This window comes from Arvicanthis niloticus, chromosome 24 (assembly GCF_011762505.2).
Source record: "Arvicanthis niloticus isolate mArvNil1 chromosome 24, mArvNil1.pat.X, whole genome shotgun sequence".
Lineage (NCBI taxonomy): Eukaryota > Metazoa > Chordata > Mammalia > Rodentia > Muridae > Arvicanthis > Arvicanthis niloticus.
In genome coordinates, this window is record NC_133432.1 from 33,652,337 (window position 1) to 33,777,935 (window position 125,599).

A 125,599-nucleotide genomic window follows, 5' to 3' on the forward strand; every position below is an offset into this window, starting at 1 on the left:
TTTGTTTTGTTTTGTTTGGTTTTTGGTTTTTTCAAGACAGGGTTTCTCTGTGTAGCCCTGGCTGTCCTGGAACTCACTCTGTAGACCAGGCTGGCCTCGAACTCAGAAATCCGCCTGCCTCTGCCTCCCAAGTGCTGGGATTAAAGGCGTGCGCCACTACCACCCAGCTTGGGGAACATTCTTAAGGAGCACTCTGCCCATATATACTTTAGTACTAGTGGGAGTCCAGGGAGCACTCACCTCAGTCCCTGCCGGCTACTGGTGGTTTCTGGCATCAGAAGGAGCTGTTCCCCAGCCTCATTCTCCTGCCCCTGCTAGATCAGACCAGTGCATTACCCAAGCAGGAACATGTTCCCTCTTCTAAACTTGTGCACCCAAGACCACAGTGTCTGGTGTCTAACAGTTCCTACCCCATCTCAATCCTTCAGTCCTCCAAGTTTCATGTAATAGCATCACCACCCAGAGCCCCACCCCACACCCACTCACTTTGTCAATGGGGAGTCTACCTGTCTGTATCTGCAGCCCTGTCAACCTTTGGGAGAACAGCTTATCCCCCATTCTGTTGCCAGGGCAACCTGGTGACCCTCCTCTCCAACCTCCAGCCCAGGCCCCAGGTGTCTGCTCTTGGAACAACAGCCTTCTAGACACCTCTGTTCACACTGAATCTCCTCTGACCCCTCTTCACTCCCCCAAGGTGTGAGACTTCCAAGTGGCTTTTGAATGGAGCAGCAAGAGGCATGGGCAAAGCAAAAGCATCCCCTCGTCTGTCAAACTGCATGGCATGGGGCAGCAGAGATGGCTCGGTGGTTATGAACATTAACAGCTTTCCCAACTGAGCCAGATTAAATTTCCAGCTCATACGTGGGTCATTATAGTCTGTAACTTCAGTCCCAAGGAATCTGGCGCCCTCTTCTGGCCTCTGTGGGTAGTGCACACACATGGTGCACAGACATACATGTAGGTGAAACACCCATACATGTAAAATAAATAATTCTTAAGTCTCCCACAGAGCTAGGAAGATGGTTCCATGCTTAAAGCACCAAGCATGCAAACATAAGGACCAGAGGTCAGATCCCAAGAGCCCATGTCCATTCTGAGCAGGCAATCCCAGCGTCAGAAGGCAGGGGTCTCCAGAGCAGGCTGGCTATAGCCAAACCAGTGATACCGGCTTGACTGAGAGATGGTACCTCAGTGGACAAGGTGGAAGCGAGCTGGAGAATGACTGCCAACACCTCATGGCTTTTCCCGGGCATGTGTACCTTTACCACACACACACGCGCACACACACACACACACATACTTGCAAAGACACATCCACATGCACACCACACACATGCATATGAAAAATAGAAACAGAAAATTAAAAAAATAAACAACTCTGTTTCCCGAGTGCTGGGATTAAAGGGATACATCATCATCATGTCAAGCGAGATTTAATTATTTTTTATTTATTTTATTTATTATTTAATTTTTTATGCGTATGCCTGTATTGCCCACATGTATGTGTAGCGTGTGCATGTATGGTTGAGGTAGGCCAGAAAGGGGCGCTGGATCCCCCAATAAACTAGAGTTTTAGCTGATGGCGAGCCACTATGTGGGAACTGAACCACATCTTCCCTGAAGGAGGAGTCAGTGCCTTTAACTTATAAGCCATTTCTCCAGATCCCTTGTTTTTGTTTTTTGGGTGTGTGTGTGTGTGTGTGTGTGTGTGCATGTGTGTTCACATGAGTGTAGTTTTTCCATGGAGGCCAGAAGAGGGTGCTGGGTCTCTTGGAGCTGGGGTTACAGGTGGATGGGCAGGCACTTTACCAACTGAGCAGCATACCAAAACTTTGAGCTAGGCGCTTTCTGTATTTTGATAACAAATATATCCTGATGCGGGGGACAGAGGTTGATACAGAGATTCCAGCCAGCAAGCAGAACATCTCAGGAGCCAGGTGGGACCAGTGTCAGGGAGGGTCAAGCTGTATTCTGTATTTCAGGTTTTAATTATTATGTACGTGTGTGTGTGTGTGTGTGTAGGGGTATGTCTGTCTGTATGTGGGCACATGCCTGCCACAGAATTTGTGTGGAGAGCTGGGCAGTGGTGGCGCACGCCTTCAATCTCAGCACTGCAGAGGCAGAGGCAGATGGATCTCAGAGAGTTCAAGGCCAGCCTGGTCTACAGAGTGAGTCCTAGGACAGCCAGGGATACACAGAGAAACTCTGTCTCCAAAACAAAACAAAAAGAAGGTGTGTGTGGGCCGGACAAAGACAGAGTTCTCCTTCTTCCACTCTGTGGGTCCTGAGGATCAAACTCGGGATACCATGCTTGGCAGCATTAGCCTTCACCTGCTAAGCCATCTTACTAGCTCCCCCCCCCCCCCCGCCCGGCTGCATTTCATTCATTCCTTCATTCCTTCATTCATTCATCTGTTTATTTTTATGACAGGACTTCACTATTTAGCCTTGGCTGGCCCAGAACTCACTTTGTAGACCAGGTTGCCCTTGAACTCACAAGAGATCCACCTGCTTCTGCCTCTGGCATGCTGGGGTTAAAGGCCTGCACCATCCCACTGTATGCAAGCTCTGGACCTGCAGTGCCAGAGTGGAGTGGCCAGGAGAAAGGGTAGGGGTCGGAAGGAGCAGAGGGACACAGGGTGGGAGCCTTGAGCCTCACTTCTTGGATCTCTAGCTCCCAGCCTGGTAGAATGCCATCCAGATGTACCTGGCTGGCCAGGACCCAGCCTTCCCTGATAGGGAGAGGACCCTCCCCCTGAAATGGCAGAGCCTCTGAGTGTGTCACCACATGTACTGCCAGCTCGCTTGCTGCCACCAGAGCCTCGCTGGAAAGTCGCCTGCAAATTGAAAGAGATTTCTTTCCAGCAGACAGCACTCTGGCAGATTGAGGCTTTATCTTGCCCATGCAGAGGGAGCGAGCCCTGTTCATTTCGTTTTTCCTACAATTAAAAACACCCAACGCTCTAAATCACAAACTGGAGAACAGGTGGGGCCTTCGGGGTTTTCTCCGCAGCTTGATAAAGAGGTGCTGGTTGCCAGAGCAACAGAGCAAGGCGCATTCTGGGAAGAGGGGCCCTAGATTTCTTGTGTGTTCTGTCTGCTCTGGAGGAAAACAACTTCCCCGGGCCTTGTTCTATCCAGTGGTTGTTGCTCACTGTATTTGGGGTCCAAGAGAAGAGCTTAAGTATGGGAAGACAGTGAAGCCCCTCCTAGTCTTAAGAGTTTTCTCCGGGCTGGAGAGACGGCTCAGAGGCTAAGAGCACTGACTGCTCTTCCAGAGGTCCTGAGTTCAATTCCCAGCAACCACATGGTGGCTCACAACCATCTGTAATGGGATCCGATGCCCTCTTCTGGTGTGTCTGAAGACAGCCACAGTGTACTCATATACATAAAGTAAATAAGTTTTTTAAAAAAGAAAAACCTAAATAAACAAATAAATATTAAGAGGGAGGAAGAAGAAGAAGAAAGAAAGGAAAGGAAAAGGAAAGAAGAGAAGAAAAGAGAAAAGAAAAGAAAACTGTATCTGACACCCTTTAACATGGCTCCTGAATCTCCTTTCATGGCGAGCTGACCCCGGAAGGCCAGAGGCTCGGCTGTCTTCCCGTCATGAAGGCATGGAAGGGAAGGATGCTTGCCTTCATTGCCATTACTAATATTTCAGCAAGTTAAACATTTTTTTTTTGAAGTGTACCCCCAAAGCCACATGTGGCAAGTCCTCCAGCATCACATCCCCGAGTGTCTGGGTGGCCCAGTCCATCTTAGTGAAGTGCAAGGACACCTCTTCAGAAGACACTGACTCCTGAGGCCCAGCTGCGAAGCCGTCTCTACAATCAAATCGTGTGTTCCTGTTGTAGATGAAGGCAAAAATTTCAGAAATGAGGGCTCGTCAGAACAGGGCTAGCTGTTCACAAGTGGAGGGCGAGGACACCACACTGTGACCCCACCCACCACTCAAGTATTTACTGGATCTCTCTCTCTCTCTCTCTCTCTCTCTCTCTCTCTGTCTCTGAGATAGGGTCTCTCTACATAACCCTGGCTGTTCTGGCACTTACTTGCTCTGTAGATCAGGCTAGCCCCAATCTTAGAGATCCACTGGCTTGGCCTGTGCCATCATGTCCAGCCCCTTGCATTTGTTTTGAGGTAGACTCAGTTTCTCCTATCTCCTGCTCAGCATATATGAACCCCTTCATTCCCCTATCTCTGTGTCTCATCTTGGTGTAGGGGTGCTGAGATTATAGAAGCACACCCCCAAATCTAAGATTTTTCCCTGGAAGGAACGCAAGTCATTGGGCTTGCACCGGAAGCAGTTTTACCCACTGATCCAGCTCATCTCCCTGGCCTGTCTCAGCTTCTGGAGCTGGTATTATGGCTGTGCACCACTCTGGCTGGCTTCTTTATTATTTATGTATGACTTGAGTCTATCCGGGGGGGTCTGTTAGTCAGTCTGTTAACTACCATCGATTGCCTCAGGCAGCTGCAACAGAAAACACCTGGCTGTAAATAGTTTTGACAAATGGGTCTGGGGAGAAGTTTGTAACGCAGGGAGATCTTGAGTTTATTCAGAAAAAGGTGTCTTTCAGGGACTTAGCAAGCATGTCCTGTCGTGTCTGGTTTGGAGAATGAGGTATTAGAGGCCCTGAGCTGTCAATTCCTTCGAGAGCCAGGAATGTGGGCTTCATTGAGCTGGAGAGAAAGGGACAGAACAGGACGAAGGGAAAACGCCGTGAAGCTTACTGTGCTTGCCAAGATCTGGCTGCTCCCCAGCCCCCCTTAAATATTCAGTGTACGGCCAACCTCTGGACCAGTGCCAGGATTCTGTAAAAGTTGCTTTTAAGAAATCTTGGCAGTTTTTCTGTGACGTTTACAGAGGTGTGAATTTTTTCTAACTGATGGTTTTTATTTATTTTGCAAAGGTTGGACAGACAGGGTCTGATGTAGCCCAGGCTGACCTCAAATTGGAAATGTAGCTGAGGATGATCCTAAGTTTCTGATCCTCCTGGCCCCACCTTTTGAGTGATAGGATTACAGATAGGAAGCACCTAGTCTAGTTCTTTTTGTTGCTGTTTTGTTTTGTTTGTTTGTTTCTAGACTGGATTTCTATATGTAGCCCTGGCTATCCTGGAGCGATCTCTGTAGACCAGGCTGCTCTCTAATTCACAGCAGAGCCCTGGCTGTCCTGGTCTCGCTTTGAAGACCAGGCTGGCCTCGAACTCAGACAGATCCACCTGCTTCTGCCTCCTGAGTGCTGGGATTAAAGGCTTTTGACAGGACTTCACACTAAATCCTGAGATGGCCTTGAATTTATATCATGGCGAGTGTGTGGGGTTCCCTGGACAACTCTCTCTCCATGTGGGTCCCAGGGATTGAACTCAGGCCGGCAGCACTGGTGGCAAAGTGTCTTTACTCTGAGTCATCTCAACGGCCGGGGGAATAACTTTTAAGACTTACAGTTCTTCACTGAGCCCACACCAGCCCTGAAAGATTCTCCGTCTGCCATGTTCTTTCTTTGTATCCACTCTCTCCTCGGTCGTACTTGGTAGCTGAATGGACCTGTGATAATTTATTTAACTTATCCCCTGTGATTAGACATTTAGAATACTTTCAGACTTTGGCAATTACATGTAATGTTGGTAGTGAACATTATATATCTGTCACTTTGTGCCTGTGCACTGAGCTGTAAAATAATTCCCCAAGGTGGAACAGCTCAAACACACACGAGTTCACAGTCTCATCGGCTGCAGCCCCCGTGTCCTCCACACAACTTAGCAGAGCCAACTGACATTCCCACCCCAGGACACAGGAGCCCCTCCCCCTCATAGTCTTCCCAATAGAAGGCCTTCTCTTTTGTGTTTTGAGGAATGTGTGTGTGTGTTCGTATATGGGCATGTGAGTGAACATGTCTGTATGCATTAGAGGCCAGAAGTTGACATCTGGAATTTTTTGTTTTTGTTGTTTTTGGTTTTTTGCCTGCATGTATGTCTGGACCATATGCATGTCTGGGGCCCCTGAGGTCAGAAGAAGGTATCGGATACCCTGAGACTACTCACAGATGGTTATGAGCCACCTTGTAAGTGCTGGGAATCTAACCCGGGTCCTCTACAAGAGCAGCCAGTGCTCTTAACCACAGAACCACTGGGTCGTCGCACCAGCCCTATTTTTGGTGACAAAATGTCATGATATAGCCCTGGGTAGTCTGGGGCTTTCTGTGTTGATAAAATGGGCCTTAAACTCACAAAGATCCACCAATCTTGGCTTCCTGAGTGCTGGGATTTAAGGTATAGACTGCCCTGTTTAGTGTCCGATCTGTTCGGGGGTTTGTTTTTGTTGTTGTTTTGGTTTGGGTTTCTTACATGAGTACACTGTCTCTGTCTTCAGACACCAGAAGAGGGCATACGGAGCTGGCCAAATAAGGGAACAGACCTGGGTGCCTAGCTTTAAGAGTCTAATAGTTTAGCAAGGGTGAGACCAATGCTATGTTTGCTATGCTTGCTATGCTTGAACCTGTCCTTCACTCTGGCTGGGGTGGAGAGATGGCTCAGTGGTTAAGAACACATACAGCAAGCATATGGTTTCTTTTATAGTGCAGTTTTATAAAAATCTAAATTAATTTAGCAGATCTCTTATATTAAGTAGTATATCTTGATCTCTAACTTTTTGGTTCTTTATGTTTAGTTTGTATGAATATTAATTATTTGGGCTAATACATCTGGGCCCTGTTCAAGGTCACAGAAATGACAAATGTGTATGTAGCTGAGGCCAATGGAGCTGCTGAGGAGCAGGGACTGAGAAGTGTCTAAGCAGATACAAAATGGAGTCAGGACAAGATGGCATTACCTTAGTCATGTCAAGATAAACCACTGTTTGCATGTGAAGACCAGAGGACAATTTTCTTTCTGAGATCGAGTCTCTCTGTAGCCCTGGCTGTCCTAGAACTCCCTCTGTAGATCAGGCTGGCCTTAGAACTCAGAGCTTGGCCTGTCTCTGCCTCCAGAGTGCCGGGATTAAAGGTGTGTGCCACCACGCCTGGCACTTTTTTTTTTTTTTTTTTTTTTTTTTTTTTACCAATCTATTTTATGTGGACTGGTATTTTGCCTGTGTGTATGTCTATGTGAAGGTTCTGGATTCCCCCTTAGGCTGGAGTTACAGACAGTTGTGGGCGCTGGGTATTGAACCAGGATCCTCTGGAAGAGCACCCAATGCTCTTAACCACTGAACCAACTCTCCAGGCCAACCTTTTTCTTTCCTTTTTGGCAAAGGCTAGGTAGCCTCACCCTCTGAGCCAAGTCAAGGATAGATGGCCTCATGGCGTGCTGCAAACACAGTACTGCCTCCCAACCCACCAGGTCTTCTGCAATGAGACCCTAAGACCCCTGGATCCTAGGGTAGTCTGTATCTACCTCTGCTGGACATGGTGGACCTCTGTGACTGCCTACCAAGCAGGGAGGTGACAACAAATGTTGAATCCCAAAGCTGACCACACCTTGCTGGTTTTCTTAGAATGCTTGTGATTCAATTTGGTAGCCATGCGGTGGGTGAGGAAGGCCCCCCATCCCAGAAGGGTCCACCTGTGGGTGTCAACACAGGCTCTGCTGAGGTCAAGGGCCACAACCAGAGAGCAGGATTAGGAGTTCAAAGTCAGCCTTGTCTACATTATTAGATTTGAAACCAGCCCAAGCTACATGAGATTCTGTCTCAACAAAAGAAGGAGGGACCCTCCCCACTTGAGCCTATGAGGCTGGCCACGCATGGATGGTCAGGAGTCCCTGTTGGAAGGACCACACGGCTTCCTTTCTAAATCAAGTTCTGTTTATTAGAGATTTTGCACATGCCACAGATTTACATAGACACGCCCATTCAGAATGTAGTTTGTCAGCACCATGGTGACATCTGTCACTACCAGACACCAACCACAGGCAGTTCTCACAGCTGGACAGGAGTCAGGGCGGTCAGTCATCAACAGGGAGGGAATGGCCACTTAGCACCTGGTCTCAAGGCCTTTCTCCACGCCCCAAAACTAAACACTGAGCTCATACGGTTCCTGGGGAAGACACGTGCAGTAGGTCACAGTCAGAAGTAGCAAAGAGGCTTTGAGCTGAGCGCTGTCTGGACACGAGCTCTTGTGTGCGCACACAGACATGCCTGCTGATGCACGCCTACTCCTCCTGCTGGGAAATGCTTGCTCGTACACATTCCCTGCACAGCAGCCCGTGATCACAGAGGTCAGGGCTTAGCTAGTGCTCCCCCTGCTCCCTCCCAACTACCCCCACCCCCGTTTCCAAGTTCTGAAGCAGATCCTGGGCCAGCAGCAGCTTCAGGGACCCATCTCCCTGAGACAGGAGCCTGCCAGGTCTCGTGGGGGTGGGCGGCAGGTCCAGCCAAGCTCCTGATCTGCTGGTGGCCCTCCCAAGGACTGCAGCTGCTGCCATTAAGCAGCTACCATAGGAGCCATGCCTGGGCTAGAATCTCATGCAGTAATGACACCGGGCCTGATAACTTCGATCATACCCTGCAGCCCCAAATGCAGATAAGAATGTCACAAAAACCCTACAACAATGCAGAGGACGCTACTAATAACTGCAAGTACCAATGAATGGGTCACATCCACAGGAAGAGGTCACAGCCTAGGACCCACTGCCTGTAGTCACACTACATACCCATTCAAAATGTCTTCTCTCCAGTTTCTTCATACCTCATTCAAATGTTTCTCTCTCTGTCTACCCTCCCTCCCCCCCCCCCCCAGCCCCATCTCTATTGACATAGTGTCTCACAAAGCCCAGGCTGGCTTCAAATTCATTACATAGCTGAAGCTGGCTTTGAACTCATAACCCCTGCTTCTACCTCCTGCAGGCTGGAATGAGAGGCATACCCCATCACGCTTGGCTTCTCTTATTTTTCCCATTTTGAGTTTGAGTTCAGCAATTTCCAGGTCTTCAAAGAGGCTGGAGGGAGGGGTGACATGCTGGCCCCTCTTGGAGTGGGCATGAGGGTGGCGGTCCATCTGCTTGAGGCCTGGCCTTTGGCACCAACAACCCCACTGCTTAGGCCCGTCTTTCCCTCAGACCCCTATGGTCCTAGACTGGCCCAGCCCCTATTATCTTGCTAAGCACCTGACTTTTAACCATGGGTCTGATGCAGCAGATAGTCAGGGAATCTGCCTTGAATGCTCAATCATGAAGTAACCAGTGGATTCAAGTGTCTGGGCCCAGCCCTTGCTAGTTACAGCCCAGGTCTGGACCTCATGGCCTTATTACAGGGCCTCTAGGGGCCACTGGCAGGGCAGAGCCTGTCCCTGTCATATCAAAGCAAAGCCCTCTTCAATCTGGCCAGTAAGGTTCCTCCACATAAAACCCAGCAAAACTGAGAACCCAGCTCCATGGATAGAGTACTTATTTCTCGAGGATCTGAGCTCAAAGCCTCAGAACCCACACGAAGCCAGGCATGGGAGCTCTATCTGTCATCATGGAATGCCCATCGAGGGATGGATGGATGGTGGAGACAGAAGTTCATGGGCCAGCTAGCCTGGTGTATACAACAGCAAACAAAAGACTCTGTCTCAAACAAGGTGGAAGGTGAAAAGGGACACCCGAGATTGTCCTCTGCCCTCTACACACATGCCACGGCACACACAGACCTGCACAGACATGCACAGAATTTTAAGAAGAAAATAGGAAAGCCACTCAGTGAGCCTGGTTTGCTGGTTTATGCCAAGCAAGAGGGTTAGGAGATATGGCATCAAAGACAGCACATAAAACACATAAAACACATAAAACACAAAGTCTAGCCAGGCAGTGGTAACACACGCCTTTAATCCCAGCACTCAGAAGGCAGGGGCGGGTGGATCTCTGTGAGCTCAAGACCAGCCTGGTCTATAGAGTGCGTTCCAGGACAGCCAGGGCTATGAGGAAAAACCCTGTATCAAAAATACAATACAAAACAAACAACCAAAAAAACCCACAAGGTCTGGAGGAGGAGGCAAGAACAGCCAGGGGTGGGTAGGAATACAGGCAGCCATGAGAGAGCAGGGGATATCTGTTTACAAAGGATGAGTTCCCCCATAGCTCTCCTCAATGTAGAACACACACACACACCAAAAGATGCAGGCTCACATGCATGCACACAGGCATGCACACAGGCATACATATATACATGTACACACATGCAGGTACAAGTACACATGTATGCATGTGCGCGCGCGCACACACACACACACACACACACACACACACACACACACACACACACACCCTCAAGCAGGCACAAGTGCTCACCGTGCTCTGGGCAGGCAACATATGGTCTGACACTTAACAGCCCAGTCCTGCCAATCAGGGACCATTAGGGTGGGTTCTTTTCCCAGCGTCAAACGCTGCAGGCTATAAATTTCGATTAACACCAGTGCCAAAATAGCACTTAGTGGAAAATAAGCACGCTATTGACATCTGGTGGATCCTGTCCCCAGTGGAGAAGGAGAGAAAACTCTCACTTGAAGTCAAAGGAGACGCTGAGAATACAAGGCCTACTAGTTGGGGGTGCTTCCTCAGGCAGTCTGCACCCCCAACCTCCTGTGTCCAGGCCTCTCCCTGTCAGCCCAGTTTCTGGGCATAAAAGATGCCACAGGCTAGCACTGCTGGTTCCTAAGAACTGCCTATCTGCAGGATTAAAAGGATGGCTCTGGCTTTTTGAATAACATCCCAGGAGAAAGGTGATTTCCTGTCTGAATGGGGCTGCCATTTGGGTTTTTTGTTGTTGTTTTTTGAGATACAATCTCTATACAGCCCTGGCTGGACTAGAACTTACTATGCCAACCAGGCTGGCCTTGAACTCACAGAGATTCGCCTGCCTCTGGGACTAAAACCTTCACCACCACACCCAGCTGATCTGGCCTGCCTTTAAAGGAAGAAACCATATGGATTCTGGGACCCGATACCTCCAAGCAGCCTGCTTCTACCATAGGCTGGGACCAGCCACATTCTCATTTTAGGGACAAGTAGCAGTTGGTCCTGGAGAGCCTATGGGTGGCCTTTAGGTGCTAGCTTAGTGCTCTAAAGACATGCCCAGAAACCGGAAGAAGTGGGTTTTACCACTTGTCTACAACTGTGTGGGATTTCAGCCCACCCTCTGGAACCTTGGCAGCCAGTCCAACGGCCTGCGATGCCAGGAAGGGGCAGGACAGGCTTAGACCTGTCTCGGTTCTAAGCTCTGTGTGTTAGGTCAGGGAGAGTAAGGGCTCTGGGTGTGGGGTGGGTGTCCCTGGAATCAGTCTGCAACAGGCCAATCCTTCTGGCTAGGAGTTAAGATCACTCAGCAACAAGGACAGGGAGGAGCACTGTGGGCTCTGAAGAGAATCAAGGATTCCCTCAGGCAAGAGGCTGGCTGAGGAGGGCGGCCTTGGCACTGGAGACCCCACGTAAACACTGAAGCTGGAATGGCCAGGGGCCAGGCAGGGGTACAGTTCCTGGTGCCTGTTTCCCTAACACTGTTCCCAGAGCCCGGTCTCCCCAGGCACAGCCTAGCCCTGCTCCTCACCAGCAAGGGTGCTGCTGAGGAGACCACAGCTTAGGAAGACTTGTACCCGAGGAGACAAGATGAGGGCAGGCTGGGTCTGGGGAGGTCACCAGCAGTGAGTGAGGCCTGGTAGGCCGGCATGGACTGAGATGTCTAGCCTGGAAGCCACCTGGACCAATGTCCACCCATACTGGAACCCATCACAGGGGAGGACCAGGTAGGGCTCTAAGTCCCCTCCAGGAGCTACTGGCTCAGTCTGGCTATCGTGAGAGACAAATGAAGCCACAGACACTGGGGTCCTGCTTTAGCTTTGTCTGTCCTTTGTTTTTGGTTTGCTGAGATTAAGACAAGCTCTTATGTAGCCCAGGTTAGCCTCTGTATCAATTATGTAGCTGAGGGTGACCCACATTTGTACCTTGACCTCCTGTGTGCTGGGCTTACAAGAGTGAGCTGCCACACAGGTGTGCGCGGTGCTGGGGATGGAACCTCTCTTGGTGGATTTTATAAGGACTAAGCAGGTAGGTGTTCCCTGCTCCCGTCTCCTTCGCCCACTCTGGCTTTTACCATTCTCAGCTATCCGAACGGCACCAGAGGTTGTACAGGTCCTGGGAAGCATTCAGACCACACAGCACCTGCTGGCGCTTTAGAGCCGAAGCACACAGACTGTAAAGAGAAGTGACCACTTGTGAGACACAGGCTCAACTCCTCAGGCTCAGTTTGGGGATGAAGCTATCCCACAGTCTCCGCCTCAAGGGATCCTCTGGCACAAGCATCACTGAGCTGAAAGCATCCCAGAGACATCATTGGGTTAAAACATTTTTTTTCTTTGTGGTGGGGACGCCTCACACTCACGAGGCGAGTACTCTGCCACTGGACCACGCCCTAAATGTATCTCAATAGGAAAAGGAGCCACAGGCTCACACATGTCATTTGCGCATTTCACAGTGACAGCCTAGCCCACCCTGACTCCATGTGGGTACAGTCACCTTACTGAGCTCAACTGTAGATGACCACGGACAAAGGAGCCAGAGGACAGTCCCCAGGCTGAAGCAAATGGGTGGACCAGGGCCTGCAGCCCACAAAGCCCCCCGGAGCATGGACAGGCCCTGAAGGCCAGCCTGGCGCATCCACTGCCCATTCATCCATGGGCCACCAGATTACCTCTTGTTACTGAACCCAGTACTCCTAAGGAGAGTGAGAAACCCGGGGACTGGGGTGAGTGTCTCAGGAGAACTGGAAACTTTCTTCCTGTCACGAAACAAGGCCCCACTGTCTGTTGGCTCCTGGCGCCCTTGTGGAGACTCAGGCAGGAGTGGTGGGTGGGGCAGGCAGGGCCCTCTCACCACCACAGGTTGGGGGGTTCCTCAGCCACTCTGCTTTTGAATAAGGTGATCTCGTCCAGGTGCACCATGGGAACATCTCGGATAACATCTGTCAGGCCCTCGTGAAGCAGTGGGAAGATGACGACGTTCAACGCAGGCCTCTCAGCCTGGAAACTGAACCAGAGACCAGCCATTAACAGGGGGTGTGGGCTGATGACACAGCTGGGAAGACAGAGAGCACTCGTGAGCCGCGGGAGACCCCGACCCAGGGCTCAGTGTCCAGCAGGAACGCCCACTTCTCTAAGCCAGAAAGCACAACAGTGGAGGCAGGGGCTAAGGCTGGACCGCAGTGTTTCAGCAGGTAAGAGCACCTGGGTGCGGCTCCCAGAGCTGACACAGCAGCCACCCGCCCCATCTCAGCAGCTCCAACTCCCTCTTCTGTTTTTTGTTTGTTTGTTTGTTTTTTCGAGACAGGGTTTCTCTGTGTAGCCCTGGCTATCCTGGAACTCACTCTGTAGACCAGGCTGGCCTCAAACTCAGAAATCCGCCTGCTTCTGTCTCCCAAGTGCTGGGATTAAAGGCGTGCACCACCACTGCCCGGCCAACTCCCTCTTCTGAACCTCTGCCGGTACCAAGTACACATATGATGCACAGACATCCATGAAGGCAAAACACTCATGCACATAAAATAAACAAAGCTATAGAAAAAGAGAATACAGTTACTGGCAGGCCGGGCATGCTCAGTAGGCAGAATGATGGCCTAGCGTCCTCAAAGCCTCTGTTAACCAGGTGTGGTCCTGGGCACTCGGGAGATGCAGGCAGGGGGTCAGATGGTCAGCTCATCCTCAACTATATACTAGGTTTGACACAAAACCCTGTCTCAAAACAAAAAACAAGATGGCCTTGGTGGTGCATACATTTAATCTTAGCATTCAGAAGGAAGAGGCAGGAGGATGTCTGTGAGCTCGAGCCCAGATTGATGTTAAGTAGTGAGTTCCAGGACAGCCAGGACTACATAGGGAGACCCCGTCTCACACAAAACAAAACAAAACATAAACACAAGTGGAACTTACTTGAAGTGAGTTGAGGGGTGGGGAAGGCAGAACGCTCTGCCTGGCCTGATGTACAAAAGCCTTCACCTCTCTGCCCACAGAGCTCTTGCTAGCAGCCGTGGGAGCCCCAAAGTAGGAAAAACCTGCTCTTAAACTTTGTGTGTTCCCATAGGAGATATCAGAAAAGACAGGGTTCAGACCAAAGCTGAGGGAGGGGACAGGGTCAGCACTGGAGGGAGACACACCCCCATACTATTCTGCACTGGGTGGCTACAGTCTAAGAGCCCACACAACCTAACAGACTCAGGCAGCAATGTGACTCGACTGCACTCATCTAGAAAACTGGAGGCTCTGGGGAGTGGGGACTAAAATACAGCTCAGAGGTTAAGATGAGGACCTGAGTTGGTTCCCAGCACCCAGATGGTGGTACACAGCCATCTGTAACTCCAGTTCTGGGTGGATTCAGCATCCCCTACTGGCCTCTGCAGGTCCTGAACCCATATGCACATACACAGCCACAGAAGCACATTAAAAAAAAAAAAACAACTAGAGACTCTGTATTTTTTGTTTGGTTAAGGGGGTTGTTTTACTTTTCTCTTTTTTCTTTCTTTTTTAATAGCTTACTTTTTTATTTTTATTTATTTATTTATTTTTGGTTTTTCGAGACAGGGTTTCTCTGTGTAGCCCTGGCTGTCCTGGAACTCACTCTATAGACCAGGCTGGCCTTGAACTTAGAAATCCGCCTGCCTCTACCTCCCAAGTGCTGGGATTAAAGGCGTGCGCCACCACTGCCCAGCAGCTTACTTATTTTTATTTCATGTGCATGGGTGTTTTGTCTGCTATGTATATCTGTATGAGAAACCTAGATCCCTGGAACTGGAGTTACAGACAGTTGTGAGCTGCCATGTAGGTGCTGAAATTTGAACCGGAGTCCTCTGTAAGAACAGCCATTGCTCTTAACCACTGAGTCATCTCTCCAGCCCTTGTTTTTCAAGACAGGGTTTCTCTGTGTAGTTTTGGCTGTCCTGGAACTTGCTGTCCTGTAGACCGGCTGGCTTTGAACTCACTGAGATCCTCCTGCCTCCATCTCCCAAGTGCTAGGATTAAAGGAGTAGCGCCCCCCCCCCTCACTCACTCCCCCCACACACCTGGCTGATTAGAAGCTCTGGGATAAAGACAGAATTCCCAGGTCAGATCACCTTTAGCTCCACAGACAGACAGACAGACAGACAGACCTACCAAACGAAACACCAGACAGCATCTTCTTCCCTTCTGAAATGGCCTGTGGGACCTTCATGCTGCCAACGCTTTAGTGGGCCGGTGCACCTCGGCCATCTTACACAGGCCCCACATGGTTCACGGCTCCCGGCTTCTGCATGTGCTCAATGGAGCTGGGACTAAGCAGCTACCGAGGTCTGCATCCAGGTCCCAGCTCTCCCACGAGAGGCAGAGCCACGTGTGAACACCCCAACAGCCTGATCTAGAGCTACCACACACAAAGCAGCGCTGAGCTGGGCAGCTCCCAGACTCCAGCCGCCTCCTCCAGAAGCCGAGCCGTGGGCTGCATCACAAAGCCCATTCCTTTTACCCCTGTTACTTTTTAGCTTTCTTGAGACAGGCTTCACAAACACTTCAGCTTCCCAGGCTAAGGATGACCTTGAACTTTGGGTCCTCCTGCCCCCACCTCTCAAATGCTGGGATTATAAACGGGAACCAGTATGCCCAGTCTGTGCCGCTGGGGGATGGAGCTTACGGCTCTGCACACCAGGAGAGCCCTCTACCGCCCAAGCCTCATCCCAGCCGACTCCATTCTTTGAAACTGACGTCCAAGGCAGACTTCAGCAACCCCTGGTCCATCTGAGACCACTTCTCTGCACGTCTGCAGACCAGACACAGACTGATCCCTGTCCTCCTGGCACGGAGAATCACATGTGCTCACTCAGCCTTGAGCGCGGCCCGAGGCTGTCGTGGGCCTGAGCTTGCCAGAACGCAGCAGCAGAGAGAGAGCTGTTAACTACGGTTCTGGCAAGCTGGAAACTTAGGAAAAGAATGCCTCCCACCCCCATGTCTACATGGAACACCACAGGGGCTAGAGCAGCCAGTTGGCCTTCCAGACCATATGCCCCAACATACGGTGACAGGCCACAAACACACTTTAAGATCCCACATGGGAAGGCAGTGCCAACTGGGTCCCTCAAGAGAATGCTATGGCTACCACAGTGAAGAGTAGACCTCTGTCACAGTAGCCTGAGAGAGCTGGGGGACATCGCCTCACACTGCCCTCAGGTTTGGGGTTCCTGAGTCTTCAGGCCGGAGGCTGTGTGACACGTCACAGGTCTGTAACTGCTCCAGGCAAGCAGTGGCCCTCTCCTTCGCTTTACTACTGTCTGGGGCTGTGCCGGGCTATCACGCAGGCTTCTGGGCTCAGGCCCTGCTGCAGGGAAGAGACAGGACCTGGAAAAGTCCTACACGGGATTTAAGCTGTCATGCCCAGGCCATGTGGCAGCAGGCAGACATGAAGAGGAAAGCAGGAAGCCAATCTCAGCCCTCTAGGAAGATGGCACCAGGTGGGATGATTGGCAGTGGTCCCCATGTCACAGCTCACCCAGGGTGGGCAGGGAGCGGGGCTGTCATGGAAAGGTTCCAGTTTTGCCTGGAAGATGAGGCTGCTCCCCAGAGACAAAGTTGGGAAGAGACTCAGGGTCCAAGGCTGGTGAGACATGGTATAGGCTCGACCTCCACAGTGCCACAGTGACCAGCTTTCACTGGAAACCTTGAGACCAGGTGACACAGGGCCCTCCCCATTCCCAGGGCTTGCAAGAGCAGGCAAGGGACAGGCCCAAGTGGGAGAGCCCAAGGAAGCAGGGGCGTACGAGGGAGCCTTCCCTGCTGGGTCTGAAGTGGAGGTGAGAAAGACAAGTCCAGAGTGGGCTTCAGACAGCCACACGCAGGGGCCCAGACCCTGGTGCAACAGCACTAAGGGCAGACACCAGCAAGCAAGGCAACCATTCATGAGCTAGACCAGCCCAAGTTTCTAGGGAAGACAGGACACTACACAGGTGCTGAGATGTGTGAGCACGAGGTAAAGCAGAACTCTGAAAGTCTCTCCTCAGCATCCTGGGAGGCTACAAACCCCCAGAGTCCACCAGGAACCTCTGTCACTGAGTCTGGTCCCCAGACGTTGAATTCAGACCTCATATGAGGCCAAAGAGGCCCAAATAGGGGAGGGAATTGCAGAAGAACACAATCCCACACCCAGTGGGCTGCATGGTGCAAAAGGAGAGAAGGAGCTGGCGTGGTGACACATCCATGTCATCCTAGTGCTGGGGAGATCAAAATGTCAATGCCCAGAATGGCATCGAGAAGCAGAAAACTCCAAAGCTGAGACGTGGCTCAGCCAGCAGAGAGTTTGCCTGACAATTCCAGGCCCCAGTACAGTAGAAACTGAACATGGCAGCATATGTCGTAATGACAAAACCTGAGAAGTAGAGAGGGGATATCAAAAGGTTAAGGTTATCCCTCACTGTGTTAGTGGCTAGCCTGGGCTACTTGAGACCTTGTCTCAAAAAGAAGAAGAAGGAGAAGGAGAATGAGGAGGAGGAGGAGGAAGAGGAGGAGGAAGAAGAAGAGAAGAAGAAGAAGAAGAAGAAGAAGAAGAAGAAGAAGAAGAAGAAGAAGAAGAAGAAGAAGAAAAGAGACATGGGACACAAAACATGAAGAATAAATATAGTCCACTACCCTGTGCGTGGCATCAGACAATCAGACACAGGCAACCTAAATCCAGATACGTCCTGTGAGGTGGGAGAAGTCAGAGCCAAACCCCAAAACATGAAGTGTCTGAGCCAGACACAGGAGTGTGACAAAGAAGCAAATGCCCAAGGACCTGAGGCAGGAGTGCAGCCTGGCACGGGGACAGACATGAAGGGAAGCGTGATCCTGCCAGGAACCAGCAGTGCAGGGAGGGAGGGACCCCAGCCTTGCTGGCTGAGCCCTCCACACTGCAGGGTGAGGGGCCGGGTGAGGGGAGGGTGAGGGGTAGAGCTCTGTGCTTCCCTGAGCTCTCCAGGCAAGAAGAGAAGAGAATTGGGGCTGCTCCGTGTGGCTGAGGCAGGAGGAGTGCCACAAACTTAAGGCCAGCCTGGGCTTACCCCAACAGTGGTGGTATATGTTTATAATCCCAGCACTCAGGAGAGAAGAGGCAGGAGGACACGGGATTGAAGGTCATCGTCAGCATCACAGTGGGCTCACGGCCAGCCTGAGCTACAAAAACTCTGTCTAAAAAAAGTTCGTAAACTAAACAGACAAAAGAAGTTTCAGGCGAGAGGACAGTGCTGTTGCTCCTCAGACACCCTGGGCACTGGGCGGCTGGCTGCCAAGAGCGACACTGCCACCTGCTGGACGCCTGGGCTCAGCGCCCTGCACAACTGTGCTGACGGTAAGACCAGGAAAGGCTGCTGCCGCGGCGGGGGAGGGGTGTGCAGCAGAGCCACCACCCTGCAGATGGCAAGGCCGCCACAGAACAGCCTCTCTGCCAGTCTCTAGGGCTTTGCCCTGCCCTAAGGCTGCCAGCAAGAGCGGAGAGGAAGGCTTTGTGCTGGCCTGGACTCAGCACCTGGCCTGAAGGGCTTCCTCAGACCAGCCACTCTCTCTTGACTTAAGACAGAGGCTCATGTAGCCCAGGCTAGCCTGAAACTTACTATGTAGCAGAGGAGGACCTTGGATCCTGCCTCCATCACCAAGTGCTGGGATTCTAAGCACGTGCCAGCACATTTGTTTGTTTATGTAAGTGCATGTGTGTGTATGCGTGTGTACATGTGATGTGTGTCCACACAAGTTTATGTGCAATACATCTACACAGTTGCCCAAAGTGTCTAGGAGAGAGGCCATGAGATATCCTGGCTATCTTGGAACTTGATCTGTAGACCAGGCTGGCCTCTGCCTCTGGGGTGCTGGCATGTCCCAGCTGCAGTTACATGACTTCTGAGTCATCTCTCTAGCCCCATGCAGTAAGAACTGATCCCAAGACTTGGTGTCTGCTGGGCAAGTGCTCTACCAGCTGAGCTAAACTGCCAGTCCCTCACTTGCTTGTTGAGGTTGTCTTGCTGTACAGGTCAAGCTGGCCTTGAGTTCACCATGTAGCCCAAAGTCCCCATTCCGCCTCAGCCTCTGAGCTGCTGGGAGTCTAGCCTTTACAACGATGGCGTGACGGTCAGGAAGTCCTTCTGGGGCCCTCAGCAGATGAAGTGAACTAAAACTTTGGCTTCTAGACTCTGGGATAAACTCTGTAGCTGAGGCTAGCCCTAAACCTGGGCTCTTTCTGTCTCAGCCTTCCATGTGGCTAAGACCAGAGACTATCTATGGGAACGAGTCCCCTGCAGGAGGCCAGGTCCTCGGATCATGCTGTTAGATTTTGGTGCTCCATCACCCCAAAGTCAATAATGGGCTGAAGACACTGGGTCCTGGGGACAGTGGTACTGTCCGAGACCTCCCGGCCACATGCCAGGCTGTGCTACTCACCTCCGGAGGAGCGACTGCTGCAGGCTCTTGCAAGTGGTGAGGGATTCTCCGGTGAACATGTGACACATGACGACCTGCAGGCAACGGGCCATAAAGGCCAGCACAGCATCTGGCTGCAGGGTGCCACTGCGAGACACCAGGCACAGGCGTTGCAGAGACGAGCACTGGCCCAGCGCCTGGAAGAACTGAGCGTTGCCGTTGAAGTAGGGCTGCTCCAGCCTGCAGAGAGAAGGGTGTGAGCTGCAGGGACTCCAAGGATGAGGGAGGTTAGCCACAGTCCACAGACCTGCCAGCACGCACCAGCCCAAGGCAATCGCATTCTGTCTTTAGTTTGTCCCCTCTCATACCACCACACCTGCTGGCCTTAGGGGACCCCCTGGGGAGCCAGTCTGATGGCAGAGATACATCAGCCAATGAGGGCAGAAGTGGGGTCCAGAGGGTTGGAGTGGGTGAGAAGGGGAGGGGAGCCTGTCAGGGATGCTTTGAGGCCAGCATCAGCATCCTGCCATCAGCCCAGAGGACTAGCCTCGCCACACAGCCTTCACATAAGGGAGGCTATCATTCTTAGACAGGAGGAACGGGACTCTTGAGACCACAGAAGTGGCCGTGTGGCTTTTTTGCCCTTCACGAAGCACACCAGTCACCCACATCTGTAGAGCCCCAAGTGACACACATTCACACTGGAATTTTGAACTGATTTCCCCACCTGTTTTAAATTTTAAAAAGACTTAATTCATACTTTATACAAGTATGTGTGAATTCCTGCATGTATGTACCCAAGGAGAGCAGAAGAGGTGATCAGACCCCTAGAACTGGATTCCGGGGACCTCTGCAAGAGCAGAACGTGCTCTTAACCAATGAGCCCCTCTCCATGGCCCCAGACTCTCTGTGAGTATAATGAATGCCACAGACTGAACTCAGGGCCTCAAGCATGACAGCCAGGCACCACCACAGCTACACCCCAGCTCCTCATGGGGCTTTTAAGTGATTTTTTTTTCCTCCTCAAGACAGGGTCTCTATGTAGCCTTGACTGGCTTGGAACTCGATCTGGAGACCAGGCTGGCCTCATACTCAGAGATCTGCCTGCTCTGCCTCCTGAGTACTGAGATGAAAGGCGTGTGTCACCACCACCCAGATTTTTTTCAATGCTGGGAACTGAACTTAGGCCTCACAGATGCCAGGCAAGCATTCCACCACTGAACGTATGCCCAGTCCTTTAGTGTTTAAATCTTAGCCGGGGTCTCACTCTGGTTCCCTGGCCAGCCTTGAATTTAGTTTTCTTCTGCCTCAGCTTCCCAAGTGCTTCTTTACAGGATGAGAAAGTGGCAGGCAGGAGGGATGCAGGGTCAGCAGCAGGATGTGTGTGTGTGTGTGTGTGTGTGCCCGTTTGTCCTCACCATCCTCAATGTTCCCAACAGCAGGGGATGGAAGCCCAGTGCCAGGCAGCAGCTGCCACCTCCACCACTAGGTGGCAGTATGGACTTGCACTAAAGCCCAGGTATCCCCAGGCCTAGTTGCAAGTGTCCTGTACATCTTTCAAACCTTTTACTAAGTAGACAGCCACTTACAGAATCTTGCCCTGAAAGATGTCATCTGCCACAGAGGTCAACCTCTCACCTTCCAATTATGGGGCCAGTGAACCCTTACCCTCTCCCCCATGAACAAGTCTGGTTAGCATCCAGCATGGCTGGGAAACTGACCTAACGTGGGTGCCATCTGAGGCATCTGAGGGTAGGCAGAGAACATGGAAACGGGACCCACCCAGACTGAACCGCATTCCACCTCCACCACTTCCCGGCTGGCTCAAACCACCAGCCAGCAAGGATATGCTGCTCTGTGCGACCTCCTCTCCCCTCTATGCTGCACTCTGAGCCAGGCAGGATAAGAGAGAAGCACAGCTCAAAGGTACCCGAGACTGTGCCAGGCCTGGCTCAAGTGGCTCTTGCTTCCACCCAGGCAGCCTAGGGTGACTCAGGGAAATACTCCGCCTCCAGTCGTGGGAAATGTGGCACCCTTTTCTGCCTGACACGTGATCCTCTCGCTGTAGGGGTGCACTCCAAACCTACATCCAGAACAACCTGTCCATGTGGCACCTCCACCCCACAGCGAGCCAGGCTGGTACCAGCTCAGGTTCATGGGAGGCTGAGGTGGCGGTGGTAGCAGATGAGCCTGGGATTCCTAGGGCTGCCACCAGAACACCCCCCCCACTCCCACCCCCAAGGAAAATAAAGGGGCCCCTGCAGGCCCCATTACCCCAGGAACCAAGCCAGAGCAAACAACACCTCCTGGGCCTACAGCTAGCTCCTGCCACCTGCTGCAGCATCTCTGGGCTCCCCTGCCCCAGAAGGTAGCAATCCAGAGGGATGGGACCATTTGGCTGTGCTCTGGAAGCCTGAATGTGTTTAGAACAGGCAGTACCTTACACTGCAGACGGTTCTGCGGCTGCGGGCACAGGCTGCAGCCTGGGAAGAGACGTCACATGACCTACAAGATGAATTCATCTCCAGTCCTGCAGGACTTCCATCGTCCTGCCTCTGGAGAGGATGCTAGCTCTCAGGGACAAGCCAATATATAGCCCAGGCTGGCCTGGAACTCAACCTTCCTAGTTCAGCCTCCTGAGAGCTGGGATTTTAGGTATTTACCACCACACCTACGGCAAAAACACAAGGCTTGATAAACAGATAGAAAATAAACAAGGGGGCGGGGAGGGGGCAGGGCAGCAGCACAACAAGATCTAGAAAGATCTTGGCTCTGAAAGATTCAAAGGCTCCTCTGGGTTCCTTGAAGTTATAAAACCAAAGGAAGTAGTGGCCAGCAGAGAGGTCATCCACCAAATGTATTCTCTGATCCATCTTTTCTCTCTTCTCTTTTCAGACAAGACAGTCTCATATCATATAGCCCAGGCTGGCCCAAACTATGTAGCTAAGCACTAATTTCTGACCATCCCCACTCTGCCCATCCCCTAGTGCTGGTTTTGTTTTGTTTTGTTTTTTTGTGGCTTTTCGAGACAGGGTTTCTCTGTATAGCTTGGGCTGTCCTGGAACTCACTCTGTAGACCAGGCTGGCCTCGAACTCAGAAATCCACCTGCCTCTGCCTCCCAAGTGCTAGCATTAAAGGTGTGCGCCACCACCGCCTGGCCCCAGTGCTGGTTTTGCAGGTTTGTCAGCACACTCAGTCTAGATGGTACTGAGGATGGAAACCCTCTACTGACTGAGCTTTAGGCTCAGCCCAGATGTCTAACACTTGCCTTTCTGGCAAACAATGACCATGCTTCAGGAAAGGCCAGGGGTGTGACAAGCCAGGCACAGGAAGACAAAGGTGTGAGACACCACAAAGGAAGCAGAGGAAACGAAGGGAGGCCCGCTGGTGACTACAGGGAGAGACGGATGCAGCGAGGGAGGAAGGCATCCATCTGTGCGCCTGAGTAACGCAGAACGCAGATGTGAGAGGGAGGAGGGGCAGCTGCTGTAATTTACCGCTGCAGTTAGTTACAAAGTTTCACCAATGCAGAGGGAGCCCAAGGCTTACATCTGTCTCGTTTTTGTTGTTGCTAACACAGGGTCTGTCACAATGAAGCTAAGGATAACCCAGAACTGCCTCTACTACCCCCCTAACCCCCGCCCCCCAGTGCTGGGATGGCAGGCAGACATGGGGTCTCTATATCTGGTTGGGTTTTTGTCTGTTTGTTGGGGTGGGGGCTGTTGTTGCTTTTGAAGACAGGGTCTTACTCTAGCCCAGGCTGGCCTTGAACCCAAGCAAACCCCCACGGCCTTAGCCTCTTGAGGTGAGGACTACTCCCTGTAGTCACAACACTTCTGTTTCCTTCTGCTTCCTTTGTGGTGTCTGTCACACTTGGGAGCCACATTCAGTGCATGTGCCACCACAATCAACTGACTGGGACTCTAAACTGGGGGGGGGGGGGGGACGGGACAGGAAAGCCCACAGGCAGGTTCCAAAGGCAAGCATATCAGGAAGGCACACAGATACCCAGGCATGGATACAGCCCTGTCTACTGACACAGCCCTGGCTGTGGGTCTGCTCAGCTGAGCATCACGCTGGAGCAGCAGGGCAGGTGACCAGATGGGGCAGAACACAGAGGCTTTGGACCTGAACAACCTCAGCATGGCTGTGCTCTGAGGAGAAAGAACCCAGAGGCCAGGCTAGCCAGGTAGCTATGGAAGTGAGCAGCCCAGGACCAGCTGGTTTTCCTGTCATACTGAAGCCAAGAGGGGAGCACTGAGACATACAGGATCCGCCCTGCCCTCCCTCCACCCTCCCCTGTGGGTCCTGAAGCCAAAGGGAAGCTCTGGCTTGGACTGACAGGTGAGATCTTCCTGCTTCTGACTGGACATCAGCACCCACGATGTTGTGTGGAAAGGTCAGCTTCGTGCCAGCCCCTTTGCACAGCACGAGTTGACTAGTTTTATTTCAACTTGATACACGTTAGAGTCGTCTGAGGAGGGAACCTCAGGTGAGAAGATGCCTACATAAGATCCGGCTGTGAGCAGACAAACCTGTGGGTTTTTTGTTTGTTTTTTTTTTTTTTTTAAATTAGTGATTGGTGGTCCCATCCTTGGGCTGGTGGTGATCAAGGTGTTTCATCACAGTAATAGAAACCCTAAATAGGTCAGACACCAAAGAAGCAGTAACTGCACCAGAGAGAGTGACAGCCGCATACAAGACCCTTTAGGCTAAGGGATGACTCTGAGACCTCACCGAAGCCTCCACCCACCCACACCAATGAACTGGCAGAGTCCCTAAGTCCTACCGCCTCATGCCATGCCACACACACACACACACACACACACACACACACACACACACACGTGCTTCATAAACCCAGTATGGTGAAACTCGCTACATTCCCAGGATGGAGATGCAGATGCAAAATAATCAGAAGATCGTCATCCTCAGCTACACGGAAAGGTATGAGGACAGCTTAGGACACATGAGACGTCTCAGAAGAAAAAGGGAACAATCACAACTTCAGCCTGACGGAACACACCTGTGACCCCAGACGCTCAGGGGGTCGAGGTAGGAGGATCAGAGTTCAATGCCTTCCTGGATGACAATGAGTTCAAAATAAGGCCCAGCAACCTGCTTAAAACAAAGAGAGAGCTGGCGCCAGAGCCCAGTGGTGGAGCTCTGCTTCCCTAGACTATGCAAGGCCCTCACTGTGTGTGGGGGTGCAGGCCTGTAACTACAGACGAGGTAAGAAGACACCAGTTAGAGACTATCTTGGGCTACAGAGAACCTATCTCAAAAATCCAAGGACTAGGAAGTGTGGCTCAGTGGTTGAGCCCCTGTCTAGAATCCCTCAGTGAGAGGCTGGGGTGTGGCTCAGTGGTAGAGCCCCTGCCTAGAATCCCCCAGTGAGGGGCTGGGGGTGTGGCTCAGTGGTAGAGCCCCTGCCTAGAATCCCCCAGTGAGGGCCTGGGGACTTAGCTCAGTGGTAGAGCCCCTGCCTAGAATCCCCCAGTGAGGGGCTGGGGTGTGGCTCAGTGGTAGGGCCCCTGCCTAGAATCCCCCAGTGAGGGGCTGGGGTGTGGCTCAGTGGTACAGTACCCGCCCAGAATCTCCCAATATGAAGCTTGAGGTGTGTGGCTCAGTGGTAGAAGAACAAAACCTATGTTCCATCTGCAGAACCACCACAAAAGAGAAAAAAGCCCACCACCACCCACCTCTGTTTTTTACAAAGTTTTTTGATACAGGGTCTTATTATGTAGCACTGGTTGGCTTGGACTCTCTAAACCAGACTGGCCTCAAACTCGCTGAGTTCACCTGCCTCTGCCTCCCAAGTAGTCCTGAACTCTTCTCATTTAAATTCTGGGTGATGGTGATAATCCCTGTACTTTACCGTGTGTTCAGTGTGAATGCGGCCAAACTCGGCTCTGGAAACACCAGTAAGTTTTATCCTAGGAACTGAACCCAGAGTCTCCAGCACGTTAAGTACTCTGCCACCACATCCCCAACCTTTCTTAAAGATTTTATTTCAAGACAGGGTCTTACTAAGTTGCGCAGGCTGGGCTCAGACTCACTGCTCTAGGCAGGTCTTGAACCTGCGATGCTCAAGGACAGTGGCTGCAGCAGGGTCCTCCCAGGCCTGTGTGCTTCACTGCTTCCCACTGTCCAGGACGGTCCTACCACCTGCCTCAAGGCCACCACTCCTAGAGGTCTGAGTTCCCTTTTGAGATAATCTGTTTGCACAGCCTGCCTGCTCTTGTCTCCACAGGGCACTGGCAGCAGCTCTCAGCTGAAGCCCCCAGCCCTCCTCCACCTGCCCCTGCTGCTTCATCTCCCTCTCCCCCCTGCCTCCTGCAGTGCCCTGGTGGCGCTGAGCCCAGGAGGTTCGGGTCACTGTCATCTGCTCCATGCTTCTGGCTTTGTTGAGGAAGGGTCTTGCTAATACAATCCAAGCTGCTCTGGAGCTCAGGTCACATGCTATCAGACACCCAGTACACCTTAGTCCTGAAGCCCCCAGCCTACTGCTACACACCCTCCAAGTGTCACTGTGAGGGGCCGTGGAAGATGGCTCAGTGGGTAAGAGTGCTTTCTAGCAAATATTAAGTTCAAATCCCCAGCAACCATGTAAGACTGGCCACACATGTATCTAACCCCCAGGAAGTCACTGGCCAGCCACAATGACCAGCTTCCGGTTCAGTGAGATGTCCTGTCTGAGGAAGTGAGGTGTGGAAGAGCGAGGGGGCTCAGTTAGGTAAGAGCATGTGCTGGGGAAGTCAACGGGCTTCTGAGGTCAACGCTCAGAACCCACAGAAAGAAGGGAGGACAGAACCAACCCACACATCTGCCTTCTGCCCTCACATGTACTCTGTGGCACAGGCACCTAAGTCCCTCACCTCAGGTCCTCAGACCCTTGCCTTAGACCCTCAGCCCCTTACACCTCATCCCCTCACCTCAGGTCCTTCAGCCGCTTGCAGTGCTTCAGCATGTCAGCAAGAGCAGGCATGTACACCACCTTCCCCATCATGCCCAGGTTGGCCAGCGACAGAGACTGTAAGTGCTGGCATTGCAGGCCGATGCTCACAAGTCCAGAGCCTGTCAGCATGCCTGGCAATTGAGCTAGTGTCAGGTGCCGCAGGAAGGTCAGCTGGCCAATGGCAGCTACCTCTGAGTCCCCCACATTCTGTGCCCGACTGCAGGGTGGGAGGGAGTTGCGGATGGCAGGCTCATTGCGGGGCATGGCTGAGGAGAAATTGGACCCGATCAGTTCCAGGTGCTCCAGAAATGGGAGCTTCTTCAACAGAGACCAGAACACAGAGGCAGGCTGCGGGGCCGACTGGCCCACGAAGGGGTTGGGACAGGTCTGCACCCCAATGCGCACCTTCTTGCCAAATCCACGGGGTACTGCGTGCATGGCCGGCGGGGCGGGCGCACGGTCAGGCCTGGGTGCTGAGTCCGCCACGGAGCAGACAGGCAGGGACAGGGAACGGAGGTGGCAGAGCCGAGCCAGCAGCTGGCAGAGGTGGCGGCCCAGGCCGTCGGAGCTGTGGTGATGGGCAGCTGAGAGATTGAGGTGGTGCAGGTTGCGGCAGGACTCCACCAGAGTCTCCAGGATGCCACTGTCAATGTCGTCCTCGGCCTTGCGCAGCAGCGAGTCCGCAGACAGGCAGTGCACGCAGCCGCTGAGGTTGAGGCTGGCCAGACTGCGCAGGTCCTTCCCCCCATTGAGGAGCCGCTGGATCAGGTGACCACCTGACAGGGTGCAGCGGCTGAAGCTGAAGTAGAAGGGGTTGTTGAATTTCATGTGCTGCAGGAGGGTGGAGCCGTTCAGCCAGGACTTGGGCAGCTGCAGGGCGTCCAGGGCCACGTTGCGGGCCATGGAGTCCAGCAGGTTCTTGGTGGCCCCGCTCTCCGCAAAGCTGCCAGGGACGGAGATGAGGAAGGCATGCAGGTTCTCAGGCGTGCGGTCGCTGAGCACAGCGAGGTAGAGTCTCACCACCTCCTGGTTGATGTAGCCAGGGGCCAGGCGTGCATAGAAGACACGCAGGTTCTGGTAGTGGGGCACATTGCTCTGGCCCACCATGAGCTGGCCTGAGAGGACAGCACCCTCCCGGGTGCGGTCCAGGATCTCGAAGTAGAGCAGCAGCTTCTGCAGGCTGGCACAGCAGGGCACCACACCATAGGAAGGCGTGAAGAGCGTCTGCTTGAGCTCCTGCACTCGGCTCAGCGTGGCCCTGCACTCACTGCTCAGTTGGCTGGCGTCGAAGCCAGGGCTCACGTCAATGGCCAGTGAGCGCAGGCGCTGCAGGGCTGACAACACCCTGGACAGCCGCAGAGAGGTGAGGTGGCAACCTGACAGATTCACCTTCACCAGGCTGTGACAGCGGGCCACGTGCTCGATGGTGGAGCCAGACAACCAATAGCAGCCTGCCATGTTCAGCTGCTGGATCTCCCGGCCAATCTCCTTCACCAGCTGCTTCACCTTCTCCTCATTGGCCTGCAGAGTGGGGACAGGGCAGGAGAGACAGGTGTCCCTGGCTACTTCCCATTCCTGCTCAGAGGAGAATGGCCTGCCCTTCCCCTTCCTGTCGCTGCCAACAGTCAAGAGAGCCCCGCCTACCAGGAAGATGTTTGCTAGCCAGACCCTGGTGGCACATGCCAGTCATTTCAACACTTGGGAGGCTGAGACAGGAGCATCACAAGTTTAACATCCATATGGGCTAGAGTTCCAACACAGCCTGGAGTACTCAAGACTCTTGTTTCAAAAAGAAACCAAGTGCCGGGCGGTGGTGGCTCACGCCTTTAATCCCAGCACTTGGGAGGCAGAGGCAGGCGGATTTCTGAGTTCAAGGCCAGCCTGGTCTACAGAGTGAGTTCCAGGACAGCCAGGGCTATACAGAGAAACCCTAGAGAAACCCTGTCTCAAAAACAAACAAACAAAAAAAGGAGGGAGGAAAGAAGGGAAGGAGAGAGGGAAGGAGGGAGGGAGAGAGGGAGAGAGAAAGAGAGAAACAGTTGCTTGCTAACTCCAGCGCCAGGGGAATTTGATGCCTCTGGCCTCTGGGCACAAGAACTCACACAGGGGCACACACATCTAAAAATAACTAGTTTTTTTTTTTTTTTAAAGCTATAGGGTTTTTCTTCTCTGTTTGTTTTTTGTTTGTTTTTGAAACAAGAGTTTCTCTGTGTAGCCCTGGCTGTCCTGGAACTTGTTCTGTAGACTAAGCTGGCCTTGAACTCACAGAGATCTGCCTGCCTCTGCCTCCTGAGCGCTGGGACTAAAGGCATGTACTACCATCACACAGCATGCTATTGTATTTTTTTAAAGACAGGGTCTCACTGTGTAGCCTTGGCTGACCTGGAACTCTGTAGACCAGCCTGGCCTTGAATTTACAGGTCTCTCTGCCTCAGCTCCTGAGTGCTGGGACTCTAGGCATATGCCACCATCGGGCACACAGGCACACCTAACTGTTTGAGACTAACCTGGTCTGAGCCATGAGCATCTTGCCTCAGCCTCTGAGTGCTGGGACTACATGTGTGTCCTACCATGGCAGGCTAGTGTCTCAGTTGATCAGAGACGTCAGCCCTGAGCATGGCAGGCAGCCCTCTGCAGCAATGCCTACTGTGTCATCTGTCTGCTGTGCCACTCTACAGACCTTTGTAGCCTAGGCTGTCCTTGAACTCACTCTACAAAGACCTTCCACGGCCTGCCCTGTGGTGTAGCGACTCCACCCTGTGGAGCCTCCCACTAATCCCTGTATTTGAGGCCCAGGCTCTCTCCCTCCCAGAACATGCACTACCTCCTGCCACGGGGCGCCACCTACCCTTTTCTACCCTGGATCTGTCACTCAGTGTATCCTGAAGACCATTCCCAGCTGCACAGTCTTCTGTGCAAACATCAGTGCCTGCCACTGGCCCCCACAGGCTGGCGCTGGGTTCATCTTGCCCTCCAGCCCACCTTGCCTCACCTGGTAGTCCTTCTGCAGCAGCACAGTGTGCACCAGGCTCTTGTCCAGGCACAGGGCTGCAAGCTTCCTGCAGGTGCGCCGCACGTTGAGAACCAGGTCCGTGCTGGGGACATGGCTCAGGATATGTAGGAGGATCTCATCAGAGAAGCCAAGCAGGTGGGTGTCACCTGCTGCCTCTGCCTCATCATCATTGGACATGTCCTGGAAGTGAGGGACAACAGAGGGAGGGGTTGGAGCAGCCTTTAGATGCTACCTGGACAAGCAGAAAGACCTGAGTTTGGATCCCTAGCACCCACATAAAGAGCCGTGTAAGGCATCCTGTGTCTGGAACCCCAGCACTGGGGATGCAGGGACAGGAGAACCCCACCCCTCAGTAGAGGGGTTTTACCAGCTCTTTGTTGAGCCACAGAGAACACAAAGAGTTACCTAGAATCCCCTCTTGGAGCTGGAAATCAGAAGGCAAGGTGAGAAAGATCAACTGACGGCCGTTTTCAGCCAAGGCCTGAGGGTTCTGGCATTTCCTGGGTGTTAAGACAAAGCTTGCTTTGTAGCCTAGGCTGTCCTTGAACTCACTATGTAGCCCAGCCTGAGCTTGAGCATGGTTCTGGGGATATACACGTGTGTCACCATGCCTGCCTTTCCATAATCACTGTAGTCCCTTAGCCTCCTCCCTCCCTCCCTCCCTTTTTTTTTTTTTTGTTTGTTTGTTTGTTTGTTTGTTTGTTTGTTTTTCGAGACAGGGTTTCTCTGTGTAGCCCTGGCTGTCCTAGAACTCACTCTGTAGACCAGGCTGGCCTCGAACTCAGAAATCCGCCTGCCTCTGCCTCCCAAGTGCTGGGATTAAAGGCGTGCGCCACCTCGGCCCGGCTTCCTTCCTTCCTTTTTGACAGTGTTTCATGTTGCCAAAACTGGCCACAAACTAGCCAAGGATGACCCTGGACTCCTAATCCTCCTGTCTCCACCTCCCGAGAACTGGGATCACAGAACATTCCACCAGGCCCACCACACAAGTGAGCACAGCACACACAGCACACAGGCCCTGGAACCTCAGCCCACTCCTCTGCCACTCTGCTTCCCAGGCATTTACCCAGAGAGCAGCAAGAATTTACACAAGACACTGAGCAATTTCCACAGGTTCAGGCCATACTGAATTTTCTCTTTTATTTTTGTTTTCTTACATCTGTGTGTGCTTCTGAGGAGAGAGTTTGTGTGAGAGAGAGAGAGAGTGTGTGTGTATGGTGGTACATATGTGCCTGTGGAAGTCAGAGGACATCCTGTGAAGTTGTGGAAGTCAGTTTTCTAATCCACTGTGTAGGGCTTGGGATACAGCTAAGGCTCCCATGGCTCGGGAGATGGCTCAGAGGTTCCAAGTGCACACTGCTCTTGCAAAGAACCGGAGTTCAGTTCCCAGCACTTATGCTGGGTAGCTCCTGACTGCCTATAACTCCAGTTCTAGGGAATGATGGTCTCTTCTGGTTTCTGTAGGCAACTACATGCATATACCCCAAAACACACATACAGATACACACACACACACACACAAAAAAAAAAGTTGCTGGCTGGTAGAGGCACACACCCATTAAAGCAGCACACACACAGGAACTCAGAAGGCAAGCAGAGCTCTGTGAGTTTGAGGCCAGCTTGGTCTACAGAGTAAATTCTAACACAGCTAGAGCTACACAGTAAAATCCTGTCTTGAAAATAAATAAATAAACAAATAAATGTTTGAAAAATTTAAAATCTAAAAAAAAGTTTTTTTAAAGTTAGGTTTTTAGGCTTGGTGTCAAGACCCTTGCCCACTGTGGGTTTGTTGTTGTTTTGTTTTGTTTCTGATAGCCAGGATCACTGTAGCCACTGAGACACTCAGTGACAGATCCTCCTGCCTCCCTTCCCAAGGCTTGGCTGGTTGTTTTTGTATCTGCAGTACTGGGGCCTCCTGGATCTCAGGTGAGGGCTCTAACCTGGAGCTGCTCCCCAGCTCCTTACAAATCGAGATCTGAAGACCACTGCTCCACTCGGCACAGCACAGCCTCAGATCCCCCTCCTGCATGCTGCATCCCAATCGGAAAATACCAGCCTGGTCTACATGCTGAGTTCCAGGCTAGCCAAGGTTACCCAACAAGTCCTTGTTCAGAGAGTAGAAAGAAAAGCCGGCTAGGATCACAGGTGTGCAGTATTAGTCTATCTTATAGAAGGGGTTCCTTGTTTGCATTGTGTGTGTGTGTGTGTGTGTGTGTGTGTGTGTGTGTGTGTGTGTGTGATATAGATGTATGTGTTCACATGTATGTGAAGGTGTGTGTATGTGTGTAAGCCCAGGTGGACAAGAAGTGTCTTCCTAAGTCTGTCCTACTTTTCTGGGGCTCATCTAGACAGGCCAGCCAGCAGGACCCAGGACCCACCTGTCTCTGCCCCACCAGCACCTGGGACAGACACACAAACATGCACCATCCTGCCCAGCATGGGACAGACACACAGACACTCACCATCCTGCTTTGCTTTTTATATGGCTGCTGGAGGTGTAGAGCAAGCACTTTACTGACTAAGCCATCTCCCCAGATCAAGGATTTTTTTTTTTTCTTAACTGCCTGAGAAAGAAAGCACAGAACCAGGCTGACTTAAGTCCAATTCACAACCACTCTGTGCCCTCTCTCCTGCAGACAGCGGGCTCCTGTCAGGATTCACTTATGGCAGCTTAACTGGAATATAATTGGCTTAGAACTATGACCCTCCAAAGCAGGCTACAGAATTTGAAAAACTAAGCATAGCAATGCGTTCCTGTAATCCCACAGGCATATGCACACGCACGCAAACACAGTCACCAGGCTGATTCAGGCACTGCGTTTGGGACACACTCATTCTAGTCTTCCGTGTGGATCCTTCTCCACCTGAGCACAAACTCGGTTTTCACCCTCAAGCCCAGTCTTTCCCTTCTTCACTGGACCCTCTGTTGTCTCATTGAAAGCTACCCCTGTGAACCACACACCTGAGATCCTATGCCTAGGAGGATGAGGCACAATTACAAAGCCAAGGCCAACTTGGTCTACAGCCCTCCCAACAAAACTTGAAAGAGAAAAACTACCCTTATGGTTTCCACCAACCTCCTCCCTCCTGAGTCCTCCTTCCAAAACCAGTTCTCAGCCTGGGCTTTGGTGGCAGGTTTGTCAGCATGATTTTGAACTGGCAGCCTCTCTTGGTCTTGGGGAGATGCCTTACCAGTGCAGAGCTTGACATACAAGCACTAACACCTGAGTGTTACTCAGTGTACTTATGAGGCCGAGGCAGGAAGACAGCTTGAGCCTGTCAGCCTGACAGCAGCCTAGGCACCACAGCAAGATCCAATCTCAAAGGCTCAAACCTTACTGGCTGGCTATGTTGTCCCTTCAAGGAATGGAGGAGCTTTGGAGTCAGGACTCCGCAGGCGCACACGAGCAGCCATGGCTAATCCCTAGCACATTCAAGTCTCCAAGAGCTGCTGATACAGCAGTCCTATCCTGGAACTCCTCTTGCTGGAGACATGACCTTCTGGCACCTCACTCCTCTCTCATTAGTCGACCACACACTCTCCTTCCTGTCAGTCAAGGAGACACTTCTGAGCCCAGTTTTCTTCAAATGAAGAGAAGCTTCCAACAGACAGCCATGGTCCTCATACCCATGTCCCAGCTTCTTTGGAAAACACTTGTAAGTCTCACTGGATAAATGCAAGAAAACTCCTAAGTGTGCCCAGAGACCAGCAATAGGGCTAAGTGAGCAAGGGAGCTTGCCTAGCAAACCCAATGACCCAGGTTCAAACCCTGGGACCCACATAAAATGCTGGCTGCAGTGACCTACATCTGCCATCCCAACACTGCTATAGCAAAGTGAGAGGAGGAGATGGGGACACAGTCAAAAGCTCACACACCAGCTACTCTGGAGTATGCACCACCAAAAGAGCTCCAGCCCCAACCAGGGGAAAGGCAGACGCTGAAGCGATGATTTAGTATTACTCTTTCAGAGGACCCGAGTTCAGTTCCCAGCACTCACATCAGGGAGGCTGATAACCACCCGGAACTGCAACTCCAGGTCCATGTGATCGTCTGGTCTCCTCAGACACCTGCACTCATGTGCACATACCCACACCCAGGTATACATACATAAACATGATTAAAAATAATATAAACAAGCTGAAAGGCAAGAACCAACTCTGGAAAGTGGTCCTCTGACTTCCAATACGTACACCATGACATGCACATGCCGGTACTCACGAATACACACACACACCAATATGGTAAATAGATGTGCCCCAAGGTGCGAGTCCTAGGAAAGGACAAATATAACTCAGATAGGAAGAAAGGCAACAGGGAAGCAGCCAGATGCTCCCCCAACCCCCACCATGGCCCCAAACTGTTGTCTGCAGAGAAAATACTGCACACCCATAACAAGACGCAATGGGATTCTCCAGCTGACCTAGATCATAAAGCTGTGGGGTCAGTCCGACGCCCTATCACACTCCCACACACCACAAGCAAGCTCCAGAAAAAAAAAGTGGGCTGCACTTAAGCTGACAGGAAAAAAAAAAAAAGCGGGGGCCGGGAATGCGGATGAGTTGGTAGAGTACTTGCCTAGCAAGCACGAAGCCCTGGGTTCCACCCTTAGCTGCGCATAAAACCCCGCGTGATGGTGCACACCTGTAACCCCAGCATTACAAAAGCTACAACAGGGAGGTTGCTGTACGTTCAAAACCACCCTGAGCTGCACACTGAGCTCCAGGCCAGACTGGGCTACAGTGTAAAGCAAACAAGAAAACACGAGCAGAAGGGACAACGTCCCATAGCTGCAAGAGCAGAGCCACCACACAAGGAGATGGGGGAAAGGCCTGGAAACTCAGCAGGCCACGTGAAAGGGTCCATTCTGACCATCCATCGGGATTGTGAGCCTGGGAACAGATGGGGTCAGAAGAGGAGAGGGCCTGGGAGAAGGGTAGGTGAGGGCAGGGAATAAGGCCAGGGTCGGGAGGGAAGCACAGAGGGGACTCCAGCCGCCAGGGCGGGAGGTGCAGGTCGTACCTCTCCGGAGCTGGCCGCCGGAGCTGCAGTCTCGCAGTCCCCCAGCCTGCCAGCACAGGGATGCTCCAAGCCGGCGCGGCCACAACTCCACAGAGACCCCGGTAAGGGGCGTGGCTGCGGCGCACGCCTATACGTACTTCCGCTTGCGCCCGGATGGACCCGGTGCTGTCGCCATATTGGGTGTGGCATAAGGAACTATCAGGGTTCTGAGGCGCCCAGAAGGTCACAAATGACTAGTCTCTAAGCTACCTCCGCAGTTTCTTGCTGTCATTCCAACATGCGTCCTGCTCCAGGCCTTTGCATTTGCCCTTCGCGCTGCACACTACGCTCCAAGTCATCTGTCACAGCTCTCAGGTAGCCTATATAACCATAGCAACCTTCATGTGCACACGCTCCTGAATATGCCCCTCATCTTGCGTTATCACTCTGAATAGCTCTTTGCACCGTCTGACTTGGTATACCTTTTTTGTTTGTTTTGAGACATGGTCTCACTGTGTAGCCCTGGCTGTCCTGGAATTAGCTATAAAGACCAGGCTGGCCTTGAAGTCACAGAAATCCGCCTGCCTCTGCCTCTCATCTATGTCTAGGCCTCTGTATTTTTTTTTTAATACTACTGAGGATTGAACCTAAGACTTCATGCGTGCTAAGTAAGTGCCCAACTTGTACCCCCATAACTAAGCAGAGACTTGCCTGGTACTGTTCTTTGATTGTCATAACACTGAATAAATATTTGTTGAATAAATGAATGATAAAATTTTCCACAATGTTTCTAGCTAAAAATGGTTTACTAGAGCTGGTGAAATGACTCATCAGAGAAAGGAGCTTGACTCTGACTGACCACCTGAAGTGAGTGTCATCCCGAGGATGCACATGCCAGAAGGAGAAAACTGACTCCTGGCAACTGTCCTCCGATGTCTATGTCTGCCCCTGGCATGCACACATGCCCTTGCCCGAGTGCACACAGAGAAAGAGAAAGGAAGGAAAACTAGATTTTTTTAAAATTAAAAGAATAGTTTAAGTTCAGCTGAGTGCTTGTCTAACAGGTACATAACCCGGGGTTCCGTCCCCAGCACTATATAAACCAAACCAAATGGATGCAATCTCAGGACTTAAAAAGTGGAGGCAGGAGGACCTGGAGCACATCAAGGTTATCCTAGGTTCTACAGTGAGTCTAAAGCCAGCCTGGTCTACATAGTGTGTTTCAGGACAGCCAAGGCTACAGGGGAACTAATACACTCTTCTTCCCTCCTTGGGGCATATAATTAAAGTAATAATTATGAAAATTAATCAAATTATGAACACAGCGGGAAAACTGGGTTTGAAGCCCCTGCTTAAACCCTCCAGTTCAGCATTGTCATCTACTACAGAGAGGAAAAAGCTAAAGCGGTAGGAAGCCACAGAAGGTGGAGCCTGGAACAGGGGGTGGGTGGAGCCACTGAGAGAGCCTGATCGCTCGGCTGGCTGGTTCTGACTATGCTAGATAAAGACTGCCACAGTGTACTCCCGTCCCCATCTCCCTTCAGGACCATCACCACACAACAGTTTCTTCTTTTTTAATTTTTAATTACATTTCTTATTTTACCCTGTGTGTGTGTGTGTGTGTGTGTGTGAGAGAGAGAGAGAGAGAGAGAGAGAGAGAGAGAGAGAGAGAGAGAGGAGATAGGTGCATGTGGCAAGAAGCAGGTGCGAAAGTCAGAGGCCAGACCTGGGGAGTCCGTTCTCTCCGCCAAGAGGCTGTCGTCAAATCCTTAGGCTTGCACGGCAGATACTTTCTTTCCTCACTGAGCAATCTTGCAAGCCCTTTCCAGATTTTTTTGAGCTAGAGTATCAGAAATCTTAGAGTTGCCTGACACTCTCCTTAAAAAAAAAAAAAAAAAAAAAAAAAGATTTATTTATTCATTTTAATGTATATGAGCACACCATTGCTCTCTTCAGACACACCAGAAGAGGGCATCGGATCCCATTACAGATGCTTTTGAGCCACCATGTGGTTGCTGGGAATTGAACTCAGGAAGAGCAGTCGGAGCTCTTAACCACAGAGCCATCTCTCCAACCCACCTGACACTAGTTAAGGCTGGCCTCCAACGGCTCCTCCCGCCTCTGCTTCCCTAGTGCTAGAGTCACAGATGTGTGCCATCACACTTGGAGGTACATTATGCAACAATGAAAGCTAATCAGAAAAGGCTCCCATTGTGGAGCCCTGGATTCCAACTCAAGGACATTCTAAGAAGAGCCAAGCCTGTGATACACGACAAAGATATTACTGTCCTGGGTAAAGGCCAGTGATAGAGGGCTTGTCTTGGAGTAGCCTTTGAGCTGAAAAAAAGAAAGAAAGAAAGAAAAAGAGTGTTGGGCTGCCAAGGTGGCTCAGAACCCATATAAGAGTAAAAGGAGAAAATAAAATTGTCCTCTGGTCTTCACAAGCAAACAGTGGTTTATCTTGACATGACTAAGGTAATGCCATCTTGTCCTGACTCCATTTTGTATCTGCTTAGACACTTCTCAGTCCCTGCTCCTCAGCAGCTCCATTGGCCTCAGCTACATACACATTTGTCATTTCTGTGACCTTGAACAGGGCCCAGATGTATTAGCCCAAATAATTAATATTTATACAAACTAAACATAAAGAACCAAAAAGTTAGAGATCAAGATATACTACTTAATATAAGAGATCTGCTAAATTAATTTAGATTTTTATAAAACTGCACTATAAAAGAAACCATATGCTTGCTGTATGTGTTCTTAACCACTGAGCCATCTCTCCACCCCAGAGTGAAGGACAGGTTCAAGCATAGCAAGCATAGCAAACATAGCATTGGTCTCACCCTTGCTAAACTATTAGACTCTTAAAGCTAGGCACCCAGGTCTGTTCCCTTATTTGGCCAGTTCCTTACGCCTGACTAAAACTCCAAGGTCCAACTATCCAAACACCAAGGCCCAGCAGTCAAAATTCATTGTTTGGTTACAGTGACGAGAGTATCTACTCAGGACTTTTCATCTCTCCCCCAGTGCAGACCTTCCCCTTTTCCCCTTAAAAACTCATCTTTGTCCAGTCCAGAGCTTCCTCCACCTCTGTTGTCCCTTTGGGGTAGCAAATCTTTGTGCTGAGAATTTGGTGTCTGGGTGTGTTCTATGCCAAATCGGAGGCCACTTCACACTGGATTGATTTGAATTCAAGGCCAGCCTGGTCTACATTGTGAGTTCCTGGCCAGCCAAAGCTACAAAGTGAGACCCTGTCTCAAAAACAGATTTTTTAAAAATTACTTCCAGGACGCTGAAGAGATTGCTCCGCAGTTGAGAGAACGTGCTGATCTTCCGGAGAACCTGAGTTTGGCTCCCAGCACCTATAGCCTCAGGTAGCTCCATCCCCCAGAGGATCTGACATCCTCAGGCCCCTGCACATGCATGTGTATAAACACACACAAACATTCGCATGGGTATGGATGTCTTGCCTGCATGTGTGTTTGTGTATCACATGCGTGTGGTGCCCACAGAGGTCAGAGGATGGTGTCAGATCCCCTGAGACTGGAGTTACAGATAGTTGTAAGCTACCAGGTGAGACTCAGATCTGAGTCTTCTGCAAAAGCAGCCAGTGCTCTTTAACTACTGAACCATGGCTTCCAGCCCAAAGCCCAGACTGTTTTCACTCTGGTGACTAGTCACTGTCAGTCCCTACAGTGGTCAGTTTTGGTCACTAGAAGTGTGCAAACCTACAGGGTCCAGAGGGAACTCCAGTGCACCTGCAGCCTCTGCACTGCCAACGAGGAGGCGTAAATGTAGACTCATCGTTTGTAACAAATGGAGCACCCAGCTTCCCCGTGCTGGCAGTGGGGGCGGCTGTGGGTGGATGAGGACAGGCTTCACGGGGACTCTCAGTGCTTTCCCTTGGATCTCACTGTGTACCTAAAAACTGCTCTAGAGAATATTTTTTGCCTTCAGTGCTGGGTACAGACTCAGGAACTGGTATACGATAGGGAAGTGCTTTGCCACTGAGCCACATACACAGTTAATCAGCTTTTTCTTTTAATCTGGGGGAGCACAGATATTGGGGTTCGGAAGATAAAAGTGCTTGCTGCCAGGTTTGATGAGCTGAGTATTCAGTTTCAGGACCCACATGGTAGGAGGAGAGAACCAACTCCCACAAATTGTCCTCTGACCTACACACACACACACACACACACACACAGAGAGAGAGAGAGAGAGAGAGAGAGAGAGAGAGAGATCCTTACTTACCTTCATATGTAAGCCACTACACATAAAACAATGAAAAATATTGTTTAGAAATGTGGTTGTGAGCCGGGCAGTGGTGGCACACGCCTTTAATCCCAGCACTTGGGAGGCAGAGGCAGGCAGATTTCTGAGTTCGAGGCCAGCCTGGTCTACAAGGTGAGTTCCAGGACAGCCAGGACTACACAGAGAAACCCTGTCTCGAAAAACCCAAAAAAAAAAAAAAAAAAAAAAAAAAAACCAAAAAAAAAAGAAAGAAAGAAAGAAATGTGGTTGTGCATGATTTTAATACAAGCACTCGGGAGGCAGAGGCAGGCAGATCTCTCTGAGTTTGAGGCCAGCCTAAGTCTATGGAGTGAGTTCCAGGACAGCCAGGGCTGTATAGAGAAACCCTATCTTCCTGTCTTGAATTGAAAAACCAGGAAAAAAAAAAAGGAGTGTGTGTGTGTGTGTGTGTGTGTGTGTGTGTGTGTGTGTGTGTGTGTAAATGCACATGTGGAGGTTACACAGGTGCCCTCATTTTCTACCTTGCTTAAGACAGGCTCTCTTTGCTGCTGTGTAAACCATGACAGTTGGCCTGAACTTCAAGGGATTCTCCTGCCTCTACCTCCTGTCTGACTGTGAAGTGCTGGGATTACAGATATTCCCTATGTCTGACCTGACATACTGGGTATCTGAATTCAGTTTCTCATGGTTGTATACTGAACACTTTACGAAGCTATTGCACACTTGCAATGCAGCCTGCATGACTAAAGAACTGAATTCTTCTTCTACTAAATTTAAATTTAAATAGACTCAAGTCCCACAGAACTGAGCTGAGTACGGAGAGTAGCCCTTCACTGCTGGGAGAATGTGGCTCAGTTCAGGATGTTCACCTAGGATCCTCCAGTGAGGGTCCTGCTCGGTTCACACAGTTTTAGACCATCCAGGACTGCATGGTAAGACATTCACCTCCTTTTTTTTTTTTTGTTTGTTTGTTTGTTTGTTTGTTTGTTTTTGGAGACAGGGTTTCTCTGTGTAGTCCTGGCTGTCCTGGAACTCATTCACCTCCTTTTTATTGGTTAGGTTTTTGTTTTTGTTTTTTTTGTTTTTTTGTTTTTTTTTTTCTGCTTCCTTGAGACAGTCTCATGTATCTAAGGTTGAATTTGAACTTCTCCGTTCTACCTCCCACATACTGAAATGGCAACCCTGTACCATCCTGACCCAACTCAGTCTCAGCTATATGCTGAATTTACTATGAGCTCATGCTACAGGAGACTGTCTATAACACACACATGTACACACACACACACACATTTTTTGCTGGACAATAAGTGACAGTGGTATGGGCTGTGAACGGTTTCTGCCGTCTGTTGGGTGACTCCCAGCTGGTCAGATGCAGTGTGCCCTCCCAGGGCCACTCTTTCACTCAGCGCCACCACTTGCCCTTCTCCTAGTGCTAAAACAATGGCTGCCCTGCCAGCCTGTCTTCCCTATCCTGACATGTGTTCGGTTCTTGCCGAGAGCACTGTGATCGTGAACAGATCCCCCTGTCATCTTCATGGGGCTCTGTGAAGGAAGATCTGGAATGCCACCTGTGTTGGCACAAGATTTGGGTGTCCTGTAGGAGAAGTGTAGGGTTCAAGTCTTCAAAGGTGAATATTAGGGTCACAGCTGCCTCTTGGGGGAATCCAGTGACCTGAAAAAGCCAGAGCCAACTGGAGTAGAGTCTGCAAAGGCGAAACTGCCCTCTTGGAGATGGAGGAGGGAACACAGAACAGAAGCTGCCATTATAGAACAAAGTTTTCACATTCTGGAAAGCAAAGAATCAAGGGTGGGGGGAATGTTTGCTTATCAGACCACTCATCAATACTTTTTGTTTTGTTTTGAGACAATATCTCCATGTAGCCCAAGCTGGCCTCTAAGTCACTCACTATGTAGCCAAGGATGACCTTGGACGATTCCTGCTGGGGATCAAACCAAGGGCTTTGTGTATGCTAGGCAAGAACTCTGTCAGCTGAACGATAGCTGTTGTTGGCGGTGGTAGAGTACTGGAGGTTTGGGGGAAGCATTCAGGAGCTGGAGGCAGGAGGATCAGAAAAGGGTTGAAGGCAGACTTCTCTGGGATGTGCACAGCCCAGGCTTTGTTGGAGCCTGGCCTTCAGTAGCCAGTTTGCCTGTTGGACCCAGGAGAAAAGGGGGCGGGGCCGGAGGCTGCACTGGATACTCTGAAGGTTATGCTTTGGATCCTTTAATGGCAAAAGATTGAAGGAGCATCAGCTGCTACTGGTGTGTCCATTTCTCAAATGGCAACTTGGCAACCAACCTGTGCCCTGTTCTGTCCTACGGGGAGGTAGTGTTTTGTCTCTCAGCTTTGTCCCCAGTCAACCCTAGATTTCAACTGACTCTTGCATTGTCCGGCCTGGTTACCCTCCTCTAATCCTCTGCCCTGGTCTATGTATGGGCCTATATTACCTGTTCTTTTGTCTCTTTTTCAGCAGCTTTGGCTGTCCTGGAGCTTACTACATAGAACAGGCTGACCTTGAACTCACACATCCACCTGTCTCTTCTCAAGAACTGGAATTAGAGGTGTGAACTATCATGCCCAGCCTGATTGAAAAAAGAAAAAAGAAATCAAATTTCTTGGGTTTTGTTATCACCTGAGGTAGTTTACTTCGGTTTGGTTTAAGGACTTTTGAGGTGGTGTCTCATTCTCAGTATGTAGATAGGGATGGCCTTGCACTGTCCCCTGCGTTCACCTCTGAAATACCAGATTTATGGACTCATTAACCCAGGGTCTCACGATGTAGTCCAAGCTGACCTCAGCCTTGCCTCAGCCTCAGCCAGATAGGATGACAAGTATCCACCACATCTGGCCCTTGAACTTTGATGTCCACACTACGAGACCACATCCCACTGTACTGTGATCCAGTGCTCTTTAGCATGGCCTCTGCTCTCCCTGGATTTGGTCATGGGCCTTAGCCCTCAACAGCTAAACCATGTCTCCAGTCCCAAACCTGTCTGTATATAGATTTGCTTTCACTTACGGACTTATGCTTACCATACACTGGACACCTCCTGAAGGCAGGCACACACCTGGCTTGGTTTTTGTGTTGCCCACAGGATTGTTTGGGAATAAATGATGGTTGGGGTGGGTGAATGGATGGAGATATTATATATATAATGTATATTATATATATGTCAATGGATGGATGGACTGATAGGTGTACACCTGAGTGGAATAGTAGGTGGGCAGATGGGTGGAGATGGCCAACCAGTAGTCTCTGCATGTGTTAACAAATGACCCAGATCCAAGTTAAACCCTGACATCTAAGCCCAGACTCATCTGGAGCCGTGTGCCTTGTGGAAGGGACTTATTTTCATATGACCCTCTTCCTCCCATCTTTAGTAGCCTGGCATAGGTGAACCTTAGTCCTAGGCTCTCACTCAGTACCCGGATGCCCATCCATGGGAAGGAAGCCATAGGCTTTCTGGTGTCATGGACCTGGAAAAGGGAAGGGCTGCCAAGATTGCTTTCACTTCCCACTCATTCTTGCAGTCAGAAAGAGGCCTCCAGGACTCAAGGTTTGACTCTAGAAATCCAGGTAGCTATGCAGGTTGGAGCAAAAGGTGTGGACCTCCCTGGTTGAGGTAGGTAGGGTTGATGAGAAATTTCAGTTAGGGTACCTTCCCAACTCCCCACCCTCCCTCAAGGCAATCAGGAGGTGGGGTATTTGTGAGACCTCCTTAAGTAAGGTCATGATCCTGTAGCCTCCTCCTCCTCCTCCAAGCAGAGGTCCAGTCCCACACCCACCCAACCTGTGCCCCACACCCAGCAAAGCCACAAAGCCACAAGCTGATGTAAGGTGTGCACTTTTATTAAAATGGTCTCAAGTCAGTGTACAGGCCAGCCCTGGCTGCCTCAACACCTCAGCCCACTCCCAGGGAGACCAAAGCCTTCATACATCAAGTTGGGGGGACAAAAAAAAAAAAGGGAGGGGGGGTCACGATGGCTGACCATTCAGAAATTAAAAACAAAAATGAAGTATTAAGGCGGAAGATTTAAAAAAATTTTTGCAGTACATAATTTACACAGAAGCAATGCTGTCACTTTCCCCGGTATGGACTCAGGGCATGGACTCGGCCATCCTCCTCTTAGGAGTGGCTTTTGGGAGGGTGAGGGACTTCCTGTAACCACTATTTCATGGGTACTTGGAATGACTATTAAAAAAAAAAAACAAAAAAACAAAAAAACAATGTACAATCAAAGTCCTCAGCCACATTGTAGAACTTTGGGGGATGTTTGCTCCAACCGACTGCTGTCGCCTTCACCGTTCCAGTTTTTAAATCCTGAGTCAAAAGCGCCAAAACAAAACAAAAAACTTTTTAAAAAAAAATTAAAAAAAAAAAAAAAAAGAACAAAAAAACAAAGCCATGCCAATGTTGTCTCGTTTTTTTTTTTTTCTGCGCAAGTTAGGTTTTGTCAAAGAAAGGGTGTAAAAACGCAGCTCAGTAACAGTCCGCCTAGAAGCACTTGCGGTGCACGATGGAGGGGCCGGACTCATCATACTCCTGCTTGCTGATCCACATCTGCTGGAAGGTGGACAGAGAGGCCAGGATGGAGCCGCCGATCCACACAGAGTACTTGCGCTCAGGAGGAGCAATGATCTGAAATAAAGCAAGACAGTGATGGTGAGCATTCTGGATGCTGGTTTTACCTTAAGCCAAGAAGGTTGCTCTGGCAACAGGGCCCACCCCCACCATGGGACCAGGCTAAGGATGCTTAGCTCACCTTGATCTTCATGGTGCTAGGAGCCAGAGCAGTAATCTCCTTCTGCATCCTGTCAGCAATGCCTGGGTACATGGTGGTGCCACCAGACAGCACTGTGTTGGCATAGAGGTCTTTACGGATGTCAACATCACACTTCATGATGGAATTGAATGTAGTCTCATGGATGCCACAGGATTCCATACCTGAAAGGAAAAGTGAGAGGGATCAGACTTATAGTGTGGCCTCCAGAGTTGGTCACCTTCAGGTGGAAAAGGGACTAGACATCAACTCACCCAAGAAGGAAGGCTGGAAAAGAGCCTCGGGGCATCGGAACCGCTCATTGCCAATAGTGATGACCTGGCCGTCAGGCAGCTCATAGCTCTTCTCCAGGGAGGAAGAGGATGCAGCAGTGGCCATCTCCTGCTCGAAGTCTAGGGCAACATAGCACAGCTTCTCTTTGATGTCACGCACGATTTCCCTCTCAGCTGTGGTGGTGAAGCTGTAGCCACGCTCGGTCAGGATCTTCATGAGGTAGTCTGTCAGGTCCCGGCCAGCCAGGTCCAGACGCAGGATGGCATGAGGGAGAGCGTAGCCCTCATAGATGGGCACAGTGTGGGTGACCCCGTCTCCGGAGTCCATCACAATGCCAGTGGTACGACCAGAGGCATACAGGGACAGCACAGCCTGGATGGCTACGTACATGGCTGGGGTGTTGAAGGTCTCAAACATGATCTATAGAGAAAAACATACAGTGTTGTCAAGTTCCTAAAGCCACAGAAATACTCAGGGCAGGCGAGACAGCGAGGATAGATTGGAGACATGCAAAGAGTGCAAGAACACAGCTAAGTTAAGTGTGCTGGGAGTCTCAGGACAGGGGCTCCACTTAGACCTACTGTGCATCTACTGAATACACACTCCAAGGCCACTTATCAGCAGCCTCATTAGCTTTCGTCACACGAGCCATTGTTAGTACCTACACCCACAGCACTGTAGGGCTTAAAACACCTAGTCAGAAAGGCAATCGAGAGAAAAAAAGACCTCATCTGGGAAAGAGCAGAAACTGCAAAGTTCCAAGGGAGACTCAGCTCATAGAAGAGAGTCCTATGGGAGAATGGCAGAAGAAAGACAATTGAGAAAGGGCGTGGCTGAGAAGCTGGCCAAAGAGAGGGGGTCACCCAGGATACTGACCTGGGTCATCTTTTCACGGTTGGCCTTAGGGTTCAGGGGGGCCTCGGTGAGCAGCACAGGGTGCTCCTCAGGGGCCACACGCAGCTCATTGTAGAAGGTGTGGTGCCAGATCTTCTCCATATCGTCCCAGTTGGTGACAATGCCGTGTTCAATGGGGTACTTCAGGGTCAGGATGCCTCTCTTGCTCTGGGCCTCGTCGCCCACGTAGGAATCCTTCTGACCCATACCCACCATCACACCCTGCGGAGGGGAACATCGTTCTTAGCACTGGCATCGTCCCACAAGAAAACCCCCGGGGTGCCACTCCCAAAGTAAAGGGTCACTTACCTGGTGCCTAGGGCGGCCCACGATGGAGGGGAAGACGGCCCGGGGAGCATCGTCGCCCGCGAAGCCGGCTTTGCACATGCCGGAGCCGTTGTCGACGACGAGCGCAGCGATATCGTCATCCATGGCGAACTATAAGGGTACAAAAGAGGGCTATGGTCACCGTGAGGCCGCCAAGAGCAGCCGCTGCCGCCCTGCCCACTTCCGGCACGCCGCGGCCTCGAGCCGCCAGGGGGCGCGCGCCCAAGCTCAGGGGACAAAGGAAGCGCAGGCCGTCCGCATTATTACCATAAAAGGCAAACGCTGGCCCGGAGGCGGACCCACGGCAGGAAGCCAGGCCTCCGCCCCCTCCCCAAACCGGCGCAGGCCCCGCCTACTCTGCGCCGACGGGCGGCTAGTGCGCGCGCGGGAGGCGACCACACCCAACAGGAAACGCGAGCAGGCGCCCCAGCCGCTGTGACCCCGCCCCTTCCGGACAACGGCCCCGCCCTTGCCCAACCCCAAGCGGCCGCGCTGCTCGTCTCACTACGCACGCGCAACTCTAACTCGGAAGAGGGGGAGAGGAAGAGCTCCCTCCCCAGCGCGCACGCGCCCGCCAGCCCAGTGATAGAGCGCGCACGCGTAATGGCTTCCCAGCCCCCACCCGGCCGAGCCGGTCCCACCGCGCCCGCCAGCCGGGCAAGCCGAATGGGCAAACTGGTTTGGACAAAGACCCATAGGCCATCAAGGCGTGATTGTAGCGTCTGTTTCCCAATACTGTGTCCTCTCAAGGTGGACAGAAACAGCCTAACACCCGCAATCCGCACCGGCTCTCCATGTGCCTACACCGCGACCCTAGTGTGTCCCCAAGCCCCGCGCAGCGAGCGGGAGCGAGCCCACGAGTGTCTACACCGCGGGAATACGGCTGCAAAGAGTCTACACCCTGGGCGGAAAGTTGGCTCTGCCAGTGTCCGCTCCGCGGCCCGGCACCACCCTCCACCCCTCCACGGAGTCCGCTCTGAGTGTTCCTCACGACCCTGCAGCGAGGTACTGCCCACGGGAGAGTTGAGGCCCGCTGGGCCCGGCGTCCCTGCTTACCTGGTGGCGGGTGTGGACCGGCGACGGAGGAGCTGCAAGAAGGCTGTGCTCGCGGGTGGACGCGGACTCGACAGTGGCTGCGCGTTGCGCCGCCGGGTTTTATAGGACGCCACAGCGGCCACTCGAGCCATAAAAGGCAACTTTCGGAACGGCGGGCTCTGATTGGCTCCGCGTCGCTCACTCACCGGCCTCGCCGCACAGTGCAGCATTTTTTTACCCCCTCTCCCCTCCTTTTGCAAAAAAAAAAAAAAAAAAAAAAAAAGAAGAAGAAGAAAAAAAAAGCCGAGAGAGAAAACGAGATTGAGGAAGAGGATGAAGACTTTTGGCGATGGGTGCTGGCTCCGTAGGCCCAGATGTACAGGAATAGCCTCTGCCTTTGTGGTCACTGCCCCATTCAACGTCTCTGTTACTAGGCCTGCATTCTGGGGGTCACCCACCCACCCCACGACCCTCTGGGTGTGGATGTCACGTGAATATTGAGCACCTAAGTGGGCGAGGGTCAGCATGGAGGCCCGGGCCCTATTTGTGTGGCTTCTTGTTTAAGGGACACACGGAGCCTGGATTGAATGAGCAGAGAGTCACTCCCCCTTGCTAGCAATAGCCAGAAAGCCAGATCTGGGGGACCTTCTGCTGGGGTTCTATTTGCTAGGTGTGTTGGGGTACAACTTGGAAGCAGAACTCTGCATTGGAGAGGTCTTCACGGATCTTGGCCACTTAGAGACTCAAGGCCATACTCCCAAGGATAGGGCAAGCCCTGGTGGTCCAGTGACTGGAGGCGTTGCGGGAGGATGCCTCAGATATCCCTTGCCCCGGACCTAGAAAGGAACTGTGCTCAATAGAACAAGCAAAACTTCTCATGGAGTCGGGCTCTTTTGGAAGGCTGCCTGATCACACCCAGGCAAGACTAAGCCTGGGCCGTTAGCTAGTGGCTCTGGGTGGCTGCCAGGCATCGTTGGGCTGGGGCCCACCATCCATCCTTATGCGCAGCCACAGCTGAACTGTGTGCTAGTCCATCTGCCAGCGGTGGGGACTCTGGGAGTGACAGACTGCTCAGGGAAGAGTTGGTGGTCACTGAAGCCCCAAATCCTCCAGAGAACTCCCAGCTCTCCTCACCTAAGTAGGAGAGTTCTGCTCAGCAAGCTGGCTGTTCAGCTGGTAGCTACACACAGGATCAGGGATGAGAGCCAGATCCCTCAGCTTAACTTAGAAGGACACACACCTTCTGGGAGAGAGTGACAGAAAGCTGGATTTAGGCAAGAAGGGTGCTTCAGGTAAGGTGCTTGGGGCCTGCCCTAGCTTTGCACATGCATAGTAGGTGTTCACTGGCTTACAAAGTGTAGGTGTTGAAACCAAGAAAGGCTTCATCCTTATATGGACTACAGTGGCCCTGCATGAGGAGGCCAGGCCAGCTTCCTTGTTCTAGGCTGGTGGCCGGGCATTTTGAAGTTGCAGAGGCCTCCAGACCATCACCCCCCAGCATACGCTGTGTACTGGAAACACACCCCCAGGTTCAGAAATACTTTATCTTTCTCACAAAAAACAAAAAAAAAAAAAAACAAAACAACAACAACAACAAAAAAAACCCACTTGACAAAAGTCTTCAGCAGTCACCAACCCTGAGAGAAATTTCCCAGGCTGTCCCCTCCCTGCCTCCGGGGGATGGGACTGCACTGGCCCTGGCCTTGTATCTCTCAGTGGCTGGGGCAGTTTGCCAGCTGCCTGTGGACCTGCCAGTCCTGCAATTCACAGGTGGGGGTGGGGCCGGGAGAGTGCTGCCTGTCAATAAAGAGAGGCCACAGTGTTCCCAGGAGAACCCTGGTGGGGTGCAAGGGAGAAGATGCCATCGATCATTAAGGGGGAGCCTCTTGTGTGACACCAGACAGCTTTGCTAGGTTGGAGCAGACCAGATTCCCAGGCAGGACCTGTGTTGCCACTTTGTCACCTCTCAGTCCTGGGACTGGTCAAGGGGCAGGCACTTAAGCCCCACCCGACCTCTGAAACAGTTCTGGACTGTCTCACTGGCTTAGGGTTCTGTCTTGTCTGCAGTGATCATTTTCCAGTGTTCTCTTTCACATTCTTGGGAGAGAGAGAGAATTTCTCATGGTTTATTGGGAATTGGGGTGGGAGGTTTTTACCATGCATGGTCTCAGGTAGCCTAGAGTGGTCTCAAATTTGATATGTAGTGGGGTAGAGACTTGAACTGGTCCTCCTGCCTCTGCATCCTGAGTGGTGTGATTACAGGCATACACCACCATGCCCAGCTTCTCTTTGTTTGTTTGTTTGTTTGAACAGTGGCTCCCTATGTAGCCCAGGCTGGCCTCAAACTCCTGCTCTTCCTGCCTCAGCTTCCTGTGTGCTTATGAAGACAGCCGTGGTGCCTATTCAGGCTAGTCTTAATAACTCAGCACCACCCCCAGCCCCGACGACATAAAACAAGCCAGTCCTTTGAGGGGCTCCATCAACCTCCCTTCCTCCCACTAACACACACACACTGAGGGACTCTGTTCTGTGGAATGAATGAGAGACCGCCGGGGTGTCCTCAGCCCAGACAAAGGAGAGGACCCTGAGAGGCCGGCAGAGGTGGAGGGGCCTGAGCTGTTGAGTTTGGGGTACAGACAGGAGATAGTAAGCACAGAAAACAAGGTGGGGGTGGGGGGGAAAAGAGGAAGTGGAGGAAGGGGAAGGCAGAGGAAGTGAAGCTGGTCTTCTCCAGAGAACTTTGGCCTCACAAAGAGCTGTCACTGTTACTGTCAGGCACCCAGCTGGCAGCCACAGCCTGGCCCAGGGCGTGTGTGGGTGACACCTGTAGCTTTGGTACACTTCCCCCCACAAGGGTCCCCTTCCCTACAAGGCCTTGGGACAAGAGAATATTTACAACCTAATTCAGGGCCCACTCCCTGATCCTCAGAAGCCACATGTCACTTCTCCTGGGGACATTGAAGCCAGCTGTCCAGGAAGACCCTAAGCTGCACATTTCAAGTGAGACATTGAGGAAGAGGGGAACTTCCTGTTACACAGGCAAGAGCTTTGTCCAAGAGGGCGGGTCCTCACAGACAGCAGGATGTCAGGAAGGCGCTAAATGAATGAGGGAGGCCCTGGAACATTCCAGAAAACATACTCCCTTTTAACAGATGCAGACACTGAGATAGGACTAACAGCATGCCCAGTGCTTTAGAATCCAGCCATAAGGGCTCTGTACTCAGGGCCCTGAGCGAACAGCCTACCCTCTGCCTCACAGGGCCCCTCCCTGGGTAAAGTGGCCTCTGGAATGTCCCTGGGGACTGGGTCCAAGGACTGCTCCAAAGTTGGAATTCCTGACCCCGCCCCCTCCTTAGTACATATTTCTATCTCCCAGGGCTCAGTGAAGGCAGGCCAAAGGCCCTGTTCATAGGGTACCACTGGAAAAGTCTACTGGATGCCTGCTTCCTGCCTCCTCACCCATGCTCCCATAGCCCTGACTCCCTCAGGGCTTTTCCAATACAGGACATTTGTGTGGGGTTCCTCCAGCTGACTAACTTCTCAGCCTCTGGGGCCAGCTTCAGGCTGCCCTCTCCAGGCCCAGAGAGAGCAAGTGATCCAGGTAAGATGACCCAGAAAAGGAATAGCCTGGGGCCAATCCAAATGTCCCTTTCCTCCCAGACAGCTGCAGAGTCATCATTACTGCTGCCTGCTGGGAGTCACAATCACCATACCTACTGCCTACTCAGCAGCCAAAAGGCAGGGGGTATAGCTTCTCAGGCTCTGTTTTGAGCAGTGGGAATAAAATAAAGCAAGCATGTACCTTGAGATAGCCCTCAAATAAAAGAACATTTCTTGGTTCCAGGACGGAAACCAAAACTTTGTACTTAGGACTGGTTAGGTAGCTCAGTGGACAAAAGTGCTTGCTTGCTTTCAGGTTCAGTCTCTGGAAACCACACAGTGAAAGGAGAGAACCAACTCCCCCTAGCTGCCCTCTGACCTCCACATTAAAACCACACTATGCACACCCCTCCATGCACACACAAATGTAGGAGGTTTATTTGTTTGTTTTTTGTTGTTCATCGTGTGTGTGTGTGTGTGTGTGTGTGTGTGTGTGTGTGTGTGTGTGTGAGAGAGAGAGAGAGAGAGAGAGAGAGAGAGAGAGAGAGAGAGAGAGAGGTTTTCTTTTTTTGGAAAGACAAGTTTCACCGCTCTCCCCCCTTTGAAGATTTATTTTATTCATATGAATACACTGTAGCTGTCTTCAGACACACCAGAAGAGGGCATTGGATCCCATCACAGATGGTTGTGAGCCACCATGTGGTTGCTGGAAATTGAACTCAGGACCTCTGGAAGAGCAGCCATTGCTCTTAACCACTGAGCCGTCTCTCCATCCCCAAGACAGGGTTTCTTTATGTAGGTTGGCTATCCTGGAATGAGCTCTGTAAATCAGGCTAGCCTCAAACTCACAGAGATCATCCTGCTTTAGTTTCCTGACTGTTGGAATCAAAGGCGTACACCACCACCACCCAGCCTAAAGTATTTTAAAGAGTTTATGTATTCCTTTCACTTGCATGTACCCACGTGTGCCCATAAGAGTTTCTTATGTGTACCCATGTGTGCCCACAGGGTTTACATGTAGCACATGAATGCAGATGCCAAACAGTTGAAACCCACCTCCCGAGGATGTTGGGAATGGAATTCAGGTCCTCTGCAAGAGCAGTAAGTGTTCTTAACCACCGAGCCATCTAACTTCTGACCTAGAACTCTTGATCCCCCACCATCCATCTTCCCATCACTGGCAACTCTACCACACTCAGTTTACATGGTAATGATAAATTCTGAGTGTGTGTGGAGGAGGGTCGGGGCAGTGTACCACATGTGACAATTTGAAGAGTCAGGTCTCTTCACCTTGTGGGTCACCAGGGATCATCAGGCTTGGTGATAAACTTCTTTACTCACTGAAACATCTCACTGGTCCATGTTCATTGATTTTTCTTTCAGGCAAGTTCACATACAATAGCTCAGCCTGGCCTCAAACTCAGGGCCAAGCACTGCCATTAGAAGCGAGCTCCACGGAAATGGGGGAACTTATTAGAGTTCTTGGGAGAATTTTGAAAAATCCTTTTAAAAACTACCTTCTGTCTTGGCCCCCTAGGGCACCAGGAAAAACTGCCCCACCCTTCTGGGGGGTTCCCAGACTTTCAAATTCAGAGTGATTTATTCAGAAACAGAAACTTCCAGGTCTTCCCCTGCATAACACACCAGTAGAGAGGCCTTTCTGCTTGTCCTAGGGCAAGCAGGATTCATGTTCCTTGCTTCCAGATGGAAATGCTACCCAGTACTCAGTGGAAAGGCAGTCAGAGGAATGGAGGGAGGGTATGGACTTATCTCTGGGTCCAAATTAACAGCCTACAAGTGAGTGGCCACCAGCTCTATGTCACCAGAGGCTGACCGTGTGCTCTGCTGGTTGTCTAGGTAGACCAGAGCATTATGGGGTGACAATGAGCTGGCTCATTGTCCAACTACTTCAGATACACGTTCAAGGTGATCTCCAGTTCAAGGCCTGCCAAGGGTACATGAAGAATCTGTCTCAGAGAGTTGGAAGAAATAGCTCAGTGGTAGAGCATTTGCCTAGAACCCTCCTGGGGTGGGGCTGGGAGAGTAGGGGTGTGGCTCAATGATAGAACACCTGCCTAGACTACCTCAGCTAGGGGCTGGAGATGTGGCTCAGCAAAATGTAGTCCCTACTTCTTGATGGGTGTGGTGGTACCCATGTTTAATCCCAGCACTTGGGAGGCAGAGACAGGCGGATTTCTGAGTTCGAGGCCAGCCTGGTCTACAGAGTGAGTTCCAGGACAGCCAGGACTACACAGAGAAACCCTGTCTCAAAAAAATAAACAGTGGCCCCTAATGCATGCAGTACTCTGGATTCCATCTCCAGTACAATAAACAAACAATAAAACAGGTAGGCAGTCGGGAGTGTATAGGAAGCCAAGATCTAAAGGTCAAGCCAATGCTGGGTCATGTGGTCAGTATGAGGGGCTTGCCCCATTCCTGGTAGAGAGGGCTTAGCTTTAACAACCAATGTGGTGGTGTACGCCTTTAATCCCAGCACTGGGGAGGCAGAGGCAGGTGGACCTCTGTGAGCTCGAGGCCAGCTTGTTCCAGGACAGCCAGAGCTACATAGTGAGAATCTGTCTCTAAAAACCATAAGATAAATAAATAGATAAAAATTCTGCCTGCTCCAGCTTTTGGAAATGCCCCTCATAAGTAGAGAAGTGTAGTTACCTAAGGGACGCAGGCCTTGGAGGAAGTGGAACTGGGAGGGAGACTTAGGTGTGTCTGGCCACAGGCTGACTCAGGCTGAGCCCTAGGGGTCAGCCTGTGCCTTCCCTCCTGGCCTACCCAGCCTACTGAGAGCCTACAGGGTACTGGGAACTACCTCTAATTTGCCACACCCCTACCCAGTCAGCTGGAATCTCCCCGTTCCTTAGATGAGCAAATGAGATAGTATCAGACCAAATATGGTGGCATGGGCCTATCACTCCAGCTGTTCCAGGGGCTGAGGCAGGATGACTGGGAGAATGGGAGGTTAGACTATTAAAAAAAATGTAAATGGCCATAGTGATGCACACCTGTAACCCCAGCACCCAGGAGGCAGAGACAGGCAGATTCTATGAAGTTGAAGTCAGCCTATCTAGTGAATTTTAGGCTAGCCAAAGCTACCTAGTAAGACCCTGTCTCAAAACAAATGAAATAAAATTTCAAAAGACCTGGTATTCTCAGTTGTCCACCAGAACAAAATGGTAGGACCTTATTACAGAAGACCCACTAGTCTGTGGTTGCAGAGCATAGAGAAATCCAGCTGGAACTGACCTGAAAAATTCCTCTCTGCTGGCGAGCTTTCATGGTGCTGGAGGAAGGTGCTATCTATGTAGGCCACCAGGGTGGGGTAGGGTGAGCATCAGTGGTATTACCCTGCAGCAAAGCCTGCGTGCTACAACAGTGACCTGCCAAAGAAGATGCGTTCATTGGTGTAGCATTGGCATGAAGGCCATGGTGGCAACCACTGTTTTCTGATTGGATCTGAAACCAGCAAGGAATGTAGGCCTAGACTGTAAACCTTGTCAAAGGCCCATGGCTCCGAATACCATAGGCCCTAGGGAGGAATCTGCTACTGTTGTTTTATTAAAAGATATATTGTCAAGTCCTTCCTGAATATTTATGCTTATACTCATAAGTAAATGTTGCCCCCAGTGTTGGCCAGAAAAGTCTCTCTCAGGTGCTCAGCTGTTACACACTGGCGACTCATCTAAGACTAGTGCTAAGAGCAAGTAAGCATTAAGTGCTGAACCCTAAGTGGGTCCTCCAGGGCTGGAGAGATGGCTCAGAGGTTAAGAGCACTGACTGGCCTTCCAAAGGACCCAGGTTCAATTCCCAGCACCCACATGGCAGTTCAAAACTGTCTGCACTTCCAGCTCCAGGGGATCTGACACCCTCACACAGACATACAGGGAGAAAGAACACCAATGCACACAGAATAAAAGAAAATAAGGTATTTTAAAAAATGGGTCATCTATATCAAATTCCCACTTCAGAAACTCAGAGAACATACCAGAGAAGAGAAGAGAAAAATGTAAGAGCTGGAGGATGCAGAGGAATGTTCTGGAGTGTTCTGTAATAATACTATTCAGAGACCTGACGTGGCCATTGCGATCATGGACTTACAACTATAGTGACATGGACAGAAGCAGCCAACAAGCTGTTCCAACAGGCTGCATGGACACACCCTGAGTCCTAGGACTTGGGAGGCAGAGGCAGGCAAATCTCCATGAATTCCAGGCCAACCTGTTCCTTACAGTAAGCTCCAGGCCAGCCAGGACTGCATAAAACCTTGTCTCAAAAAACAACAAGGTGGGTAGTGGGTGGAGAATGGTCAGGTACCTAGCGGAAATGGTAGGGAAAAGTCAGGGTGCACATGATCAAAATACATTGTTTACATGTATGAAATTTTCAAGCAGGGTGTGGTGGCATACAATATATTCTATTGTATCCCATTCTATTGAAATAAATAAATAAGGGGCCAGAGAGATGACAGTGGTTTAGGGAGGGTCAGAGTTCAGTTCCCAGCATCCACAGTCACCTGTAACTCCAGTTCCAAGGGATCGATCGGATGCCCATTATGCACTAGGCACATGTATGGTACACACGCATAGATGTGTAGGCAAAGTACTATTACACATAAAATAAAGTGAATAAATCTTTTAAAATGTTTAGGTATGTAAATAAATAAAAAGGGCTGGTAAACCAGTCATGTTGGCTCAGTCTTAAGCCAATCACTTGGAAGAATGATGCAGGGTTGCCCAGAGATCAGTGGGAGTAGGCTGTGAGTTTCAGGTCAAGTTAGGCTGTAGACACACACACCTCTCAAAACAAACAAGGGCTGGGAAGTGGCTCAGTCGGTGGAGTGCTTGCCTAATATCCACAAGGCTCTGGGTTCCTCGGTTTTGTGTAGAACAAGTGTGGTGGTGTGTGCTGTATCCTCCTTACTCAGAGAAGGCAGAGGCAGGAGGGCTGGAACAAAGTCTTTAACTACATAGCAGGTTCCAGGCCAGGCCGCGTTCCACGAAATCTTGTTTCAAATGAATGAATATATATTTATATATATATATGGAACTCACTCTGTAGACCAGGCTGGCCTCGAACTCAGAAATCCACCTGCCTCTGCCTCACAAGTGCTGGGATTAAAGGCATGCGCCACCACTGCCCAGCCATAAATGAATATATTAACAACAGAGAGTGCTGTGGGGCCAGCCAGATGGCCCAGTGGCTCTAAGTCCTCATTCAGCAAATCCGGCAGCCTGTGTTGGCTAGCCGGAAGTCACAGCAGAGGCAGAGAACCGACTTCTGAAAGCTGTCCTCCTATGTCTGTGGCTTGCCGTGACAGGTCCATGGCCACGCACAGATTGCAGATGCTACCAATACAATCTTAAATTTAAACTTACAAAAAATCGATGAGGCAGGTTCTCACCCTGTAGATTTAGCCAGTCTGGAACTCTGTGTAGACAAGACAAGCCTTGAACTCCAGAGGCCTGCCTGCCTCTTCCCACCATGTGCTGTGACTCGAGGCCTGTGCTACTTATGTCTGGCTTAGAAAACAAACATTTAAGGAGATAGGGGTGTTGTTCAGTGGTAGAGCCCGCACCTAGCATATAATAGCCCTGTGTTTAAATCTTCATGTGCCACATGAGATCCTGTGACAAAAACAGTAGCAACAACAGCAAAAATGGAAACAGGGTCAACAAGATGGCTTCATGGTGCTTGTGGCCAAACTTGAGGACCTGTGTTCAATTCCCTAGGCCCTCACAATCTGTCTTCTGACCTGTATCCATATACTGTGGCTGTTTCAAGTATATACACCATAAATAAATGTAACTTAAAAAAATAAGGCAAAGTGGCTGGAGGGACGGCTCAGTGGTTAAGAGCACTGACCGCTCTTCCAGAGGACTGGTTTTATTCTTAGCTCCTGTGTGTAGCTCAAGACTGTAACTCCAGTCCTGGGGAGATCCAACACCTTCTTTTAGCCTCTAAAGGTATCAGGCACACATGTGACATACAGACATACATGCAGGCAAAACAGCATGCACACAGAATAAAACAAAAATTCCTTTAAAAAAAAAAAAAAAAAAAAAAAAAAAGCCAGCCGGGCAGTGGTGGCGCACGCCTTTAATCCCAGCCCTTGGGAAGCAGAGGCAGGCAGATTTCTGAGTTCAAGGCCAGCCTGGTCTACAGAGTGAGTTCCAGGATAGCCAAGGCTATACAGAGAAACCCTGTCTCTAAAAACAAAACAAAACAAAACAAAACAAAAGCCCTGGTTGGTGGCGCATGCCTTTAAGCCCAGCACTCCAGAGGCAGAGACAGAGGCAGGCAGATGTCTGTGAGTTCAAGGCCAGGCTGGTGTACAGAGTGAGTTCCAGGATAGCCAGGGCTTTACAGAGAAACCCCATCTCAACCCCCTCCTTCAAAAAAAAAAAAAAAAAAAAAAAACACGGGTACACAGCACAGTCTTTACCAGAACATAATTGTCTGGAGCGTATCAAGCCTTTAGGTCTTTCACAGAGTCCTGGATTTTGGGGTGCCACTGTTTTTGAGGCCCAGTTCAATGGGCCCATGGTGGCTCAGCAGGCACGGGCTCCTGTATCCCCAGAGCCTGGGCCTGACCCAAGTTTGGAAAGTCTATCAGCCACAGGCAGGTTACCTTGTAACTAGGCCTTTCCCAGCCAGGAATCTCAGCCTGTTTCTGGCCTAGCCAGGAACTGGAGCTGTCTGATGCATAACAGGCCTGGCCCAGCTGTCTAAGCTTCCTGTGCCTCCAGAATGCACGGCCCCATGCCAGCTGCTGGGGACATATGGGGACCTCCATGCTACATACAATGCCCACAGGAAAACCACAACTGTACACTGCTTAATAGAGCTCAATCTTGACTTTTCTGGGGTGTGTTTGTTTGTTTTTGCCTGTTTTGTTTTGTTTTTCGAGACAGGGTTTCTCTGTGTAGTCCTGGCTGTCCTGGAACTCACTCTGTAGACCAGGCTGGCCTCGAACTCATAAATCTGCCTGCCTCTGCCTCCCAAGTGCTGGGATTAAAGGCGTGCGTCACCACCGCCCAGCATTGTTTTTGCTTTTTTGAGACAAAGTCTCCCTATTTAGTCCTGGATGGCCTGAGACTCACTATGTAGACCAGGCTGGCCTCAAATTCACAGATATGCTTGCCTCTGTCTCCCCTGCGCTGAGATTAAAGAATCAACTTGTACCATATCACTCATATGAGTAGCAGAGGCATGGGACACAAATACCCCTGAGGCAGGGGACCATACATGGAGGGACCAGGCTGGGAAAAGAGTCCAGACCCACATTGGGATTTGCGGCAAGCCAGCTTCAGACAGTACTAGGGGCTAAAAGCCCAGAAGAGCCAGGCTCCCAGGGACATAGCTGTCTCCTCTGTCCCTTTAAGGCTTCACTGGACAGTCCACAGTGGATCCTGGCCTTTCCCCTGTGAACCACTTCAGGCTTTGTGTCAAGGAAGATTCAACTGTGTCACCCACTCATGTCACCTGGGTCTGGATGTTCTTGGGAAGTGACTCCACCTCTCTGAGCCCACAAGGATCTGTAAGAATCTATTTGGGGGTCATGGTGTTTCCCCACAGTCCCTGAAGAGAGCCCAGAAGAGGCCACTGGTGAAAGTGCAGCCCAGTTGCAGCAGAGACCCCAGCACTTTAGAGGTGCCAGCATCATGGGGTGACCTCCAAGAACAGCAGTGGCCGTGGAGTGGCAGACAAGCTGTGTGCTGCAGAGGGCAGAGCCGAGAAGAGACTCTAGCCTTTTGGAGGAGCCCAGAAGATAGTGATTTGATCCCAAGACGTTGGATATTAATTTATATGCTGGAATTTGGTTTTGCTTTGATTTGATTATGACTGTGCCATGATTCTTCCCTCTTGAAGTAAGGAAGCATGTAACTTATATTTTATTTTTATTGGAACCCACACTGGAACACTGGAACTTTTAAATGAAATTTTGGAGTTTTATAGACTTCGGATCCCCCCCCCCCCCCCCGCGTCTTATATGCGTGCATGTCTGTGTGAGGATGTCAGATCTTGGAGTTACGGACACTTATGAACTGCTGTGTTGGTGCTGGGATTTGAACCTGGTTCCTCCAGTCAGTGCTCTTTACTGTTGAGCCATCTCTCTAGTCCCTGGACTCTGGATTTTTAAGAGACTGAATTTTTTGCCGGGCAGTGGTGGCACACGCCTTTAATCCCAGCCCTTGGGAGGCAGAGGCAGGCAGATTTCTGAGTTCCAGGCCAGCCTAGTCTACAGAGGGAGTTCCAGGACAGCCAGGACTACACAGAGAAACCCTGTCTTGAAAAAACCGAGAGAGAGAGAGAGAGAGAGAGAGAGAGAGAGAGAGAGAGAGAGAGAGAGACTGACTGAATTTTCTTTCAGTTTGTTTTCTGTTTGTTTGTTTATTTGTTGTTCTGTTTTGTTTTGTCACAGGTTGCTTCTGTAGCCCTGGTTTTCTTGAAACTCACTCTGTAGACAAGACTGGCCTTGAGCTCAAGAGATTAATCTGTCTCTATCTCCTGAGTGCTTAGCTGCGCTTTCACCAATGGCCTCTCCTGGGCTCTCTTCAGGGACTGTGGGGAAACACCATGACCCCCAAATAGATTCTTACAGATCCTTGTGGGTGCCAGGCAATGGTGGCACATGCCTTTAATCCCAGCACTTGGGAGGCAGAGGCAGGTGGATTTCTGAGTTTGAGGCCAGCCTGGTCTACGGAGTGAGTTCCAGGACAGCCAGGACTACACAGAGAAACCCTGTCTCGAAAAATAAAACAAACAAACAAACAAACAAACAAACAAACAAAAACCCAGATCCTTGTGGGCTCAGAGAGGTGGAGTCACTTCCCAAGAACATCCAGACCCAGGTGACATGAGTGGGTGACACAGTTGAATCTTCCTTGACACAAAGCCTGAAGTGGTTCACAGGGGAAAGGCCAGGATCCACTGTGGACTGTCCAATAAAGCCTTAAAGGACGGAGGTAACAGCTGTGTTCCTGGGAGCCTGGCTCTTCTGGGATACCTGGGCTGATCTCAGAAAGTAAAGATTTTGGCCCCTGGCACAGTGTGAAGCTAGGGTTAAAAGTGTTCACCACCACCAGAGGATGAATCTTTAAAGCATTTTAATTGGTAAGACTGGGAACTTTTAACATGATAAACAATGTAAACACTTAACATTATACAATGTTTTACATTGTGAGTCTATATTAATGTGTGTTACAGAGACACAGGAGCAGCTGGGCTGGATAGTTTTATGTTAACCAGATACAGGCTTAAGTAGAGAGGATCTCAATTGATAAATGCCTCCAGAAGGTCCGGCTATGGGCAAACCTATGGGGCATTTTCTTAATTACTGATTAATGAGGGAGGACCCAGCCCATGGTGGGTGGTGCTACCCTGAGTTGGTGGTCCTGGGTTCTACAAGAAAGCAGGCTGAGAAAGCCATGAGGAGCAAGCTACTGCCTCCAGGTCCCTTGCCCTGTTTGACTTTCTGTCCTGACTTCTTTCAGTGACAGATTGTAATGCAGAAGCAGAAGTCAAGCAAACCCTTTCCTCCTCAACTTATTTTGTTTCATCACAGCAATGGGAAGCCCGACTGAGATCCTGTCATGCCACCACTTAGTGGTTAAGAGCCCTGGCCATAGCCGGGTGGCGGCAGTGCACACCTTCAATCCCAGCCCTCAGGAGGCAGAAACAGGTGGATCTCTGAGTTTGAGGCCAGCCTGGTCTACAAAGCATGTTCCAGGATAGGCAGGGCTACAGAGGGGAAAACCCTGTCTTGAAAAACAAACAAACAAACAAACAAACAAACAGAAAGAGCTCTGGCTGCTCTTGCAGAGACACAGGTTCAGTTCCCAGCACCTACTCAGTGGCTCACAAACAACTGCAACTCTAGTTCCAGGGGATCCAGTGACCTCTTCTAGCCTCCATGGGCTCCCAGGCATATAAATGCTGGTGCACAGACACACAAGCAAAGCACTCACACACATAAAATACAGTGTAAAAATATGAAAGCAACCCACTAACATACATACATACATATATATATATATATATATATATATATATATATATATATATGAAGCATAACTACTAATATGAGAAATGATTATATATTTAAAACAAATAGATATAAGCCCCTTTGCCCTTCCTGTGTCTTCAGAACTGAAGCTGCTCCTGGGGTACTCACACCCAGCCCTGCCAACTGTAGGCCTCCCCATTGGCTAGGCCGTGCCTTTTGTCTTTTATTTTATGTTTTGGTTTGGAAAGACGAAGGAAGGAAGGAAGGAAGGAAGGAAGGAAGGAAGGAAGGAAGGAAGGAAGGGAAGGAAGGAAAGGGGGGAGGAAGGAAAAGAGGGAAGAAAGGGGGAAGGGCTGACTCAGTCTAGTATCAAAAGTAGGGGGCGGGGACATTGTGTGGTAACTGTCTGGGGAGATGTCCCTGTCCAGGAGGGTGTGACACAGTCCTGGCAGGGAGTGTGTCTGACATGGGGATGGCTGATACCACACAGGCCCGAGGAAAGGACTGAGCTAGCTTGGGGCTTACACCACACAGCGGATGTTGGCAGCAGGGAGCAGGGGTGTGTCACAGGAAGTCCTGAGCTCTGTGAGCAGCCAGTGACTCACCCACAGTACTCACAGTTCAGACTCCAGCCTTGCTCTCCAGGGGCCCCCGGGGAAAGCAATGAAGTCTGATATCCCAGAATGTGGGAGGAGCCAGCCCTGGACAGTGCAGCTGGGAGGGGGCCTCGCCAAAGGTCAAGGGTCTTTTGGGGTGGGTTTTATGGTCTAAATAGGAGTCCGCCAAGGAGTGGATTTGGAGGAGGGTGGACAGAAGGACATGTCAGGGAACTGCTGGTTCCTGAGGTAGTAGACACTTCAGCTTTCCTAAGGTGAACTGGGCTCCATACTATTGTGTTGACCAATACCCAGGTTGTCCATGTCCACCTGAGAAAGAGCCCAGGCAGGTGAGGGCTGGGTTCACTGTCGGAGTTAATTGGGGAGTTTTCCTGTCACTGCTTGCTCACCCCCTTTGATACTGATAATTCTGGGGCACAGCTTGGGAAAGGCAGGTCAGAGGGACATTATATTCTTGGCCCTGAGGGGACATGCTGGACCTTCAAATTGAGATTCCGTTATCTGACAGGGAAGTGGAGGCTCCCATGCCTTCACTCAGCCTGGGTTCTGGAGATCGTAGGGGTAGGAGTGAAGTGGGGCTGAAGATAGGGCTCAGCAGGGTAAGGGCGCTGATTCCAGAGGACATGGGTTCGATTCCTAGCACCCACATGGCAGCTCACAAACCATCTGTAACTCTAGTTTCAGGGGATCGGACAGCCTCTTCTGGCCTCTGCAAAGCACCAACCATGCAAGCAAGCAATGCACAGACATGCATGAAGGCTAAATACCCATATGCACAAAATTAAAAATTTGAAAACAAGCCAGACACACACCTTTAAACCTAGCACTTGGGAGTCAGAGGCAGGTGGATCTCTGAGTTCGTGGCCAGCCTGGTCTACAGGGTGAGTTCCAGGGCAGCTAGAGCTACACAAATCAACCTTGTCTTGGGGAAAAAAATGAAAATAAGAGCTGAGAGCCTCCTGGGGTGCCTGAGGAATGTGACAGAGGGTAGAGTGTGTGCCCAACAGTCAGTAGCCCTGGGTATAAGCTCCAAACCATGTGTGGCAACACACAACTCTAAGGTTAGCCTTGGGGAGGTAGAGGCAGGAGGAGCAAAAGTTCCAGGTCAGTTTTGTTTCCATAGAGAGTTTGAGGCTATCCTGGGCTACATGAGACCCTGTCTCAAAACTAAAAAAAAAACTTGGTGGAAACTGAGAACCATGCCCTAGAACAGAGAAAGGAAGGGAGACAGAATGACAAAATGGCAGGCTCACCAAAAGCCTTGCCGAAAAGCCTGGTGACCTGAGTTTTGATGCCCGGGACACACAGAATGGAAAAAGAGACTTGATGCTTGAAATATGACCTCCACACACGTGCCTTGGCATCCAGCACTCACGAATGTATACCCATAGGATAGACTGTCTGTCACCCAGGGCCACCCAGGGCCACCCAGGGCCACCCAGCACAATGTGGCTTTGGTACTCAGCCAGGAGGTGAAAAAGTGCTGTAGCAGCCTGGAGATTTGCTGATGTCCCCAAATGCCTGGGGCAGGGTTGCTTCTTTGATACTGGGATGGACCTGGCTCTCTGCAACTGGGACTTTGTTCTTAAAGGGCAATAGGGAAGCCACTGAGAGTGTGTGACGAAAGGAAAAGGCTAAGGCAGCATTTCAAAATACAGGTAACTTGATAAAAAGTCCTCAGGGACAAGAGGACAGCCCGGTGGGTAAAGGCATTGGCTTGCTGCCAAGTCTGATGACCCGAGTTGGGTCTTCAAAACCCACATGGTACAAGGATAGAATCCAAATCTGAAGGTTGTCCTCTGCCTTCTTGTGTGTGTCAGGGCACACACAAGCTCATGCCCGCAATAATAAATACATAACTAGGTGAGTGCACTAGAAGGACCTAATAAGGCTACCCATTAAACTCAGGTAGAGCCCAGACTGCATAGGAAAAGCCTGGGTTTGCAAAATAAATGATTATCATAATAAATAATGATAATAATGAACAGAAGGTTAATACGGATAAAGGGATCTCAGAAACAAAAAAACCCTTGGGTTTTTTAAAATAGAATGGGCTGGAGAGACAGCTCAGAGGTTAAGAGCATTTGTTGCTTCTCTGCAGAGGACCTGGGTTCAATTCCCACATGGTGGTTCACAATCATCTATAATTCTAGTTCCAGAGAATCTGATGCCCCTTTTGATTTTCACGGGCCCCAAAGCATGCATGCAGGCAAAACACTCCTGTATAAAATAAAATGGATAAATTGAATAAAAACTTTTTTTAAAATATATATATAAATACTTATTTCATTTTGTATGTATGTTGTGTACCGGAGTGTGTGTATGTGCACTGCATGTAATGCAGGAACTCACAGGTGAGACGAGGTGTCAATTTCCTGGAACTGGAGTCACAGGCAGATGTGAGCAGCCATGTGGATTCTTGGAAACCAACCCAGGTCATCTGCAAGAATCGTAGTTAAAGGCATCCCCCAGTGATGAGACCCAGGAAACCTTGTTTTTTTGTTTTTTTTTTTTTTTGTTTTGTTTTGTTTTTTGTTTTTTGTTTTTTCTGGTGCTTTGTAATTTGAAACAGTATCCATGGAAACCTCAGAGGTAGGCAGCATGCAGGTAATTCAGGGTTGTGTGTACCTTGCTCCAATATGGAAATCTAGAACTTCTCTGGGTGCTGGGTGTGGCTGTGCTCTCCTGGATGAGATGAGGAGGTACTGAGTCTAACCTGAGGGGTGGCTGTCTCATGGCAGCTGGCCACAGACCTCTGAGAGTTATCAAGAGCTGGGCCAGGAGACATAGGGAAGCTGAGGCAGGAAGATCAAAGCTACACAGTGAGTCCCAGACCAGTCTCAAAATTAAAAGTAAAAAGAGGGTTCAGTGGTAGAGCCCCTGCCTAGAATCCCCCAGTGAGAGGCTGGGGGTGTGGCTCAGTGGTAGAGCCCCTGCCTAGAATCCCCCAGTGAGAGGCTGGGGGTGTGGCTCAGTGGTAGAGCCCCTTCCTAGAACCCCCAGGGAGGGGTTGGGGGTGTGGCTCAGTGGTAGAGCCCCTGCCTAGAACCCCCAGTGAGGGGCTGGGGGTGTGGCTCAGTGGTAGAGCCCCTGCCTAGAATCCCCCAGTGAAGGGCTGGGGTGTGGCTCAGTGGGAGAGCCCCTGCCTAGAATCCCCCAGTGAAGGGCTGGGGTGTGGCTCAGTGGTAAAGCCCCTGCCTAGAACCCCCAGGGAGGGGTTGGGGGTGTGGCTCAGTGGTAGAGCCCCTGCCTAGAACCCCCAGTGAGAGGCTGGGGTGTGGCTCAGTGGTAGAGCCCCTGCCTATAATCCCTCAGTGAGGGGCTGGTGTGTGGCTCAGTGGTAGGGCCCCTGCCTAGAATCCCCCAGTGAGGGGCTGAGGTGTGGCTCAGTGGTAGAGCCCCTGCCTAGAACCCCCAGTGAGGGGCTGGGGTGTGGCTTAATGGTAGAGCCCCTTCCTAGAACCCCCAGGGAGGGGTTGGGAGTGTGGCTCAGTGGTAGAGCCCCTGCCTAGAACCCCCAGTGAGGGGCTGGGGTGTGGCTCAGTGGTAGAGCCCCTGCCTAGAACCCCCAGTGAGGGGCTGGGGTGTGGCTCAGTGGTAGAGCCCCTGCCTAGAACCCCCAGGGAGGGGTTGGGGGTGTGGCTCAGTGGTAGAGCCCCTGCCTAGAACCCCCAGTGAGGGGCTGGGGGTGTGGCTCAGTGGTAGAGCCCCTGCCTAGAATTCCCCCAGTGAGGGGCTGGGGTGTGGCTCAGTGGTAGAGCCCCTGCCTAGAATTCCCCAGTGAGGGGTTGGGGGTGTGGCTCAGTGGGAGAGCCCCTGCCTAGAACCCCCAGTGAGGGGCTGGGGTGTGGCTCAGTGGTAGAGCCCCTGCCTAGAATCCCCCAGTGAGGGGCTGGGGGCGTGGCTCAGTGGTAGAGCCCCTGCCTAGAACCCCCAGTGAGGGGCTGGGGTGTGGCTCAGTGGTAGAGCCCCTGCCTAGAATCCCCCAGTGAGGGGCTGGGGGCGTGGCTCAGTGGTAGAGCCCCTGCCTAGAACCCCCAGTGAGGGGCTGGGGTGTGGCTCAGTGGGAGAGCCCCTGCCTAGAATCCCCCAGTGAGGGGCTGGGGTGTGACTCAGTGTTAGAGCCCCTGCCTAGAATCCCCCAGTGAGGGGCTGGGGGCGTGGCTCAGTGGTAGAGCCCCTGCCTAGAATCCCCCAGTGAGGGGCTGGAGTGTGGCTCAGTGGTAGAGCCCCTGCCTAGAACCCCCAGTGAGGGGTTGGGGTGTGGCTCAGTGGTAGAGCCCCTGCCTAGCATTTGTTTGTTCCTGGATTCCATCCCCAAAGCTGCCAGCAAAACCTCAGAAATTTCAAGCTGTTTGATTACTGCTGGTTCCTGGGAGGAGCTCAGGCCATCTGCCTCAAAGGCCAAAGGCGGGGTAAAGAGATGAGGGAAAAAGGTGTTCAGGGGTCACCCGATGAGCTCAGTTTCCTGGTTAGGTGATAGATAATCCACACCCAGGGGCCCCTGAGCCCAGGGCAGAGAGCGAAGGGTAAAGTGCGGGCACAAGGTGGCCTCTGCCTGCCATCCAAGGGCTGCGGGCTATTACCTACACTTGTGATAGTCACCCTTCCCTGAGGGTGCGCCAGGTGTGGCGCCAGCCTCTGGCCGGAGCGCTCCAGTTCTTGTTCTCCCCCCCTCCCCATCCCAGTCATTCAGGCCCTGCGGGCAGGAAGCAGGTATTTGCTAAGAGTCTCAGAAAAGCCAGGCACAGATTTTTATTTTTTATTCCGCCCCCCTTAGTCAAATGCTGAGGCAGGAGGATAACTGGGGGTTAAAGTCCAACTAGAATTACCAAGTGAATTCCAGATCAGACAAGAATACAGAGAACCTGTCTCAAGAAAGGAAATACAATGCAAAATAAAGTTAGTTAAACTAGGCATGGTGCCAGGGACCTGTGCCCTGCCCTCCCCCCCTCCCTTTCTCTTCCCCCCCCCCTGGAGACATAGAGGTGGGGTTTGGTCACTTCTGCTACATTGAGGTAAAATACTGGACTACATGAGACCCAGTCTCAAAAACAAAAAACAAACCAAAACAAAAGACCAAAAGAGGCTCCTGGAGCACATCTTGGCCGAAGCTGAAGTCCTTGTTGCATGGCCATAAGGACCTGAGCTTGTCTCCTCCGTACCTGTAACCCCAGAGCTGGGGTCAGAGAAAATAGGCTCAACCCCAGAGCTGGCAGGAGAGCTAGGAAGACCAGCATTCACCTACCACACAACCATGCAAGGCAAGGATAGATACCACACAGAAGGATAGAAAAGGGAATTCAAACGACGGGTCTTCAGCCTGGCAGTGGTGGCACACGTCTCTAATCGCAGCCCTCAAGACACAGAAATAGGTGGATCTCTGAGTTCCAGGACAGCCAGGGCTACACAGAGAAACCCTGTCTTGAGAAACCAAAAAGAAAAAGCCAGGGGAAACATTGTGCCTCCAGTTCCAACATTTGAGAGGCTGAAGCAGGAGTCAGAGAAGTCAACCTTGCCTTTATAACAAGCTGGAAGTCAGCTCGGGCTACAAGAGATTCTGTCTCAAAAAACAAATAACCATCTCTCCAAAACACAGTTCCACTGGCAAAATCAGACCAAGTGGGCTGAGACTAGACTGGGGGGGGGGGCGCAGACAAGCCCTGGGGACCCCCAAAGTGGCACAGCTGCAGTAGCAAAGTCAGCCCAGAGTCCTACAGCCTTGAGAAAGCTTCTGGATGTAGGAACAGGGGAATGGGATTGGGGGGCGGGGGGGCTATCTCCCGAGAAATCATAGCCCAGGACCTTGGGAGTGGCGGCTCCATGTCCAAAGCTAGAGGCCCCGGCTATCTCGTGGCCCTCTGTGACTGGCCACCCATGAGTACCCTTCCAGGGAATACTCAGGACAGTGATGCTCAGGGACAGGACTGCCACAACCCTCATCCAGGGCCTGTACTCTGCATCTCAGCCCTGGGCCTCCACTGGGTGACAGAGGAGCTGGGTGGCAAGGAGGACTCTTGATGAGAGTCCTGAGGCTGTTGGGGGTGCACTGAAGAACCTCAGTAAAGGGGGTTCTCCATATTCTTTCTTGGGACAGAGTCACATTAAGTTACCTGCTTTCAACTTTCAAGCCTCCTGCTTCAGTACCTAAGATAACAGACTTTGGCTACCAGGTGCAGCTGGATTTTTTGTTGTCAGTTTGTCAGTGCCTCTTTGAAAAGCTCAGGTTGAGACTCACTGGCTCCCTGTCACAGGGCTTTGGGGCAGGTGACTACGGCTTGTCTTATCAGATGGTTATCCCACCGGCTCCTGTGGGCCTGGCTCGGCGCCTTCTGAGAATCCTAGTTATCTATCACAGTGCTGGAGATAAGCCAGGCAGCCCCCCTGCCGGTCCCTGTCCAGCACAGCCTGGCCCAGGCTCCTGCAGGCCTAGGCCAGTCCCCACCCCACCCCCTCAGCTGGCCCAGCCCCCTTGGCCTAACTTCCTCTCCTTAAAAGGCTAAATTCTGGAGGAGAGTAGGGAGGGGGCGTGGGAGCTTCAGTGCAGCTGTCCCCTGTCCCCTCAGGGAGCAGTGGGCCAACCTGGGGAAACAGGATGTAGCCCCAGCACCTGGGGTTAATGAAATCCCTGTCTAGGCCCCCAGTGCAGGCTACTGCATAGTAACTTGAGGTTCTCTCTCTCTCTCTCTCTCTCTCTCTCTCTCTCTCTCTCTCTCTCTCTCTCCCAAAAGGGGCAGAAAATACTGACTGAAGCCCCAGGGTAGCCAGACCTGGGCGGTGGATTCGTGGCAATTAGAGTGTCATAGGCAAAAGATGCCCTGGAGCCCCAGGGGCTACCTTGGGTGCTCACTTGCGCTCTCTCCCGTCTCCCCTTCTCCTTTCCCCCACCCTGCTGAACATTGAACCCAGGGCTCTATCACACTGAGCAACAGCCCTCCAGCCTCTCTTCCCTTTTCCTCTCAGGACAGAGTCACATTAAGCTGCCAGAGCTGGCTTTGAACTTCCAATCCTCCTGCCTCAGTAGCAACTGAGATGACAGGCTTGTGCCACCGGGATCGACTGGGAGTTTGTCGCTATTATCCTTTGTTTTTGTTTGTTTGTTTGTTTGAGTGGAGATCTAGCCATGTAGCCCTGGCTAGCCAGGAACTTGATGCATAGATCAGGCTCGCCCCCAAACTGCAGTTTGCAGTTGCCCCCAACTCCTCTTGGCCCTGCCTCCTAAGTGCTGTGTCTATAGGTGAGGGCCACCATGCCTGGCTTCCATTAGTGCTTTTGGAGACAAGTCTTTCTCTAATGAGACTGACCTCAAACTCAAATGTGCAGCCCACGCTGGCCTCGAACTTAGAGCAATCCTCCTGCTTTACCCTCTCCATACCCAACTTTAGCTTACAGCTTTAGTTTCCCTGTTTGTCAGCAGGGGTGCTTCCGGCCAAGGCTCAAACTCCAAGTCTCCTTTGAGGAGCCCATTCCTCCAGGACAACAGACTGCAGACACAACACGCTCGCGGGCCAGGATAAAAACTTGGAAGCTCATCTCATGCCGCTCCAGCCCAGGCTGAAGGTCCTCTGTACTAGCTACTCCAAAGGCCAAAGCTGGATCGCATCACGAGTTCCAGGACAATCTGGTCAATTTAGCAGCAGAGCTCTGTCCCAAAATAAAAAGTAAAGAGGGTTGGAGGGCGGGGGGACAGCTCCCTCGGAAGAGCGCTGGTCTAGCAGGCATGAGATGTGGGACCCAGAACCTCAACACAGTGTGGAGTAAACCGGATGTGATGATGCCTGTCCATAATGCCAGCATTTGGAAGGTGAAGGCAGAAGGACCAGAAATTAGTGGTCATCCTTGGCTACATAAGGAGCTCTGGGGTAGCCTGGGCTATGTGAAAACCGATCTCAAAAACAAATGACTAATAGGGGCTAGAGGGGTGGCTCAGTGGTTAGGAGTACTTGCTGACCTTGCAGAGGACCTGAGTTTGGCTCCCAGAACCCATGTCAGGTGGCTCCCAACTGCCTGCGACTCTAATTCCAGGCCCCCAAGGGCTGCCACGCTATGCCACATGCTTTACAGGCAGATCTCTGCTAGTTCCAGGCCAGCCAGGTCTACACAGTGAGACCCTATTCCACCCCACAACCACCAAATAAATAAATAAATAAATCTTAGCTAGGGGGGTGTGTGTGGCACAGGGCTTTAATCCCAGCACTTGGGGAGACAGAGGCAGAAAGATCTCTGTGATTTCAAAGCTAGTCAAAAATATACAGTGAGACTTTGTCTCAAAATAATAAAATAAAAAGAATGACATGCAAATAGCTGTTGTTGGTTATTGTTGGTTTTGAGAGTCTCACTAGGTAGCCCTGGCTGGCCTGGAACTCTCTATGACCAGGCTGGCTTCGAACTCACAGAGATCTGCCTGCCAATGCCTCTCCAGTGGCTGGAAGGCCAGTGTCATCATACCTGGCCATAAATACTATCTTTTAAAAAGAAGAAAAAGGAAGGCCGTGTTAGTATTTCGTCTAAACTCCACATCCCCAGTTACCTGGCAACAGCCAGGTATGCTCCTCCCCACAGTTACCTGGCAACCGCCAGGTAGCCTGATCCACTATAAAAGGGGCTGCTTGCCCCCTCCTCTCTCTCTTACTCCCCCTCTTCTTCTCTTACTCCCCCTCTTCTTCTCTTACTCCCTCTCTTCTTCTCTTGCTCTCTTCCTCTCTTACCCTCTTGCCTCTCTGTCCCCTCCCCCACCTTTCTGTCTCTCCACGTGGTCATGGCCGGCCTCTACTTCTCTTCTCTCCCCACCTTTGCCCTTTCCCCTGAATAAACTTTCTCCCCCTTGGAACCGCATGGTCTGGAGTGGTCTGTTCTGAGCTGCGGTTGGACTACTTCTTAAAACAACAACAATGGTGCCGTGACTCGGATACGAAAACTTCGGGGCAGCTGCTGGATGCTGTAACCGGGCGGCCTGGCGCAGGCGTGGGGACACCGGCGGGCGGTTTAAAAGGACTGACGACATGTGGCCTGCCGCGGGCCGCGCTGCGCCACCGCCGCCGGTTGTGGTGGCGCACGCTGTCCGGGAACCGCCACAGCCACTAGCTGCGGTGGCCAGGCAGGACCGCGGACGCCACGCGGCTTGGGCCCTCCACTGCCGCTGCCACCGCCGCCGCTGCCGTTCTGGCCGAGGCCGAGCTTGGCAGCGCCGCAGCCTTGCACCCACTGGACCTGCCACCCATCGCCGCCACCGCCTCTACGCCGCGTGGACTCCATCGCTGCTATCTGCCATCACCGACTGTGTTAATTTCCACTGCTGCTGCAGACTAAGTATGCCTGCGGCCCACCACGTGGTACTCCGCCATGTGGCTTAGGCAGCCAGACAGGCCCACACACAGACCTCATGGTTCCACTCTCCTGATACCAGACTGCATATTTCTTCAAACACACACCGGCTTATTGGTAAGGAAATTTCAATTGGCTGGGAGGGACCCTAGCCATCCAAATAAGACCTGGCCAGTCTTCCTTGGGCGGTGCAGTGTTGGCATTTGTCTGCCCTGGTCCCTATGACTAGCCTCCTAGCCGAACCACTATTTAGGACATTGGCCACTGGGTGACTCCCCTCCCCTCGAAAGCAATTTACACCCTCCCTCCCAATTAGCTCTAGCAGCTGTCGAAAGCCTGGTACCAGGGTAAATTGCTTCCCGCCGAACTCCGGGAGTTCGTGCTAGCCCCCTGGGTAACCTCGTGACGACCTGGTTACCTAGGCTGTTGGCTGATTTCTTACCGCCTTTCTATCGGGACGCCGATACGATAGCTTGGTAAGCCCTCCCTGTCACCCAATAGGCGCTACATTGTCTTCGGCCGCACTCTCAGGCACCCCACTGGGTTGTCTCCTTAAAAACCTCAGATCTCTAAAATTAACGCCTACTTTGAGGCCTTCCAAATTGATACATCTCTACAATGAAGTCTGGATTCGGTATACTCTAGGTAATGGTTTAAAATGGCCACCTAATGGCACACTAGACCCAGTCATTTAAAAGGGTCTTCATACATACATACAGCAGTCTGGTAAAGGAAAAAATTCCCTATATCCAATCTACTTTTGCTCTAATCCCTCCATGTATTCTGTCTGTTCCTAACCTCAGGTTTTTTTAGCCATCCGTCACTGATCAGAGTAACCATCCTCATGGTCCCAAGAAAAATTTCTTGAGCTCAGAGCTAACCCTTTTCTTCCCTGACCCTCCTTCTAGAACTCCTCTTGGGTGAGACACATCCCCTCTCCTCTTGAGACAGTTTCTCGCAGCTGAGTACCCCAGGCCGGGCCTGGACAGACTGTTCTCTCTCGCAGGAGCACTGGCTCCAAGCTCTAGTCCCTAGTGTGTCTGCCCCAAGGGTCAGTCCGCCACCTGCTGATGCAGGCCTCTTCCCCATTTTGCCTTCTCTGTCATTTGCGACTGGCTGTGATCATTTAGCTCAGCCGGTTTGCCTGAAAAGCAGCGGGTCCAGGACCCTGCTTGCTCCCTTCCCCTCTGTTCCTTAGCTCTGCTCTGGGTCTTCTTCTTGCATTCTGCCCGGGACCTGTAAAGTGAGTGCAGACTAGCCGCTAAAGGCACTGGGCAGTGACTTCCGGCTGCTAATAGGAAGTCCCGCCCTACCGCCACAGCGGACCTGACCTCTGCCCTCAGCTGCGGGCCCATAGCCCCAACCTGCCAGCCATTTGATCGTATGCCACTATTGCCAGCTTTCTTATTCTGTTCCTAGCCAAATGTTTTCTTGCTAATACTAAAATGTGCTTTTCTCTACCTACAGAAGCCGCCAAAGCTACTTAAACCTCTTTCCTATCCTGTCTTAATAGATTTTTACTACCGCTATTAAATTCTATTCAGTTACAACCAAACCTTATGGCTCTCAATCCTGTCAGAAGTCTGCTAATAGTATATTTAAGTTTGTAGCCGACAGAACTCCCAAAGCCTGTCACAGTTGACCCAAGATGGTTTCAGAAGACTTGGACACCTAGAAGATACAGCCTGGATTACATGCGGTGATACGGTCACTAACAAATGCAGCAGCAGTGGACTAAACTGGATGCTGTGAGTCAAATGACTTGGCTAAACCAAGGTAAGTCATTTCTCATGTCATGCGTATCCATTCCACAGAGAAAAAGCCCTGCGCCTTCTGTGCTTGGAAGCCAAACTGACTTCGCCCAAGAGACTATGGAGACCACGGGAACTGCTGGCTAGTGGACTCTGTCATTTTTAAAAATAATATATAACTGCTAGATTATTGTTTACTCTTTCAGGCTTCTGACTACATTGACAGCTAAGCTTTCACAGATATTATCTGTTACCTCATTACCTAAACTCAGTTGCCATCAATTAAATGCTTCTTATTTCCTTTTCTTGCTACTCCACTGTCCTAATATCTGAGTTCCTATAAACTTGCCTACCTCTAATAAAACATGCCAATATACGATCCAACAAAGGTTCATCTTAAAGACTGCTCGTGTTGTTAACTCATGCTGTTATCTCTTTTATAAACTTACAAGCTACAGGAAATCCACTCAGATTTACCTTTCATGGACCAAATAGATGCCATCTGGATAAGTATATCTGCCTAAACTTCCCACTTACCTATTCCAAAGGGTGGGATCCCTCTGGGTTTCAAATGTACATCTTAGAAAAATTTTCTTTCCCCCAAATGTACGTAATCTTATTCCCTACAATTTGTCAAGTCCAGGCACATCCAGAGCAACTCCAGAGAAGCAACCTCTAGATGCTCCATCTCCTGACACATATACAGCTGCTTCTACTGGACCTGCTCCTTCTGACCTGTCCTCAGATGGCTCCATGGACCCTGGACAGCAGGAAACAGCCAATTCTCCTACGACCGGACAAACACCCCCATACCCATTCTTCTGTGTTTCCCCTAGAGACACGTCGCCCCCAATGCCAGCAGGAAGTAGCCAGATATCACGACGACGTCCCTATTCCTGCTTCACAGTCACCTCTTTCTAATTTTTTCTTTTTAATTAAACCAAAACGGTGGAATGTTAGTATTTCGTCTAAACTCCACATCCCCAGTTACCTGGCAACAGCCAGGTATGCTCCTCCCCACAGTTACCTGGCAACCGCCAGGTAGCCTGATCCACTATAAAAGGGGCTGCTTGCCCCCTCCTCTCTCTCTTACTCCCCCTCTTCTTCTCTTACTCCCCCTCTTCTTCTCTTACTCCCTCTCTTCTTCTCTTGCTCTCTTCCTCTCTTACCCTCTTGCCTCTCTGTCCCCTCCCCCACCTTTCTGTCTCTCCACGTGGTCATGGCCGGCCTCTACTTCTCTTCTCTCCCCACCTTTGCCCTTTCCCCTGAATAAACTTTCTCCCCCTTGGAACCGCATGGTCTGGAGTGGTCTGTTCTGAGCTGCGGTTGGACTACTTCTTAAAACAACAACAGGCCGTGGCTACAGCTCAGTGGAATGTTCTAGGCCCTGGGTTCAATTCCCTGAAGAATCTCAGCCCTGCCTGCCTCCCCACCCCCCTTGGGAATGTCAGTCATCCAACCAGGCCAAGGGGCTGGAGAGCTGGAGCCTTTGGCTGTCCTCTGGCTTCAAGTACTAGGCAGGACCCTAAGCCGCTCTTCATCTAAACTCACGGCCTCAGTTTCCCTTTCTGTACTTCAAGGAGGGCGGGGCCTGGCCTGCAGATGGGGGAGAGCGGCGAACGGCTGGGTTGTAATGGGAACTGGGTTTTGGCAGGGTTGGGGGGCTGGGGTGTCCCCTCCCTCTGGTCTCCGCCCGCGGCCGCTGCCCACGAGTCGTCCATAAAAGGCAAGGAGCGCAGGTCGAGCCAAACTTAGTCATGCGGCGGCCGGCGGCTGCCCGCGCGACTTCCTCCGCCGACTTCCCGTTTCGAGAGCGGAGCCCGCAGGGGATGCGAGGTGTGGTCCTGCCTTTCGAAATGGCCCCGATTCCCCTAAGGGGATCCGCGATGCCCGGCCCCGGTCCTGCAGAGGGGACCGCGGAGGGCACACACCCGGGCTTGTGTTTGAGAAAGTGGGGATGGGGGGGGGGGTCTCACTCTGTATAGCCCAGGCTAGCCTGCCTCAGCCTCGGAGTGTTGGGATCACAAGAATGAGCCATTACTCTGGGTTCAGGAATGCGAGAAGGGCTTCCAGGAGGAGCAGCTGTTACCCTGGAGCTGGGAGGGAGCTTGAATAGAGAGGTTAGGAGGGCATAGTTTGTTGTTGTTGGCGGTGGTTTTATCCCCCAGTGCTAGGGAAAGGAGCTGGTACCTCACCCATGCTAGGCCAGCATTTCCCGTCTGAGTGTTCTAGGCTGTATTTCTTTGAAATAAGATCTTGTGTAGGTCAGGCTGGCCTTGAACTCTTTCTTGCTTTTTGGGGTGTTGTGTTTTGTTTTGTTTTGTTTTTTTGAGACAGGGTTTTACTATGTAGCTTTGGCTGGTTCTGAACTCACTATAAAAACCAGGCTGGCTTCAAACTCAGAAATGTACCTGCCTCTGGAGTGCTGGGGTAAACAGCATACAGCCTGCCCTTGAAGTGATTGATTCTCCAGTCTTCTTCCACCTCCCAAGAGCCCTGTAAACCAGGCAGGCCTCTGGCTGCCTCTGCCTCCCAAGTGCTGGGATTAAAGCTCTGCCCCGTAATACATGGCTTATTTTTTTATTTTCTTAACCATTTATGTTGAGACAGGATCTCAGTAAGTTGTCCAGGCTGTTCTGTATCCAGGTAGGCACTGACCTGTTTGGATTTGAGGGTTTTAAAAAATATATATTTATTTTTACGGGCATGGGTGTTTTGTCTATATGAATATATGCACCATGTATGTGCATACAGTGCCCGTGGAGGCCAGAAGAAGGCACCAGAGCTGGAGCTTCAGACAGTTGTGAGCCACCATGTGGATGCTGGGAATCGAATCCTGTCGGTGCTTTTCCCCGGGGAAGAATCGGTTGCTCTGTGGACACCATGGTTATACTCCTTCAGGTATGTTTCCATAGATTGGAAATGTCATACCCAGTGTGGAGGGCCATGCATGTCTGTAATCCTAGCACTAGGAAGACAGAGGGGCAGGAGGATCATGAGTTCAAGGCCCGTCAGTTTACATACCAAGTTCCAAACCAGCCAGGGCAACAGTGAAACCCTGCCTCAAGAAAAGAGAACCTTGAGACTAGAAACAAGGAGACAAGATGGCTAACCTGAGCTGAGTGATCCACCCCTCTCTCTCCTGCTTCTTCTAGGCTATAAAGCACTAATCTCTCTAGGGCAGTGGTTCTCGACCTTCCTAATGCAGTTAACTTTAATACAGTTCCTCATGTGCTGGGGACCTCCAACCATCAAGTTATTTGGGTGCTACTTCATAGCTGTAATTCCGCTACTGTTACAAATTGTAATGTAAGTATCTGATATGTGACCCGCAGGTTGAGAGCCACCAGCCTAGTGGTTGTCATGAAACTATGACATACAGGCTGAGGCATGAGTCCCACATACACAGTAGGTGCTCGACAAAGGAGTCTGCTGTATTGCACCTCCTTTGCCTCAGCCCCTCTGGGAGCCGGGAAGTCGTGTTAAGGTGGGAGGGATCAGCTCACTAGTTCATGGCTAGCTGTAAAGGCTTATGTTTCTAAGGAATGGGGCCAGCCAGTCCCAAGGTCCAGTCTCTAGTCCTGTACTGTCCTGTCCCTTAGCTTGGGGTCACTCCAGGTAAGGCTCAAGGCCAGCACACTTAGCAGGACCCAGTTGGGCAGGTCACTTAAGACTCCAATTCCAGGTGGCCGGAACCTCACTAGCCTGTTTGGGCAGTGAGGACGTCTGGGGCAGGTGCAGAGCGCAAGGAACCCCTGAGGTAGAAAGGACAGCGTGGGCTGGTGTGGGTTCCAAAGACAGAAGAGCAAAGAGGACAGGCCTGGTGGCACATGCCTGGGATTCCAGGACTCAGGCGGGCGGCTGAAGCCAGAGGCCAGAAAGTTCCAGGCCAGGGCCATCAGGGTGGCTTAGGGAGTGTTTGCGGTGTAAGCCCTAAGTTCAATGGCCAGAACCCATGGTGGAAGAAGAGAAGCTAACAGTCTCCCAGAGTTGTCTCTGACCTCCACATGTGTGCTTGAGCACGTGCACCTATGCATGCCCAAACGGGGGGGTGGGGGGGGGGGGGGGGCGGGGGGGAAGAGGCGCGCGGATGTGCGCGTGCGTGCTCACGCACAAGCAATAAATGAATAAAAATTGAAACAGAGTCTCACTATGTATCCTAGGCCAGTTTGGAACTCAAAGAGCTCTGCCGGTCGCTGCCTCTGCCTCCCGAATCCCAAGTGCCAAGTGCCGGGATTAAAGCTGTCTGCATGTAATGGGTCACGCCCATTCCAGTGCTCAGGAGGCAGAGGCAGATAGACCTTTGTGAGATCAAGGGTAGCCTGGTCTACATGACCCTCAGTTTCTTTTTCTTTCTTTCTTCCTAAATTTCATTTTTTATTTTCACACATAGACGGATGTTTGCCTGCATGTATATCTGTGCACCGGATGTGTGCCTGATGCCCTTGCGGGTCAGAAAAGGGCACTGGGCCTCCTGGAACTGCAGGTACATGTAGTTGTGAGCACCCGTGTGAGTTCTGGGAATTAAACCCAGGTCCCCTGGAAGAGCCGCCCAGACTGTTAACCATCTTTCCAGCTCCGAGTCTTCCCCAAGTGCAGGGAGGTTTAAACAACTTGGCCAGAATGAACCAAGAGTGGTGGGGATCGGCTGCTCCATAGGAGGGTGGGTGAGGCAGCTGAGGCTCTGTGTGGTAGGAGCAGAAAGGAAAGTGAAGGTAGAAAAAAAGGCTGAGGGAGTGGGCAGAGTCAGCACAGAAACTGCAGAGGTCCGGTCAGGGCGAGATGTGCAGGCCAGAGGCTGCTCTCCGGCGCCACCTAGTGGCAAAACCTTATAACCTTCTTTCTTGTTCTATTTTACACCCTCCAAGGTAAACTGGTGAGGCCTGGATATCTCAGTCACATGCATCAAGGACCAGGCTTGGTGGCTCACCCTTGTAATCCCAGCACTTGGGAAGCCAAGAAAAGAGGATCATTGTGATTTCAAGGCCAGCCTGGGCTACATAGTAAGTCAGGATAGTCTGAATCCTTCTTAATAAACAAAACATAGAGCTGGACAGTGGTGGCTCAGGCCTTTCATCCCAGCACTCAGGAGGCAGAGGCAGGCAGATCTCTGAGTTTGAGGCTAGCCTGGTCTACAGAGTGAGTTCTAGGACAGCCAGGATCACGCAGATAATTCCTATCTCAGGAAAAAAAAACAAAACAAAACAAAACAAAGCAAAAACCATGGGCTGGGCAGGTGCTCGAGGGGGAAAAGGGGCTTCCAAACCTGGTGATCTAGTTTAATCCCTGGCACCCACTTAATGAAAGGAGACAACTGAGTCCTGAAAGTTGTTTTCTGACCTCTGCAAAAGTGTCTTGGCATACAGAGGAACCACATAAACATAAGAAGAAAGAAAACCCCAATCATCTGTAAGCGACTTGGACTGTGCATAGGATAAAAACGATACACAGCGGGTTACTGCGCTTACTGCTTAGGGAGAAGAAAAAAATGTCAATATGTTCAGTGCAGACAGTTTTGTAGAAAGTGTTTCTATCGAGGTGTGGTAGCCTCTTCCTGTGTCTTAGCACTCTAGAGGCTGAGTCAGGAAGACCGGAAGTTCTAGGCCAGCCTGGGCTACACCATCAGACCCTGTCTATAAATAAATAAATAAATAAATAGGGGCCGGAGAGATGGTTCAGTGGCTAATGTACCATGTGCCATGACGGCTGCCTTGCAGAGGACCCAAGTTCAGTTCCCGGCACCCACTGAGGGCTTCACGAGGACCATGTTATAACTGCAGATTCAGGGGTCTGACACTTGAGCTTCTGTAGGCATCAGCACCCACCTGCACAAACCAAAACCTGCACAGATAACCGAAAATAGAGAAATCTCCCTGGGGGCTGGAGAGGTGGCTCAGTGGTTAAGAGCACTGGCTGCTTTTCCAGAGGCCCTGAGTTCAATTCCCAGCTCACACCCATCTATAATGGGATCTGGCACCCTCTTCTGACACTCAGGCCCTGAAACTCTTCATGTACAAGGGTGCCTTGAACTCAACAGAGTTCTTGCCTTCCTCTGCCTTTCTGGTGCTGACATTCAGTGCATACTCCCACACCTGGCTACTGTTTAATTGCTTTTTTTAAAATTTTTTTTTTTTGGTTTTTCGAGACAGGGTTTCTCTGTATAGCCTTGGCTATCCTGGAACTCACTCTGTAGACCAGGCTGGCCTCAAACTCAGAAATCCGTCTGCCTCTGCCTCCCAAGTGCTGGGATTAAAGGTTTGCGCCACCACTGCCCAGCTTCTGTGAAGTTCTCATTGGTGATCCAGAGAGAGGTCCATCACAGACAAGTTGAGCTCTGGCGCCTCCTGTTGGCAAAATCTAACAGGAAGCTGGCTGCCAGGGACTCTGGGAAATGTAGTTTATAGTTGCATTCTGTGGTTCAGAGGAGACTAGTGGGTCTGGAGCTGGGAGCCAATAGCTCTGAGGGTAGCAGCAGGCCATTAGGGACATTTTACTCTTGGTCTGTCGGTCCCTTCGCTGCTACCCAGTTGCATGGATCTGGACAAGGCTACTCACTAGTACCACTCCACACAGGGGCACTTTTGAGTTTGTGCCTGGACAATTTTGTCCATCCAAGCAGTATGGATGTCTCTCAGATGCCTCCCTACTGGATCAGGGGCTTTAACTGTGACAGTGGACCGAACATCTTGGCTTGCAGGTGCACCAGGCACAAAACACAGGTAGTGCAAAGGTCCTTTGGTGGCAGCTGGCTTTGGTCAGTAGGGGACATGGTGGGGTTAGCTTCCTAGGACATCGACAAAGTATTTATTAGTGTCTGAACGTGCAGCCTAATGTACTGAACGATACTTATTATCCCCGCAGTCGCATCTGTGGGCCTTCAGAAGTGACTCTGCAGATTCCCTGGGAGCTGGAGGTTACAGGTAGGATGCTGCTGGGCGGGGTGAGGGAAGAGGAGTCCAGTTCGAGATGCTTCCTCCAGCTCTGACACGACCACCCTAAGGTGCTCCCCTCCCCCACACCTCTGCAGAAACCACTGGCAGTGCATGGGGATGCCACAGGAGGGCCTAGAGCGGGAGAGAAGAGCTTCTCGTGAAGGTGGGGATTCCACTCTGTCCTCAGAGAACGCCATCTCTGACCTTGGCATAGGGCTGGGCTCCGACTCTGCTTTCAGTCTGAGCCCAGGCAGAGGTCTGGATGAGCAAGGAGATCCCTTCTCGAATCTAACTCTCTCCCTCCAAATAAAAGTAGCCATTGGACAAGAAGTGAAATGTGTCCTTCGTCATCAGGTATTAGCGGCATTTGAGGGTATTTGTAACCCCAGGCTAGGGAGAGGCATGCCTTAAGATTTAAGAGCACTGGGCCAGGGTAGAGGTGCCATTTGTTCCTCGCTCAGCCTCAGTTCGCACACATGAGCATAACAACGTCAAGAATGATTCTTATTGGATTGCAGGTCAAGCGTTGGGCACCCAACTTTGTGTGGCACTTGGAGATAAATGCACGCTCTCCAAGTCCCGAATCCAACTTGTCTTCCTTAGGGAAGACGTCCACTATTGCTAGGACAGTTACAGGCTGGGCTCAGCTCTGGGGTTTACTTTTCCTAGGGACGGGAGAAAAGAGGGCCCCACCCTTGAATTCCACGTGGTTCAGACCTCGCATCGCCTCTCCTGGAGAGGCTGTTATGTTCATGGATGCCGCCAGGTGGCGATAGAGATGCACCCATCGGCGCAGGCTGGGCGGGGCTGTACCTGCGTATGCGGAGGACTGCAGGGGAGACGCCTACAGAACCATTGGGAGGAGGAATTCTGGGTTCAAAAAGGCAAAATATCCCAGGCCTGGTGGTGAAGTCCTTTAATCCTAACACTTAGGAAGCAGAGGCAGACGGGTCTCTATCAGATTGAGGCCAGCCTGGTCTACCTAGTGAGTTCCAAGACAGCCAGGGCTATGTAGATATGTAAAGAGATTCTGTCTAGATGACCTGAGTTTGATCCTTGGAATGCATACGAAAAACTGGACTCAGAGCCATGCATCTGTAACCCCAGAACGCGTACCACAGGATGAGAAAAAGAGACCTGAGAGTCTTCAGGAAACTTGCTTGGCTCATTGGCCAGCTAGCATGGAATAGGAGAAGAGCAGTCGCAGAGAAGAGATACAGAAAACGTTCACGTGCTGGATGTGTCAGCGTTGTGGTACATGCCTTTAACACTGGCACACAGGAGGCAGGGGCCAGCAGTCCCTGCAGGGCACCAGGAGTCCAGCTTTGCATATGCGCGCAGGGTACGTAAATCAAGTCCAAATGTATTTTACCTACCAATATGTATGATGGTCTCATATAGCTGAGGCTACCCCTCAAACTCTTTAAGAAGGTGACAATGACACTGAACTCATGGTTCACCTGCTTCTACCACCTGAGTGTTGGAGTGAAGTGCCACCACGCCTGCCTTGCTATCTGTTGTACTGTTGTTTGGTTTGAGACGGGCCTCTCTATGTAGTCCTTGCTGTCCTGGAGCTCTCTGTGTAGACTAGGCTAACCTTGAACTCACAGAGATCAACCTCTCACTGCCTATGGAGTGCTGGGATTATAGGTATGTGCTAGCATTCTTGGGATTACCAGGTTTCTGATTATATAGTCTGTAGCTCAGGCTGGTCTCAGATGGGTATCATTCCTTCTCCTTCAGCTTCCTAAGGGCAGGGATCACACACACCTTTGAGCTGATTCAGACCCCCACCCGCATGGATTTTACCTCCAAATGTATCCCAAGACACCAACTCTGTTTTTTCCTGCTTTGGTTTAAGAGACTCTGGGTCTACTCGAGTGCTGTGTGATTTCATAAAAGTTTGCAGCTTCTCTGGGCCCCCACGCACCACGTAGGCACACGGAAGGGATTGTAGCTGCTTCGACCTGCAGGAGTTGGAGAATCTTGCTTTCCTGGATCTCACTGGATTTAGAAAAACCAAAATTGGCCGAAGCCTTTCATAACTTTGTCCGTGTCAGAAGCAGCCGTCTCTGCTCTGCTAAATTCCCGGCGCAGTGGGAGACAAAGAGTGGGGGTAGACACGACACAAACTAGGGAGCAAACGCACGGATCTGCAGGTATCTTCTCCCCGGAACCGCAGGCTCTGACACAAACCGGCTTCCCTGCAAGCTCCGCCCATGCTCCTGCCTGGAGCTCTCCAGATTGGTCCATCTCTGGTAGATCCCACCTACAGCTAGCACAAAGAAAGTGGCAAGCTTTGCCACACCCACTTCGCCAGGCCACACCCCAGGATATCAAGGTGTGGTCTAGACCTCAAACCACGCCCCAAGGTTCCCCGAAGTCACCATGGTGTTCATGAACTAAGTCCTCTCTATAATTTTTGTTTTGGCTGGCCTGGAACTAATTGTGTAACAGAGGTCAACAAATCTCTGATCTGCCTGCCTCCTCCCCCCACGTGCTGAGAGAACTGGCTTGTGCCACCACATCTGGCTTAGGGGACAGCTGTGGGGCATGGAACCCAGGTTCTTGGGCATGCGCACTCTACCGAGCTCCAGTCCCAGTTCTGTTTTTCTGTTCTGGGAGTCTGAGCCCATACTGGCATAGAACTCATGGTAATTCTTCTGCCTCAGCCTTCCAAGTGCTTGGATCAGAGTGGGTGTCCCTGAACAGGATTTAGTTTTTGTTTTTAATGTTATAATTGTGTTATTAGACTTGATCCACAGGGAGACCTGGAGCCAGCTCTCACAACGTGTGTGTGTGTGTGTGTGTGTGTGTGATACAAGGATACAGGCCAGAGAAGCACATCTGAGCCTGGAGCTTGGCTGAGAGTCAGCTGGTCTCAGAGTTCTCCTGTCTCCACAGCATTGTGATTATAGATCCAAAGGCAGCCCAACCTGGCTTCTCTCATGGATGCTGGGGATTTGAACTCAGTTCCTCGTGCTTGTGCCTCAGGTGTCTTACCCACTGAGCCATCTCCCCAGCCCCTCCTGTGTCCTAATGACATGTCACTCCGCCCTTTCTTTCCACAGCTTGCCTGGTTGAGGTGATAATTTCTAAAGGTACAAACAACAATTTGGAATCTGGGCATGGTTGTGCATGCCTGAAATCCCAGCACTTTCGAGGAGGGAAAGGGTCAGGATTCGGCTGTATGAGGCAATGTCCCAGGAAGGGAAGCAGGGAGACCCGGTCGATAGCTCAGCAAGTAAAGGTGCGTGCTGCCAGGCCTGCCAACCTCAGATTGGGCCCTGGAACCCTCATAGTGGAGAGAACTCATTCTCGAATCTGATCTCCACCTATGTTACCTAGGTGCACGTATGTGAGCATGCGTGTGTGTGTGTGTGTGTGTGTGTGTGTGTGTGTGTGTGTGTGTGTGTCTGAAGCAGAACAAAACAACAAATCAAAGACAGAGCTAGGTGGTGGCATGCACTTTTAATCCCAGTACTCAGGATCCAGAGGCAGGCAGATCTTTGAGAGTTGGAGGCTGGGAGGCTAACCTGGTCTACAGAGCAAGTTCCAGGACAGCCGAGACTTCAAACTCAAAATGTGACTGAGGATGACCTTGCACTCTTGTTTCTCCTGCCTCCACTCCAGAGTACTGCGGTTTCAACACAAAGAAACCTTGTCTCAAAAACACAAAAACAAACACCCTCCCCCCACCCCCACCCCACCCCGCAAAAAACAAACAAACAAACAAAAAAAAAAAAACCCACAAGCAAAGAAACGAACAAAGACAGGGGCCTCCTGTTTGAACCTAAGCTCAGTAATGACTCACAACCAGGGAGAATAAAAGTCAAAAACTCAGGTGGCCATGTTGGATTTCAAGTGACCCAGGGAAAAGAAATCACCCATTGTCTGATTCAGAGAAACCCATAGATGAACATGACAACCCCACTTTCCAGTCAGGCCAGTTTAAACCACCAGGTACTGAACTTCTTTGCTTTAATTATAACCAAAAAGTGTTACCACAAGACACCCAGGTATCTATCTCTTGAGTGTCCTGACTCTTCACCTCCCAAGGTTCTTCCTTCTCTAAAGCCCCCCCCCCCCCCGTGCAGCGGAAAACCCCACCCCAAGTAGATCTTTAAGTTAAAAAAAAGTAAATATTTATTTGTCTATCTATCTATCTATCTATCTATCTATCTATCTATCTGTCTGTCTGTCTATTTATCTATCTATCTATCTATTATCTATCTACCCTCTATCTATCTATCTTAGAGTTTCAGTGTACATTGGAGTGCTGAGATCAAAGGCCTGTGCCACCCCTGCCCAGTTTATGTACCTTCTATGTGTGTTCTATCTGCATGTACACTTGAACATCAGAAGAGGGCGTCGGGTCCCATCAAAGACAGCTATGGGTCGCCAGCCATGTGGGTGCTTGGAATTAAATCGAGGTCCTCCAGAAGAGAGCAGCCAGTGTTCTTGACCTCTGAGTCATCTCTCCAACCCTTGTTAAGTGAAACTTATTGTAAATTTTCCTTCCTGCTGCCATTTTTCTCTCTTCTCTTGCTTCTTTCTTTATTTTGTGGTGCTAGAATTCCAAACCAAGTCCTAGTCCATGCAGAGTCTGTGCCAAGTTGAGAGAATGTCCCATCCTACAAGTGACTTTTTGTTTTGTTGTTGTTTTGTTTTTGTTTTCGAGACGGTTTTTCTGTGTAGCCCTGGCTGTCCTGGAACTCACTCTGTAGACCAGGCTGGCCTCGAACTCAGAAATCCTCCTGCCTCTGCCTTCCAAATGCTGGGATTAAAGGCGTGCGCCACCACCACCCGGCTAAAAGTGACTTTTTTACTTTCTAAACACTCGGGAGTGCAGAGATGGTCCAGCAGCTAAGAGCATCTATTGCTCTTGCAGAGGGCTCCGGGGGATCTGACGCCCTCTTCTGGCCTCCTCAGGCACCTGCATGCATGCACCACCCCAGGATACATGTATATATTTAAAAGTAAAGTAAATCCTTAAAAAATTCATTCATTCATTCATTCATCGACAAGGTCTCATGTATCACGGACTGGCTTCAAACTCAATACACATCTTGGCTGGCCTTGAGCTCCGTCCCCTGCCTCCACTCCTGAGTGCTGGGGTTACAAGCATGGATCACCATGTCTTATGACTTCTAATTTTTTGTTTTTGTTTTTTGACACAGCGTCTCTCTATGTACTCTTGGCTGACCTGGAATTTGCCATGTACACCAGGCTGGCCTTGAACTCACAGAGATCCTCCTGCCCGTGTCTCCTGAGTGCTGGGATTAAAGGAATGCACCATCACACCCAGGTTGTTAGTCTTTGTTTGTTTGTTTGTTTGTTTGTTTGTTTGAGAAGCCTAAGCTACCTCTAAAAAGGAAAAGATGGGTCTGGGGAGGTGGCTCAGCAGGTAACATTTACGTGTATTTGTGTCCAGCCACGTGAGTTGGAGACACAACTCAACAGTTAGGAGTACTTGCTGCTTCCCAGAAGACCTGAGGTCAGTTCCCAGCATTTACATTGGGTGGCTCACAACTGCCTGTAACCTCAGTTCCAGGGGACCTCACACCATCTCCTGGTCTCTATAGGCACCACATTCATGTGGCATGCACTCACACACACATACACAAACACACACACACACAGAGGTACCACATACATGTGCCATATATTCTCACACACACACACACCACACAGAGGCAGCACATACATGTGGCATACACTCACACACACATACACAAACACATACACAGAGGCACCACATACATGTGTCATATACTCTCTCTCTCTCACACACACACATATAGCGGTACCACATATATGTAGCATATACTCACACACCCACACATACACAGAGGCACCACATACATGTGCCATATATTCACACACACACACCACACAGAGGCATCACATACATGTGGCATACACTCCTACACACACACACAAACACACAGAGGTACCACATACATGTGGCATACACACACACACACACACGTGTACACATAAATAAGAAATTAAAAATAAGTTATTTTGTAAAACAGTAAAAAGGCTGGGATGTGGTCAGTGGTGGAGTACCTGCCTATTCAGAAGCCCTGAGTGCAGTGTCTAAAAAAACAGAAAACAATTTTAGGCTCCAGATAGCCTTGGCTGTTCTGGAACTTGCTCTGTTGACCAGACTGACCATGAACTGACAAGCTGTCATTAAAGGCACCACCTGGCTTTCTTTTCTTTTCTTTTCTTTTCTTTTCTTTTTTCTTTTCTTTTCTTTCTCTCTATTATTTGAGACAGGTTCTCATGTAGCCCAGGTTGGCCTCAAACTAACCACAGACCCCAGGTTTGTTTTTAACTCCTGATTTTCTTCCCACTGCTCGGGTAGCACTGTGTGCCCTTGGGTCTGGTTTATCGGGGTTGTGGGGATGGAACCCAGGACCTCCGGCCCTCTAGTCCATGCTAGTCCAGCACCCCACTGCCAGAGCTACAGCCCCAGTCCAGATCACATGACTCAGCAGGCCTCTCACATATCCCCAGGGAACACATCTACCCATGAGGGAGGCCATGGTGACTTAGGATCTGTGAGGATCAGAAAGGGCTGGGCCTGGGATCCTGCAAACTGGCTGGTGCTAACGGGGTAGGGTTGGGTTGGGGTCAAGACAGGATTTGTTCTCTCTTGCAGATAATAGATTAAACCTATGATCAGAGATAAAAGGCCAGTATAGGCCAGGAGCCACAGTCCTGGTGTGGTTCTTCCCTCTGTTGAAGGGATCGCTTCTGGTTTTTTGTCCCCTTACTTCACACTTGATTCATGAAAGAGAAGGGCAGGTGCCTTTGCCAGGGTCACTGGACTGGGATGATGGCTGTGAAGTTGGAGACCCTGCCCTAGCTGGCACACCCCACCTGGCTCTAAGATACACCATTGCTCCAAGATAACTGTTCTCAGCCATGCGTGGTGGCACATGCCCCTGATTTCAAGGCTAGGGAAGCTCAGATGGCAGGACTGTGAGTCTGAGGACTGTGTAGGCCTACAGAGTGAGGAGGTGCTGAGAGAAAAGACAGGGTGAAATAAGGGGGGGAGGGACTAAGAGGGGGAAGGACAGAAGGCGGGAGGTAGGCAAGTGCTTTACCAATGAGATATTCCCCAAGTAAGCTTTATTTATTTATTTATTTATTTATTTTGTTTGTTTGTTTGTTTGTTTGTTTGTTTTTTGTTTTTCGAGACAGGGTTTCTCTATGTAGTCCTGGCTGTCCTGGAACTCACTCTGTAGACCAGGCTGGCCTTGAACTCAGAAATCCACCTGCCTCTGCCTCCCAAGTGCTGGGATTAAAGGCATGTGCCACCACTGCCCGGCCCCAAGTAAACTTTAACAGAAAAGTTTTCTTTTAGATTTTATTTTAAAATTATGTGTGTATTGTGTGTCTGGGTATAGGTTCACACACATGAGTGTATTGCTTGTGGAGTCCAGAAGCTATCTTTGGGGGTGGACACGGAATTTATGGGTGGTGTGAGCCAACCTGATGCTGGGAATTAAACCCAGGTTCTCTAGAAGAGCAAGAAATACTCTTAACCATTGAGCCATCTTTCCAAAGATTTTGTGTTTTAATTATGTGTATCTTATGTGTCTGTATATGGATGGGTATGTGCATGTGAATGCAGGTGCCCTTGACGGCCAGAAGAGGGTGCTGTGATCCCTGGAGCTGGAGTTTTAGGTGGTTGGGAGGTGCCTAAGGTGGGTGCTAGGAACTAAACTCAGGTCCTTTGCAAGAGTGTCAAGCACTTTTAACCTCTGAGCCGTCTGTCCATCCCCTTAAATTGTTTTGAAAGTCCTATTCCACTCTAAGTCACAGCTTTCTTCCCAGGGGGAAGGTTTCTGTGCCTGTTGGTCTCTATGGCTGCTTACGGAGGCCTCCAGGGCTTCACTAAATGAGACTTGGGGAGGTGGAGGAAGTCAGAACCCATTGTTGAGCAGCTGGGGGTGGAGAGATGGCTCAGGGGGTTAAGAGCACTGGCTGTGTTCAATCCCCAGCACCCACGCAGTGGCTCAAAACTGTCTCTAACTCCAAGTCCAAGGGATCTGATGCGCTCTTCTGATGTCCATGGGTGGCACATGGTACACAGACATAATTCTGAGCACAACACCACACACACAGAATAAAAACCTGCTGTTTTTCCTCCCTCCTCCCCCTCTCCTCCTTCCTTCCTTCCTTGAGGACTCCCCCCTCTTCCTCCTCTCAGAGTGCCCTCCCCAACCTGAAACCTGTCTCCTCCAAAGATCTGGGGATCTCATTAAGAGAGAAGCAGGGCTAGGGCTTCAGGTCTTTCCGGTGACAAGGCCTTCCCTTCCAAACCTCCTGGATGAGAAAAGAAACAGCTGGCTGGGATTGCAGCTCAGCCAGGAAAACAAAACAACTGTTTCCAGGCCTGCACTGCCAGGATTTCCTGAGGCTGATCTGGCTTTACAGCAGGAGGTCTGGCTGCTCACTTCCCACCCTGGCTTGCTGGGTACCCTCAGGCGAGTCTCTTGCCCTCTCAGAGCTGTGAGTGGGTACAAGGTTTGAGACTTAGATGGCCTGGGAGGTGTCATTCACCCAGGGCCAATGAGTCATATAGGGGTCACCACTGGCTACAGATCCACCAGCCACCTGGTTGATAGTAGTGGTGGTAGGTTTGTGGGGTGTGTGTGTGTGTGTGTGTGTGTGTGTGTGTACTTGAATGCTGGTGTCTGCAGAGCCCAGATGCTTTGGAGCTGGAGTTACAGGAGGTTATAAACAGCAGCTGTGGTGTCTGGGGACCACACTCAGGTCCTCTGCAAGACCAGTAAGCACTCTCAACTGCTGAGCCACCTCTCCAGCCACGCCCCCTGCTATCCTTTTGTATAGACAGTTTCCTGATGTAGCCCAGGCTGGACTCATGAGATCCTCCTGCCTCTGCCTCCCGATAGCACCATGCCTGACTGGCTTCACGTATTTTGTATGTGGTGTGTGTGTGTGAGTGTGTGTGTTGTCCACACACCTGAGTGTACACGTGTGCATGCGCACTTAGAGGCCAGAGCAGGCCACCAAGTGTCTTGCTCTTTGCCTTCTTGCCTTGAGACAGGGTCTCTCACAGGGCAGCATGCCCTTAATCTCAGCACTGTGGAGGCCGAGGCAGGCGGAGCTCTATGGTCTATTGGGTGAGTTCTAGGATGGCCAGGGCTACACAGAAAAACCTTTCTCAAAAGTGAGCAAGAGAGAGAAAGAGAAAGAGAGGTGGGGAGAGAGAGTGTCCGTCTCACTGAGCCACAACCGTTGATTCAGCTAGGTTGGCTGGCCAGCAAGTTCTCAGGATCCACCCGTCTCCATCCCTCGACGCTGGGATACAGGCACACACAGACACACCTGGCTTTTTACACAAGAGCTAGAAACTCAAACTCAGTCTTTCATGTTTGCAGAGCAAGCACTCTTAACCTCTGATCCATCTTCTTGGCATCTATGCGTGTATGGAGACCTTCTCCAGCTATACTGGAGACAGGATCTTGCTATATAGCCCAAGTTAGCCTCAAATTCATGGCCCTCCTCAGTTTGCTGACACTAACTAGAATTACAGGCCTGCATCGCCACGCCTGGGCATTTTTAATCGCTACACACACTGGGGCTGGAAAAATGGCTCAGCTGTTAAGAGCACTTGTTGTTCTTTCAGGGGGACCTGAGTTCAGTTCCCAGCACCCACTTGGCAGCTCACAACCATCCATAGTAACATCAGTTCTAAGAGGCCCCATGCCTTCTTCTGCCCTCCTCATGTACCAGGCAGACCTGTGGTGTACATGCATACATGCAAGTAAAACACTCATACACAAAATAAATAAACCTAAAGCCGGCCAGTGGTGGTGTACACCTCTAATCCCAGCACTCAGGAGGCAGAGGCAGATGGATCCTTGTGAGTTTGAAGCCAGCCTGGTTTACAGAGTGAGTTCTAGGACATCCAAGGCCACACACACACACACACACACACACACACACACCCTGTCTTGAAAAAAATTAAATAATAAATAAATAAATAAATCTAGACATATGTTAAAGTAATTTTTTTTTTGTTTTTGTTTTTCAAGACAGGGTTTCTCTGTGTAGCCCTGGCTGTCCTAGAACTCACTCTGTAGACCAGGCTGGCCTCGAACTCAGAAATCCACCTGCCTCTGCCTCTGCCTCCCAAGTGCTGGGATTAAAGGTGTGCGCCACCACTACCCGGCATGTTAAAGTAATTTTAAAAACAAAAATATGAACATGCAGGACCCCAAGAGCCCACATCAAATGCCAGGTGGGTGTGGTGGCCCATTTATAATTCTAGCACTCAGAAGGTGAGACAACAGCCGGGCTGTGGTGGCACATGTCTTTAATCCCAGCACTTGGGAGGCAGAGGCAGGCAGATTTCTGAGTTCGAGGCCAGCCTGGTCTAGAGTGAGTTCCAGGACAGCCAGGGCTACACAGAGAAGCCCTGTCTCGAAAAACCAAAAAAAAAAAAAAAAAAAAAAAAAAAAAAAAAGGTGAGACAACAGATCCCCAAAGCTGGTTAGCTAGACCACCCCAATATCAGTGAGCTCCAGGCTCAGCAAAGAGACCCTGCTTAGTAAATTGCACAGGACATGCAGTGTCTACCTTTGACCTAAACACACTGGGGAGGCAGAGACCAGTGGACCTCTGCAACTTAGACTCACTGGCCAGCTAGACTATTTAATTTGGAAAGTTCCATACCTGACAAATGACACTGTGATCTTCCTCTGACCTCTGCATGCACACAGGCACAGTCACACAGATCCTCTGATGTCTGCGTGCACACACGTACAGTCACACAGATCCTCTGATGTCTGCGTGCACATGTACACTCATACAGAAAGAGAACAAAGTTAAGAACTGGGGAAACATCTCAGCTGGCAGCATGCTTGGGTGTGGTGCTACACACCTGGGGTTCTAGGCTAGCCTTAGCTACATAGTGTGTTTAAGGCCAATTCGGTATACTAAAGACCTTCTCTGTCTCAAAAAAAAAGGAGTTAGGCATGGCAGCACATGTCTGTAATTCCAGCAATTTCAAGAGCCTCATCAAGACTAACCTGGGCTACATTGAGAGACCCTGTTTCCAAAAGTAGCCAAGGGTGCTGAGGCAGGAGGATCATTTTGAGTTTGAGGTCAGTCTGGGTTTAGTATGAGACTGTCTCAAAAACCCTAGGCGAGTGAGATCACTCAGTAGGTCAAAGCAGTTGTCACACAAGCCTGACGACCTGAATTCCATCCCTGGAAGCCAGGCAGAAAAACATGGATTTCATGGTATGCAGCTGAAATCTTTGGTGAAATGGGAGGTGGAGGCAGGAGAATTGCTAAGAAGATCTGAACATCTTCTGGCTAGTTTGAAGGATCCAAAGGAAGGAAAGCAAAAGACATTTTACACACACACACACATACACACACACACACACACACACACACACACACACACACACAAGAAAAACTGACTCTTTGAAAATTGTCGGCTGGGCGGTGGTGGCGCACGCCTTTAATCCCAGCACTTGGGAGGCAGAGGCAGGCGGATTTCTGAGTTCCAGGCCAGCCTGGTCTACAGAGTGAGTTCCAGGACAGCCAGAACTACACAGAGAAACCCTGTCTCGAAAAACCAAAAAAGAAAAAAAAAAAAAAAGAAAGAAAGAAAATTGTCCTGTACTTGAGTACAGTGGGATACACACAGGCACACACAGACACACACACATATACATACAGACACACATATATACACAGGCACACACAAACACACACCACACACACACAAATTGAGATTGACATTATAATTAAGAATTTTGGGGTTGGTTTTTTTGAGACAGGGTTTCTCTGTGTAGCGCTGGCTATCCTGGAACTTGCTCTGTAGACCAGGCTGGCCTCAAACTCAGAAATCAGCCTCTCCCTGCTTTCCAAGTGCTGAGATCAAAGGTGTACACCACCACCACCCAGCAAGATTGGGATTAAAACAACATATCAACTCAACAGCACTGCAAAAACAATAAATACCAACAGTGAAACCCAAAGGGATCTATTTGGCGTAGGAAAACTGAGTCTGAGTTAATTTTCTGTAATGCAATCCACACATTTAATGTCAGGTTGAGGCTCACTGGCTAGAGGTGAGGCAGCCTCACCGATTCTGAGGGCAAGGATCTCTGCCGCCTTGGCTGTGGTAGGAGAGCGACTGACAAATGGGATATCTCAAACAGCATTTTGAGAGAAGGATGTCCTAGTGCCCATCTGCAATCCTAACACTTGGAAGGTGAAGGCAGGACCTTTCCCGGGTACATTTCTAGTCACCTAACCCTGGGAATCCCCTACTTGGGGGCTTTTTTCTCATCATAATTCCCTGTCTTCCGGTTTAGTCAACAGAACTGGACTTTTCTGTGTCTCCAATTTCAGCTCTCTTGAGACAGAAAGGGGAGTTCCCTTAGCCACGAGGGGAAGCTGACAGGATAGACCCTAGCCAGCCTATCTGCTCTTTCCTGTAAATTAGAAAAAACCACCTCACGGGTGTTGAGGCTGCTGGACTAGATTGTGGTTCTGACTTTCAACAGCTGTTCGTGGAGACTTGAGGAAGGACACCGAGGTTGTGGAGAATGGGTGGGTCTCAGACCTCCCCGAGCTGCAGTTACCCGCAAGCTTGGTTCTTCTGCAAGAATCTCAAGTACTCTTTTATTCCCCCTTTCTTGAGACAGTCCTGGAATTCCCTTTGTAGAACAGGTTGGCCTCGAACCAAAAGATCTGCCTGCCTCTGCCTTCCAAGTGCTGGGATTAAAAGTGTGTGCCACCACTACATACTGCAAATACTCTTAAGCTGATCTGAGTCATCTCTTTATTCTCTCAAACTCTTGGTAATTCTCCTGTTTCAGCATGTTGGGTGTGGAAACTACGTGTGTATGCCACACATGTCTGGCTTGTTTTCTCTGTTAAACACCGGAAGAGTACTCAGAGTTTATTGGATCTGGGAAAACCACGCTGGGTTCCGGAAACTGGCTCTGCTCGCCCAGCTTAGGGAGGAGTTGTCTGAGGGCCAGGCACTTTGAAGGACAGATGGGGCCCGAGGCCAGACACTGGGCCTCAGCTCACCAGAAGGGGACCCCTGAAGGTCTCTGAGGGGGTAAGCTGGGGTGGCTGCCAGCCAGGCAAGGCCAAGGCCTGGCACCAGCCAGTGGCCCCTCTTCTGGCAGAGGTATCTTGGCATGAGCCTGGCTCTGCCCATGACACTAAAGTGCCCTCTTAATTAACCAGGTTCTTGCCAAGCACTGGCCGAGATTGCCTTGTTTCACAAAATTCACCTTGGGCCTGGCACAGATGGGGAGGGTGGACGGCCCAGTGTTTTGTCTTTCTTCTAGGGGAGCTGGGCTCAAGGCTGGGCTCCCAGGGCCAGCCCAGGTTTCTCCCTCAGAAACTACAGCCTGGATATTGAGCATGACGGGACATGCCTGTAATTCCAGAATTTGAGACAGGAAGATTGTTGAGAGTTTGAGGCCAATCTGGGCTAAATAGGGAGGCCCTATCTCTACACACTTCCTTGGCCCCGGGAAATCCTAGAGGGTCTGGGAAAGATGTCTCAGTGGTTAAGGGCGCTTGCTGCTCTTGCAGTGGACCCAAGTTTGGCTCCCGGGATCTACATCTTGGTGGCTCACAGCTGTCTCTAGCTCCAGTTCTAGGCACTTGGACACCTTCTTCTGGCCTCCAAGGCATTTGCATTCACAGGTGCGAACACGTGTGTGTGTGTGTGTGTGTGTGTGTGTGTACACACACAGACACACAGATGTTATCTCCTTTCCCCAAATAAAGTAAATCTTTTTTTTTTTTTTTTTTTTTTTTTTTTTTTTTTTTTTTTTTTTTTTTTTTTTTTGGTTTTTCGAGACAGGGTTTCTCTGTGTAGTCCTGGCTGTCCTGGAACTCACTCTGTAGACCAGGCTAACCTCAAACTCAGAAATCAGAAATCTGCCTGCCTCTGCCTCCCAAGTGCTGGGATTAAAGGCGTGCGCCACCACCGCTCGGCGGTGAGCCCGACATGGTAGTTGGTACACCCTGTACTGACAGCTCTGAGGAGGTGGAGGTAGGAGGATTGAGACTTGGAAGCTAGCCTGAGATAGAAGGCCCTGTCTCAGGATAGGTTGGAGGCTGCCTCTGCCCTTTGACCTCTATCTCTTTTTTCTCTGTGTGTGTGTGTGTGTGTGTGTGTGTGTGTATTTGTAAGAATATGTATGTAAATAAATAAATACACACACACACGTTTGGTTTTTTTTTTGTTGTTGTTGTTGTTTTTTCAAGATAGTGTTTCTCAGTGTAGTCCTGGCTGTCCTGGAACTCACTCTGTAGACCAGGCTGGCCTCAAACTCAGAGCTCTGACTGCCTCTGTCTCCTAAGTACTGGGATTAAAGGCTTGAGCCATCATAGCCCAGCTTCCTTCCTTATTTATTTATTTATATTTTATATGGATGTTTTGCCTGCAGTATGTCTGAGTGAGGGTGTAACCAGAGTTACAGACAGTTATGAGCTGCCACCTAAGTACTGGGGATTGAATCTGGGTTCTCTGGAAGAGCAGTCTGTGCTCTTAACCACTGAGCCATCTTTCTAGCTGTCCTTACTTATTTTTAAGACAGGGTCTCTTCAGGCAGACCTGAAACTCACTGTTAATCAAGAACCTTGAACCGAGTGCTGGGGTGACAGACCTGCATCTCTCCTGGTTTATGCAGCGCTAGGAATGGAACCCAGGGCTTCACACACCAGGTAAGTAAGCACTCTCTGGCTGTGCAGCCCTGGCTGGCCTCGTCTGCTCTATCCTCCTGTCAGCTGTGGCAGCTCACACCTGTCAGCCAGCACTAGGGAGGCTGAAGCAGGAGGAGAAGCAAGGTTCAAGGCCAGTTTGGGTTACATGAGATTCTGTCTCAAAAAGACCAAACTAGGCACTGGGAAGATGGTCAGAAAATGCTTTCTGAGCTAGCGAGGGAACCTGAGTTTCATCCTGGAACTCATTAAAAAACTGGCTATGGCCGGGTGGTGCATGCCTTTAATCCCAGCACTCAGGAGACAGAGGCAGGCAGATCCTTGAATTCGAGGCCAGCCTGGTGTACAGACTGAGTTCCAGGACAGCCAGGGCTATAGAGAGAAACCCTGTCTTGGAAAACAAAACAACCAAACAACCAAACAAAGAAGCTGGGTGTGGCTAAATGCTCCTGTAATCCCAGTGCTGGTAAATGGAGGCAGGGGAATGCATCTCTGCAACTCCCCAGTCTGTCTAGTCTAATCTGTGAGCTCTAGGTTTGGGGGAGACATTCTTGTCAAATAAATGCAAGCAGGTGACACCTGAGGAGAGACACCCAAGATTGATGTGTGGGCTGGTGTGCACACACACACCACAGCAAACAAAAACTAACAAAAGTAAAACTGTATTTTGTTGTCATCGTTGTTGTTAAACTTCATTTATCCCATGTGTACGGGCTCTTTGCCTGCATGAATGTCTGTGGACCATGTACATGCCTGGTACTCTTGGAGGTCAGAAGAGGGCAATGAATCCCCTAGAACTGGAGTTACAGAAAATTGTGAGTGACCTTGTGAGTTCTGAGAATTTAACTTGGATCCTCTGAAGGGCAGGTAGTACTCTTGATTGCTGGGCCACTGACAGCTCTCTAACCCCATATTTTATAAGATCCACCAGGCCAGAGAACTCTGGGCCAGGTCCTGTTTATTGTGTCCAGGCCTCAGTTTCCTGGAAGGCAAAGAATAAGTAGGTACGTTGTTAGTGGAGACAGCAATGGTAGTGACAGCCTGGTCTACTCTCTTGGTCAGAGGGAGGCAGGCCCAGTAACTCAGGGCCTGGGGGCAAAGCCCAGCTGGGCCTAGGGCCGTGGGGACTCAGCCAGGCAGGAAGTAGGTCCTAGAGTTGGCCCCTCCTACTTCCGAAGCTCTGATGGCCAAGTGGTGCCAGTGGTACCAGGCTGCCTTGAGGGGCCCTCAGAGCAGGTGACCACAGAGCCACAAAGAGGCTATTCATGGCCTCTGGTTCACGAGGCTGCCCCTTTATTGAGGGCTTGAACCACAGAAGGCTGTGTGGTCTGTGGGACGCTAGTTCTGAGCTGTTTGGCCAGCTACAGTAATCTCTCTCTCTCTCTCCTTGTGTGTGTGTGTGTGTGTGTGTGTGTATTCATGGTACTTTTATCTATCTATCTATCTATCTATCTATCTATCTATCTATCTATCATCTATTTTTGTATCTGTGTCTATGTATCTATCAATCCATTGATCTTTGTATCTATCTATCAATTGATCTACGCATGTATGTATGTATGTATGTATGTATGTACATACATACCTACATGCATACCTGAGGCAGATTTCATGTAGCCCAGGCTAGCCTTACCAGATTTCATAGTAGAGGATGGTCTTAAACTTCAGATCCTCCTGTCTCTACCTCGTGTACCCCCATGCCTGGTTTATGAGGTTCTGTGGTTAGAATCCAGATTTTCACTACCAACTGAGTCACATCTCCAGCTACATTCAACATGCTTTCTTTTACATTCTTGTGTGTGTGTGTGTGTGTGTGTGTGTGTGTGTGTGTGTGTGTGTGATATATGCCGTGGAGCTTACGTGGAGTTCTGAGGACAGCTTGTTGAAGTCAGTTCTCTCCCTTCATCATATGGGTCCCAGGAACTGAGGTTGGCAAGCTCGGTGGTAAGTGCCTTTCCCTGCTGAGCCGTCCTGCTGGCTGACTTACTTGCTCTTTTGAATTAGGGTCTCATGTAGACAACGCTGGCCTTTCATGTACAACCAAGGTTTGCTTTGAACTTCTTAATTTCTGGCCTCTATCCAGCAGGTTCTGAGATTTCAGGCCCGTGCTATGTCATGTCCAGGTTCTTTGTTGGTTTGTTCGTTTTTTTGGTTTTGTTCTGTTGTTTTTCAACACAGGGTTTCTCTGTGTAGCCCTGACTGTCCTGGAACTCCCTCTGTAGACCAGGCTGGCCTTGAATTCAGAGATCCTCCTGCCTCTGCCTTCCTAGTGCTGGGTTAAAGGCCCCTGCCACCACTGCACAGTTTAAGCCCAGCTTCTTATTTGGTGGCCGGAAATTTCCCTGCCTCTGCCTCTTTCCTGCTGCCCAGCCCTGATGTCTGATTGAGAGCAGAGGAAACTGAGGTTCTGCTAGGACGAGATCATATGCAGCTGTGAGCAGCTCTACTGTGCTGCCCTCCTGGGACAGCCTCTCAGGCCAGGCCTCTGTGTCCTCAGCTACTACAGCAGTGAAAAGTTGGCACAGCCTTGTAGCTAGGAGCTCCTGAAAAGTGTGACTGAGATTTCCAGGAAAGCCAAGAGGTGAGAGACTGCAAAGCTGGGGTAATAAGAGGGGTGCCCATCAAGCTGCAGTGTGGAGCCTTGATATGTGGTGAGCATCCCTGTCATCTCAGCAGGAGGATCAAGAGTTCAAGGTCATCCTCGGCTACATAGTAAGTCTATGGAGCTAGCCTGGGCTACATAAACCCGATCACAAAAAATCAGTAAAGAAAAAAAAATCCTGTGACAACCTGGGAGGTGGGGGATGGGTAGATGAGCTGTGTAGCCCAGGGAATCACTACTGGTCCCTTTGGAAGTCTCTGCTTTGCAGTGGCAAAAATAGGGGATCATGGGGAGTCTGGAAGCCCTCCAGGAGTCCTCCTTCAGGGAACTAAGTTCAAGGCAGGTGTCAGGGAGCAGGGCAGCCTGTCCCTGTGGCCTTATTTCCTGTCTGGGGCAAGTGCCGGGCAAGGCATCTAGCCAGAAGCAGCTCAGGCCTGACCTCCACTAAGTGTTCTGTTTTGTACTGTGCCCTCATCTCAGCAAGGATCAGGTGGCACTTGGGTCCCCATGGGATCCAGGGACACAGTGTCCATGTCCCCATCTTTTCCCAGAGGGACCTGGGCCAGGGCTGAAGAGGAGATCTCGTGATGTGTACAGGTCTGGCTCATCTCTCCTAGGACTCAGGGGTGTCAGGACGGGGGACACTTGGAGAAGGCGTGACATAGAGCAGGCTGGAGCTCTGTGTGGCTCTTTATTAAGCGTGCTTACAACAACAGCAGACACAGCAGTGACAATAACAGCCTCACTCCCAACTGAGGCTCAATGGTTGCTAGACCCAGCCAACCGCAGAATTCCCAGTCCACAGGACATCCCATTTTCCTTTCTCAGGAGCTTACCAGAGAGGCCTCAACCCCGAGCTTTCACCCCATCTAGAGCAAACGTTTACATCACCTATGTTTGCTCAGAGCAGAGAGAGCATAGAGGGATCTCTCTCTCTATCACCAGAGGAAGAGGCATTCAATCTGAAGACCCAACCACGCATGTGCATGTGTGTATACATGCATATATGCCTCTGTGTGTGTGTGGTGTGTGTGTGTGTGTGTGTGTGTGTGTGTGTATGGTACATATCCAAGCACAGAAGAGTGAGAAACATTGAGGGTGGTGATTGACGGACGGGTTCATTGATAGGAGGGTCTGGTTCGAGCCAGCTTCTGTATGGATCTGAATATTATGCTGCTTTGGAAAGGAACGAGGGAGCTACTGTCTCTAACAAAGGACGGATACTAAGACATACGAAGGAAAGGTGGGACAGTAAGCACTTACAGTACAAGCCCAAGGCCTGAATTCAACCCCCGGAACCCAAGGAAAAAAACAGGTGTGGCCAAGCATGGAGGCACATGCCTTTAGTCTCTGAGTTCAAGTCCAGCCAGGACTACACAGCAAAATTTTCCCTCAAGAAAAAAAAAAAAGAAGAAGAAGAAGAAGAAGAGGAGGAAGAGGAGGAGACAAGATAAAACAACCAACCACATAGCTGTCGGAGGTGGTGCTTGCCTATAATCCTAGCACTTGGGAGGCTAAAAGACGAAATCAGGAGTTGCTATGCAGTTTTGGCTTATGAGAGCCTTTCTCATAAAACCAAAATCAAAAAAGCAAAACATGAGGTGGTAACTCAGCTGTAGAGTGCTTATCTCCCCTAACTAGAGTAGAGAGTCTAACTCCCCTGTGAGGGGCTGGGGAGAATCCCCCCCCCAGGGGCTTGGGCGTGGCTCAGTGGTAGAGCCCCTGCCTAGAATACCCCACTGAGGGGCTGGGGTGTGGCTCAGTAACAGACTGCTCACCTAACATGTTCAAGGCCATGACTTTCATTGAAAACATCACAAAACAAACAAACGCATCAGTGGGGTTGATCTATATCCATGTTTGCTTGTCTCCATTTAAAGAACAACACCTGGAGTGGGGAGGGTGGGAACAGGGAGGTGAAGGTTGTTTCATCCTTTGTCTTTGAACCATGTGGCTGTGGATGTATTATCTGTTCCCAAGGGTAGCACATGAAATGATAACAATGAAGGCTTCGGTTCTGCTGAAATGAACCTCAAGTCTCCACAGATGACCTCACCCAGAGCCAGATGGAAGTCCCCTAACATTTAAGCCTCTGTTCTGAGTGCTGGACCCAAACTCGTCTTAAGGGAAAATCCAAGGAGCCTCTCTGTGGTTTCCTTCCACAATACTCTCGCTGCATGTGTGTGTGTGCCCGTGTACACATGTGTGTGTATGCATGAGTGTGTACTGTGTGCATGTGTGTGAACATGTGTGTATGTGCATGTGTGCAGGTGTGTACCTGTGTGTATGCATCCATGTATGTACATGTGAATATATGCATGCGTGTATGTGCATGTGTGTATACTGTGTGCATGTGTGTACATGTGTTCACGTGTGTGTACATGTGTGCAAGTGTGTATAGGCCAGAGGTTGATGTTGGGTAACTTTCTCCATAGCTCTCTACCTTAGTTTTATCGTCTGTGTATGAGTGACTCTGGGCACTGTAGGCCACAGCACATGTGTGGAGGGCAGAGAACAACTTGTAAGAGTCGCTCTCTTCCCCACTGTGTGGGTTAAGACCCAGTTAGGTGTTCAGGCTTGGATACAAGTGTCTTCACTTGCTGAGATATCCTCCATTTTTTTGGGGGGGAGGTGTTTCCAAAACCGGTTTATTCACATGGCGGACGGTGGATGGATCTGATCCTCCATTTTGTTAAAAACACTTTTTTTTTGTTGTTGTTCTTTAAGGCAGGGTCTTGTTATATAGCTCCATCTATCCTGGAATTGCTCTGTAGTCCAGGCTGGCATCAAAATCAGAGATTTACCTGCCTCTGCCTCCCGAGTGCTGGGATTAAAGGCGTGCGGAACCAGTGCACCATCCAGTTTACCATTCTAAAAAGAGTTGTGGGTGCAGGAATTTGAGGAGGCCAGAAGAGTCCTGGAGCTCTTGGAACTGGGGTTAGAAGTGGTTGTGAGCTTTCACGGGTGCTGAGGACTGAACTTGGGTCCTTTAGAAGTGCTGAGCCATGACCTTAGATTTGAGTTCCTTATACTGAAACTGAAGTCCACTGACTTGGCTAGGCTGACTGGTCAGTGAGCCCAGGGATCCTCCTGTTTCCAGCTCTACAGTGTGGGTTTTAGATGTACACCATATGTCTAGTTTCATACGTGGGTGTTAGCGATCCCAACTCTTGCATTCTTATGTTTACATAATTGGTCTTTTGGTGACTGAGCCATCTCCCCAGACCTTTTTTTCTCTTTTGCATTTACACACACACACACACACACACACACACACACACACACACACACACACACACACATATGTACATGCATGCATGCATGGGGAGGGGGCATTTGGGTACCACAGTGTCTAAGATGGGGAAGTGTCAGAAGACAACTTGAAGGAGTTAGTCTTGCCTTCCATCATGATGGTCCAGAGACTGAATCCAGCCCTTCAGCCTGGGAGCATGACCTTACCCTCCGAGCCTTTGCTCTAGCTCCTGGCTTTGGGTTTTTGAGGCAAGATTTCATATAGCTTAGGCTGGCCTGGCATTTGAGGTCATTGCGGAAGCCTAGGACGAGGGTTCTAGGTAAAGGTTCTCTTGCCTTTACCTCTGGTGTGCTGACGTTAGCGTTACCACACCCAGGCATCCCTCGTAGCTTGAGCCTAAAGCTTAAGAGGATGGCCTGCACTCCTGCACCCTGATGTGACAACGTTTAGTGACTAATCAATACCAAGCCTTTATGGGGCCCTGACACATAGCAGACATTGACTTAGCAGCCTGGTAATGAGGCTAACTTGTCCAATTCTGCCCAAGATGATCCTGGGTTAAACAGGTTTGAACAGAGTACTGGATTGCAGGGCACCCCTCAGTACAGGGTTTTGGGTGTTAATGCCTCTAGTCTTCTGACCTGCTCCCCCAAGGCTGGTCTTAAATTCATAGCAATCTTCCTGCCCCTGCCTCTCAAGTTCTGGGATTACAGTGTGACTCACTATGTCCAGGAGTATGTGTCTTTACTACTGAAGAACTCAGGGAGTCCAGTAATCTGTGCAAAGTCCCAGGCCAGAGAACGCAGCTAGCTATCAACCTCTTTCTTGGTGACCTTTCCTGTGACCTCTAAGAGAGGAACTTGATTTCCCAGCATGGATGCTAAGGGCTCATCAGGCTGACCTTTGGTTATGGGGAAGCTATGCCATCTACCCTTCTTCTTTGATGGTTCCTGGAGGGGATGGCCTGGGACAGGGATCTGTTTGGACACAGGTCATCCTGAGGACTGGTCAGCTTCAGCACCCTGCCCAGCCTGTGGCTGGGAAGGGCCAGGGCCCAGATCTTGTGGGCAGCCTGTGGTAAGGCCAGCATTCCAGGGGCCTGCCTGGCATGTGGGGAATGTCCTAGGAGAAGTCCTAGCCTTCCAGAAACTCAAAGGGAAGTGTTCTTACATGGGGTGGGTGGGAGGTGGGAGGTGGTATTTGTGGGAATGTCCCTCTGGTGTGGAACCCTGAGGGGCTGAAGTTAAGAGTTACACTGGGGCTGTGCCATGCCAGGGAGCTGACCTTTTTTGATGTCTTCATAAACAGAGACCGCTATGCCTACCTTACCCACCCTGCTTCCTGGTAGACCAGCACCCCAGGGCTTAAACATCCCCAGGGTGGGGACTTTTGTTGGTCACCGACTTGGGCCACAATCACCACAATTTATTTAGAGTCAGCTGTAGTCTATGCTGGCCCTGGAATAGAGACCTCAGTTTCTGCTCAGGAGGCCCAGGCTACAAGGCCTTCGAGAAACCCTGAGGCGGGTGGGCGGGGCAGGTAGGGCTCTGCGTGTGCCTCTCTAGAGTTTAATCTCCTTTCCACCCCCAGACCCCTGTTTCCCCGCCGTATCTTCTGGTGTCCCCAGCCTCTTAAAGGAACTGCTGTAAGGCTACTTCCTGATATACCACTTCCTGATATACCCTGGACCCTCCCTCCATCCTGAACGGATCCTTACCTTAAACCTGGTCCTTCCATCGACTGGGTTTGGGGCTGGGGGTGCTCTAGGGTGGCCTCAGAGCAGGAGAAAGTTGGGGATCAGCCATCTACTGTTGAGAACGACTGTGGAGGAACAGATAAATGGACTAGCAAACACGAATATGCCAGAGGCAGAAGGATTGCTATGAGTTCGAGTCCAGCCTGAGCCACACATGTACTTCAAGCCTAGTCTGGGCTACAGAGTGAGCCCCCCCCCCCCCCCCCCCCGTCTTAAACCCCTAGAAAAACCCGCAAGGGAAGCGCAGGGGCCCCGGCGCGCGCTGCAGAGCCCCCTCCCCTGGCAGGCCCGGCTAGGGGCGTGGCCTAACACGGTGACGTCACCCGCCTATAAAATCCAGGGCGCCGCCGGGCTGGCTTTGTGGAGAGCTGCAGCGGGCTAAGCCGTGCTGAACAAAGGAGGTCGGGCACAGCCACCCAAGCTCCCGGGGCCACCGGGCCGCCCTCCGCCACCATGACCGCCAACGGCACGGCCGAGTCTGTGCAGATCCAGTTCGGGCTCATCAGCTGCGGCAACAAGTACCTGACAGCCGAGGCGTTCGGGTTCAAGGTGAACGCATCGGCTAGTAGCTTGAAGAAGAAACAGATCTGGACGCTGGAGCAACCTCCCGATGAGGCGGGCAGCGCGGCCGTGTGTCTGCGCAGCCACCTGGGTCGCTACCTGGCCGCCGACAAGGATGGCAACGTGACCTGCGAGCGCGAGGTGCCCGACGGCGACTGCCGCTTCCTCGTCGTGGCACACGACGACGGCCGCTGGTCGTTGCAGTCCGAGGCGCACCGGCGCTACTTCGGCGGCACCGAGGACCGCCTGTCGTGCTTCGCGCAGAGCGTGTCGCCGGCCGAGAAGTGGAGCGTGCACATCGCCATGCACCCCCAGGTCAACATCTACAGCGTCACCCGCAAGCGCTATGCGCATCTGAGCGCGCGACCGGCCGACGAGATCGCGGTAGACCGCGACGTGCCTTGGGGCGTCGACTCGCTCATCACCTTGGCCTTCCAGGACCAGCGCTACAGCGTGCAGACGTCGGACCACCGCTTCCTGCGCCACGACGGGCGCCTTGTGGCGCGGCCCGAGCCCGCCACGGGCTTCACGCTGGAGTTCCGCTCCGGCAAGGTGGCCTTTCGCGACTGCGAAGGTCGCTACCTGGCTCCGTCCGGGCCCAGCGGCACCCTCAAGGCTGGCAAGGCCACCAAGGTGGGCAAAGATGAGCTCTTCGCCCTGGAACAGAGCTGCGCTCAGGTGGTGCTGCAGGCGGCCAACGAGAGGAACGTGTCCACGCGCCAGGGTGAGTTGGGGACATGTCCCTTCCCTTGGGTCCGGACCCAGTGCACAAAAGCTCCTGCATCCTTCTGTTTCCCTATCTCCGCCTGGACTCTCTTTAGGCGCACAGGCCTCTGGGGTCCGCCATGGAGCTTCTATTTAGAAAGACCAGGTCTCACTATATAGCCTTGGCTATCCTGGAACTCGCTATGTAGACCGGGCTGGCCCCGAATTCGCAGAAATCTTCCAATCTCTGTCTCTTGTGCTGGGATTAAAGGCATATAGCAACCCTCTGTCCGGAACCTGGGCTTCTGTTGGGAGGAGTTGACGTGGGGAAGGGGGTTCGGCCTAGCACACCCCAAAGCAATACTGTCCACCTCCCCCACCCCAGGCTGGGGGCGTGGGGCCCCCTAGACCTAGCTTAGACCTCTGCTTCCTCTTCCTTCCTAGTCTGAGCTGCCCCCATTCGTGAGCTGATCCTCTAGGATAGGCTGTCCCGGGTCTTGGAGAAGAAGGGTTCCCCGCCCTCCCCCCCTTGTTCATTTCCTCGTGCGTCCTCTCCCGTTTCGCGGGCCTTTGGCTGGAGGGCCAGGGGATAGTCACCCCTGCCCTCCCCGCCTTAACTGGCGAGATGAAGAGGTTGGAGGGACTTTTGATCCCAGCGGGGTGTGCTGGGCGGGGTTGGCCCTGAGACGGGGGGGGGGGTGTTTGTCCGCAGGGGCTTCCCCTCCCCCACCCAACCTCCCCTGGCCAAGGCCTGGCGCTCCGGGCCGCGGCCTTTGTGAGCAGGGGGGCGGGTCGCCACGGCTGGGCCCTCCCTCGTCCCCTTTGTCCTGCTAAGGCTCTGCAGATGGGAAAACCAGATGCGCGGAGCTGGGGGAGGGGATCGGCTTAGGCGGGTCCCTCTGCGGAGGAGCCACCCCCAACCCTCCAGGCGTTGTCCCTGGTCCAGGGTTCAGTGAGGAAGCGGAGTGAAGCCGCCTGGTTCTTCCTTCGCACCCAGGCGGCAGGCGGCGTGGCGCCGGTGGCTGCCCGCCAGGCGCCCTCCCTGTCCTCCCGTGCATGCCTCGCGGTCCGGCACTCGGCGGAGTGTCCCTCCAAAAGCCTCTACCCTCGTGTGAACCGGTGCCCAAGGCCTCTCTGGCTGGGAACAATCGTTTGCAACTCTGTCTGTCCCCATCCAGGGCCTCCAGCAGGCTGGTAGGCCATTTCCGACCGGCACTGGCATGGCACAAGTAGGCGCCTCCTTTCTGGCGTAACCCCTACTTTCCAAAGGGTCTTTGCTGCCTACTGGCAGGGGCTTGTGAGATCTCGCTTCCTTGGTTGAGAAATTGGACCCCAGGCTTTGGAGATAGCTGGATGGGAGCCAGTCTGTGGAGAGGAAGACCCCCTCCCCCAATGCAGAGGGCAAAGCCTTGGGTGGGGCCTGCCTGAGTTTGGCTGAATTAACGTTCAGAAAGGTGCAACAATTTACTTACTGTTACACAGTCAGCCACATGCTGAACTGGGTATGCTTGATTCCAGAATGTTCTCTCATTTTACACCTCCCTCCCCCCACACACACCAATGAACCATAGCTTCTCTTGTTTCACAATGCTGGTCGAGGGGGTCAGAGTTCCCACCTGTTTAGCAAACACTGGTATACAAGGAGCAGTAAACGTCTCTTGGGGATGTGACTTACTATGTAAAGCAAAAGATTGGGGGTACAGGATCTGGTTAGTAGATTATAAGGATCTGGGATCCTTTCTGAGGACCCAAGAGCTGCCCCCAGGAGCGTGAACAGAAAAGAGCATGCACCAAGTTTATGGACCGGTCTTGCAGGCAGGGTCCTTTGCTCCACAGCAAAGGCCCCAAGGCAGAGAGCTGCAGATAGAGAAGCCCTGCATGTCCAGGAGGAAGGTTGGGATCTGGGACTGGAGGGAACTTTGTAGATGCCGGGTACTCTCTAGTCTAGAGAGACCAGCTCTCTGCTTACAGAGCTGTGTCCAAGGCTTGCGCCCTGGGGAAGGTTAGGCAAGGCACAGGTGACTTGGGCCCTTGGGGCCTGGAAGGAGCTAGAAGGTGTGTTTTGCGAGCCTGGACAGGTACTCTTCTCTGAGGGTGCCATGACTGTGTATGATTCACAATGATGCGACAGGAGGGGGCGGGAATTGAAGGAGCTGAAGGGATGAGAATCTGAAGGGAACTTGGGGTCACAGACCTCTTCTGCGCTCATATACCCGGGTCTAAGTCTCATTCCCCTGTCAGCCAACTCCTCCCCGGGCTTTTTGAGGGTGAGCGGCTGGGTGGGTGTGCCGGGGAGGCCATTTTGGGCAGGCCTGCGTGGCAGGGAGGCGGGGCGGGGCTGGGCTTCGGGAAACACGTGTTGAGAACGGCTAGCCAGGAATAGGGGGAGGGAAGGCGCAATCTGGGGTTGTGAATCATCCATGCAGATTTGCTGCTTCCTGCTCCCTGGCCTCAGTTTCCCCATCTGAAAAACACGGAGGTACTTTGAACCAGGCTATGTTCCTGAGAGGTGGAGCTCCCATGAGAGCAGGATTGGGGGATGGACCCTCACCGGCCCCTGCTGGCTCAAGGAGACCCCGTGCTGTGTCTCCCCACACTGCCCATCCTGGTTTACATGTTGGGTTTTAAGGATGCTTTCAAAGGATTTTTGTCCCCATCACTGCTCGGGTGCCTGGCTGAAGAGTGACAAGTGAGGCTGGGCTTTGTAGAGTATCTGACGGCTCCCCACTTGGGGCAAGGAATGGCTTGGTTTTGAGCACTTTGGGAGGTAAAGTCCTGGAGGGTTCTAAGCTAAGCTGCCTTCTGGGTTGTGGGGATTGCTTATTTCGAACAAAGCGAGGGACTCTGGCAAGCAGCTAAGCCCAGGAAGGGGTTGCAGTTTGGAGGACCCTCTGAGTCACCACAGAGACGCCTAGGAAGCTGGAAGACAGCCACGCCCCCTCCGTGGGCTCCTAGGAGCCTGTGACTCAGGTTTTCTGTGCTGCTGCAGCTGAAAAAAAAAACCCACAGAAAATCTGTTACCATAGCAACGCAGCTCCAATGTGATTCCAAGGCCAAGTGGGGCCTCTCCCCCATTTCGCCCCCCCCCCCAGCCTTAGAGAGCCCATTCTGGAAGGGGGCTAACTTCTCTTTCCTGCTGAGATGGAAGGGCCCAGCATCTCCTTGGCAACAGGCCTTCACATCCTTTCACAGTCCCAACAGAATTGAGAGGTGATCTTTTTTTGGCAAGGGAGGGAAACTGAGGCAGAGAGAGAAGACATTCACCTAAGGGTACCTGAATCCTTTGATGGCCTCTTTATCAAAAAGTGGATACACCAGGCCCCTTTGTCCCAGTACCTGGAGATGAGACCCAGATGGTGGTCTGCGTGAAGCCCTTTTTGTCCTCCGTCTGGATGTCTCATTTTTCAGAGGTACTGGGAGGTTAAAGATTTGTGTATGTCCACAGCACTGAGCTGTCTTGAACTCAGTGCCCATGATGTCTTGGATCAGGGCCTCCCCTTTGTGTGAGGGAAGCTAGCACACTGGGAAGCTCTGACTCCATTACCCCACCACTTCATTTTTAGTTTTTGTCTTGTAGCCCATCTGGCATCTAACCCTCCATTCTCCTGCCTCAGTCTCCGCGGTGCTGGGATGAGAGGCATGGGCTACTACAGGCTTCTGGTCTCCTCTTGATGGCCTTCCTGGGATGCTGGAGTGCCTGGGAGAGCCTTTTCTTTTTTTTGCTTCAAGACAGGGTTTCCCTGTGTAGCCCTAAAACTCCCTATGTAGACCAGGCTGGTCTCCAGTGCTGGGAATAAAGGCGTGTGTCACCATTGTGTCACCATTGTGTCAGCATCTCTTGTGGGGCTTTTATTTGTGGGAATGTGAGGATAAAACCTGAGGCCTTGTGCATGACAGGCAGGGGCTCTACCACTGAGCCACACCCCAGCCCCTCACTGGGGGATTCTAGGCAGGGGCTCTACCACTGAGCCACACCCCAGCCCCTCACTGGGGGATTCTAGGCAGGGGCTCTACCACTGAGCCACACCCCAGCCCCTCACTGGGGGATTCTAGGCAGGGGCTCTACCTCTGAGCCACACCCCTAAAGCCAGGTTTTCTTTCTTTTTTCTTAAAATACATTTTAAATCTAATTACCTTTATTAGAGTGTGTGTGTGGGGGGTGGGGGGGCGGCATAGGCCACAACACCCGCATGGAGTTCAGAGGACAACTTGTAGGAATCCATTTTCTCCTTCAAACAGTTGGGGTATAGAGAAGGAATTCTGGAGGCTTGGTGACAAGAACCCAAGTGAGTGATTGGGACCCACTGAGCTCCAAGTGCTGGCTTTCCGTGACTGTCCCGTTGCCCTCAGTGGGCACCGTTAGACCAGGTGGGGTCGCTTAGGCTCTCTGGCATCCGGTGTGGCTGTTCTGCCCAGTAAGCTGTGCTGACTGAGGAGTTCCTGCACGTGGCAGCTCAATTACAGGGAGGCAGAGGGGACAGTGGGCGACACCCCGCATACGTGTGGCCAGCTGTCCTCTTGATGTTTAGCCATCCCTAGTGTGGGCCAGGGGCAGACTGCAGCCCAGAGCTGTGGCCTTGGAGTGGCCGCCCAGCCCGAGACGGCCTTCCCACCCATGCTTCAATGGTAGATCCTGTGGAGGGACTGGGCCAGGGTCCTGGGGGACCCACCATGGAAGCCATGTCTGCTGATGCTGAGACATGGCCAGGCATGTGTCCATCTCCACTCCTGAAGTCCAGGAGCTCCTTGGTCTTGCTAGGTGACCTTGGGCCAAGGCCTGTCACCTCTGAGCCTCAACTGCTTTGTGAGTAGAGGTAAGGGTTGTTGGCACTGACAGCACAGATCACTGGCACACTCTTGGTGGAGTATCAACTAAGGATGGGTTCCTCTACCAGGTTCTGCCTCCTAAGGACGTCTAAAGACAGCTGTGAGGTCAGTAGTGTATACTGTGTCCCCATGCTGAGGACATTCTTAGAATCTCGGCTCCTTGAAACAAAGAGTTCATCTTGTTAGGACCCAAGATCCCACTCCAAGGTGGAGTGAAAGCCACTATTACAAAGCAGAGCCACTGAGCAGGCCTTGGGAGAGATACCTTATTGGGGCTCAGTGAGGTCATATAACATGGAAGCTGTGTAGTGTTACTATGTAGCAAGAAGTTAGCAAGCCGTACAACAAACCTGTAATTCCAACTCAGGAGGTAGAGGCAGAGTTCAAAGGTAGCTTGGGATACACAGTGAGACCCTGTCTCAAAACAGAACAAACAGGCTGGAGAGATGGCTCAGTGGTTAAGAGCACTGGCTACTCTTCCAGGGGTCCTGAGTTCAATTCCCAGCAACCACATGGTGGCTCACAACCATCTGTAATGGGATTCGATGCCCTTTTCTGGTGTGTCTGAGAATACTGTACTCACATACATAAAATAAATAAATAAATCTTTAAAAAAAATGAAAAGGAAGGAGGTGTTAGGGAGATGGCTCAGACAGTTGTTTTTTGTTTGTTTTGGCTTTTTTGGTTTTTTGCTTGTTTTTTGTTTTGTTTTGTTTCCCTTTTTGGGGGTGGGGGTGGGGCGGGGTTTCTGTATAGCAGCCCTGGCTGTCCTGGAACTTGCCTGTTAGGCCAAGCTGGTCTTGAACTCAGAGATCAGCCTTCCTCTGCCTCCCAAGGTTACTTACGCTCAGCTCTGGAACGCTGTTCCTGCAGAGGCCCAGCACTTGCAGGGTGGCTCACAACAACTCAGGAGAGCTGACCTCTGAGGGCACCGGGCACATAGGAGATACGCATACATACATACACACAGGCAAAATGTTCATACATAACATATAAAATACAAGAAGCCTTTCTAAACATTAAAGAAAATAAATAAGAGAGAGGGAGGGAAAGAAGGAGGGAGACCCAGTGTTTGCACGTGGCCACCACACACAGGGAACTGCTGGAAGGTTTGCTCAGCGTTCAGTGTTTGTGGCTGGTGGGAGCAGGGATAAAGTGTGACATCATTCTTATGCCTTTTGAACTTTCTAAAACAATATGTGATGTGTGTGTGTTTGGTACTAGGGGTGGAGTCCAGGGCCTTCCACCGTGTTGGGCAAACACTTTACACGGAGCTATATTTTCTTTTTTTTTTTTTGGTTTTTCGAGACAGGGTTTCTCTGTGTAGCCCTGGCTGTCCTAGCACTCACTCTGTAGACCAGGCTGGCCTAGAACTCAGAAATCCGCCTGCCTCTGCCTCCCAAGTGCTGGGATTAAAGGCGTGCGCCACCACCACCCGGCGGAGCTATATTTTCAATCCCCTCTCTATTTTATTTATTTTACATATAGCTCTGGCTGGCCTAGAACTCATGTAAACTAAGGTAACCTCAAACCCACCCAAACTCAAACGTGATTCGCCCGCCTCTGCCTCCTGAGTGCTAGAGGTAAGTCATGCGCCACCACGCCCACCTTCTGTTTAAAGAAAGATTACTGCTTTTGTTTTTATTTTTGTCTGTGGAGGGTGTGCCTGCATGCACTGGTGCCGATTTGGAGGTGAGAATCAGATCTCTTCTACCCTGTTGGTCCCAGGGATCGAACTCAGGTTGTTAGGTTTGGCAGCAGGTGCCTTTATCGCGATAGCCTGCAGCCTTGTGTGTATCTGTGTGTCTGTCTGTATCTGTGTGCATGGGGTGGAGTCTCATGTACCTCAGGCTGGCCTTGAACTTATGATCTTCCTGCCTCTGATAACCAAGTACTGAGATTGTAGGCCCACTCTGACACACCCTTTTATGCAGTTCTGGGATGGACCCCAGGACTTTGACTGTCAACTGAGTTATAGCCACAACCTTATTTTATTATTTTTTGAGATCAGCCCCACTCATCACCAAGGCTAACGTCGGCCTCCTGAGTGCTGGGATGACTGGCGTGGGTCGCAGTGCCTGGCTCATACTTTATGCCTTTACTTTCACACGTACCCACCACAGGAAGCGGGTAACGAACCCCCTTTTATCAGCACCCAGCCATGTGACATTCTGCAGAACCATCGCCATCTGTGTGTTTATTCAATGGTTTTGGTTGTATTTAAAGCAAATTCCGGACACTGGGGCGTCTTATCCGGAAACGCCTCCATCTGTAGCTACAAAACCAGGCCATTCCTTATGTAACGGGAGCCTTGCCTAACTGGAGCCAATCTTTAGGACCCAATCCGGGGCCACGGGAGAGTTCTGCTTGGTCTTAGAACATCTTTGTGGGTGGTTCATTTTGAAGTCTGAAGGCTTCCTTCCTCCCCTGCTCTCTTTCCTCCTTGTCATTTTGGGCACTAGAGTTAAAGAAACTCATCACTGAGCCAAATCCCCAGATTTTTTTTTTTTTTCTTTTTTTTTTTTTTTTTTTTAGAGTTATGTAGCCAGGCAGTGGCGGCGCACGCCTTTAATCCCAGCACTTGGGAGGCAGAGGCAGGTGGATTTCTGAGTTCGAGACCAGCCTGGTCTACAGAGTGAGTCTAGGACAGCCCTGGCTATCAGAGAAACCCTGTCTTGAAAAACCAAAAAAAAAAAAAAAAAAAAAAAAAGAGTTATGTATTCCAGGCTGGTCTTGAACTTGTGACAATGCCTGGCACAACCTATTTTTATTGTTTATGTGTATGTACGCCCCTAATATGGAAGTCAGAGGTCAATATCATATGTATCATCTTCGATCATTCTACATACTTTTTGGGGGAGGGGAAGGGATGAAGCCTAGCCTGGGATGTGGTGACTCATGCTTTCTATTCCAGCATTCAAGCAAAGGTAGGCAGATCTCTGAGTTCCAGGACAGCCAGGGCTACACAGGGAAACCCTGTCTCAAAAAACAAAAGAAAGGAAAAGAAATGGGTCTCCCCATGTAGCCCTGGCTGCCCTAGAACTCACTGTGTAGACCACACTGGCCTTGAACTCACAACACAGATCCACCGCCTCTGTCTCCTGAGTGCCCACTCTCTGCTCTGAGACAAGAATCACTCAGTGGCCTGGATTCAGTGATTCAGCTAAGCTGGCTGGTCACCCAGCTCCAGGCCCCCATCTGTCTTGGCTTTCCTGTGATGGGATTATCGGCTCATGCCACCACACCTGCCTTTTATGTGATTCCTAGCAATCTGAATTTAATATTTTATGGCCAAGCCATCTCTTCGATGCCCCACCCCCTTTTTTTTCTTTTGAGACAAGAGTCTTGGTAGCCCCGGGGGTTCCAGAACTCACAGTTAGCCTGCAGTTTCAGTTTCCTGAGTGGTGAGATCCTGGCTAGCCTTGGCTGCTGACCTGCTGGCCTGGTCCTGCCCACTGCTTGGGATCACCACTGAGGGATCTAAGCCACACTTCAGGAAGTCCACTGCCCTGTGGGATCCTGGAATATGGGTGAGACAAGGGTCACGCCCTGTCCTGACTGGCTGGGTCTCTCTCTGCAGGAATGGACCTGTCTGCCAATCAGGATGAAGAAACTGATCAGGAGACCTTTCAGTTGGAGATCGACCGGGACACAAGAAAGTGTGCCTTCCGCACCCACACGGGCAAGTACTGGACACTGACAGCAACCGGAGGTGTGCAGTCCACTGCATCCACCAAGTGAGTCACACCCTACACCCCTCAATCACATGGCATGTCTCTTCTCCTGGGACTGGGGCAGCCCGCTTGATGGCCCCACATTGCCAGCCCCTCTTCTCTTCCCCCAGGAATGCCAGCTGCTACTTTGACATCGAGTGGTGTGACCGCCGGATCACTCTGAGAGCGGCCAACGGCAAGTTTGTGACCGCCAAGAAAAACGGCCAGCTGGCCGCCTCCGTGGAGACAGCAGGTAGCCACATGGGGACATGCACTCCAAGCCTTTTCCCCTAGTGCCCTGGGAGGTCAGTCACCCTGTGGTCAGCCATCAGTGCCACCTGAACCTCCCTGTGTGTGCAGGGCATCCCCGTAAGCTGCTGTACCCCAGGATGGCAGCCTGTGACCCTTAGCTTCTTGGTATCCCTCTCTGAGCCACATCCTGGCTGGCCTCTCCTTGTTGCTGTAAAGCCCGACGGCCCCTTTTCTCTGCGACAGGGGACTCAGAACTCTTCCTCATGAAGCTGATTAACCGCCCCATTATTGTGTTCCGTGGGGAGCATGGATTCATTGGCTGCCGCAAGGTCACGGGCACCCTGGATGCCAACCGCTCCAGTTACGACGTCTTCCAGCTGGAGTTCAACGATGGAGCCTACAACATCAAAGGTAGGTTCTCTGGGTGGGCATGCTCGTCAGGGAATGGGTTTCCTATGGCTGCTGGGGTAGCCCCTCCCTGTCCCCATTGTCTACAGAGCTGACAGAGAAGGTAGGAAGCAGCCAGGGAGAGTGGTCGTGGTTCTAACCTGAGAATCTGAGACAGGAGAATTATCTTTATTTTTTCTTTTTTGGTGTTGAGGACGGAACCCAGGGTTTTGCAATTGTTAAGCAAGTGTTCTACCATTGAGCTAAATCCCCACCCCACCCCCTGAGAGAAAGGAAGGAAGGAAGGAAGGAAGGAAGGAAGGAAGGAAGGAAAGAAGGAAGGAAGGAAGGAAGGACGGAAGAAGGATTAAAGAAGATGGAGCCTGGTGGTGGTGATGTCTTGTGCCTTTAGTCTCAGCACTCAGAAGGCAGATCTCTTGAGTTCTTGGCTAGCCTGGTCTGCAGAGTATATTCTGTGTATTCTAAGACAGCCAGGGCTACACAGAGAAACTCTGCCTCAAAAACAAAAGGGAGAGGAGAGATGGAAGATAAGGATATTACTTCTTGGTTATGGTACCAAAACCAGTGGGAGGACACCAACAATCCAGTGTCAGTCAGAATCAGAGCCCCTTGATGTGTGTGGCCTTGGCAAGGCAAACATGACTCCTTTCTTACAGTGGTGAGGACTGAACTCAGAGCCAAGCCTCCCCTCACTGGGGAAGTCTAGGCAGAGGCTCTACCACTGAGCCACACCCCAGCCCCTCACTGGGGGATTCTAGGCAGGGGCCCTACCACTGAGCCATACCCCAGCCCCTCACTGGGGGATTCTAGGCAGAGGCTCTACCACTGAGCCACACCCCCAGCCCCTCACTGGGGGATTCTAGGCAGGGGCTCTACCACTGAGCCATACCCCAGCCCCTCCCTGGGGGATTCTAGGCAGGGGCTCTACCACTGAGCCATACCCCAGCCCCTCCCTGGGGGATTCTAGGCAGGGGCTCTACCACTGAGCCATACCCCAGCCCCTCCCTGGGGGATTCTAGGCAGGGGCTCTACCACTGAGCCATACCCCAGCCCCTCCCTGGGGGATTCTAGGCAGGGCTCTACCAGTGAGCCACACCCCAGCCCCTCACTGGGGGATTCTAGGCAGGGGCTCTACCACTGAGCCATACCCCAGCCCCTCCCTGGGGGATTCTAGGCAGGGGCTCTACCACTGAGCCATACCCCAGCCCCTCCCTGGGGGATTCTAGGCAGGGGCTCTACCACTGAGCCATACCCCAGCCCCTCCCTGGGGGATTCTAGGCAGGGGCTCTACCACTGAGCCATACCCCAGCCCCTCACTGGGGGATTCTAGGCAGGGCTCTACCAGTGAGCCACACCCCAGCCCCTCACTGGGGGATTCTAGGCAGGGGCTCTACCACTGAGCCACACCCCAGCCCCTCACTGGGGGATTCTAGGCAGGGGCTCTACCACTGAGCCACACCCCAGCCCCTCACTGGGGGACTCTAGGCAGGGGCTCTACCACTGAGCCACACCCCAGCCCCTCACTGGGGGATTCTAGGCAGGGCCTCTACCACTGAGCCACACCCCATCTCCTCACTGGGGGATTCTAGGCAGGGGATCTACCACTGAGCCACACCCCAGCCCCTCACTGGGGGATTCTAGGCAGGGGATCTACCACTGAGCCACACCCCAGCCCCTCACTGGAAGCTCTTTTTGTTTGTTCGTTTTGTTTTGTTTTATTGAGTCCCTAGCCGTCCCAGAACTTGCTTTGTAGACCAGGTTGCCCTTAAACTCGGAGATGTACCGTGTCTCTGCCTCCCAAATGTTGGATTTAAAGGCATGTGCCACCGTGCCCAGCCCTAGCCCTCTTATATTTTGTAATTTGAAATGACATGTCAGTAAATGTCCCAGGATGGCCTTGAATCTTGGTAATCTTCCTGCCTCAGTTTCGTGAGTTTTTGGAGTACAGGACTGTGCCCCAGATCCAGCTGAGCCCACTGAGTTCTGGAAGCTGACAGTGGGAGGGAGTGTTAATCCTTTCGGGGATTGACAAGGTGGGGTTGACATGTAGTCTCCTTCCCCAGACTCCACGGGCAAGTACTGGACGGTGGGTAGTGACTCCTCGGTCACCAGCAGCAGCGACACCCCTGTGGATTTCTTCCTCGAGTTCTGTGACTACAATAAGGTGGCTCTCAAGGTGGGCGGCCGCTACTTGAAGGGGGACCACGCTGGGGTCCTGAAGGCCTGCGCGGAGACTATCGACCCCGCCTCGCTCTGGGAGTATTAGGGCCTCCTGCCCTCTGCAGGCCCATTCCTTCTGTTATCCTTACTCACCGGGTGGCCTGCAGCAGGTGGCAAGCCCCTTCCTTGCCTTTCAAACTGGAAACCTGAGAGGAAACGGTGCCCCTGCCCGTTGCCCTCTGTGGACCCCCTTTTCCCTAACTCTCTGCTCCCCATGGGTCGGTGACTGCAGACTGTCCCCGGGAGGGACTCCGGTTCCCTCTGTCCCCTTCTTTCCATGGGGCACTCTGGCACCTTTCTTCTGACCTCAGTCAACTCTGAGCCTTATTTCCCCCAGGAAGTGGCCTAGGAGAAGCTACAGGGCCTAGGGAGCTACCCTGAGCTTGAGCTTGTAACTGGAAGACCCTACCCCCATGCCCCACCCCCTCTCTGGTGCACCTACTTTGGTCCCAGCGTCCAGAGGCGAGCCTTTTGGAGGGACTGAAGCCGGGCATGGCCTGCCTTGCTCACAAGTGTTTTTTTCTGGATCATGGCTGGAAGACAGTCTGTCCGTCCTGCAGCGTTCAGGCCTGGCTCTTTGACTCAAAGCTAGCTAGGTGGCACTGCCAGGTCACTCCTGCACATTGTGGAAGAGGAGGGTCTCTCTCCCACCTCATTCCTTCCCCCCTGGCCTGACTGGAAGCAGAAAAATGACCAAAACAGTATTTTTTGTTTGTTTTTGAGAAAATGTTACTGTTGAAAGGGCCCTAGGCAAGCCTGCCCTGTTGGTTGTAGCCGTGAGTGGTCTTGGGGGGTGGGGGGAGATGCTTGGTGCCTGTCCTGCCTCCCCAGCGGGTTCCCTTCCTCCCTCTTGCCTGTCCACCCCAGTCCTGGCTCTGTGATTGGTGCTCCACGTCTTCCCAGACACCTCGGGGCTCCTGGGCGGGAGAAAGCCAGATGTGTCCCTCCCTGGGAGCCCTGGAGTAAACCTCAGGGGGCCCTGTCCCAACTACCCGCATTCCACCGACTCCCCAACACCATGCATCTCACTCTGGGTGTCTCGGTCTTTTATTTTTTTTTGTAACTGTCATTTGTATAACTCTGAAGACCCATGATAGTAGCTTTGAACTGGAAAATAAAGTAACTGCAAGTCTGCAGCGGCCTGTGTGTGTCTCCTGGGGGACCGGCAGAGGACCAGCTGGGAGGGAGGCAGCCGGCAGCCGGCAGCAGGCAGGCTCTTGTTTAGGTCCCCAGTGGCTCCAGCATATGCATTAGTGACTCTGGACTGAGAAATGGGTGAACTTGGCTCCCGAGTCTTTCAAGCTGGGCGGGCGAGAGGGTTCAGCAGGTAAAATTGTTTGCTGCCAAGCTTGATCGGTTTGATTCCCCAGCACCCATGTGAAAAGCTGGGGCTTCTGGGAAGTGCAGAGACAAGAGGATCCTTTGAGTCTGCTGGTGGCCCAGCCTTGCCTAATCTATGAGCTCTGGGGTTGAGTGAGAAGTCCTGGCTCAAGGAGGTAGAGATGGGTTGTGGAAGACACCCACATAGACCTACAGCCCACACATACAGAAATAGAAACAAGCCAGGCCTCCCATCCCAGTTCCTCAGGCAGCTGAGGTAGGATTACAGATTTAGACTGCCTAGGTCGAAGAGTAAGTTTAAGGGTAGCCTGGAACTCACTCTGTAGACCAGGCTAGCCTTGAACTCAGAAATCCACCTGCTTCTGCCTCCCAAGTGCTGGGATTAAAGGCGTGCGCCACCACTACCTGGCACTACTAAATAGATGTTTTAAATGCAGGGGCTGTGGAATGTGGTTCGTGGGTAGCCTCGCTCAGTTGGGGCTGGAGAGATGGCTCAGCTATTAAAGAGCATTGGCCATTGTTTTAGTTAGTGTTTCCATTGCTGTGAACAGGCACCATGACCAAGGCAGCTCTTATGAAGGACAATATTTAATTCGGGCTGGCTTACAAATTCAGAGGTTCAGTCCATTATCAAGACAAGGAAGCATCATCTAGGCAGGCATGGTGCAGGAGGAGCTGAAAGTTCTACATCTTCATCCAAAGGAAGCCAGGAGCAGACTGTCCTCAGGCATCTAGGAGGAGGGTCTCAAAGCCCACCCCCACAGTGACACACTTCCTCCAACAAGGCCACACCTCCTAATAGTGCCACGCCCTGGGCGAAGCTTATTCAAATCACCAACCACAACTGCTTTTCCAGAGGACTCAGGTTCAATTCCCAGCATCCACATGGCAGCTTACTGTTGTAACTCCATTTCCAGGGGACCCAACACCCTTGCACAGACACACTTGCAGGAAAAACATTAGTGGACATAAAAATACATAAATCATGAGGGGGGAGGGAGCACATTAGCTATCTCCACCCTTGACAAGCAAGCTGAGGTCTTGGAAGTATGCCAGAGGTCTGCAGCTTGACACCTAGAGGGTGGTGGCTGTCGCCTATATGCTCCCTCCCCAACCGGTAGGTGCTTAGCTGAGCCCTTTGGGGTATCCCAGGGACCCATTTTACAGAGGGGGATGATGAGGCATAGGGATAGTGCCCAGTAGGGCTTACACAAGACCCAGAAGCCTGAGGCACTGTGGAGGCGGTTAGAGAGCCACGTTGATTGGCTGCTGATGACGAAATGAAGAGCCCCGCAGCGTGATTGGCGGTCCCCGAGGGACGGCATGTGGGGAGATTGACAGGGGCAGATGGCCACAAAGGGTCCAGTGGCTTCCGGCAGGGTGGAATCTCTGGGCCCAAGCCAGTAAAATGTCAGTGACACGGAGAGACAGATGAATCCTACCGAGTCGAATTCTCAGGCTCCGGTGGGATCCCGCTGGGGAGAAAAGACAAGCCCCAAGCGCAGCCTAAGTGACTGGGGAAGTCCCATACTGTGGCCATGGGTTCCGGCAGCACTGGAGGGGAGGGTCGATGGAGGAGGCTCAGCGTCTGTTGGGGGCAGCCTAGGATCTGAGGGAAGAGGCACAGTCTTGCATGGGAGGCATAAGGTCTGGTGGGAGTCCAAGAGAGGACGGACGTACAGTGATGGGAATGAAGGACCTAATCCAGAAAAGGGGACAGAAGAGCCACCTGGAGGGGCCGAGGGTGAGGGACTCTCCTAAGTACAGGCCCTGAGTAGGAGACACTGTCAAAGAAGGGCCAGGCTAATGAGGCCATGCTGTGGGGGCCCAGGTACCTGGAGGTAACAGACATCTGGGAGGGAAGGGGGCACCCGCCAGCTAGCACAAACCATTAAGTATCTCCGAGCCCTGCACACACTCATGCACATGGGCGGGTGTGCAGAAGCACCCACAGCCCGCTGTAGCTGGGTACCCCACCCCCTTGTTTCTTTCAGCTGAGTCGGACTCCACAGCTTTGAGATGGAGCCCTATGAATATGGCTTTGTTGTTTGTTTGTTTTGTTTTCTTTTGATTTGGTTTGGTTTTTCAAGACAGGGTTTCTCTTGAAAAACCTTGAAAAATCCTGAATAACCTTGGCTGTCCTAGAACTCACTCTGTAGACCAGGCTGGCCTCAGACTCACAGAGCTCTCCCTGCCTCTGACTCCACAGTTCTGGGACTAAAGGCTTGCATCACCCACCACAGCCCAGCTTTGTAAATCTGTTTTTTGTGTGTGTGAATGTATGAATCCCACTCCTGTTACAGATGCGAAATTGGGACAAAGTCTCAAAGAAACAGATAGCTATATTGTTCATTTTCCCTCTCCAGAGAGAGAAAATTTTTATTATTTTATTTTTAGTTAATTATCATATTTATTTTATTATTTATTGATTTATATTTTATTTAAAATTTTATTTCATGTGTACGAGTGTTTGTGTGCCTGTTGCCTATGGAGGTCAGAAGAAGGCACTGGATCCCTGGAACTGGAGTTGTTAGCCACCGCGTGCATGCTGGTCCTCTCAAGGCAGTACTGAGATAGCCCTGAGCCATCTTCAATCTGCTCCACCACAATATTTTTTTCTTTTAGACAGGGTCTTCTGTAGCTCAGATTGGACTTCAGCTTGCCTGATAGTCAAGGATGATGAAATTAAATTATTGTACATTTCTGCCTCACCTCCTGAGTGCTGGAATTGCAGGTGTGCGTCACTGGGGTAGGTTTTGTTTAGTACTGGCTTCTGACCTGTAGCTTTATGTGTTCAGGGCCATCCCTCTGCCACTGAGCCATAACCCCTATTGAGCCACTGTAGGAAAGAACAATAGAGCCGGGCGGTGGTGGCGCACGCCTTCAATCCCAGCACTTGGGAGGCAGAGGCAGGTGGATTTCTGAGTTCGAGGCCAGCCTGGTCTACAGAGTGAGTCTAGGACAGCCAGGACTACACAGAGAAACCCTGTCCCGAAAAAAAAAAAAAACCCAAAAAAACAAAAAACAAAAAAAGAACAATAGAGAAGCTTTTGTGGCCTTCATGGGTCCCTCCAGGTCTGTCAGAGTTCAGGAGGCATGCCAGGTGGCTTACAGTCTCCTCTGGGGGCTTGACAGCAGACTCCAGCCTTAGGCACCCCTAGTTCTCCCATGCAGGCCTGGCCTTCAGGAAGCCTTGAGATGGGATAGTACTGCCCAGTGCTGGCTGGATCTCTCTGATGGGGAGCTGATAACTCTAGTCTTGGGGTTTCCCAACCAAGTCTACACCAAGTACCCTGTCCACAACCTGTCCACGACCTGCTTCTGATCCCTCCTGTGGGATTTTAGTCCCCACAGGGGCCCCATTTTCTCCAGAGCTGGAGTGGCCTCTCCCACTGGAGAGAGGAGAGCTGTCCTGACTTTGTTAAAATGAAAGTAGTTGAGGAAGTGGCCCAGCTGGTGAAGTGTTTGGCTCGGTCCCCAGAGCTCTGGAGTTACTGACGATGGGGCTCAATGGCTGCCCAGCCCAGCTCAGCAGCCAAGATGGACAGCTCCCAAGGATGACTCCTGGCAACCACAGCACGGGTGTGTACACACATCTGCACACACGCACACACATACGCATGTGACACCCTAATCCACGTGGTAGTGTGTGCCTGCAATCCCAGTACTTGGAAGACAGAAATAGAGGATCACCTTCAGTTTGAGGCCACCTACATATCCAGCTACTAAGGGAGGCTCTGTCTCCATGCTCAGGGAGGCTCACACCTCTAATCCCAGCCCTCAAGAAACCAAGACCGGAAGATGCCTAGAGAGGAAGGTTAGCTCGGTTCCGTGCCAGCCTGGGGTACTGTGAGTTCCAGGCCAGGCTGAACTACTTAGCATAAGACCCTATCTCAAAACCAGCCAACCAAAAGATCCTATTGTGTTTCCTCCAGAAGGTAACTCAAGCTGGACTGTGGTGGACCGCACCCAACACTTGGGAGGCAGAGGCAGGCAGATCTCTGTGAGTTCGAGACCAGCCTATATAGAGTGGGTTCCAGGACAGCTTGGTCTATAGAGTGAATTTCAGGACAGCCAAGGCTACACAAAGAAAGCCTGTTTCAAAAAACAATAACAAGAAAACTTGAGTGTGCATGTGTGTGCGTGTGTGCTGTGTGTGTGCATGTATGTGTGTGTGCTGTGTGTATGTGTGTGTGCGTGTGCATGCGATTGTGCATGTGTGCTGTGTGTATGTGTGTGCATGCGTGTGTGTGTGTGCATGCATGTGTGTGTATGTGTACGTGTGTGCTGTGCATGTATGTGTGTGCATGTATGTGTGCGCGTGCGTGTGTGCATGTGCGTGTGTGTGTGCGTGTGTGTGTGTGTGTGTGTGTGTGTGTGTGTGTGTGTGTGTGCTTACTATCATGCTTACTCTTATAGTAAACAAGTCATTGGGGGGCAGCCAGCAGCACCCTACTGGCTGACTCTTCAGTGTTGAACAAGGGACAAGGAGTTCCTGGCCTCTCTGGGTTGTCATGCTCTTGTCTAGATGGGGAGATAGGAAGGGGCTCTCGGTCCCTTGAGGGTGATATCAGCGGAGAGAACAGATGGGGTCTCCCAGGGAGAGGGATTGGGGCGTGGGGAATCAGGGTGGAGGAGGGGTGGGATTTAGGTTTACCCTGAAACCCGAGTCACTTCAGGGCCTCTGGCTTAAAGCTGCCAACAATGGGCAAGGCCATCTTCACAGGGGGAGGAGGGGCTGGTCGGAATTCCTCTCCTGACCCCTGTGGGGAGGGGAAGGCTAGGGGGCCCGCTGCCTTCCAAAGCCTCTAACTAGAGCCACACACCAGGCTTCAGTAATGAACGTCAGTCTTCTTGTTATCACTGAAAGAAATTAAAGATCTGTAAGAGGATTCGGTGGGTGAAGCAGCTGACAGCCTCGGTCCCATCCCTGGGACCCACATGGTGGAAGGAAAGAATAAACTAATGTCTTGGACGTCCACATGTGTGCCGTGGTATAGTTGTGTGTGCACATACGCACATGCTCACTCGTATACACACACACACACACACACACACACAAATAATGTAATTCAAAATTTAGAATAAATCGAGCATGGTGGTGTACACCTTTAATTCTAGTACTCGGGAGGCAGAGGCAAGTAGTTCTCTGTGATTTTGAGGCCAGCCTGGTCTACAAGTTTCAGGCCAGCCATAGCTACATAGCAAGATCCTGTCTTAGCCGCCTCCGTATACCAACAGGAATTAAGATCATAAATAAATGAGATACAAAATAAAAGGAAAGGGGGCTGGAGAGACTGCTCAGTGCTGAAGAACATTTGCTGGTTTTGCAGAGAACCCAGGATTGATTCCCAGCACCCACGTAGTGGCTAAACAATATCTCTCAAGTCCCAGAGGATCTGGCTTCTGAGAGCACCTTACACGTGGGGTGCACACACACGAAAGCCAGAAAAACCGTAAAGCACATAAAATAAAAGCAAATAAATAAAAATAGAATCCAAGGGGATTCAGCGATGTGAGTCCACAGAATCCTATCCCCCCCCTTTTGTTTTTTGGGGTTCTTTTGTTTTGTTTTGTTTTTTGTTTTTTTTTTTGCTGTTGTTTGGTGTGTCTCAAGATAGGGTTTCTCTGTGTAGCACTGGCAATCCTAGAACTTGCTCTGTAGGCTGGCCTCGAACTCAGAGACCCACCTGCCTCTGCCTCCCCAGTGCTAGGTTTAAAGGTGTGCGCCCCACTGCCCGGCAGTTCATGTAGTGTTGAAGGTCCGGTCTAGAACATGTCATTCACAGTGGGCAAGCGCCATCCAACCGAGCAGTATCCCTAGACCCCTAATTTAGCCCCTAACTCCCCTAATTTAGTCTTTAAAAAATGTGGGTGTTAGGGCTGGAGATGGCTCAGTGGTTAAGAGCACTGGTTTCTCTTCCAGAGGTCCTGAGTTCAATTCCCAGCAACCACATGGTGGCTCACAACCATCTGTATTGGGATCCTATGCCCTCTTCTGGTGTCTGAAGAGAGTGACAGTGTATGTGTCTGTATCTCTCTCTCTCTGTCTCTGTCTTTTTCTCTCTCTCTCTCCGCACACACACAAAACAAGTAAACTTTTTTTTTTTTTTTAATGTGGGTGTGAGTGTGGCGTTTGTACTGTGGGAGACTGTGGAGGTCAAATCAACTTGCAGGAGTTGGTTCTCTCTCTACCACATGAGTCACAGGGGCTGGAGCTCAAGTTCTCAGCTGGGTGGCAGCCACCCTTACCCATTGAGCCATCCCACCCACCCAAATGTCCTCTCTGTAAAGGTAAGTTGCCACTCCAGGACAGTTTCAATAATAAAGTCTTAACCCTTATGACCTCTGTATGTTATATTTGTAGACAGAATCTTTTTTATTTTTTATTTTTCTTGAGACAGAGTTTATCTGTAGCCTTTCTCCTGGAACTCACTCTGTAGACCAGGCTGGCCTCAAAGCCTGCCACACTACTGCTCAGCTCGTAGGCTGGACCTTTAAAGAAGTGAAGAGAAGCCAGACCTGGTGATGCAGGTCTGCAATCCCAGCACTGGGAAGGGGGATACCGGAAGATCAGGGGTTCAAGGTCAGGTTTGGCTAAATGGGGACTTGGGGGTCAGCCTGGGCTACATGACAGCCTGTCTCTCATTCCTCCACTGCAAATAAAGAAAGAGGTGAATGGGTTAAAATGAGGTCAAATGAGTTGGGGGGCATGGCTCAGTGGTAGAGGGCTTGTTTAGCATGTGTGAGGCCTGGGTTCAACCCCTAGCACTGAAGAGAGACGATAGATAGATAGATAGATAGATAGATAGATAGATAGATAGATAGACAGACATATAATAAGGTCATTAGGCAAAGTTTGATTCAAAAGATTGGGGTTCCTGTAAGACAAGTGATCAAGCTGGCCAGATATGAAGGCACTGACCTGTAATTCTAGCACCTGGGGTGGGAGATGGAGGCAGGAGGATGGTGAGGCCGAGAGTATCCGTGGCTACATAGTGAGTTTGAGGCCATCTCCAGCCACATGAGACTCTGTCAAATCCTTCCCAATGAACAAGAACAAGGATCCCAGAAGGAAAACCTCCCCTCAATCATAAAGCATGGGCTGGAGCACAGACGGGCCTTCAAAGCCATGTGGTGTGTTTGGGAGCAGACTACAGGAAGCTCTGTAGAGAGGACTCAGACCCAGAGAGGAAGGGACAGCAGAGTCACCCCATGGACAGCAGAGTTGGGTGGGGCTTGCTGGGCAGCTCACAGGACGCAGTGTACACTAGAGCCATCAGCCTAGGAGCTGGCTCAGTTTCCTGCAGAATGGGCCCTGAAACACCCAGCAAGGCAAGTTCATGCCTGTGGACAGAAAGCAGACACAGGATAGAGCAGGTGCGGGGGTCAGCTCACTGCACTTGAAGATGTGAGCCCAAAGAAATGAGGGGATACCATGGTGTCTGCTACAGATATTACTATGCCAATTGGTGTTAGGACACTCACATATATATTATTTAAATATACACATATATTAAAAATATTTATTTATTTTATGAGTGTTTTGTCTTCACATGCACCAGAAATGGAAATCAAATCTCATTACAGATGGTTGTGAGTCACCATGCGGTTGTTGTGAACTCAGGCCCTCTGGAAGAGCAGCCAGTGCATGCATGCATATATATATATATATATATATATATATATATATATATATATACACATACACACATATAAATTATAATATATACATTTATATTAATATATATATATAAATTATACATATATAAATATAATCCTGCCTCCCATCTTTATATACATATATACATATACAGATACACATATACAAATATACATATACATATGCTTTTATAGAAAATATGCAGTCTTGGCTGCCTGAAACTCACCATGTAGACCAGGCTGGCCTTGACTTTATAGAGACCCATCTTCCTCTGCCTCCCGAGTGCTGGGATTAGAGCATGCTGTGCTACCATGCGTGCTTGGTCAGCTTTTGGTTCTCTGATATATCAGTATGTAGTCCAGGCTGGGATATATCTATACATGTATACACACACACATATGTATATGTAAACATGTAAACATGTGAACATGTAAACATGTAGATATGTGACTATGTATATATGTATATGTATATATATATATATATATATATATATATATATATATTTTGGGAACTTTCTATGTAGATCAGAATGGCCTCAAATTCACAGAGATCCTGCCTGCCTCCCAAGTCCCGGAATTAAAGATATGCATACAACATCATGCCTGGCTACATTTTTCATTTTTTAAATTTATTTTTAAATTATTTTTTAATTTATTTTTTAATTTATTTATTTATTTATTTCGAGACAGGGTTTCTCTGTGTAGCCCTGGCTGTCCTGGAACTCACTCTATAGACCATGCTGGCCTCAAACTCGAGATCCACCTGCCTCTGCATCCTGAGTGCTGGGATTAAAGGCGTGCATCACCACCGCCCGGTCACGGCACATTTTTCATACACACACACACACACTCACATTCTCTCTCTCTCTTTCTCTTTCTCTCTCTCTCTCTCTCTTTCTCTCTCTCTCTCTCACACACACACACACATACTCACTCACACACACACTCATGCACATTCTCTCTCTTTCACACGCACACTCTCTCACACACTCTCTCCCTCACACATACATTTTTCTCTCTCACACACACTGTCTCTCTCACACACACACTCTCACACACACATTCTCTCATACACACTGTCTTTCACACACATTCTCTCTCACACACACTCTCACACATACACTCTGTCTCATTCTCTCACACACACGTTCATACACAGTCTCTCACACACACTTTCTCTTTCAAACACACACACACACTCTCACATACACACACTCTCTCACATACACATTCTCTCTCTCATACACATACTCCCTCACACAGACACATTTTCTCAACACACTCATACACACACACTCACATACACACACTCTCACACACACATTCTCTTTCACACACACTCACACACACAGTTACTCTCTCTCATACACACTGTCTCTCACACACATTCATTTTCTTTCACATACACAACTCTCTCACACACACACTCACTCTCACACATACACACACTCTCACACATACTGTGTCACACACACACGGTCTCTCTGTCACACACACACTCTCACAGACACTGTCTCTCACACACACTCTCACACATACACTCTCTCTTACACACACTCTTTCTCACACATACACATACACTCTCTCTCACACACATACACTCTGTCTCTCTCTCACACGCACACTCCTCACACACACATTCTCTCATATACACTGTCTCTCACACACATTCTCTCACACACATACTTTCTTATAGACAGTCTCTCACACACATTCTCTCACACTCTCTCACACACTCACACAGTCTCTCACATAATTCTCTTTCACACACACACTCTCACACATACACACTCTCTCTCTCACACACACTTTCTCATACACACTGTCTCTCACAAACATTCTCTTTCACATACACACACACTCACTCTCACACATACACACACTCTCACACATTCTCATACACACTGTCTCTCTCTCACACACAGTCTGTCTCTCAGACATACTCTCTCTTACACATACACTGTCTCTCTCACACACACATACTCTCACAGACACTCTCACACACACTCTGTGTCTCGTACATTCTCTTTCACACACACACACTCCACTCCCTCACACACACATTCACTATCACACATACACACTCTCACACACACATTTTCTCACACATACACATACTCTCTCACACTCACTGTGTCTTTCATATATACACACTCTCACACACACTCTCTCTGACATACACTGTCACACACATACTCTGTCTCTCTCACACACATTCTCTCTCATACACACTTACACACACACTCACCACTATGTGCATATGTAGGTCAAAGGACAGGAGTCAGCCCTCCCCTTCTGCCTGTGGGTTTTCAGGAATCCGACTCAGGCTGTGCCTGCTTAGCCTTGCTCACCGGTCCCACCTTTGAAGAATGTCACTGTAAACACTGATCACCAAGAAGTCAACTTTCAACTCCTGATTCTGTTCTCCAGAGTGCAGTGGCCCAGTGACAAGGCAGCTCGGTGCACTCGCTCATTCCTGAAGTGCTGGGGAAATCTCTGTTCAAGCCTTGAGTGTGCTCAGATGTGATGTGCGCTCTGCTGAGCATGCGCAGATGCGCGTTCTGGTGTGGGGCTCTGCCCAAAGCCCTCTGGTTAGTGAGAGCGCGCTTCACTGTGGAGTTCATGAGGCTTTTGAATTCGTGATCCTCCTGATTCTGCCTTCTGAGTGCTGGGTTACAGTTAGTTTAAAAATATCGTTTAGCTGGGTGTTGTTGGCACAAGCCTTTAATCCCAGCATGTGGGAGGCAGAGACAGGCAGATCTCAGAGTTTGAGATCTACAGAGCAAGTTCCAGGACAGCCACTGTGACACAGAAAAAGTGCCCCCCCAACCTGAAAAAAAAAAAAACTTTAAAATTTTATGGGTGTTTGTATGCATTTATGCCATGTGTCTCAGGACCCTGAGAAGGCCCCAAGAGAGTGTCCTAGACTTATAGCTGGTTGTAAACTGTCTGACTTGGGTACTGGGAACTGAACCTGGGCTCTCTGAAAGTCGAAAATGCTCTTAACCTCTGAGCCATCTCTCCAGCTCCTGCTGTTTCTAAATGTGCTTTCAATTGAACATTCTCTCTCTCTTTCTGTTTCTCTCTCTCTCTCTCTCTCTCTCTCTCCCTCCCTCCCTCCCTCCCTCCCTCCCTCCCTCCCTCCCTCCCTCCCTCCCTCCCTCCCTCTCTCTCTCTCTCTCTCTCTCTCTCTCTCTCTCTCTCTCTCTCTCTCGTGTGTGTGTGTGTGTGTGTGTGTGTGTGTGTGTGTGTGTGTGTGTGTGCGTGCGCACGTGCGTTGACAAGGAGACAAGGATGCAATTGTACCCATGTGGAGATCAGAGAAGAATTTGGGGGAACCAGTTCTCACTTTGCAGCTTGTTGAGGCTGGGGCTGCTGGCTCTGCTGGTG

The 125,599-nt window shown here is 51.0% G+C and overlaps 4 protein-coding genes and 2 long non-coding RNA genes across 6 annotated transcripts; 4 read left to right on the forward strand and 2 right to left on the reverse strand.

Moving 5' to 3' along the window:
• Window positions 1–7,788: 7,788 nt before the first annotated feature.
• Fbxl18 (F-box and leucine rich repeat protein 18) lies at window positions 7,789–34,480 on the reverse strand. The gene is made up of 5 exons (XM_076923565.1): window positions 34,366–34,480; window positions 29,324–29,524; window positions 26,309–27,852; window positions 19,394–19,612; window positions 7,789–12,998 (listed from the first exon to the last, which is right to left on the reverse strand). Exons 2-5 carry the CDS (start codon window positions 29,519–29,521, stop codon window positions 12,842–12,844), a joined length of 2,118 nt encoding a protein of 705 aa, XP_076779680.1. The 5' UTR covers window positions 29,522–29,524; window positions 34,366–34,480; the 3' UTR covers window positions 7,789–12,841.
• A 66-nt stretch (window positions 34,481–34,546) lies between these two features.
• Window positions 34,547–42,828, forward strand: LOC143438067 (uncharacterized). The gene is made up of 2 exons (XR_013107154.1): window positions 34,547–34,719; window positions 39,386–42,828. It is a non-coding gene; the product is annotated as an uncharacterized LOC143438067 (long non-coding RNA).
• On the reverse strand, window positions 42,434–46,072 carry Actb (actin beta). The gene is made up of 6 exons (XM_076923566.1): window positions 45,932–46,072; window positions 44,858–44,986; window positions 44,531–44,770; window positions 43,636–44,074; window positions 43,364–43,545; window positions 42,434–43,239 (listed from the first exon to the last, which is right to left on the reverse strand). Exons 2-6 carry the CDS (start codon window positions 44,978–44,980, stop codon window positions 43,096–43,098), a joined length of 1,128 nt encoding a protein of 375 aa, XP_076779681.1. The 5' UTR covers window positions 44,981–44,986; window positions 45,932–46,072; the 3' UTR covers window positions 42,434–43,095.
• LOC143438065 (uncharacterized) lies at window positions 45,206–72,511 on the forward strand. Its single transcript, XM_076923567.1, has 2 exons — window positions 45,206–47,202; window positions 67,563–72,511. The coding sequence occupies exon 1, from the start codon at window positions 45,479–45,481 to the stop codon at window positions 46,034–46,036; it is 558 nt and encodes a 185-aa protein (XP_076779682.1). The 5' UTR covers window positions 45,206–45,478; the 3' UTR covers window positions 46,037–47,202; window positions 67,563–72,511.
• Window positions 72,512–75,315: 2,804 nt separating this feature from the next.
• On the forward strand, window positions 75,316–78,492 carry LOC143438066 (uncharacterized). Its single transcript, XR_013107153.1, has 3 exons — window positions 75,316–76,223; window positions 78,082–78,140; window positions 78,248–78,492. It is a non-coding gene; the product is annotated as an uncharacterized LOC143438066 (long non-coding RNA).
• Window positions 78,493–100,863: 22,371 nt separating this feature from the next.
• Fscn1 (fascin actin-bundling protein 1) lies at window positions 100,864–114,339 on the forward strand. Its single transcript, XM_076923568.1, has 5 exons — window positions 100,864–101,802; window positions 110,191–110,347; window positions 110,455–110,576; window positions 110,819–110,986; window positions 113,047–114,339. The coding sequence occupies exons 1-5, from the start codon at window positions 100,971–100,973 to the stop codon at window positions 113,247–113,249; spliced, it is 1,482 nt and encodes a 493-aa protein (XP_076779683.1). The 5' UTR covers window positions 100,864–100,970; the 3' UTR covers window positions 113,250–114,339.
• The last annotated feature ends 11,260 nt before the right edge of the window (window positions 114,340–125,599 follow it).

What these genes read in the sequence shown, in the direction of transcription:
- Actb (XM_076923566.1), bottom strand. Translation starts at nt 44,980, where the DNA reads ATGGATGACGATATCGCTGCGCTCGTCGTCGACAACGGCTCCGGCATG. An exon ending in TGGGCCGCCCTAGGCACCAG is followed by an intron (nt 44,771 to 44,857) that starts GTAAGTGACCCT and finishes TCCCCTCCGCAG; the next exon opens with GGTGTGATGGTGGGTATGGG. An exon ending in CTAGCACCATGAAGATCAAG is followed by an intron (nt 43,240 to 43,363) that starts GTGAGCTAAGCA and finishes GCTTTATTTCAG; the next exon opens with ATCATTGCTCCTCCTGAGCG.
- LOC143438065 (XM_076923567.1), top strand. Translation starts at nt 45,479, where the DNA reads ATGGCTTCCCAGCCCCCACCCGGCCGAGCCGGTCCCACCGCGCCCGCC.
- Fbxl18 (XM_076923565.1), bottom strand. Translation starts at nt 29,521, where the DNA reads ATGTCCAATGATGATGAGGCAGAGGCAGCAGGTGACACCCACCTGCTT. An exon ending in TGCTGCAGAAGGACTACCAG is followed by an intron (nt 27,853 to 29,323) that starts GTGAGGCAAGGT and finishes CCCACTCTGCAG; the next exon opens with GCCAATGAGGAGAAGGTGAA. An exon ending in CAGCAGTCGCTCCTCCGGAG is followed by an intron (nt 12,999 to 19,393) that starts GTGAGTAGCACA and finishes TCTCTGGTTCAG; the next exon opens with TTTCCAGGCTGAGAGGCCTG.
- Fscn1 (XM_076923568.1), top strand. Translation starts at nt 100,971, where the DNA reads ATGACCGCCAACGGCACGGCCGAGTCTGTGCAGATCCAGTTCGGGCTC. An exon ending in CAGTCCACTGCATCCACCAA is followed by an intron (nt 110,348 to 110,454) that starts GTGAGTCACACC and finishes CTCTTCCCCCAG; the next exon opens with GAATGCCAGCTGCTACTTTG. An exon ending in TGGAGCCTACAACATCAAAG is followed by an intron (nt 110,987 to 113,046) that starts GTAGGTTCTCTG and finishes CTCCTTCCCCAG; the next exon opens with ACTCCACGGGCAAGTACTGG.